Source organism: Onychomys torridus, chromosome 18 (genome assembly GCF_903995425.1).
Source record: "Onychomys torridus chromosome 18, mOncTor1.1, whole genome shotgun sequence".
In the NCBI taxonomy this organism is placed as follows: domain Eukaryota; kingdom Metazoa; phylum Chordata; class Mammalia; order Rodentia; family Cricetidae; genus Onychomys; species Onychomys torridus.
In genome coordinates this window covers 35,167,216-35,289,111 of record NC_050460.1, presented here as the reverse complement: position 1 = coordinate 35,289,111, position 121,896 = coordinate 35,167,216, and the positions used below count along the sequence as shown (strand labels likewise).

The window sequence follows — 121,896 nt, the reverse complement described above, 5'->3', positions numbered from 1 at the left end:
GTCTATACTTTGCCACATGGCTTGTGGCTCACCAGTACTTTACATCTTGCTTCTCCTGACGGTGGCTGGCAGTGTCTCCTCTGTTCTCCTTTCTCCTTCCTCCTTTCTAGCTAGAATGTCCCACCTAACCTTATTCTGCCTCCCCATTGGCCAAACAGCTTTATTTATCAACCAATCAGAGCAACACATATTCACAGCATACAGAAAGATATCCACAGCAATAGAGGGTTTAACAATTTATTGGAAAACAAGTCGAGTCTATTGATTCATAATACACACTGCACATAAATTTGGGGGTTTGTGATACATAATATTTGGCATCTGCTGCAGAATTATAAAATTGAGGTTTTTTTTTAATAAAAAAAAAACCCACCCTTCATTATCAATCAGTATAAATATAATTTATAAAAATGTCATTAAAATGGCTCAATATTTTTTCTATCATTATAAGTAAAATTCAAAAGGCAAGAGAGAGAAATATATACATTCTGCTAAACCAGTTTTAAACACTGGTAATTAAATACATCGTTGCATGTGCAAACTTCTGTGACACTTAGTTGGCCTTTTAAAAACACCATCAGAAAGCACAGTGAAATCCGAGTCATGGGGAAAGCATGAAAGATAGCTTAAGCCTGATACTTCCGGGGAGGAGGGGGCTAAGTCAAAGGAAGCCTCCACTGCCTGGATGTGAAGTTTCATCCTCTTTGCCAGCCCCCTGGGGACCAGAAATGACAGCACCTTCCTGTTCAGGTTTATCCCTTGCCTCTGCCCTCACTCCGCCGGCAGTTCTTGGTGTCACACTATTTGTGGTTCTCTGCTACTGCCCGCTCATACTTTCTGGCCAAGTTTCCCATTAGCTCTAATTCACTCATAACATACATGTATGCCAATGCATTTTATGGATGACAGACAAAAAAATTATCGGCCAATTAAACTTTTAAAGAGTGCATCATGGGTTAGGAGCAGACTTCTGGTTGCCATCTGGGACAGCCTTTCTTTCTCTGACCCATCAATCCAGTGACCCATCTACTCAGTGCTTGCAGGTTGGATCCAGGAGAAAAGATGTCAAAAGTGAGAGTCAGACTCTCAGGTATGTGTTTTTCTCTACCTCTATGTAGGTGAGCAGATGCCTTTTAAATAATATTTGTGCTCACCCATAGCAGATGTTCAAAACATGAAAAACAGAAGGGTACCCATATTCATACAACCCTTGAAACTGTCGGTTTCTTTTTGGCATGTGAACCTGGCTTTGCAATCTTCCAGAACTATTAGGATTATTCTGAAGACAGTCATCAAGTTAAAAACAAACTAACGAAAACTTCTGTACCACAAAAACCAATTTGCTTTCATTTGTAGTTAGAGAAGAAATGTTGACCTTCAGGGGGAAAGTATTGGGAAATAAAAACATCATGCTGAAAATTCTAAAGTTAGTTTTTATAAATCCCTACACTGAAAAGGACTGTTTGTTCCTTTGGTAAAAACATTCCTGAACTCAGTTGCATCCTATTAAACACTCACATCTTCTCCCGTGAAGACTGAGGTAAGGGTAAGCAGACAGTGATGGACCTGAAATCAAAAAGTTTGAGCACAGGGACAGAAGCCAAAAAGTTCAAGTTCAAAGTCTAGTTACAGTAGAGTTAAAAGAGTAATTCTGTTAAATAGGTCAGTTTCTCTGACCTATGTATAAAATTAGAATAATTGGGAAATTTAAACACGATTATCCAAGAACATTTTAAAATAAAGGTCCTGGCATATCTATACCACCTGTTCACATTGCAGTAAGCAGGCGTCATGGTTGGCAAGACAGACAGGCTGGAAGCTTGAGTGGCCAAGACTTAGAGTAAGGAGAGATCAGGCGCTTGAGGATTTTAGCATTGAAATAAACTGTGAACTTTAGCAAGTTCTTTGTCAGGTGAAGAAAATAAAAGAGTAGATTCTAGTCACAAAGAAGTGGGGGAGCAAGGCAAAGATGGAGGTGTGCTGAGAGCCAACACAAAGGCTCCACAGGCTGCTCTGCAGTCACACAGCATGATGGTGACCTGCAGGCTGATGGGAGATGACTGGGACAGGGGACAAGGCAGAGAGGAATGCTGTGCAGACTTCAGCTTCTGCACAGGAAGAGCCTGCAGACATGCTGCAGTGCCAGGGCGTGAGGTCAGAGCAGTCTCATGCATGAGCGTGAATCCTCAGGCTATGCTTGTGGCAGAGTGGAGGGAGGCGGCACTGCAGAGCTGCAGGTCCAGAGAAGCAATAAGTAAAATGCACAAGAATAAGGACGAGGCAACAGTCATTCCAGAGTGGACATGTGAACAGAAGAAACTTGTGGGTGGCTTCCTTCTACAGTTAACTTAAAAACCCACTCTCTTCTGTAGAAAGATAAGGTGGCTGCAGTGGAGGGAACCCCAGAGAATCCTTCTTCATTGAAATGACAGCTTTCGAGGTCTATAAAGTAAAGTTTAGTCTTTGAAAACTAAGTTTGGTGGTCAAGGGGTCTGGAAAATGCAAGGAAGTTATGCCTCCTACTGTGGGGTGTCAGTAAATGTCACCTGCATTGAGGCTTAGGGGAGCCACTTCTTTGCCAGGGACCCCCCAAAGTGTCCTCAGACAGCCACCGTCTGAGAAGGTGATTAAACCACCCACAGATGTGGCCATTTCCTGAAGTTTAATCCTCCCAGTTCATTGCCTCAACAGTGAGTAGCCTCCAGAGGAGCATCCCTGAGCATCCATTGCCCTGGAGCTTCCCAAACTCTCGATCTGAACTGTCCTAGCCCATTATTGTCACCAAGTTCTATTCCCTTAATCTGATTCCAGGTAACCCAGGGATAAGGGATTACAGAGGTGCATTTCATGACAGTACACATAACTGGGAGGCGCAGTCCAGCTGCAGCCTCCTATGACATAAGGCATCCCAAAGTTCTTGGTCCACTTCTGTCATGCTAGCCGAGAGGTAAGTGAGTCTCTCCGTGCATTTTCTCCTTGGTGTTCAGGCTTAGTAAATGGTGTCTGGACATCGGAGACTGCCGTTGGGCTGGCATGTGGTATCTCACGTTTTTCCAGAACCTGGTCTTTGCAGACTGTGGTCTCGCTTTAAAGTCCCCTGACCAGCGAATGGCTCCTTGTTTCCGCTTAATGAATTGAATAGATTCCGGCATTTTCTCATAGTCTTGGATGTTCTCCAACTCAAGCAGGACAATTTTAATTCCTTCCCGGGTGAGAGCATTATATAGTGCTATTTGCTCTTCAGATGAGTGACCCAGCCAGCTGAAGTCACCCATATATCTCATTAAAATGATAATCAGCCTCCTGCTTTTCTTTACATTTTCATTAGTAACCTCAATAATGTCTGCAAGACACAGAGCACAATGTGGTCAGTCTAGCTGCCATCTAGACATTCTTTCCTGAACTCAACACTCAGAAAATTCTTTGCAATCTCTGTTCTAAGGCTCCTGTTACAAAGACATTTTCGTTTTACAGACCAGCTTAAGAACTAGCCCACAAGAGATGGACTTTGCTCTTGGAGCTCAGTCAAAAATTTTAAAACATCTTGCTAAATCATTTGATCTATAATACTCCTGGCTTACTAAAACAGTTGCAGAGTGACTATTAGCTATAACCAACTGTCATTAAATTGTCCAAAAGGGTAAAAATCAACTAGACATTGACCCAAAAAACTAAGAGGAAATTTAACATTATACACCATTGAAGAAATTCTTTAAAGTCTTTAAATATGTCCAATGGTACCAAGCCTCTAGAACTGGAACTCAGCAGCTAACTTCACAAGAAGCATTTCCATACCTTCCCCAGCATAGTCGTCCCTTCCACAGATGAACAGCTTATATCCAAACTGTCCCTCCAAGACCTCAGGCAACAGTTTAAACACAAAAGTCTCTAAGTTTGAGGAGGATCCTTCTCCGAAGGTCTTGGGATAGAGAATATAGGCATCATAGGCCTTTCCGTCGGAAGCTAAAGGGGAAATGAGATGTATTTAGAACCATGGGGGGAAGTGGGAGATCTGATAAAGTCAACACCACAAACATTTGATTCAGCTTGATACCCTCACCTGGCTGAAAGAGCAATACCTTATGTCTAATGCCACTTTAAAATTCAATGTGGTAGCAATTTGTGATTTTCATTCCTATACTCCCAACATTTTAAAGAATGGTATGCCTTCTCACACATTTTTATGTGTGCATTTGATTTTTCCCTCAGATATTTAAATAGTGTCCAGTTTAACTGTTCTTGTCAACCTGACACAAGCTAGGCATTTAGAAGATGGAGCCTCAGCTGAGAGCACTTAGTAGGCTAGTTTGTGGGCAGGCCTGGAAGGCATTTTCTGGATTGACAGCTGATGTGGGAGGGCCAAGCCCACCATAGGTGGTGCCACCCCTGGCAGGTGGTCCTCAATGGTATAAGAAAGCAGGCTGTGCAAATCTTGGAGAGCAAACCAGTAAGCAGCACTCCTCCCTGGTCTCAGCTTCAGTTCCTGCCTCCCTGGTCCTGCTTGAATTCCTGCTCTGACTTCCTGACTATAAGGTATAAGGTCAAATATATCCTTTCCTCACCAAGTTGTTTAATGGTGATGGCATTTTCTCACAGTAACAGAAACCCTAAAAGACCAATAGTAACAAAGCCTGTAATTAGACTATAACCTTTAACTACTAACAAAAAAAAACAACAACTATCATATCATCTTTTGAAGGTATAAAATATAATCTAGAAAAAGACTTCTGGCTGGCTCAGAGGTTAAGAGCACTGGCTGCTCTTCCAGAGGCCCTGAGTTCAATTCCCAGCAACCACATGGTGGCTCACAACCATCTGTAATGAGATCTGGTGCCCTCTTCTGTGTACATAACAAATAAATAAATCTTTAAAAAAAAATAATCTAAATAATAGACTATTTTCTATACACTGACATTAACTTTAAAAACAAATGAACAACCTTTTCCTGCTTCAAAAATATACTTCATTCACTCCTCATGAGTTTCACACATGTGCAGAGTGTATTTTGATCATATCTACCACTCACTGATCCTCTCCAACTCCTCCCAGACCCCTCCTCTGAGCATTTCTCCCTCTTAACCTCATGTCCTTTACTTATATCTCACTGAACTTGATTAGTGCTTTTTGTACTGGCATCAGCCTAGGGCCATCTTCTGGAATATGAGCAGCCTACCAGGGGCCATAACATCACAGAAAACTGACTGTCCCCAGCAGCCAGAGGCTACAAATTGCTCCTCAGCTATGGGCGGGGTGGAGTGAGGTGAGCTCCTCATCCCCCATGCTGAAATGCTGATTGGCTGGATCTTGTGCAGGCAGCCACACCTTCTTTTCTATCATTAGCAACTTGCAAACTGCTCCTATTGCCTTTGAATGTGCACATTTGACTTAACCTACAGAATATTCTTAGTTACAGCTGAAAGCTTTTTACTTTTCTGCAATAAAAATCGCATGTTGAGATTTTTTTAACATCAGCATCAGTTTTAATTAACATACATCAACTCTAAAACACTTAAGAGATTCATTGTGACATTTCCACAGATGTGTATAAGGTACCCAGATCACACTCACCCTCCTGACCCTTTCTTTTTCTCCCCTCCCTCACAACACCATTTAAAATTCTTGTGTCTTACATTTTTCTATGTATTGTGTTTTACACAAAATGGTCCTCCCATAGCATTTAATGCTACCCTATAAACTTTCAATAGGGCCACACCTTTATCACCCTTTTCTTGCCTAGTTCTATAAACATCTCAAGCCTACATTCTACTTATTCTACTTTATGTATTCTTTCTGTATGATGCTGTGATATTAAAAAGAAAGAGGGACCCTTCCTCAAGTGTGGAAATTTCTTTCTTTCATTTGAATGTGGATCATGGATCCACAGGGCACATGCAGCACAGAGCATTCCCTAACAGTGGATTCTGGGTAACTAACTTACAGACAGATGTTTAAACACCTGTGTATTGTGCCAATATGGAAGGTAGGGTGGTAATTTAGAAATGGACCACATCAAGCCTTATCAGTTATAAAACTAAATAAGAATAAATGTTCTTCTTGTGTAAGCCAATATTTTCATTAAAAGCCTTCAATAAAAATACTATGAATCATTTTCAAACTGTCCAGAGAAAACATTTCATGGAATATAAAATTATACCTTTTCGGGGGAGAAAATCAGAGCAAGAATCCCTGTACCAAAGCACGATGTCAACCTTGAAGATTTTATAGATGAAAACACACCATACAATTGTAGCTGTTAAGATGACAAAGGTCCCAATGATGTAATTCTTGAAGTCAGGGACTACAACAAAAAAGAGGAGAAAATTATTAAAACTAAAAAGAAGGAAAACTCCAGTCCCATGGCAATTTTAGTATGTTTACTGCAAAGAAAGCATATGTGCACCCAGATTCATGTCTCTTCATTCCCTGTCATTATATCAATGGGCACTAACAAGCTGGGCAATGCAGCTTAAGTCTATAGAAAACAAACGTGCATTCCTTTACATTTCCACCTAAAGCATAATGTACACTCTGAGAAAACCTGTTGGGGATGATAGAGACAGAGTTCATTCTAGCACAACAGAAGAAGTCAAAGCCACCCAAAGCCTGAGTGACTCCCTGGGGGGTGGGGAGGTCTGTCAGGAAGAAAATAAAGATGGAGGACAGAAAGGAAGTGATATTTCCATTCCCACATTCATAATTCAACCAAAGAAGAGGAGTGTTGGGGAAAGAGAGGAGAGAAGCGCCAGGTGAAGAGGAAGAAGGGGTGGAGCGGAACCCGGAAGAGGAAAGACAAAGAAAGTGCCTTTTTGCTGTCAGGACATGGGTAGCCTCCAGGAAATATCTAAATACTCAATGGCTTTATCTGTTTTATTTATTAAAATTTTGTTTGTACACATACCCTAATTCTTAAGCTCTGTTTGAAATACTATGGAGTATTTAAAGAATACTCACAATTATTCTCAGCACTGGTTTTTGACTATACCAATTCTTGAAAAACCAGTGGCTTCAGATATGCTTGTTATAAACAGGACATTTAGGCTTTCCCTGTATAACCATCTTGTTTGATTATGTGCTTAAAATATTCATGAGGTACTGAATATGAAGCAAATACTGGTAGCTACTGTTCCTGGGAAAAGAATAATTTGTAAGAAAAATGGCTGGCATCATTATGGACCTTTTAGTCAAAAAAACTAAGAAGAGTTCCTGTGCCCGGGATACATGATGCCTCCAAAGCGACACCCAAACAGAGGCAGGGAGGTGGGTTGAGTGAGACCAGGCAAGGGGAGGAGGGAGTTTCCTAACAGAACAGAGAATTGAGGCCAAGAAGCAAAATCGATGAGAAGTTGTAGCTGAAGAGGGACGAGGAATGTTCCAGGTGAAGGAAATTACATGGGAATCCACCAGGCGAAGCAATACAATAGGTTAAGTTAACATTCATTACTTACCTGGATATATTAACTTGACATGTGCTGACTCTAGAATATTTGTGTTCTTGACGAAACAGATAAATGGATACAGATAAAAGTGACTTTGGACTACTGAAATATTAAGTACTGTAATGAGCGTATACTTTCTTTGGGATGAAGGATGTTTCACACTGTTCAAAAGAGAGAGAGAAAGAAGAGGAGTAATTCGAGTGGGTAAGATGCATCAATAAGGAACAATACCTACGGGCCCAGTTTATTGCTTTAATTGTAACATAAATTATAGCTCAAATAATCACCTCTGCCCAATTATTTGCAAATAGTCTATTGGTAAGACAAATCTGAAATTGTCTAACCTCAAAGTCAGGAACACCCGGTATATCAAAGAATCAAGTTAAAATTATGAGCATGGGAGGAAAAATACAAACACACACACACACACACACAGCCTTACACATTCTGGCCTCCATGGGTGTACAGAACTGGGGCACTTGACAAAGGGCATTGCATAGAAGGGACGGGGAGGAGAAGTTAATAGAAACCCTGGAGATCTTTATCCAGCCTATCGCGATGGAGGTGAAGTGACAAATTCTTGATTCCTTCCATGTGTCTTTCCAAAGAACTTAATACACCTCATTGCAATGCTGTAGCAGCACAAATCAGAATGTAAGATAAGGACTTTTAGCTGGTGTGGAACTTGTCCAGTGATATGTATTTTTAACAACAACAACAACAACATACAGGTTCTCACAATGTCATCTAGATTACTTAGCAAAGCTCAAAGCGGGCAACATAGGGCCAGGAACAGTCAACCAGCAGCTAGCTTGCAGTATTAGATTCAAAACTAGAACAGGTGTGGCACAGAATTTAAAACGGAAATTGACTGGCAAACTCACTGATGGAAGTCTTCAGCTAGGAGTGGATCGTCAATTTCTGATCCATTCCACTTCCAGTACACAAGATCTGATAACTGGCCTGTGACATTGCAGATCAGTTGTATCATGGATCCTGAAAGGTAATGTATTTTGAGTCCAAAGACCAATTGGCCTTTATTACAATCTATCTATATTTAGAAATGGCTATTGAATAAACATTTTAAAGTATAGAAAAGCACAATGAAAGAGGAAAGTTTCCCTAATCCTCATCACCCAGAGAACACCACTGTTTGTTACTTTACATATCTCCATCTTGGTGTTTCTCTTCACACATCAGCAATAAGGTGGATGGGATCTTATTGTCTATTACTTCGTCATTGTGTGGCCTGGGAACTTCAGCCTCTGTGGTCAGTCCTCATGTGGATATGAGACTACTTAGTATTTTATAACTATAAACTAACAATATTGTTATTGCTGGACAGAATCTCTGAAGTTTCATTATTATGATTAATATTTAAGGAATTTCTGCTTATATCCCTGTTTTCATATATTTCCAAGTATTACCTGGAATGAAAACCTGGGGGTAGAATGTCCTTACAGTGTTGAGACTGAAACCCACGGCCTTGTTGCATCTCTGGTCCTCCCAAGAAGACAGAGTTTCAAAGCCAAACTCCAATCAAGTGAGGCTGCACCACGCCACTCACCCCCCAGCAGCATATACAACCATTATTTCACACAATCCCCCAGTACCTAAGGGATAATCACTACGATGATGATGATGATGATGATGATTATTATTATTATTATTATTACTGAGAGAAGACAAATCAAACTCAATTTTCACTTGATCTATTTTTCTTCCATGAGTGGCTTCAGCACAGGGCTTAGAGTACCCTAGATGTGTTCTTCATCACAGCCCAGCCCATCTACATTTTTTCTTTAGATTTATTTATTTTGTATATATTCGTGTTTTGCCTGCTTATATATCTGTGCATCACATGTGTGCCTGGTGCTCACAGAGGCTGGAAGAGGGTGCTGGATCCCCTGGAACTAGAGTTCATTGTGAGCCACCATGCTGGGAATTGAACCCAGGTCCTCTGGGAGAGCAACCAGCACTCTTAACCACTGAGCCATCTCTCCAGCACCCTACACTGCTTGGACTATTGGTGAATTGACACATTTTTCCTACCTTAGTATTCACCGGACCCTCACTGCTCCTCACATGTAGGATCCACTAATTAGCCTCTTTTTCAGAATAAGCTCACAGGAGTCTAGCTGTTCCTCATTAATCAAAGACATTCACTCTTCACAGACATAAAAACTTCCCAGAAAACTTTCCAGGCTAGCTATCTTTATTTTTGTTCATGAAAATTCCTTGACAAAGATCTTTTGTTTTTTGTGATTAAAATTTGTAAGAACTTCTTCTTCTTGTATCTGTCTTCACTCACTTTTTTCTAAAAACCCTCTCTACTACCAACCAAATCAGGACAGAACCGAGGTCCATATCTGGGGTGTTTGCTGTGTTCATTGCCTTTTGTTCCTGACGCTCTCTAGGAGGTAGTGCTCAATCTTCTGGGCTACCTTGAATATAATGTTTTAATTCAAGTAGTTGAGTTTAAATCCAGACCATTGGTTGATGTGAAGTTTCTTCTCTAATGTATGTACCATTATTATAGGATAAATTCTCATTTACTTTTTACTTCAGTAAAAATAAGTATGTATACTTATACTCATCCTCCTTCCCAGTTTTGGTGTGTGTGTGTGTGTGTGTGTGTGTGTGTGTGTGTGTGTGTGTGAGTGAGAGAGAGAGAGAGAGAGAGAGAGAGAGAGAGAGAGAGAGCAGATATATCTATGTATGCATGTCTGTGTACCTGTGTATATGTATTTGTGCATATAAGGGTGCAGGTGTGTGTGCGTGTGTGTACATGTAAGGGTACAGGGTTGTGTGTGTGCATGTAAGGGTTCAGGTATATCTGTGTACATGTGTGTGTGTGTGTGTGTGTGTGTGTGTGTATGTGTATGTGTGTGTAAGGGTGCAGGTGTATGTGTGTGTACATGTAAGGGTACAGGGTTGTGTGTGTGTGTACATGTAAGGGTACAGGGGTATGTGTGTATGCATGTAAGGTTTCAGGTATATATGTGTACACATGTGTGTGGAGGTGTGTGTGTGTGTGTGTGTGTGTGTGTGTGTGTGTGTGTGTGTGTAAGGGTTCAGGTATATCTGTGTACACATATGTGTGTAGAGTTTGAACAACAATCTTGGACAATTCAGGAACAGTACCCATGTCCTTTGAGATGGGTTTCTCACTGGGTAGAGCTCACCTATTATTCCAGACTGGCTGGCCACCTGGCATCCAGCAACAGGTCTGTACCTGTCACTGCCTCCCCAGCGCTGGGATTACAAATGTGCGTGACCACACCCAGCTCTTTACATGGATGCTGCACACTGAACTCAGGCCCTCTCAGGCTCTTTACTGACTGAGTCATCCCCATCCTCTTTTTGTTTTAGTTTTTGTAAGACAGAACCCATCTATAGTCGAGGCTAACTTCAAGCTCACCATCCTTCAGCACACACCACCACACCTAGCTAAACATGGCTCTCTCCCCAGAAGGAGTAAAAGGATGGTTCTATACATGACAGGAAGGGGTATTCAGTACTGTAGTGATCAAGATGGATCTTTATTCTTGATATTTTTAAAAACTGACTAATTTGGAAAATCATTTTTTTAGAGTAACAATCGCCTGTGGCTACTGTTTGCAGAGATAGTCAGATTCCACTGGAAAGCAAGGTCGGAAAATTGGATATGGCTAGATTCTTGCATAACAGGCAAAAACTTTAAAAAAAAAAAAAAAAGAAAGAAATTCAATAAATGAATTCAAAACATTTAAAAATCATTTAAATATATGATTTGGGCCACTGTCCCTCGATAGGTGTACTCAGTAAGTGGTTTATGCTGTGTGTGTTGTGAGGGTCGTGTTATCTTCATCTTGAATTAGAATAATGGTTTCTCTACACGCTGCCTGAAGCCCACTTACCTGGGTCTGCTTCCATGGTCTCATTCCGCGGGCTCACTATCACAGGCCTCTCACTCTTGCTCTCACCTGCAAGAGAAAATAAACCCGCAGAGCTCTTCAGCCGGTCACCACACAGACTCCCGAGGGGTGCCAGCACTCAGCTAACACTGAACTGGATCTGGCCAGGCAGATCAAGTACAGCAGGAGGCAGAAAGGAGGGAAGAAGAAGAGAGCATCAGAAACCAGCAAGCTGAACACCAGAAACAAGGTTGGACCACACACACCATAGGGGTAGACCATACAGGTGTCTTCCAGTCTCCACACATATGTGTACACAGTTACACCTGCACTCTTACATACATGTAAGTACACACACATGCACAATACACACACACACACACACACTCATGAAAAGAGGAGAAATGAGTATAATTACATACATCTCTACTAAGAGAGTACAAACATGAATAAGAAACATGGCACCTTTGTGGACAGGACCCTGGGAATTGAAAGGCTCCCCTCTCCCTGCAAAGCAGGAAAGGCAGTAGCTGGTGCAAAAGCACCTCCTTGAGCAGAGGGGCCAGTGCTGAACCTGATGTGCTGGGCTATTGTGGTACCAAGCCAGCAGCTACTGGCGTGTGACAAGACACTTGGCAAAATTTATTTGAATAGAAAAATTTCAAAAGGCCTCTAAGAATGAATCTCTTGCTTCCCTACACGATTGGTTCCCTGCGCTGATCCGGGGCTGAGAAGGAAGAATTAGAAACAGACTAGAATGCCAGTAATCCTCCATCAGCATGTAAACAAAGAAAGCATGGGAAGACAGGAGGTTGGGTTTCCTATAGACAAGGCAGTACATGCTCAAGATGCTGATGCTCATAGGGCCAAGAAAGGGATACATTTTTATTCAATGAAATTAGTCTTTGAAAAGGAAATGACTCTAACATTGGGAAAATACAGCTATATACCTTTTTGGTCCTATTCTGGGTTTGCCTGGGATAGTTGCGACTGTGTCTCAGCATAATTACACAAAGATGATCCTCCTCCCTCCTCCCCACAAAAAAAAAAAAAAAAAAAAAAAAAAAAGTCCTGGTTAGGTTAGCTTCTTATTACTGAAAGCTACCATTTACAGAAAGGTCGAAAATAGTCTGCCCATTCCCAGGTAACCTGTGAAAGTGCAATTTGGTCAATTTGGTTTCATCTTACTGTGGAATAGTTTTTAATACAACATATGGATACGACAAGATTGGGAGCCATGGAAACATTAAGAGCAGTCATTATGCACCTGTTTCACAGCAAGGCCTGCTTTGCATCAGGCACTTGACCACAAGCTGAGCCTGCCTTATCTCTAATCTTCTTAAAGCCTTTACAGGCCACACTGTCTTCTTATAGAAGAGGAAACATTCTCAGAGATCAAGAGACTGAGCTAACAAAAAAGTGCATTCTGGACACCTAACATCTCTAAACTTACGGGGATCTACCCCATTCATGCCAGTGACTGTTCTGCCATACTTCTGGATTTGCCTCTGGCAGTACCGGGAGTTGAACCTACAGCTTCACACACACTATGCAAACGCCCCACCACTGAGCTTTTCTCCCAAAGTCAGTGACTCCTATTGAGTCAGACTCCCCCAGGGCAGGCTCTCAAATGGTCACATATACCTATTAAGGGGGGTCCTAGAGCTCTCAAGAGGAACTACCTTCTGTGATATCTAAGACTTTTCCCAGACCCCTCAGAAAGCATAACTCATAACATGTTGGCCTAGCCAGCATTGCATCTGAAGCAGGAATGAAGGATACTCATGTAATGTTTACTAACAAAAATGAAATTAAAACCATAGGATGCTGTGTTGGGGTTTGAAGATGAAATGTCCCCCACAGGCTCATGTGTCTGAAAACTTTGTCTCCAACTGGTACAGATATTCGGGAAGGTTCTAGATGAGGCAAATCTGGAGAAAGGACATCCCTGGGAATGGGTCTTAAGGTTTTATAGCCTGACCCACTTATGGTTCTCTCTGTAACTCAAGTTGCTAAATGGTCTTTTTAATAATAATAATAATAATAATAATAATAATAATAATAATAATAATAAAACCAGCCCCAGATATTGAGGTAAATGCTGAAAGATCTGAGAGACAAAGGAACAAGCCACAGCTATGTCTCACCTTGCCAACTCCATAAATCCCCTGACTGAATGTCTCTGAGTCCTCAGCTGAAAGAGGTCCAGCTGAAAAAGCTTCAGCAGAAAAGGGCCTTAGTTCACACCTTATACTCCTTTTTCCGCCCAGACATATTACTTCCTTCCTAGTGCTGGGATTAAGGGCGTGTGATTCCCAAGTATTGGGATTAAAGGTGTGTACCACCACTGCCTGGCTCTGTTTCTCTCCAAGACTGAGTCAATCTCATGTAGTCCAGGATGGATTTGAACTCACAGAGATCCAAATGGATCTCTGCCTCCTGAGTACTAGGATGAAAGGTGTGTGCTACCACTGCCTGGCATCTTTTTTTTTTTTTTTTCTGGAGCTGAGGACTGAACCCAGGGCCTTGTACTTGCTAGGCAAGTGCTCTACCACTCAGCTAAATCCCCAACCCCTGGCATCTATTTTTAATCTAGTGGCTTGTTCTGTTCTCTGATCTTCAGGCAAATTATATTAGGGTACAAAGTCTCTCTCTCTCTCTCTCTCTCTCTCTCTCTCTCTCTCTCTCTCTCTCTCTCTTTCTCTCTCTTCTCCCAGTGTGCCCATGAAATATTATCATTCTGCTTCCTGACTGCTGGGCCAGCCTCACACTCCAGGTACCATGCCTTCCTCACCATGACCAGCCTGTACTCTCCACGGAACCACAAGCCAAAATGAACCCTTTCTTCCCTGACTTGGTTTTTGTGACTAATCAGCCTTGTGAGTCACAGGCCAGTTCAGTTCTTCTATTTAGTTCCTTTTTGTGAACAATGAAGTAATATCAAAAGGATGGTCTGGAGGATTTGTCCCACACACAAACTCCCGGGGTCAGAGCTACGACTCACCTATTGTGACAAACTGTATCACTCGGGTGACTGGATATTGCTTCCCCAGGTACGTGTAGGACACATGGCAAGTATAGTTCCCTCCATGCTCTTTAGTCACATTCCTCACCATCAGTTTATTTTTGCTTCCAATGAAGTTTATGTTGTCGAGAAGCAGGGGTTCACAATTCTAGACAAGAAGACAGCAACAGAAGCATTGGAAAAGTCAGTAACGCACTATGGAACCAAAGCAGGAGCCCCAGTTTTTCACCTCAGCAAACTCCTAACTGAAAAAAATGACTGTTGAGGGTTTTTTTTTTTTTTTTGGGTGGGGGAGTGTGGGGAAGTGGGGAGGTGGGGAAGAGGATAATTGCATTTCAAAATCTCAAGTCCAGAGGTTTATGCCATAAAGACGAGTGAGGACAAACTGATTTCACAGAACACACAACTGAAGCAATAATGTTGACATTCCTGCACTGATATTATTTATTTTGTGTTCTTTAATTTCTAAAAGATGATGTTCCTGTAAAAGTTCCACCAGACAACTTAAATTGAAGGCACCAAAATATGCTGTGTCCCACCCTAATATTTAGAGAGCTACAGACACTACCATGTTGTGTGTAAAGCACTGAACTCCTCATCAGGCTTCTAGGATTTACTTTTGTTTTATCTTTAATTATGAGTATGTATGTGTGTGCCATTATGGATTTGTGCACATGAGCACAGGTGCCCATGTAGGCCAGAAGGGGGCGTCAGATTGCCTGGAGCTATAGTTATAGGCAATTGGGAGCCTTCTTTGTTGATGCTGGGACACAAACTCCAGTCCTCTGCAAGAGCAGTTTGCTCTCTTAATCCCTGTAGCCCCATCATATAAATGTTTTTAATAAAACGCAAAATAATATCTGCTGTTAAAAGCTATCTCTTAAATGGCTTAAATATCTAATCCATCTTCTCAAACATGTTTGATTTCTATTACTTTCCTTGAAACTATGTCTTACTAAGTTAGGTAGAAACAATCATAAGTTTTTACATAAGTTGTAAGAATCAACAAACACAGGCTTTTTTTTTTTTTTTTTCATTTTTGTTCCCTATGGAGTTACACCACTACAGAACAAACAGAACAAACTGACAAAGATTTTGTGGATATATTTTACTGTTCAATCCAGAAAACTATGTAAAAGTAAAGATTCATACTTAAAATGAATTACCTTATACCACTGAACTTTGGGCAACTCATTCTTTTCATCTTTAAAAAAATCCAAGTAAGGGCACACAAGACTTCCATCCCCTGCAATGTGGAGACGCTGGGGGAAGGTGGCTTGCGTGTTATAACACAGGCCAGGCTCATTCTCCAAAACCTCCACATTTATTTTAGTTTTGAGGCAGTGAGTTGAGTTTCTAAAATAAAATAAAATATGGAAATTAATCATTAGTAAAGTGATTTTTCTGTTCTTAACTATCATAGAAGCTTTGGACATATGTCTGCAATGGATCGAATCCTTCTTTACCTTACTATACAATAGTAATGTCCCGAGTCCTCAATCTTGGCAGGAACAAACCAAAGCCGCTCATTTCGCTGATGAATCCTGGAGTCCTGGTCCACTGATATGGGTGTCTTGCCGTCATTTTTATACCAGAGTATGGTGCCACGCTTTTCATTTGGAGTAAGAGGACAATCACGAATATCAATTTCATTTACAGATGAAAATAGAATGATCTGACTTGGATATTCCTTACAGTCATCTTTAAAAGAGAGAAGGAGGGAGTCATTTCCATAAGAAAAACTTCCAGTGTTTCTTAACGTGATGTCAGCATTCGAACTCATTGTTTAGCTACAGTTTACAGCTGTGTGGTTAAGAGAGCAGTCTTCAGGGTTTGGACTCTTTACACTCAGTTCCAGCCCTGCCGTGTGTCCCCTGGTGGGCTGTATACCCTGGACAAGTTACTTATCCCCTCTTACTTTCCACTTATTCATCTAAAGGAGGGAATAATGGAGGAGAGACATTCCCTTCTGAACAGTGGAGAACAGTAAAGACTGAAAATACCTCCCACTTGACCACGTTACACACAGACAAGTATAGGAAAAAACACTGTTCAAGGCATGACATAATACCATCTCCTGTTTACTCAAAATGCTGAAAGAGACATAGGACAGGGAAAAGAGACATAAGACAACTAAGAAAAAACTTCTAGTAATAAAAACAGGCATTGTCAAGTTGAAAATATACTGGGGGGGGGGGGCGGGGATTAAGAAAACCTGCAGACACAACATTAGAAAACATCCAAGATTAAGCTAAGGAGCTGGGGGGGAATGTGAGCAAGCAGGGCATGAGATAGCTTAGGGCAACTAGAAAATGTCTAGTATGAATTTCTTCATAAGTGGAGAACACAGAAAACATACTTGAAATACAGGCTGAAATTTCTCAAGATTTGATAAAATGATCCTGGGCCCTAAAGACACAGTGAACTCTTTTTTAAAAAAAAAAGAAAGATGGCTGGAAAGATGGCTTAGAGGTTAAGAGCACTGGCTGCTCTTCCAGAGGTCCTGAGTTCAATTTCTAGCAACCACATGGTGGCTCACAACCATCTATAATGGGATCTGATGCCCTCTTCTGGCCTGCAGATGTACATGCAGCTAGAGCACTCATACATAAAATACATAAGTAAATAAATGTTTGAGCTAGGTAGTAGTGATGCATGCCTTTAATCCCAGCATTCAGGAAGCAGAGGCAGGTGGGTCTGAGTTCGAGGCCAGCCTGGTCCACAGAGTGAGTTCCAGGACAGCCAAGGCTACACAGGGAAACACTGTCTCAAAACAAACAAACAATAAAAAAGATGAAGAAAATCACACTACCTGCCAAATAATCAGATTAAAACCAGTGACCAAAAGAAAATCTTACGTAGCGAGAGAGCCTTTTTTTTTTTTTTTAAGTTACAACTATTACAATAAAAACAAAAGGGTTACAACCTTCCTTCTAGAGAAAAGTATTATCCACCTGCAATTCCAGTAAAATGTCTTTTAAAGTTATAGAAAATATTTGAAAAGCTCTAAGAAGCAATCATCAGAAGACCCGTACTCTCAAGAAATAGTCAAAGACATCCTTCACAAAGAAGAAAATAATACCAAATAAAAATGCTATGGTAAATATTTTATTCTTATGTGAAACTGTATAGTTTCATGTGCCTAACTCATGAGCCTATGGGGTAAATTTAATCTTCAAACATTCAAGCCCCAGACCTCAAAGGATCACGACTGGTTACAATACAAACTGCGATTAGCCCATTTCTAAGCATCCACAAGAAAGTCTTTAAAGTCCAAACACTGCTCAGAACTCGGTACCATCTCTTACTTACAAGCACCTGGGCAATCACAGAGTTACATCACTCACCACAGGCTCGGCCCTCATACATCAAGTACTAACTAGGAAGATGTACCACAGGCTAAGCTTCACCCCGACTTCTCATGACTGCCTTCAGGGCTTCCAAACTTGATACAGTGCCTGGACTCTCGGGATTTCTTTTAAAGTCTGAGTGTCCCCTAACTCTTATATTTTTATACCATAAAGATAGCAGTGTGTGAATGACACCAAGCCCTGCTGCTAGCTTTAATGTTAGTTCCACCTCCTCAGACGATGGCTCTAGTGGCCTCTGAGTGATTGAGTAGCAGACATAGTTCCTTTTCCCTAGGCAGCTCTTCCTGATGAGATGGGCACCCCACAGGCTCTCTTCTCCATGGAAGGTTGTTTAAATGAGTTTATGCTTCCATTACCTTGAGACTACTTTGTAACACACTTAACGTCTTTTCAAAGGCACCAGTATCTTCAGAAACCACATCCTCTTAGCTTCAACTTTACCCTGGTTTTTCTGACCAGTTGGCAAAGTTTTAACTCTTACTCTGCTCTGAGATCCTGAATCTCACTATAAACCTGACTAAACACAGCCAGTAATAACCACACTATAGTCTGAATGCTGGGCTGTTTTGAAATTATCCTCTATAATTAATTAAGTCAATCATGTTTAAAGTCGGGTCACACATAGTTTGTAGACACAGACAACATCAGACAAGTTCTTTGTTAGAAGGTGGTATAAATGGCCTCCGACTCAACTGAGTACATTCTTAACTGTCCACAGTCCTACTGGCATTCTGGTCAGAGCTACCACCAAAACCGTGCATGAAGTTCTGATTACAAAATCCCAGAGTGTCCTAACTGACCTCTCTGTAAATCATTCATCCATAAAAGCAGGAAAAGGATTAGGTGTTTTTTTCTAAACCAAAGTCTTCCCATGTTCGGAGAAGCATCCATTAGAAAAAGGAAGAGGAAGAAGAGGGAAGGAGGAAGAATCAGAAAATTGCTGATAAAAGTGGAGCAGCATGCTTTATCGCTCCATGAGTTAGCTACCATCCCCTCCCCTCAGATCCCTAATATGAAAACCAGGACCTGTGCATACATAGTAGCTCTGAAAACCAGAAGCCTTGCAAGAGCAGAGCAGGTCTGGAGTTTCTCAAATGTCTCAGGTCACTGACCTTCCCAGAGATCCTCAGCAAGAGTCCTATCCCCAGGGTGTCTGGTGAACAGACTCAGTGTCGACTAATAAGGCAGCAACTATTTAATAAAAGCTACAACATAGGCTAGAATACAAGAGCCATAGCCTAAAGGGAGATCTGGACATTCTGGCATTTTCCTGCAGAATGAGACGCATACAGATGCATATGCATAGGTGCTCAACAAGTCCAGAAAAGGTTTTAGACTCACATCTGAATAACTCTGGGGTAATACACAGGCAGGAAGTAAAGGCTAAGGTGAGCTGTAAACAGCCTACATGCTGTCCCTCAGCAAAGGGTAGAGAATATATAGACCACAGATCATCCAATCATTAGCCAAACACTGAATTTAATGACTTCAAGGGCCATACAATACAGACTTTTTTTTTTTTTTTTTTTTAACAAGGCTGGTTAAGAAAATCCATCAAACAAATGAACACAAACAGCAACTATTTTTAAAAATGTAAAAACTGGTAACAATGGACTGGGATGATAGCTCAGTAGTGAAGAGAGCTTACTGTCCTATCAGAGAGCCAGAGTTCATTCCCAGCATCAATACCAGACATGATACATGCCTGTGACTCCAGGTCCAAGGGATCCAACATTCCCTTATGGACTCCTTGGGCATCTGCGCACATGTGTACACACATACACACACACACACACACACACACACACACACACACACACACACACGGAGGGGTCAGAGAGACAGAGACAGGGAGGCAGAGAGAACTAATCTCTTTTTTAAAAAAATTCATTCATAACAACAAACTATAGGTACACATGATAGAGAATCTATTTCCAGAATTATACATTATGCTATCAAAAATGCCCAATTTTCAAAAAAGAAATGAGAAAAGTAGGGTCCATTCACAGGGTGAACAGAACTTCCAATGGAAAATGTTTCAGGGGAGTGGGGGTGTTACATTTACTCTGTAAAGACTCCTGATATCTTTAAAAATATATACAACACTACTGAAAAACCATTTCTAAACTATAGAAGAACTGTATGACAGCAATGTCTTACCAAGGAGAACATTAATTAAGAAGAGGAGGAGAGGGTGGAGGAAGAAGAGGAGGGGGTGGAGGAAGAAGAGGAGGGGGTGGAGGAAGAAGGGGGGAGGGGAGAAGGATGAAGAGGAAAGGGGGGATGAGGAAGAAGAGGAGGAAGAGAAGAGTAAGAGGAGAAGAAGAAGGAGGAGGAGGAGGAGGAGGAGAAGGAGAAGGAGACAGAGGAGGAGGAGGAGGAGGAGGAGGAGGAGGAGGAGGAGGAGGAGGAGGAGGAGGGAACTAGAACTAACTGGAATTCCGCAATGGAAAAATCCCCTAACTAACATGAAGACTATTTCACTCCAAAGGGCTGAACAACACATGTAAAGGGCTGAACAACACATGTACATTGACAGCAAAAGAAACTTGCAAACAACAATAAATCAACTGAGCGTCTTGTGGCTCCTAGAGCAAACTGACATTACATAATGGAATCCCAGGATGAAAGGAATGGTCGGTAAAAAATACATGAAGAAATAATGTCTCCCCCCAAAAAATCCACATTAATCTACACAACCAATGAGCTTAAAAAACTACCACAAGAATAAAGTAAAAGACACATCTACCTATCTACCTAGGTACTTCAGAGTCCAATCATAGAAAGGAAGGGAACCTCAGATGCGGTAAGAAACAGCTATTTGTTATACTCAGGAGCTCTTCATTAAATGTGATTATTTCTCAGAACCCACCAGGGCCAGGAGGAAGTGAGACGACATATCAAAATGAAGGAGAAATGAAGACATTTAAGATTAAACCAAGATTAGGACAATTCATCAAAAACATGAGTCCTCTATTAAAATTTTTAATTAAAAAAAAAAAAAAATACCTCGGCCAGGCGGTGGTGGCGCACACCTGTAATCCCAGCACTCGGGAGGCAGAGCCAGGCGGATCTCAGTGATTTTGAAGCCAGCCTAGTCTACAGAGTGAGATTCAGGACAAGCTCCAAAGCTACAGAGAAACCCTGTCTCAAAAACAAACAAATGCCGGGCGGTAGTGGCGCACCCCTCTAATCCCAGCACTCGAGAGGCAGAGCCAGGCGGATCTCTGTGAGTTCAAGGCCAGCCTGGACCACCAAGTGAGTTCCAGGAAAGGCCCAAAGCTACACAGGGAAACCCTGTCTCAAAAAACAAAAAACAAAAAACAAAACAAAACAAAAACAACAACAACAAAAACACCTCAGAGAGGGTCATTCAGGTTGAGATAGCCTAACCTAGACAGCAAATCACATCCACACCAAGAAATCAAGAATGCCAGTAAACAAATCAGAAAACAACACTCTGGTTTCCTAATTGTGCAAATAAGTAATTTAAATAGATTTGTTTTTAAGCACACAAGTAGTTTTTGGCTTGTAACTTCTCTCTTTTTTCATCATTTGTTGCAAAATTGCAAAAATGATGAGTATAAAGCCACTTTGCTAGAGCAGCATAATTCCTAAGTACATTCTAATAATTCATATGTGCATACTGACAGGTAAGTGTCTCTACCATACCCCTTATCAAAGAAGCCTCTTTACAGCAAATGGAGACCATCACAGAAAATCACAACAGAACACAATGCAGAGATCAACGGACTGTGATGAGGAGCACAGCCCCAAAAGACACATCTACACCACAGCGTTTGCATCTATGGTACAGGGAGGGAGAATGGCAGGAAGATTACAAGAGCCAGAATACCAGGAAGCCTGCTGTGAAACTGTCTCCCCTAGAAATGGCTGCATAAACCAGAACAATGGCAACATCAATGGGTATATTAACTTGGAAGGAGAACATCTCATGGGGTCCTATCCCTAGACCAAGAACTACAGATAACTGACTGTGAGAGGGGGGATTTGGCCTCATCCAAGGCTGAGCCCCATTATTGGTTATCCAATGCAGAGTGATTATCCCTGAAATGATACATGCACAAACTTGGAAGTTGCAAAATGTAATCACTCACAGATACCATCTGACTGGGTGCATCTGCCCTGGACACGTTCCTATTATAGACTCTCATCCTGAAACGTTTTCTCTACTTCGCTGTCCAGATTTCTGGGCAGACTTTTACTAGTTCTCTGACCACTGAAAGCTTGACCACGAATCACGCTAGAGGAAGCCAGGCCTCAGTTCTTGATACTGTCATTCCTTACCACATTGAGTGACCTCATTTGGTCTCTCTGCTCTCACACTAGCTGCTGTTAACCTCTGGGCCTTTGCACATGCTGCCAACGATACTTTCCTCCCTTAGCCTGGAATCTACATAGCTTCTTTTCTTCCCTACTTCAGGGTCTACTCAAAAATCAACCTTTTAGTTTTGAGATATTTTTGTGGCCAAATACAGTATGGAAAACTTAACCTTTTGTGTATTCCCATCTGCCAAGTATTCCTTGTTTTCTTAATGTTTCTGCCTACTTTATCTACACTAATACATGATTTACACAATTGTGTCCTGTCTCTCCCAATAGGAATGTCACCTGTAAGCAGCTGCCTCTATGCAGATTAGTCACTGCTACAGTTTTAGCCCCTACCAGCTGACACATTGTGAAGGCAAGAAATAAAGAAGAGAAACAGAATATGAAGGAACTGGAAGAAAATACAAACAAGTAGTAACGGGTCCATGGATAGTGCTTGACATCTACTCCAGGATAAGCAGGCCTTACACAGTCCCATGAGCACTGAGGTGATGGGAGGCCTGGACTAGACCTGGAGCCCTAGATAGGAGATCTTACTCCAAATCTAGAGACAAGACCCTGGGCTCTTAATTGCACTGGCCTCAGTTTCCCTAAATACCAGGCATAGAATGAGAGATGAAGATGCAGAAAAGGACATTCATATGGGCAGTTCTGGGCCCAGGAAAGTCCACGTCCTAGCTGTAAACTGAAAACAGAAAAGAACATGACTCTGCTAGACCACTGTTGTGTGTTCTCCCTCAGGTCTGCCTGCAGATGGCAGAGCAGAGGAAACATCGGACTCACCGGTCTCCAGTGAAAGCAGAGGGACAATGGAGCAAAGGAGCCCAAGTAGCACTCTCATATTCTCCTGGAGAAACAGAAGAAGGGAAGGAAGACAGAGCGTTAGTGACCTAGCAAATCTCTAGGTTTCCTGACCCTCACCTGTCCTCACCCATAACCCCTCAGGTCACATGGAAGAGCCTTCCTTACCATTCCAAGTTATGTTAGGCTTCTAGTTAGAAAGTCAGGGTGTGTGTGTGTGACAGAACTGGGGGCAAGTTAATATTTCAAGCATTTCTAGTGTCTTTCCCCAAAGACATTTCTAGTCTTATATTCTGCTTGGATCCCCTTAGAACACATTTTACAATCAACATAGACTACGGCCAGATCTCTACACCCATGGGCACTACATCTACAGATCCAACCAACTGCCATGCTAAACAATTGGAAGACTGTACTTCTGTGCTCAAGATGCATGGCCTTTAGGATATTGTCAGTCTCTAGGACACAGGAGAACAGCTGTGGCCATGACACTGGATGATAAAAGTACATGGGCGGATGTAGAGGGTGTTTGAGCACCTACGTAATTCAATATCTACAGCAGTTGTGGAGCCAATCTCCCATGGGGATAGATGGAAGTGAACTCACTAAACCCAAGGTAGCCATCTTTACCTTTGTACATCTGTCTCCACCCAGAAGGTATTTCCCATACTCAAGTCATGCCTTTCTTGAAAAACCCAATATTCAATTGCCTGTACAACATAATACATGGAGATGTGCCCCAAAATGACTAAAATAAATCATATCAATATATTAAAGCTGCATTTATTCTTGTGGTTTGGGTGGACTTCCCCTTCACTGGGGATTTTTATACTTTCCAGAAGGTCTATGATGAACATGTGTGAATCTTTTCACAAAGGAAAAAAAAAAAGCACCATTGCTTCTATATATCCGAAGGCCTCACCAGCATGTCCTTAGATGGTGGTTAGCATTGGGGCTCTGTATTAAATGGAGGTCCTGATGACTTACTCTTTTCTTAAAATTCTTATCGTTATGTATTCGATTTATGAACTGTTGAGTTTCATGACATTTTCGTCACATGTATCATGTACATTGACCCATGTAGCCTTCATTACCCCCACCTGGCTCCTTCCCACTCTATCTTCCCTCCAAACCCCCCACTTCTCCTGTCATGTCATATATGGGTTTTTGCTAGGGCCGGCATATGAAATAAAACACATTTGCCTATCTTTCTGATAATAGGAGCTTCTCCTGTTCCATCCATTTTTTTGCAGATGATTATAACTTGGTTCTTTTTCATGACTGAATAATGTTCCCTTGTGTACATGTACCACATGTGTGTTATCCATGTTGATAGACACCTAGGCTGATTTCATACCTTGGCTATTTTAATTACTTGGGCCTTAGCCCATCTATATGGCAGGGAGTGTCACCAGATTAACTACCTGCCTAACCTTCTTCAGGACATGCCCAGCACCTCATCTACAAAACACAGTCCTTCAAACAATATCAAATTAATGCAAAGAACACCACCAGACTCACAGTTTTGCCTACCACCTCTCAAGTCCCAAATGAAGTAAACTTGCAAATCGTCTCCTTTCTCTACTTATTTTGTTCTCCTCAACAGGTGCCTCATGATGATATTCAGTTAAGTTAGGACATGAGACTTCACCTCATGTCTCCAGCGGGCTTTTAGACAAATCCACCCAGGGCTCCAGACCTACTAAGCATGCACTTAAAAGAGACCTGGGCTCTCATCCTGAAGCAGCTACACTTAAAAGAGACCTGGGCTCTGATCCTGAAGCAGCTACCCCCAGGACACTCTCTCAGTTGGTGTTCTTCATCACTGACACCCCTCACCCCCCAGCTTATTCAAAACCCCTGTAATGCTGCTTTCACTCAAGCCCTGTTTGGACTCACTGCAACACCAGGCTCCTTATTTGTCTCTCTGCCTGTGGGTTTCTATATGCCAATCAGATCAACTACTCAACACCTCCCCTAGGCTCCCAGTGCATGCAGAAGAATCCTGCTCCCTCGCCAAGCATAGGGCTGCTCTGTTCTTGGCTCTCTTAGCTTTACTCAATGTCCCTCCCTTCCCCAGCTCACTCCACAGCAGCCTCCATTACGTGCTCCAGCCTCTTAGCCTTGTACTTAACTGTTTCCTCTACCCTTTCACTCACTGGCTCCTTCTCCATCAGAGCTCAGCACCCTAGGGCTAGAGGCCTCCCAGAGCTCCTGCCTGGCTTCGTGCTCTGGGCTTTCCCAGCAACATATGCCTGCTATGCCCTAAGCATAGTCTTCCACTTAACCTAGGATGGAAAGCAGCATGTAACACTGTGCTTGAAACCTAGAAGTCCTTAATAAAGCCTCAAGGAATGAAGGAGAAAAGAAGGAGCAAAATAAACAGCTGAATCCTCAACGCAATTCTGGGCAATGTCCAGGGCAGACTACAAAACTCATTGCTGGGAAAAAACAAAACAACACAACACAGTAACACCAACGTCAACAACAAAAAACTGCCTTTCATTTTATGAGACACTAAATGTGTCTATATTTTTACCTGTAGCTGTAAGTGTGAAACATAAAGTCCTTTAACTAAGATAACACTTCTGGGGACTAAATGTCTGAGGACTTGAAGATTAGCTGGAAAATGTTCTACTTGAGAAATTGCATTAGAAAGTATACAAATGTTACAACATACTTTTGAAATGAAGACTGATGGGGGACAGGTTTTATCTGAACCTTTAAGACACACCCATTCAGTACTTGTGGCTGTAACTCCAACACCAGGATGTTGATTCTTGAGCCTGGCTTAAGCCTTGTTGAGAGCTACCCTAAAGCAGTAAGACTGCATTCCTTACATAGCCTGTAACTCTGATCCCTCACCATAAAAATCGGTCATCTACCACAATGTAGGTTAATAGTACTATTGCTGTATTTATTCTAAACTAGATTCAGATTATGAAATACGATAGGAGATTTGGAAGCTTGTGGCCTGGCTTCTTACCTCCTTCTGTGAGCATATGGAAGTGTGTATGAAGTCTTAGAAAAGAAGGGGTTAATGTGCTCCTCAGTACCAAGTCCTGGCTATTCACTCAGTCATCTTAGTATCAACAAGGGTGTTTATAAATAAATTATGTGCATGCTGCCGGCTGCCAGTTCACTCAGGTACAAGATCAGGCTTGTTTGTTTATTAGGCAGAAGAAGAAAAATATGCTGGGCTGCCCTTTTACAGTGTATGGCTCTCAAGCTGGAATTCTAGGTTAACTGCAGATGAGCCATCCTTAACAGTTTCTTCCCTAGTGGTTTACTAAGTGATGGAGAGGCAGGGAGACAAGTTTTCCATCTACCTCTATCCTGCTCTAGGGAAAAAATAAAAGCCAAAGCAGGATGTGAGGAAACCCTTTGCAGGGTTTTTGAGTCCTTATCTGGCAGCAGGACCTGGGGGTCAAGGTTCCACACCAAGCAGGGTGGGGTATTAAATGAGTGAGGAGATCAGAAGTGGGTGTGGGCTGAAAAACAAGCCCTTGAGATGACACCCACTGTGCTCCCAAGAAAAACCAACAAATGCTAGGTATGGTGGCACACACCTGTAATCCCACCACCGGGCAAACTAGGCTGGGGAGTCATGAGTCTGAGGTCAACCTGAATGACACAGAGTAACTGCACCCCTAAAACAAATGGGCAAAACAAAAGCCCAAACAAGCAAACAGACACCACCCCAAATCAGCACCAATCCCTTATGTCCATCAACAATAATGTTAAAATCCAAGGTGGAGACGGCCTAGGCTAGACATTTCAGGACCAGCAGTTAAAAGACTACCCAAGGCAAGCTTCCCCACAGAGGTGGGATGCTGGACAAGCTCAGCTTCTGTGCCTCAGTTCCCCCATGTGACAACTGGAGCTGATAATGGGATCTGTCACTGAGTGCTGTGATGACGGCGAAATGAGTTGCCATATGGAAACCACGTGTAGCAAAGGCCTCCCTCTGCCATTATCACCAGCACCCACGCTGCCATGACAAGTCTGGACAGAAGATTTAAAGTTTCATTCATGCCTTTCTATCCCCACTGCCCTGCTCAGCAGCTGTATAGTAGAGCCCATGTCCACACCTGGTTCTGGGCAAAGAAACAGGAGTAATGACCCAGGGACCGGCTCATGGGGTTTGGTGGCTACGGGGGAAGTGAGTGTATCCATATTCATTCCACCAGGTCTCCTGCCTGCAGGATGAGACCCGCCCCACACACAAGAGTGACAGGAGACAGGGCCCTAGCTGGCCTGTGGGAGTAAAGAAGGGTGTTAAGAAATGCCTTCATTATGGAACATAAGCGGAAGACAGGTGTCATCAACTGCATCTGGAAAGGAGGGGGGTGAGTGTCTACAACGGGGGTGGGGTGGGGTGGGGTGCACTGAGGGGCTGGATTTTAATTTGCATATGGCAGAAAGTCACTTAAAGATTTTACCCAGTAGAGTAGGCTATGGCTACATTTTGACATTCTATGGAGATTTTAACCACTGTGTGGAAAATAAGCTAGAGACAAGAGGAAAGGTGTGGAGAACGGACCTCTTGGAGGCCCAGATGAGCAGCAGGAGGGGATAGGCAGGGAAGAGAGACTGAGGGTAGCTGAAGGTCAGATTCTCTTGAGGGTTGGGTAGGCAAGGTAGATGAGCTGGGTTGAGACACAAAATGCTCTGACATGACCCAAATAAGCTTCCGGTACCAACACTAACCCTGGACTCCTCGGGAGGAGGCCAGGAGTGTTCTTTCCAACAGAGATTAGGAATTTGAAGGTGGGGTGAAAGGGGTCCGAATGTTCTGAGAGGGCTCTGGCCCCCTAACTCGAAATTCACTTCAATCAGATAGCTTGAAGAAGAAGGTCAGCAATGACCTGCCATGGGACAGCAGGGCCCTAGGGCCACAGACTCCCTCAAAAATCTGACAGCACCTCCCTCCCTCTCTGCTCCCCTTCCCTTCCCTCTCCAGCCTCTAGTGTCTACTGCCTTGCTCTTCTTCTCTGCCATCAACTGTTTGAACTTCCTTCCACCTATGTGTGAGATCACATGCTCCTTGTCTTATTCCACCAAACACTGTATCCTCCGGTCTCACATTACCTCATTGTGTCCAAATTCTGTGCCTCCATTAAAAAAAAAAAAAAAAAAAAAAAAAAAAACACCTAATCTGATAAAAAAAAAAAACAACAACCCACTGTCCCTCAATAAAAATGTGACAGAAAACATCTTTGCACACAGAGGGAGCTGACCCAAGACTGCCTGCAGCTGGGGTTAGAAGGCTTTGATGGCTTATGAAAACTGACTAAGGAATGCTGCAGTGACCCAGCCTCTTACCTGGAAAAAGGCTGCTTCCTATATGAGCCGTCCTGCTTCTCAGGAGAGAGTGAGCATCTTTAAGGGGTGTGTTTACCTGGGGAAGAAGAACATAGGTATATTGAATGGACAGGTGGAAAGGGCCCCAGGGCCACCAGCACCCCAAGATGAGTCTAAAGGTATTATATATTCACAAAAAGTCAAAAAGTCTATGTCCCATGGTCCTTTAGGACAGAGTACTTTTAGGGAAACAAGTCAAAGGAGCCAGGAATATGGCACTTGACACACAAAGGGTCAAGTGCATGTACTGTACTGTGCATTCTGCCAGTCAGCGGGACTCAGAAATGGATAAAATCCCTCTGGGGATGACTGTCTCAGTACTGGTGGAAAACAGAGCTAAGGACTAGTCACATGCCTGAAGAAAAAACATGGAAAGTTCCCCTTTAAGAGTAAGCACATTAGCTTTTGAAAACATATGTTTTTTCCTTAAACCAAACACATCCATATGCCTGCCCCCCATATTACAGAATTTAAAATAATTCCCCAAAAGCTGTTTATGATTGCCTTTCTGGTATTCACCACTCATTATGTATTTCTGCAGTTTCCTCTAGTATTTTTGAGTCTATTTTTTTTTTCATGTCTGAGTCATTTCCTTATGCCTATAAAAAGCTAGTGGGACCTTTTAATGTCCACCACTGACACAGACCAACCAAATCCATGCTAAACATTTGTGTAGACTAAATACACCAAATCCCAAACTATGAGTCATACCTTAGGAGATAGAACACAGCAGCACACTGAGTTGTCAGAGGCACAGTGGTGCATTATCATGGGTCCTATTAAGGGTAAAATCAAAGAGAACATTCCAGATCTTCCTGTTCCTAGCCAGAGGACTATGCCCTCCCTAATCCCCAGGAGCCTCAAAAATAACTATAGCTGATGGGAACCACAGAGAAAGTATCACAGGGTGGCTCACAAAAGGGGAAGAAGGGGGAAAAGGGTGACAATGGGTAAAACTAGGGACCTTCTGCAAAGACAACTCCCCATTCACTCCAACCTGCTCCCCTTCCTACCTTTCTTTTTACACCGTTTCTTCCCCTTGACTGAAACACCAGCACTTCAGTAAAGATATCACCACTCCTAGGAAACATTGCCCAAGCCAACAGCGCTCCTTATTTCTTCAGGCAAAGGACCCTTGGATCTCTAGCTCACATCGCCTGGCTCACCCCCACCTGTCTTGACTCCGGGGATGATGTCAACCTGCCTGTCCTTCACAGCTGGTATCTTGGTTGCTGGTCCTGAGTACCTGCGCCATTCTGCCCCTGGATGCATCTCTTCAATTCTCCTTAGCAGCAGCTGAGAGACTTATGACAGCTCTGAACTGATTCTGATCAAAAACTGTCCTTAGGCCCTCCCAGCTACCCCGTTTCCACAGCCAGGGACAAGTTACACAGCATCTCCATGGCACAACACACAGGGGCCTTGGGCAGCTGAGGCAACTCAGCTAGCATGCCAATGACTAGTCTTCTCCACTTGAGATGAGAGGAAGCAGGACAGGACAGACCACCACCCCACCCCACCCCCCACCCCCCGCCGCCCCATATTCCTATGAGCAAGGCCCCATCCTTCACAGCTTATGTATGCCATGTGTGATAAATACTAGTAGAAGAGAGGAAGGGGGGGGGGAAGGAAACCCTGACCTGCCATCTTTGAAGTCCACATGAGCAGGCTGTTAAAAGAGCCAGTCCACCTCTTACTCAGTCTCTTCCACAAGCACCCACTTTTCCTTCCCTGCATCTGCTATGCTAGGGGGAATCATGAGGCCGCCGGCAGATGTAGCCACCTGGCCTTCTAACCTAAACAAACTATTGTTTACAGATTATCCAGGTTCCGGTATTCCCTTACAGCAACAGTTGCAGCCTAACACATAGTACTAGACTCAGCCCGAGAAGCATACATGTGAACTAAATTATGAAAAATAGAAAATAAGTACAAGAATCAATATGACCATTACTGATTCCCAACAAAAGCCCCTTCCCAAGAAGGGTAGTGGCCGTGACAAGTGCTGTGAAGGATAGATGAGCCAGCAGCAAGTGGGAGTGTGCTGTCCCTCATCCCAGGGGTCAGAAGGGAAAGGGGCTGAGCCACTTTCTCACTCTGCAAGATCTCCTTTGTCCAATGCAGGCCCAAGGAAGGTGACAGCTGTGGGCCCCAGCATTTCCCTCAAGGCAAGTACAGGCCTGAAGAGGGTATTTTTCTTGTATGTGTCCATACTGAATCTATTAGATGCTTTCTTATGAATGAGGAATTTCCCATGAACTTGAATTCTCCTCCTCTTCCTGAGGAATTCCCCACACTGTGAATCCTGCCTTCCAGGACAGAAGCTGGACACAGGCTCTGTCAGATGCACTGAGGACACACACTGTGTGGGTCCACCACAGAGGAAACTGCTAACTGCTGCTGGGGGAAGCTTGTCCTGGGACTTGGGCTCGGTGTGCCAGAACAGGCTGTGCTGGCCCTGGAGCAGGATCTTCCCAGAGCAGGCCCAACAGTAACCTATACTATTTCTGGTTACTCTCAACCCCTCTCTCCATCCAGCTCTTTCCACATTATGAGGGGCTCTGAGCACACGCACAAGTTGACACCCTAGTCTCTACATGCAGGTACTATTCCCTTCTATACACAGTCTTTCCCCAGGGCCCCCAAAGCAGGCATACCAGAAGTGGAGTCCCCCAAGGTCACTCAGGACAGTCTTTGGCAGCCATGGAACTGGAGTCCAGATAGTTGGGGAAAGAATCCCAGGGCACCTGAGAACCTGAAGCATGATCAAGAGGCAAGTGCTGGTGGTCAAGTCTCTAGTGGGCCTCTCCTTTTGGCCTTATAGACTCTTCATTATGACAAGGGACGTGGCTCATGAGTTACAGAGCAGATCTGCACAAATCACTGGACTTTGGGGGACTCTAGGGGCAATTCTAAGGAAGCCAAACCTCAGCAGAGACCCAGGAGTGGGGACACAAAGCAAGAACAAGTCCTTGCTTCTTCTACAGGCCTGGTGAAGCCAAGTTCCACATCTGAAATTTATAAAGGAAATCCTCTCTCTCTCTCTCTCTCTCTCTCTCTCTCTCTCTCTCTCTCTCTCTGTGTGTGTGTGTGTGTGTGTGTGTGTTTTTTTTTGTTTGTTTGTTTTACTTTTTTGTTTGATTTACTGCTATGACCCCAAGCCACTTGAAATGAACAGCAAAATATTTGGCTCACAGTCCTGGAGTCTGGGAGCATGGTGCTGGCATCGGTGCTGGGCTGTCCATGGCAGAATGGGGAAAGCAGAATGTGGAAGGGCAAGAAAGGGCAGGAGTGAGCAAGCCAGGGAGGGCTGAACTCACTTTTATAACAACCCCCTCCTGCAATAATGAACTCACTCTCCCTATACTGGCATTAATCCATTCTTGAGAACAGGGCCTTCAAGACCTAATTGTTTCCTGTGAGTCTTGCCTAACACGGCTGCACTGGAGAGTGCATTTCACACCTGTGAACTTTGGTGACCACACTCAAACCACAGCACACACATTCCACATTTAGTCTACCATTCCAAACAATGCCTCCTAGAGCCACAGCATCTGTAACACATTTGTAATCTCTCACACATGAATTTATGTGTAGATTTAATACACGGAGAAATATTTAGAGAACTCAGCTCCCTCTAATTTGGTCATAATTGAAAAAAAAGCAAGAGTTTAAGCATGTTCCCCAGCTTGTGAAGCGTTATTGCCTATGTGTCTACTAAAAAAGATGGGTTGTGACATTGAAATAAGTCCATACTAATGATGCTCCCCCCTGATGCCCCCTTTGTTATTAGCATTCAACCAGATTCTCAACAGTTGCCAAACTTAACAAAAAGGTCAGTGTGAAAAATAAGGCTAAAAGAAACTCACAAAGCCACAAAACTACACAACCATAGAAACTACTTTACAATCCTACGCTTACAGGAGCCCTTGATTCTGAAACCAGAAAGGGTACATTTCCAATAAAATCTATAGACATGCAAGTGACCCAAGTCTATCCCATTGAGGTCATCAGTTTCACCCAAGGAGATGATTTTTATACTGAAACAGAGGTGGGTGTGTATTGAGAGGAAAGGAAAGAGCCTCCAAGGAAAACTCAGAGAAATATCCCATGAGGTAAGCTACTTTGTAGTATCGGGTTTGATTTCTCCAGGTCAGTCTTCATGTTGAACATCTTAAGTGATGTTCTCTTAAGTAAATGTCCCTTATCATCCCAGAATTCCCAATCATGAGACATGGAAACATCAAGTCCCACAAGCTCAGACCCTCGGGACAACATAGGGTACCTCATACTAACTTCTAAAAAGTCCATCTCTTTAGGAGTGCCCAGACTCAGGCTGAGAAAGAGCACTTGGGGATCTCTGTGGTCTGCACTAAGTGATTTCCATTCTACAAAATTTAGTAACAGACAGAGTCACACCCAGACACTCTGACCTTGGGAACCATTGGAACCACTGGAGAAATAGCTTTACAAAACTACAAGCCAGCAAAGCCTCACACACAAGAAGGGACCGAAGAGACTCACTTCCTGGAAACCCCAATGAACATCAAGACCTGCAATTTTCAATCAGAGTAAATTGATTTGGCTTATTTACCCACACAAAGAGGGGAAGGATTATCTTTTTAATCACAGAGGATGTATAAAGATGAAGATAAGGTAAAAATTGCCCAACAGGTTTCATGTGCTACAGTAAAATGTCAATACTCAGCTGTGCAAGGCTCAAAGCTACAAGATGGCCTGTAAAAACTAAGGCACATGGGTTTAGGGACAAAAGGGGAAAGTGAGGCAGAGACACAGCTACTGTCACAAGAAACTACCATCAAGACTAGGCCAGTGTGGGTGAGACCAGCGCCGACTCTTAGTTGAGGATCTACAGATAGCCAAATGATGCAGCATGCTTCCTTAGAATTTTCAGTGTTTTCTCTTATGTACTGTTTTACTGAGGTAACATATAGAGCAGACATGGATGCCTTAGGTGCTCAGTCCCACAAACCGGAACAACTCTAGATACCAGGAAGACATCCTGTATTTTCAATTTTCATCAACTCCCAAAGTCCTTTGTGCTCCTCAGTGGTCAGCCCCACGTGCATGATGCCCATTATTCTGACTTCTATTGTTGCCCTTACATATAATCCCTACAGTTCATGCGAAATGCATCCTAGACAGCTAGCTTCTATACTATTACTACAGTTTATCTACTAGTACATGGGATATGTCAGGCTCCCCATCCTCACAAGTGCTCTAATCACCACTACCTAGTCATACAGAGAAGGCGGTGGTTCTCAACATGGTAGGCAGGGCCCTGGGAGAGCATTCCAGAAGCTATGCTGAAGAGAAAGATAGGGAGCAAGTGAAGTCCTGAGTGAATGTTTGTGGTCAACACTGGCAAAGCTAGGTCAAGGATCCCAATGTCTTAGATCCACAGGAAAACAAAGCCTACCCCAGGCTAAGAAAAATAGCAAAGCCTTCCCTCCTGGGTCCAAGTGTGAATGTTGACAATGTGTGCAGAAAATATCCATCATAGATTTCCCCCTCTGGATGTTTACAGCCTGAAGACCGCTCCGCTTTAGAGACTGATCCTATGAAGACCAATGGAACCTGCTTATATTAACCTTTCCTCCTTGTTTATCCATATACAATAAACCCTTCCTCTGTGTATAGCTGTATACAATAACTCCACCTCTCGGTTCAACTATCTATAATAAACACTCTGAGCTTCCGAGGGAATGGGGCTTCTCCATCATCCAGAGAGCTCAGCCCACCCAGTCCCGGCTTCTCTGTATGTATGTCTGTCCTTTCTTCAACCCCCCACCTAGTTAGGTCAAGTCCCTGGAGACATGCAGGATGTGGCAGGGGACACTTTGGGTGACTATCCAATGCTATAATCTGGACCAGTTCAAGGCAGTCCAGTTCATGAAGACTTGATCCCTGTCCTTCACGACCACCAGGTCATCCCCAGACACAGCAACAGAAAATATATCTGGTGTTTTGAGCTTAACCCCAACTCCATCTCACATCTATAGAAAATGCAGAGTAGGAACAATTTCCATACATACTGAAAGACTTAGGAATGCTTATAACTGCTGGAATAACTAAGAAGACTCACCTCTCACTACACTGAGACCCTGACTGAGTCAAGAAGCTGTTAAAGGTATTCATGTGGCCACCAGCTCACCTGTTCCCCTGAAGACTTGAGTTTGCACCCACGCTACTCTGTGGCCAACTTATATAAAGCGCTGCCTATCCTTATGCTGATGTTGTGGAATATTATTTTAAGATGTGTTATATTTGTTTATGCTGTGGAACATTTGTTTAAATGATGCAAAGATGTGTTGCATTCTTTTTGCTGTATTTGTTTAATTCTGTGAAGCTGTGTCACTTTGCCTATCTAAAACACTTGATTGGTCTAAGAAAGAGATGAGCGGCCAATAAAAAGGCAGCAGAAAGGATAGGTGGGGCTGATAGACAGAGAGAATAAATAGAAGGAGAAATTTGAGAGAGGAGATCAAGGAACGAGAGGAGAAGGACTCCAGCTACCCAGCAAGCCCTGGAGTAATAAGTAAAGAAAGGTATATAGGATAAAGATAAAAGCCCAGAGGCAAAGGTAGATGGGATAGTTTAAGAAAAGCTAGCTAGAAATAAGCCAAGCTAAGCCGTGCATTTACAAGTGATAATAAGTCTCTCTGTGTATTTATTTGGGAGCTAAAAGAGTTAAAACAGTAAAAACTACCAACTACGCCCCAAGCATAGGCAGCCTGAAACACATAAGTTTAATAGAAACTGCTTTTACTTCTTCTTTCCATTTAGACATTATATTACTATTTTTAAAATTGCTGTCCACTAAACTGTATTATATCATCTTGGAGTTGCAAACGGATTATTTAAAAATATTTGCACACAGAAGTATCGGATAGCTGGTGAGATAAGAAGCCCTGACTGAAAGTGACGCCCCTCACTTTTTGGGGCACTCCCTCTAGGAGTCGATACTGGACTTTCGAGTGACCTGAGTCGAAGTGGTCGGGTGTGCAGAGCTGGGCCCTCTAGTCCCTTTCTGTTAGCTCTGCGCCAAGCTGGACTATAGCTACCAACCTGCACTTGTGGAATGGGGAACTTCAAGAGGTGCTAGCCTTGCTCTTCCTATTCCTTTAATAAAAACCAGATGAAGGTTTCAACCCCACTTTACACCAAGAATCCTTTTATTTCCCCCCAAATACTTCCCATTTATCTTGAAGACACTGACAGCTTCCCGGGTCATTTGAAACATTTCTAGTCATTGTGGACTCCATATTTGCTTCCCTCTCATTCTATTTTAATTAACGACATTGTATAAATCCTTTCCCAAACAGATGAGATAGAAAAATGTCTCAGTTACTCTGTCACTTGTGTGCCAATGGACACACACAAGGAGGAGACAGCGCAGAATCCAAAGGTAGTGAGTGACCAGGGACTTGGAAAATCTTCAGGGACTTTCAACACCTGGTGACAGGTCTCTTTGGCAGGGCCCCTCTGCCCACTCTCCTATACTAGGTGTGGCTAGGAATCCGCTGGCACCTCCGGAGGCCAGAGCAGGCAAGGAGAGGAGGGTGAAGTTGCCAATGCTGCAGATCCTTCTCCTGTACCACTAACCACTTCACAACCACACAGAGGGGAAAACGCAAGCCAAGCGCCAGCTTTTAATGACACCTGGGTAGCACTTGTAGGGCAGGTAATGGCCAGTGAGTCAGGGCTCCTGACAACTTCTCTCCTTTGAAGTGGCAAGTTCATTATAGACTCATCCATCCTACAGCACAAGACTCTGAGGACCTATGCTCTACCCTACACTAGACCCTCTGCCATAGCTGTCTCATTGCAATGGTCCAGATTTGCCCAGCTCATTAACAAGAAGTTCCCTCTCTAGAATCTCTGTGCAGGCGAAGACACACTCCCTGTTCACACCTCCCATATGCAGGTTCCCAATCTACCCTGGTTCTCTTGTTTGGCTGGCTCACGAGTCTGAGCACCCCTGCTATTCCTTAGAGAACCACGGAACTGTGCTTACGACCACTGCCTCCACACCCCCCTCTACTGGCAATGCTCACTGTGTCCTACAGTCTACCCAGACCTACACTCTTTGCAAAGTGGCAAATTTCAAAGTACTGTCTGAGAGAGAGAGAGAGAGAGAGAGAGAGAGAGAGAGAGAGAGCGCACCTTCTGATATTTTCTAACTTGCCAAGAGAGCCCACGTATGTGAGAAGACAGGGATTTTTCATTTATCTACATCACTTTCTTTAGTGCTTCCTCCCAGTGCCTAGCACATTAGTAGCATTCAGTAGATATTTGCTTGATAAATGAGTAAAGCTAATAGTAAGCAGTGTCTCAGCAGGGAAGAGGATTTACCAGAAGATGTTATGTGCCTCAGGAGCATAAAGAGTACTTTCATGCCTCATTACAACACAGGGGTTCAGCAGAGTCTGAGAAAGGGGAAGTTTGGTCCTTCCTCGCCAAGGCTGTATGAGAATTTAGAGCCAACATCCTTTATTGAACTGCACACTGGCCAACCCGATGGTGAGCCTACTGGCAAGTACTTACTGGGCACCAGAATGGCTGTTAGCCCACACTGAAAATAAGTCAGATCCCATCTCAATGGACATCATGTTTCCACCTAGCTCAGCAGTTAGTTTAGGTTGTGGAGGTGTAATATTAAATAAAATACAATGTGCAGGATGTTAAGAAATCAGAAGGGCTCAAAGAAGAGAAAGAGACCAGCAGCTGCTTGGAAAGTGGGAGGAGAGGTGGGATTTGTTCCCAGCACCAGGCTGACTCCCGTAGCTCGCAGCCATGGGGTTCCATGAGGTGTATCCACCTCCCGGAAGCTTGGCCTTAAGCCAGGGTGACTCAGGCACCAGTTCCAATGACAGATGGACTTCAGCTCCTTTTTACCGTGGCTGGAGTAGCCCAATTGATTAGATTCTGTTGTCTCAGTTCCTAGGATGTTCCTCAGAGCCACAATTATGGGATGTCTCCATCTGGTGAACATCCCCAAGCGTGCAAAGAGCGAGGCCTGGTAGGAAGGGGCGTCTCCCTGTCTTCCCTGGCAGCCTTTCTCAATTCCCTCCCTCCCCTAAACTTTAGACACAGGGGTTTGAAGCCCAGAGGATGCCAGTCCTCAAACACAATAGCCTCCATCTAAGTTGCCATAAAACAAAGTGATCCTGGCTTCTCACCCACAGAACCGCTGGAAGGAAAAAGGGGCCCTATAAACTGTCAGACTCTGGGCATGTTTGTAAACAATGTGTCTACATTCCCCAGGATCAACCTGTCTGGCCAGAGGATTCGTCCCACCAGGTGGATTAAGGAATTCACCTCTTGCCTTGTTAAAAATCTCTCTTCCGAGCCCTAACCTCTAAGAGGGTTTGTTTAGTTAGTTACAAGCTAATTACACTTGGCCAGATCTCAAGGCATAGGAGCAGTTTACACAGGGAGACTCATGTACCTAGAACAAACCTAAAGAAAGCTGGGCGAGTTCCCCAAATTACTTAAATGACCTTTAGTCTTACATTCGTGCCCACAACACACACACACACACACACACACACACACACACACGCACAGAAGACAGACTGAACTGCCACATCACCTTTATCCTTCATCACGGAGAACGCTGACACGCTGGCTACTGAGTAACTTAAGAAGGACGTTTACTAGGGTCAAGGCCGCAGCTTGGCCTGGCCACCCCATCTCCCCAACTCTCCAGTTGTCTCCTACCTGGGCTTGCCCGGGTGCCCTAGTGGGAGTGCGCAGGGATCTAGCAGCTCGGAGCCAAACCGGCCCAGACCGGGAGCCACCGGAGCCCTGGGAGCGCGCGAGGGGTGCTCCGGTGCCGGCACTCAAGGGTCACATTCCTGCCGCTCTCGGGGCAGGCGAGCCCCTCTCTCGGTCAGAGCTGCGCGCTCCCAGACGGTTCCCGGCGAGGGGAACGAGCTGTGTCCGCTCGAGCAGCACGCTGCTCCCACTCCCAGCCTGGCCCGCGGGGGCGTGCAGCGGGCGGAGACTACCGGCCCTATTAAGCCGCAGGCGCAAGCGAGCTGGCCTGGTGCCCATGCCCCGCCCTGGGAGCCGGAGAGGTTGGACAGTCGTGTCCCTGCAGGGCATGGCAAAGTCTGGACACCCCAGCCAGGCGTTCCAAAATCTCTGCAAGCCCCTCACCCCTGCATCCCCACCCCCGGGGGCATTCCATCCCGGGGTCTCTGCATCCCTTGCGGAGAATTTCAGGGTCTTTGTATCCCTGCCTGGCATCTTAGCGTCCTTGCATCCCTGCCACGTGTCCCGAATCCGGGAAAGAATGGTTGGGGATTCCAAACCGCTTGGCTCCTCTGAGCAGCCTCGGTGTTCCCACCAAAATTAGCTGGAACAACTCACCTCTACACAGCAACCAACCTGGGCCACCTGAGTAAGATCTGAGATAGTGACCCGCCAGGTATCAGATCCGGAGGTCAGCACTTAACAGTTCTGTGCCCAGCACAACTTCTGTAGGTGACTCCAACTGGCTTTGGGAACTTGTCACTAAGTTTGTGATACCACGATTTCCTCTTTGGTTGTAAAGGCGCGCAGCAGCATCTTGTGGAGGGGTAGAGATTAAATGAACCCTGGCACAGATGAAACCTGGCATAGGCTTTATACTTTGTTACATTACTGTTCTACACCAGGCTGAACAACCCTTTCCCCTGCCTTATCAGAACCCCGTTAATTCTAGGACTTAACTATGCAAAGAAAAATTCATGCCCAGGAAAAAAAAAAATCAAGAATAGCCAAGGTTATAGGGCTGGGTGCTTCTTTCCCAGTCATAATGGGCCATCCTGCAATACCACTGCAAATAAACAATGATTGCTTGCTCCTTCTGGAGCACATGCCCATTTCCTGCAGGTCTTCCAGGGTGGACAGGCCCTGGATTCCCTGCCATATTCCCATAATCACCTTCAGAAACTCAAGGTTGAAGTCACCTGGAGGCAATGCTCAAATAGAAGAATACAAAAGAATGACCATCCACAGCAGCTTGTCACAGGTGCTGCCTGGGGCCTAGCAGGGCAGTAGTTTCTCATCTGTTTCCGGAGGTTTGAACTGTTCCTTTTTTCTCAGAGAAGCAGGTTTAAGTCTGGCAGTGACATGGCACTATGCAAATTCATTAACTGCCCCCTAGGTCAGTAGTCCACAGAGGTGGTTCTCACAGCCTTGACTACATTCACAATCATAACAAGATTTGACCCCTCTCAGGACCAGACATGTCATGTTGTAATTACTGAGGGCTACCTGGTATCTGTATTTTTTACAACTTCCCTGTCACTCCCCTGTTCAGCTCCTTTCAGGATGCAGGCAGACCCAGTCTTCCACCTCATGGCTGTTTCAACAGAGGTGTACTGTGGCAGTCTCTTTTTAAAACTGCATATTAACTATGCACAGTAATTATAGGGTAAATGTAACAATGCACACATACGTAAGAGTTTAATCATACCTACCCCGATATCTTATAGTCTCCCTTCTATGGCCATGTTCTTTATTTCTCTTTAATATCTCATTTATAACAGGAAACATGATATTTATCTTGTTTTAAGTCTAGTTTGTATTGCTTAACACTATTATCAACAATTCTATGCACTTTTTCCTAAAAAGATCTGATTTAATCCTGGCTACATTTAAATCTTTATACCCGAATAATACTTAATTTTATGTATATGTTCTTTCTTTATCCATTTATTTATTGAAAGGCTCCCGGGCTGATTCATGATTTTATTGTGGTGAATAGCTCAACATCAAAGGCGGTATGCCAATGTCTGCATACTGACTTACACTCTGAGACATAAACTGAAGGGTTTGAGGAGGATCACATGACAGTCCTTTAATAAGTGTTAGTTTAATGAATGCTAAACAGGTGGATCAATCTCAAAATTGTTGACCCAAGCTGTCGCTTGGTGGCAGAGCCCTTGCCTAGCACATGCCAGGCCCTGGGTTTTATCCTGACTGTCACAAACAAAATAAATGAATATATGAATCATTGATATGGAAGCTTTGTGTTGGTAAACATAAACTTGCCTGGGCATTTATGTACTGAAAGATCTCAAAGCAATTTACAAGTAGCAAAAATGATTGGTGCAATGATGTGGAGGTAAAATTTGCAATTTCTTTGCACTTGAGTCTCACAATGTGGTCTAGGGTGACCTTGAAGTCCTGAGTGGACTTGAACTCACATGATCCACCTACACGCTCCAAGTAGCAGGTCATGTACCATAGGATTTCTTCTTTTTACGTATGGACCCATTCCACTTACCTGTACCCTACATGTCCTGGAGACACACAGGCATCTACATGCAGGCGGGGCTCTCCAATGTGCATTCCAAGTGACAGGATTTACAGATCTCCCTCCTCACCTTACGACTTGGAAGGTTTTACCCAGGACCTTGGTGCTGCCTCCTCCCTCAGACATGATGGGAGTCAGTCTCCCTCTGACTCCCTTTTCCTTCAGCTCCCTTCCTCCAGACAACTTACGTGTGGCCATTTTACTCAGCTCCTCAACTGGAATCTGGGTAAGCACAGACAGCCACCTCTACGTCACTCCACTCAGTTCTCGGCACCACACAAATGTTCTGAGCATGTTCACGTGTTTCCACAAGAGACACACCACTAACTCCGATGTTGTACACTGTTGACAGCCCTAGACTCCATCATGGCCTGAGCCAAAGAGTGCATTCTGTTACATTGCAATGCTCACTAATGCATCCAGGAGTCTCCAGACCTTCCCAAGGGACCAGGAATGAAGAGCCAAAAAAGGGGAAGAAAAAAAAAAAGTTGTACAAAATGATGCTGGAAGGAAATTATGGGCTTGGCTACAGTTTGTAAAACCACAGGATGACTTGTGGGTCGGAAACCCTCAGCAACCTTCAATTCAGTCCCCTTCACCTTCACTACCCCCCATGACTTCCAGTTAGAACAAGACAAGGGGAAGAATCACGAAGAACGTGTTGTTACTGACAAGGATCCTGGGATTTGACTCAGTAAACACAAAACAGCTCTGAAGCAGTAATTATTTTTTTCATGTCACCAGAAAGAATGAGAATGTATAAGAAACATCTAGAGAAACGCATATGCATCTAGAGACAATTGCGTTTTGACAGGCAGGGCCTCTGTGATTCTTAACTTGCTGCACCTATTTTTGCTATTTGTGGAACTTCCAGGAACCTCTCACAGAACCACAGCACAGACTTGAAACCACTGTCCCAGATGGACTTCCTTGTACAGCCAAGTTTCTCTGCTCCCGTCACACATTTTCCATCTACCGACATCCAAACAGGCACTTTTGAACTTCTGTCTCGTCACTAAAACATCTCAGTTTTAAGCAGTTCAGTATTTTCCCCCAACTCATTTCTCTAAGCAGTTTTTCATGGGCTTCTGAGATTGTCTTTCTAGTTAATGTACTGTGATTTTTTTTTTTTCAGTCCTTTATCAAGCTGAAAGCCACAGGCAAACTGGAGGTGGATGGTGATGTAAATGGATAGCACACATCAGGGCAATGAGCCATTTCTTATTAACTTCCTTCATAAGTAGAGGGGGAAGGACAGATGTGACAAGCCAATTATTTGCTTCGCTGCAGTTTAATCTTGCTCAATGAAGGCAAATAGCTGAAAGAGGCTTTGTGCCTGGATTATGTCACATATTAACAGAGACGCATGTCCTTGTGCTGATGCACCGAACAGAACCAGATTGGTGGGGGGCACTCTCCTATCTCAGCTGCCTTTCAGCCTCCTCTCCCTCGCCTCCCCCCTCTCAACATTTGTCCCTTTCAGGATTGCTCAAACCTGAGAAACAGGCAGTGCCAGCAACTGAAATCTTGTGGACCAGTAGCCTGTTTCCCATGATTCTCCATGTTGCCCAAGAAATGCCTATTGAAACTCGTGGACTCGGTCATATGCCATACAACAAGAGAATGACCCCCTTTAGATCCCCTTTTATTTACCTTTTATGTTTTTATATCGTATGTGGGTGTGGTATGTCTGTGTGTGTATTCATGGGGAGGGATAGTTTCTGTACTCGAGTGTGTGCACGAATGTGAAGGTCAATGGACAACCTTGAGCATCCTGCCTCAGGCTCTGCCCACCTGTCTTTACCTCCTCAGTGTGCTCCCCAATACATGGTATTTCTAAATTGGGTTCTGAAGATTGAATTTGGTCCTTGTGCTTGCAAGACAGACAGACACTGTACTGACTGAGCATCTCCCCAGGCTCTAAACTTACTGTAAAATGGAGATTCCAAATGGCCCCACCATCACTGTTCACTGCAAGTGTCTATAGACAGTCACTAAGTTATGTCTACGTTCCTTTTCTGTATAAGCATCTGTCAAGCCCACACGTCCATGTTGGGAGTCTTTCAATCTGTTGGTCTCTTCTAAACATAACTGAAATGTAATTTCTCTATGGGGTCTCCATTTACTATGACCATTGTAGTCAACTAAAGACAATCAATGCTCTTTAACTTTGAGGGGCCACATTGCATTGCTCCCCACCGAGTGTATACACGATGTTTACTTACCTTCCCTTGAATCTGGGCTGGCTTTAGTGCTTAGCTCAACCAATAGAAGGAAGGAGGTGGAAATGACTTCTGAGGCCAATCAAATAAACTTCTTATTTAACTGGTGTTTAAGAGAAGGTATGGCCTGGTATGATGGCAAACCTCTGTCCCATGGAGGTACCCTCTGTACCCCTGTGCAGTCTGAGGCAGGAGGATCAGGAGGTCGGCCAAGGCTACATAATAAGTTGCACATCAGCTTTCTTGCTTGTTGTTTGTTTAAATTTTATGTATGTATGTAAGTTTTTGTAGGTATGAGTGTTCTGTCTGCATTATATACCTTCATGCCAGAAAAGGGCACCAGATTGCATTTTACATGGTTGTGACCCACACCACATGGTTTCTGGGAATTGAACTCAGGATCCCTGGAAGAGCAGCCAGTGCCCTTAACCACTGAGCCATCCCTCCACATCAGCCTTCTTGAGCTGCACAGCAAAGCCAAATGGAAGGGAGGGAAAGAAGAGTATTGGAGAGAAAGGAGAGAGGAGATGGAGGGGGAGGAGAGGGAGAGAGTGAGGGGAAGGAAGAGAGGGAAGAAGGAAAATGAAGGAGGAAATGGGGGAGAGGAAGAGAAGGAGGGAGGAAATGAAGAGGAAGAATGGGGAAAGAAAAGGGAAGAAAGAAAAGGAATACATCATGTTTTTTCTTTCTTCCCTGTTTATGGAAGTCATAAAACTGGCACCTGGAAGGCCCAGCAAATGACAGTGATTTGTGGCTGACCTTGAAACAGACTCCTAGAAAGGACCTCAGAAGATGCCAATGAGGACACTGTCAGGTACCCTGTGAGCTTAGGGGGACAGGCCTGTCTGCCAGTGCTACCACCATACAGACAGAACTCTTACATTTTGTCAGATTTATACTTAACGTTTCATATTGCTGACGTTCTTGTAGACGATGTTATTTTACATATTGCTTCCTGAATGTTCCACTGCTAATGCATAGGCACATAGCTGATTTTTGCATATTGATCTGTAACCTACAAAACTGACTGCATTAGTTGCATTAACTCTGTGTGTGTGTGTGTGTGTGTGTGTGTGTGTGTGTGACTGCACGCACCAAGGATTCTCTATCTGGAAACCTATGTTGTCTATAGATAGTTTTCTTTCCAAGCGGTGCACCCTATATTTCACTTTCTTTATGCCCCAGCTAAAGCCTTTAGTACAATACGGAGCAGAAATGAGGAAGCAGGCATCCTTGTCTCACTGGTCTTAGGGGAAAGTTTCCTTTGAGTCACATGCTAGCGTGGGTCTTCGTTAGATACACTTTCATCAGGCTGATGAATAAGCAGGGCATTTTTATCAGGGATACAAATTGGATTTTGATAACCCCTTCTCTGGCATCTAAGTTTTAGTTTTGTTATTATAGCGAATTACATACATCAGTTTTCCAGTGCTAAGCCAGTCTTGCTTTGTGTAGATGATTAGTCATTATGGATTTACCTTTGTAGAGAGGGCTGGATTTTATTTATTAATATTCTGTTTAAAATCTGTATGTCTTCAAGGAATACTGGTTGATACTGTTTCTGTATTATATTCCATAATGTTTCTGTATTCTATTCTCCAGTTTTGATGTATGGGAAATGGCCTTGGGGAATTGGGAAGACTTTACAAAATAAAAATAATTGATTCTTCTTCTGTTTTCTAGTAAAGTTCAAGTAGAATTGATATTATGTCTTCCTTAAGGGCCTGGTAGAACTGGCTGGGGCTAAGTTTTCTGTGTGGGATGGGTCGATATAGAGACATGTTATACCTTAGATTTCTCTGCTTATCTCTTAGAGCACATGCAATACAGTTATAATAAACTTTAATGCTCTTATACCCTAGTTCTAACACTTGTATTAATCCTTGACTCTTCCTTGTTGATTTTCCCTCTGATTTGCATATCAGGTAATTCTTAGGCGGACATTTACTTTCTGAATCCTTTTGCCTTCAGGATGCAGTTGAGTCCCTGAGTATTGTTTGTTTCTTTGGGGTCTTGCTTTAAGTCATTAGGTAGGAACATAGCCAGCAGCATTTGGTCTAAGAGAGTTTCCCCACTGCTTGTTGCTTCTGAGTCCGCTGTAAAATGCCTTTGGATCCAGACATTTTATAGTCACTAGGTGGCAATAATGGTTGTCTCTGGGCTTGTGTACTGTTTTATCAAGTGTTTGAGAGTGGTTCTTCCCCTGGATGGGGGAGCTTTCTCATGTAGGTGTAGGTCAATGCCCTGCTGAGTTCCTACACAGGTCTCTGATGGTCTCTAAAATGCCTATTCACTGCCTCTGGCCCTTCACATTTGCTGCCAGGGCCTTCCTAAACTCAGTTTCACCAGTTCAGAAGTTTGCTGAGCTCTGACCCCCACAACCCATACTGTGACCTGGAAACTCATGCTGGTAAACAGAAACAATCAAGGGCTCACCCATTTGTTTCTTGACTCCTAGGGTGGTAAGCCTTCACCATTGACATCTGGTATCTGAAAACCCTGGTTTCACGTACTCTCTCTTGTTGTTTGGTTGTTCCTGGTGAGAAAGTTGATCCAGGCTCTCTTACTCAATCCTGACTGGACGCAGAAACATGCCAACAACTTCTGAAGTTCATCAGTGAAACGGACTGGAATTCTTCACTCACGGCAAAATGTTTTTTTCTTTTCATTTAAGTTGAAAAAAGTACTTGAACTCTTGATAAAACATAAACCACAATGCAGAATTGATCGATGCTGGCCAAGGCCAAGATTTTTGAGAAAGGAAGTTAACTGTGAATGCCACATACAAACATCCTGGCTACTGTTAGATCCAAAAGGCAGAGAGACAAGTTGTAAGGCTCCAGCCAGGGAGGAAAATTTCCCAAGATTGCCAGTAGAGATGGAAAAGAAAAAAAGGCTGTAAGGAAATATAATCAGAAGAAGAGGAAAGAGAGAGAGGAAGGAAAGAGACTCTAATACACTCTTTTGATCTGGCAAATCCAAGAATTTTGAAGGGCGAATCATTAACAATTGCCATTTGGAAGCAGGCGACAAAGGGAGAAGCTGAGAGGGGATTCTGAGATGATTATAAAAATCATTAAATATTGGAACATGGTATGAAGTCAATCCATGTGTCCCATGACAGATGAAGAGATAAAGAAAATGAACAAAATGTGTGTGCATATTTATGCACAATGAGATCCTCTTCGGTCATAGAAAGAAGGAAGTCCTGCCATTACAGCATTGTGGATGGAACTAGAGGACATTGTTAAGTGAAAAGCAACAGGTACAGAAGAATACCACAAGTTCTCACTTAGATACGAATACTTGACTTCCTATTAGTAGAGAGCAGAATGGGGAGGGAAGGATCGGGAGGAAGGGTAGTGCAGAAATGATGTTTAATGGGTTTAAGAAAACAGGTAGGAAGAATGAGTTCTAATAATCTATAGCATGTGGAGGTAGCTATGATTGATGATAATTAATTGTACAATTCAAAAGAGCTAGCCAAGAGGATTGTGAATATTTCTAAAAGAAATGATGAAGGCCTGAGGTAAGAGATATATTACATTCTAAGCCCTAAGTATGTACACTTACCATGTGTTAGCTAAAAATAAATTTTATATTACTAAAGAGAAAAGGATATTCTATTCTAGTGATTCTCAAAAGGTCCCAAGAGCCTCTCAGAGGGTCTTTAAGGTCACAAGTATTCTCATAGCAGTTCAAAGAAGCCTTTTACATACATTTTTCTCTCATGGCATTCAGTAGAATTTCCCACAAGCTACATGGTGTATAGCTCAAAGATCAAATAGAGATGAAAATTTTAAAATTTTGTTCTCTGTGGTAAGCTAAACATAGAAGAATTTTCCAGAATAAGGTATATATTGTAAAGCAATGCTGCTATTCTTATTTCCAATTTGTTTTAAATACACAAATTATTTCATAAGAGATATCATGTTACTTATATTAACAGGCAAAAGGTGTATTGGTGTTTTCAATGATCCATAAAATTTACTTTTAAAATTGCATAGTTTTAGTGTCTAATATAGTAAAGCTAAGAAGAATTAACCATGCAGACAGAAGGTTTTTAACATTGCCAATAATTTTAAGGGTGCAAAGTGCCTCCGACAAAAATCTGATAACTTCTCTGAATAAAGCAGCTTGTGAGTTCACTGGGTATATCTGGGAGGAATTTCTGAAAGGACAAAGGGCAAAGAGGTCAGGAGGGAATCTCCCTGGGAAGAGGTCAGGAGGGAATCTCCCTGGGAATCAACTGCCTCATTTGTTCCTCTGGTTTTGAAGTTATATCTTAAAGGACACCATCCTTGATAAGTCTCACCCATAGGGACGTGGTGTAACCATCACTGAGGTTTTTTACTGTCATTTGGTAGAAAAATTTCCATGCTCAATTCCCTCCTAGGAGATGTGCGGAGTCACTACATCATCTGCAGTTTACTTGACCATGGCTTTTGTTACTTTGCTCACTGCTCTGACCAAACATCTCACAGAAACAATTGTGTGTGTGTGTATGTGTGTGTGTGTGTGTGTGTGTGTGAGAGAGAGAGAAGATGTGGGGCGGAGGAGGGGAGATGCGATTTATCTGAGATCACAGTTTCAAAGGAAATAGTCCATCATAGTGGGGAAGGCATGGTGACTGATGTGGCTTGGTTTATGATGCCAGAAGCTTGCAATGGGTCTTCCTAATATGGTGCTAACCAGGAGGCAGAACACTCATGCCCCATCCAGATGTCACCTTCAAGGTCTAACCTGAGTGGCTCTCTTCCAGAAGGTAGGCCGCAGTCCCAAAGGTTCTCCCAACCTCCAAATGTCCAGACTTGTGAGCCTATGGGGAAATTTTCATGTTCAAACCGTAACAGCTTTTTTAAGTATCCATCTGGCCCGGGCTCAGTAATCAATCATCTATGTAGGAAGGGGATGTTTAAGAACCAAGCACATGTGTCTGACCACAAGTGAGGCATGGTAACAGGACGGCATCATGATTATCCATGTTTTATCAACAGCAACTGATGTTGCAAATGAGAGCAGGAGCTTGTCCAAGGATTACCCAGTGAATAGACTCATGGAACGAGACTTCAACTCGCTGGCTGAAGCTGACATTTTCTCCCATCCACACTGCTGTATTTTTTTCTGTTCTACTGGTGATCACTGCACAGTAGAAATGCCTTAAAATTCGAGAGAGCTAGAGGATTACCGTCTAGATCCAGAGGAAGTGTAGCACAGACAATGGAGCCTGACAGCCTGAGATAGTACCCCACTCACATCCCAGTTCTACTGGGACTAGCTGGGGGCAGGGTTCAAGTCACTGAATGTCTCCTGGGTCTCAGTGGTAGGTGGTAAAATCATACGGCAATCATGGGTACATAATGGCATTTCGGTCACTGGTGGACCACGTGTTCAGAGATGGTCCCATGAGATTGTAGGACCTAGTGACATTACAGCCATCTCAGTGGCCTAACTCTATGTTCATACAATGACAAAAATTCTCTAAGAACACTCCATATATCTCCATCACTAAGAAATGAACAAGTATAGTTATAAGTTTCAATGCATTACTGGGTTGATGTGAGGACTAAGAAAGTTAACACTTGAGAGAATTCACACTGTCTGGTGCACACCAGGTAACAGAGATGATTGTGATCTGCTTTACACAATCTCATCTGCCCTCTTACACTAGAGACTTACTGAGAAGCTTGCAGATTCTTAGTGTGCCTGAAAGAGTTTTACTGAACAATACTATGCAAATAAGTAACTATTGCTGGGACTTTCTTAGATATGAACTCAGAGTGTGATTTCTTTTGGGAACAGGGAGTTTTTTAGTGGGGAAAAAAAAGTGGCCAGTATTGCTTGCTGGAAAGCTAGAAGCTCGTCACCCCAGCTGATGGATTCCTCATTCCCCAAACATCAACCCAAACCACATTTAAAAAGCAGGGCATTGGGACATAAACACTCGTATAAAATAACAAAATCTGATAGGTCTAACTAATTCCACCTCTGTGAGTTAAGAGCCGTGAAATGTGGCCAATAACATGAGGAAGTAATAGGAACTGAAATCTGAATGCTCTTTGGGGTTAATAAAAGATTAAAAAGCAAAGGGTAGCCTGCAACAAAAGATTTCACAATATTCTTTACGTAAATTTAGACATTTAGTTATTGCTGGGCCAAAGTGGTTCTCTTGAGCTCTGGTTTTTCATTGTTAAAAAGTTTTAGCCGAACTTGAATCATTTCCTGTCTTAACAAGTGCAATATGTCTTTCTTGTTCCTCCTACATTGTTAATGTCCAAATCACTACTGCTGAAGAAATCCCCCTTGATTGTTGCCAAATACATATTCCAAAATATTAGATGGCTGTTGTTGTTGAAAGTTGCACATATGTATGAATATGAACATGAGTGTGCACAGACACAGTCCTATATTAGTGAAGTCCCTATTAATGTTTACTAGCACATGTAACTACTTAACTTGACCTAGCTAACTAACTCCTTTCCCCACTAGAATAGAAGTCCCATGAGGGTAGAGTTTGGGTCTTTTTATCCATTGTTGTATTAGTAATATATTAAATAAAACCTGAAAGCAGATTACGTACTGGATGACTGCATGGATGGATTGCTTCATTCTGTCCATTAAAAGATCCTGTGCCTGGTTTCAGTGTTTTTCAATGCCGGTGGTTTCTAATGTTTCCTTTTCTCTGTCCCAATTCTTTTCTACGACCACTTACAGTTCTTCCGCCATTTTTATTTCCTAGGCTTCTGACCTGACCTGGATCCTTTGGAAGTAGGTAGGAGCAAACTTAGCCAAGAGCTCTTCAGAGTTTCAAGAAATGGAAACAAGTGTTTCTTAGGCTTGACTAAGAGTGCCCTGAGCAGGACAGTGTGCAGAAGAGGAAGAAATATGCCAAAGTCTAGACTGTCGATCAGTGTCAAGGACTGGTACTGGAACAGACCTCCTGAGGTGTACAGCTTCTAAGAGCAATCACATCAATGCCAGTACAGCTTCTAAGAACAATTGCATCAATGCACAACTATATGCAGCCTAGCAGGAGAGCCGCTGTATTGCAAGGGCCTGGGAAGGGACACACTGATTGCTGTACACTGAGAATGGCCCCTTCAAACTCTAGAAAAAGGTATTTCAGCATAAGTGGGGCACCTGGGAGATGGCATTACAGACCCTCATAAGTTTTGTTTATCTTTCTTTGGAAGAACAGATAACTAGCACTTCCCCATGAGGTCTTACTTTTTTTTTTTTTTTTTTTTTTTCTGTGAGCCCTACTTCCCAAGCCATGGGAAGAATTAACCCAACCACATCAGCTGACAGCTCAACAGCAAGAGCCTCAGTGGGGCTGGGAAGGCCTGGTATTTTGTGCTCCCATCTCTATTCCCCTTCTTATCCTTTTCTGTTCACGCCACAGCAGATATTCCCACTGACGAGGGTGACATCACTCTGAAAAAATCCTCAGTACCGCCCATGACCCATGCTAGAAAATTTTCTCTTCCCTCCCTTAGAAACTCAAGAAATAATCATAGAATTACCAAGGTTATCATGGGCAGTACCCAAGGAGAAAGGGGACATTGTGTGTGTGTGTGTGTGTGTGTGTGTGTGTGTGTGTGTGTGTGTGTGGTCACACACCAAAACAAATCCTAGCTCGGAATAATTCCTGGTGCAGAAATTTTGAAGGAAGATGTGATTTTCCCACTAACACATTGTGTCATGGAGAAGAAAGACCACAGCAAGCAATTTGGGAGTTCTAGATGGATGTGGGGGCTAAGAAGAGCCTCCATGAGTGTCTCCCAGTCACCAGCTTTGAGGACCATGGAGGAGACTTTTCCCAGCACAGGCAACAGTGTGGTGGCATCTGAACATTTATTTGAAAGACCTCACTCAGTGGAGCCCTTTTTCTTTCCCTCTTACCTTTTTCAATTCCTTCCTCTTCTTCCCTTGCTCTCTCATATTCCTGTCACCTACTACAAAGTCCTTCAAGACTCATTTTTTGCTTTCTGTCAACCAAGAAAGACCTATACGGGACAGATTCCCATATGTTCTTAAGATTCCATTAACAGATAGCATTTTAAACTGTCATGTTATCTTTTTATTTGTAGAGTATTATATTGATGTCATTCAGAGTTATTTCCCTTAGCCCTTTCATCTACTGATCTATTAATAAAGTTTATTATTAGTGTTAATTTTTAAAAAAAAAGATTTATTTACTTATTGTGTATACAATGTTCTGCCTGCATGCCAGAAGAGGGCGTCAGATCTCATTACAGATGGTTGTGAGCCACCATGTGGTTGCTGGGAATTGAACTCAGGACCTCTGGAAGAACAGCCAGTGCTATTAACCACTGAGCCATCTCTCCAGCCCAGCCATCTCTCCAGCCCATGTTAATTTTTATTAATATTTTGATTTACCCAAATGTTTTAAGCATGGGACTCTAGGAATATTTTATTTTGACAAACTGAGCATTTACAAGACAACTCAGTTTACTTCTGGAAGTGTATATGTCATACCACTTCTCTAACAAATATAAACACAGCTTCATGTGCACTTGAATCTGAACAGAACAGAAGGTGTTGTTCAGTTCTGAAACCCATCACAGAGTTTGTGTCCACAGTAAGGCAATAGTCTAAACAACAGTATCATGAGCTATAGTGTGTACAGTAGGAAAAGAGGACTGCTCTCTTGTACTTAGAACATACCTAGTTTAAGAAGCAGCCTAAACTTTAAGATTGTACAGATTAAAGTGAAGTCCTAAGTACGTTAAAATGAGGCACTAAAATATGTATGTGAGTCTTTGCTGAAAGTCTTTGCGGGGTGGCGGCTGCATTTGTGTCTGCATGCTTGTTACATGTGAATGCAGAGCCCAAGGTTGATAGCAGGTCTTTCCTTGATCACTCTCCATCTTTACCTGTTGAGACAGGGTCTCTCACTGAATCTGAAGCTCATCAATTCAATTAGGCTGATGGACCCATCAGATTCAGAGATCCTTCTGGTTACAACTCTCCCTCCCCACTCCCCCACCAGTGCTAGGATTACTGTCATGGACGGCCATGCCCAAAGTTTTAAAGTTGATTCTGGAGATCTGAACTCAGGTCCTCCTGCTGGCAAGTCAGGCACCACTTTATTGACTGACCCATACCACTCACCACCCTCCCCAAGCATGCTTTTTAAGCATCCCAAATTGGCCTTTATACCTCAACAGTCATGGAAGAAGACTATACTAATAAAGCAGGTCAGGAGGCCTGCCTCCCACTCAGCTATCCAGGAAGGTCCCTCCCAAGTCTGACAGGAAGGACTTAGAGATGGAGAGATAGAAAAAGAAGGCAAGAGCTCAGATCTCAAAGGAGGTCCCCACCTCCAGTGATGAGTCTACCTCTCCCAAAGGAGCCTGGGAGATTAATCCACCCCTCAGAGAAGACAGATTCCGTGAGTCCTGCTATGGTAGGCTTGCAAAGGCAGCCACACAGCTGAGAGAGCTGCCTTCAGCAAGAAGGGAGATGCTGCCATAGCTTCTGGGCCAAGGATAGGGATTGAAGTTGCCAGAAGAACCACAGGAGACCTGGAAAGAGGTCAGGAGACTGTAGGCCAATGCTTAGGAAGGCCCAGGATTAGCTTGAGGCCCAAACTCCTAATGACACCAGATGTGCCAGGTCATACACCCAATGGGAGAAAAACCTGGCTTTTTGATCACCGTGGACCAAGTAGGATGTAGGATGTAGCACCTCACTAAAGCCAACTCCACAGTCCCTGCAAGACAAGATGGGTAGTTAGCAAGAGAGCATCAAGATGGGTAACCCTGGGAGGCTGTTGATCAAGATGTACCAAGATTTTGAGAACACTTGCATTTGGCTAAAACCCTTGGCTTGAGGTAAGACACTCTGGAACTCATTTGTTCTTCTCTTTAAACAAGATACTTTCATTTTTATTCAACATTTGTATTGTGTGCATGGCCCATATCAAGCAGTGTTCTCGTATTTGAAGTGTATTTGGAAATGACTCAAGCAAAACCCCCTACTTTCTGCAAGGTGTGGGCAAACAATAGTCAGCCAGCAGGATGAAGAAAGAATGGCACAGTGAGTGGGGGTGTATGTGGAAGAAAGTAAGAGGGTGCCCGAGGAAGCACAGCGTGAGAGCATGTATCTAGTTGCACAAGGGAATTCCTCACCTCCATTGCACACCATTGCTGCCTCCCTCTGTGTGATGTTGAAGGCTGAACAAGTAAACACAAAGTAGGTCTTCAAGAAACTGACAGTTCACCTGGGAATGTATACCCTGGGCCTCCTATGGGCAGAATGATGTCCCTTCTTCCATCCAACAAGTATCCACCAAGCATACAGTCAAATATGTCCATTGCCAGGCACTCATACAACCTACACTATGTACACAACACATGCATCACACACTCTACACACTCACAAAACACATACCACACACACAACATGCAGACTACCAACAACACACACAATATATACAACACACACTACACACACTCACAAAACATATACCACACATACACAATATACAGAGCACACACAATACATACAACATACACTATACACACTCACCAAACATATACTACAGATGCAACACTGCATACATGCATAAGATATAGAATATACACTGCACACAATCCCACTGCATACAGCATAGTCATTTACACAACAGATTCCTATAACGTATGCAAAACACATAGAACACTTACGTCATACACTCAAGAGACATACAGCAGATATACATACAGAACACACAATATTCTCATTGGAGTACAAGCAATATACACAGGACACATGCTTTGAAAACAACATAAAAGACACTTTCACAATACACACAGGAAGTAGACACACCACATATACACTAACACAATGCATAAAAAGTACACACCATAAACATAATACCCACATACTTAAGCTTAAACTTATTCATACAACGCATATCTCAAAGCCTAAATATGAAAATACTTTCACTTTAAACACCACTGAGGAGTGTGGGCTGATGTGGCCAGATGAGTGCTGAAATTATTTGGTTAAATGCACGGGGCGGTAAATGAGAGGAGGCTTTGGGATGGAGCTGTTCACGAGGGCCACCACAGAACTTCCACACAGAGTAATAAGCACAAGGATGATTTGTAGAAAGTAGCATGGTGATTGGGACTGGCCAGGGGGCAGGCAATGGGAGATGTGAGTCAAAGGGCACACACTTGGCAACTGTATTATTACTTTTCTTAGGGCTGTGACAAAATGCCCACTAGAAGTAAATTAAGGAACTACGTGTAGGCACAATGGTTCCCAGTGAGTTCGGCTTGTTATGATCGAAATGCATGGCCATGATGGAAGAGGAGGAGAACAGGCCCAGAAGCCAGGGTTACACCTGTATGTTGCCTTGTGAAGTTGGGTTATTTGCTATGGAAACCAAACTGCTGTTTCTTTGTTCTGCCAAAACTGAAAGGCCACAATCTGTGAGGTCATAAACTTCAAAGGCAAGCCTTTAATGGCCTACTTCAACCAGCCAGGCCCTCTGAAGGGTGCCCTGCCTCCAAACTAGCTCTGTAAGTGCAGAGGACATGGTTCGGTGGGTACTTGCCAGGCAAGTAGAAGTGAGTGTCTAGGTTCAAATCCCCAGCACTCATGTGAAATCCAGGTGTGGAGTCACATGTCTGTAATCCCAGTGTTGCGGGTGTGTGTGTGTGTGTGTGTGTGTGTGTGTGTGTGTGTGTGTGTGAAGACAGGTAAAAAAAAAAAGTGTTAGTCAATGCTCTAGGTTCAGTGAGAGACCATGTCTCAAAAACTAAAGCATAGATCTTCCCAACATCCATCTTTGATTTCTAACCATGAATGGGTAAATACATTCACTCCCACATATGTGCACATATATGCACCACATGTGTGCAGCACACACGCACTAAATATTACAAAAATGATAATTAGAAAATTATCCCCACAAACTGGAGCCTTAAAGCATGAGGTAATGAGTGGCAGTCCAGATTTAAGTCACAAGTGACATTGCTTTGTATATTTGTTGGTCATAAATGTTCTGCCCACAGAATAAAAATGACAGCTCATATAAGGTGATATGCCAAGTGGCTGGATTTTCTGGACTCATTTCACAGTAAATAAATTCATCAGGTCACCACAATATGTACCTTAAAAAGATGGCAGCTTTTATTTGCCAATCATTACTCAATATACCTAGGAAATTAAAAGACATAAAATCTATGTATTCAACCAAATGCTAACAGCCTGCTCCTCATGTAATTTCCGTGAAGTCTCTTCAAACGAAATCCCTGGCACCAGACTTGCCACATATTTCCCAATATAGTAAATGAATGTGAAATCTCTCTGAGGCTGTCATTGAGTCTCGACCCAGAAGTTAATCTCATGTACTTAAGTTTAAAACAATAATCTACAGATTTTTGGCAGACCAAAAGCAGTGTGATTTGGTTTTCACAGCGAATAGCCAGGCTTCACCAGGCAACTCAGAATGTTTTTAAAGGAAAAACCCTCCACAGGAGTGTTTGTGAGGTGCAGTAGGAGCTTACATTTTAACTGTGTTTAAATTCTCCAAAGAAAGGTGTCACCTGTAATAATGTTAGCATGAAGATTTTATCCTTCTTCTCCCTTGAATACTTAAATTGCTACTTTCAGAGTTGGCTCTATGTTATTTTGATAAAGCTAAATGCATTTGTAAAATAGTCTTTTTCTTTTTCAGCACTTGCCCTTCTGTGTGTCAGCACAGGTCTATGACCAAATGCATGGAGATGTTTACCCTCCTCTGCCCTGAGTCAAGGTCTCTACACCTTTTCACAGTCTATATAACTAGCTAGTATAGCTTCAGATCATAGGAAACCTGTTCAGCTATTTCTCATACAATGATGGATATGAGAAAGGACACAGATGTGCAGCCAGGTATGAGAGATGCAGAAGGCAAGGTATGTGGGAACGGGCTTCAAGATTCCATGCCAGGCAGGCTTCCCATGACATGTTCAACACACACAAACTTTCCCAACTCCTAGTTCATGAATATTCATAGAATTTCACAACTTGGGAAAGATCAAGCAATCAGTTTCCCCTCACCAAAGATGGGGAACAGGCTGAATGTTCTGAGCTTCTCATCCTGGTTTGAGCTTCCTGCTGCCCAACCCCCCACCTTTAAGTAGCATGAGGATGTCTGCTTATGTCTCCTAAAATAAAGAAACTTCATTAGGCCAGGAAAGTCTAAGGCATTGGAATTTCCACTGGGTGCTATGAACAGGGAGAAACTGGTTTACTGTGTATTTATGGGTGCACATGGAAAGACATAGAGGAATTCTTTGCTGGAAAGGATATGCATGTTCTATTGCACCAGAGGTCTGATTTTGATGGAAAACTCCAGGAGGTAAGCACTCTGGTACTTTTCCAAGGTCTTAATAAAAAGATTGACTCTTGAAACAAGCACTTGCTTGGAACATGGAACTGAGCAAATGTTTTCTGCCCAGCAATTTCCACACTCAAAGATCATTTCAGAGAAATCCATATAACCCTCTCTAAGGGGACTTTTCAGGCTTGGAATACATCTACATTCATTCAATAAACCAATAAGCAGGGAACATGCAGGGAAATGGCTAGGAGGAATGTGCTAAAGCACCTTTTTGAATTATAAGTAACTAAAGTCCAATGTTGGCAACAGTTTCATGATCCAGGAATCCCAAGAAACTAAACAGTGATGTTTGCCTCAATTTATATTATGTGAAGTCCACAAAACAGCCAAGCACTAAATGCCCCTGGGTGAGGAGGATCCCTTCAGCCACCTGGAAGTTTGGATGGAGGAACCAAAGGAGACGGCCAGTACTGCCCAAACGTGCCTCCTCATTCTTAACCCCATTCCCTCCTCAGACTACAGGGATAACAATGCCTACCCTAGGTGAAGGCAAAAATACAGGTGCAGTGCTGACTGCAGAAGCTGTCATACAGTAAACGCTTTGCTCTGGTTATTATTTGGTTACCCCCAAAGACTGGCAGAGCAGGTGCTATGATTTTAGGTGCAGTCTCAATAGGAAAAGTGGTTGTTTATCCAGAATTGGACTCAGAGCTTGATGGGAAAAAAAGTAGCTAATGGAAACTGGGGAGGCTCCGTTGGTGAAGTGTTCATCATAAAAAGACAAGGTCCTAAGTTCCATCCCTAGCACCCATGGGGAGAAAACAAAAGACATGGTGGTGGGAATCCCCAGACCTGGGGAAGAGTGGTCAGCTAGAAACTCATTGGCCCACTAGCCTAGCTCAAGGAGTGTTACGAGACAGTATTGCCCAATTTTGAAACCAACTCTTTAAAACTGCAGCCTCTCAAGAGGAGAAGACAGACAGATCCCCAAGACCTTTCAACCCATCATTTCCTGACGCAGTTGGCTTTCATCGTGTGGTGACACACTGTGACCTTCTTAATACGATTTCTCTTTATTCCTCATTCATATAAGAATCTTTCGAAGGCAGCCAAATGCATGTCACGAGGGGATTATGAATTGACAGCAGAGCATGAGGAAGTGGAATCGAGAAACGATCAGCATGCAAATTTTGCATGGCAAAATGTCATAAGTGCCAGGGCTAAGTCAGGGGGACTAACATGATTTCACCCCTTCCACCAATGAGAAACAGAAAACCCATGCGGGAGAGAGAAGTCCAGAACTGTCTCTTTTTTCCCCCGCTTTGTATACTTTAACACTTCTAACAAAATGTAAGGTGCTGACTAACCAGACCTAGCTAGAGAGAGAGACCTCAGCTACAGGGAAATAAGTCTCTCTCTCTCTCTCTCTCTCTCTCTCTCTCTCTCTCTCTCTCTCTCTCTCTCTCTCTGCTCCCCTCTGCCACGAAAGCACTTTCTTATCATTAAAATTCTCATAATATATACTGGTAAACAAACATTCAAAAGCAAAAAAACAAATATTCTCTGTTCATGCCCAAATCTGGCTGACTCTTGCTCTTTTTTCTTGTATTTGGAAGATCAAATAGTCATTGCCATATTTCCCAAAGAGTTAGCATGGCCCAGCACTGCACAACCCTTGTGGCACTAACCACCCAACCTCCAATAGCGCTTTTGCCATTTGTCCTGGGGCTTCGCTGCCATTGCTAGCCACACCAAGATGACGCCGGGGCAAAAGAACGTCCCTCCTCCACTTCTTAGGAGTGGGGTTAAGAGCAGATGAAGCATTAGAAGCTGGAGAAGAGGAGAGCTGAAAGGATGAATGGAGCTGCACTAGGAGAAGCTAGACCACCCACCTACCTAGTCAATGGGAAGCTGAGCCTTTTCCCCTCCCTTGAGCTCCCCTCCCCCACCTCTGTGCACATGCACGTGGAGGTCCAACAAGAACCCCAGATGCCATTCTTTTCTTCACCTTGCTTGTGAAAAGGGTTTCTTGTTGCTCCTGGCTGCATAGACCATGCTAGCTGGCCTGTGAGCTTCCAGGGAGTCTCCCATCTCTGTGCCCCATCTTGCCTACAGCGCTGGGATTACAGAATTACACTACTGTGTCTGGCTGTCCGGGAGGTCTGGGGATCCAAACTCAAGTCCTTATACTGGCATGGCAAATTCATTACCCACCGAGCCTCCTCTCAGCCCTGGCCCTTCGGTTTGGAACAGGGCTCTTTCCTTGTCCTTGAGGTGTCTATGGTTAGTAAGTGAACTTGTCACCTCCCAGCATCCAGCTTTTGTCTCGCCCTTGCAATTTCCTCTTAGAATACCCTCCTCCTCTTCCTTCTCCTCCTCCTTCCCCCTCCTCCCCCTCCTCCTACCCCTCCTTTCTCTCCTCTTTCTCCTCCTCCTCTCCTCCTTTTCCTCCCAATTTTCCTCTATCTTCTCACACACACACACACCCACCACCCCAAACACCCTATCACATACTCCCCAAGTGGATTTTAGGACACTCCCAAACTCCCTCCTCTGAAACAAAGCGGGGCTCACCGCCCCCACCCCTACCCTGCCTGTGGCACTTGGCAACCCTACTTTGTTCTGCCTTCTCTTCTCTTCCCTGCTGCTCCCCTAAGACACTTAAAGGTATTTTCTATCTCTAGCTGATGATAGCTGAACAAGCAGATGTTTAAATGTTTGTCAAATGAATACAAGTAACCCTGTTTACACTCCCAATGCTCACAGTTCCTGGGGAAGTAAAGAGCACACTCAGCAGCAGGCAAAAGCTTTCCAGAACTTCCAAGGCCAAGGTTTTCTGAGAAATGGATTTAAATATCCCAGCAGGCAGTATTTGGCAATCCCTCTAGACACGCTTGATCTAGCCTGCTCCTTGTTTACTTGGGTAATTGACTGGCTTAATAGCTGTCAACTGACTGCCCGGGTCAGCGATTCCCAACCCATATTGTGCAGATGGGTGCACAGTATCACCACGGAGAGTCCTGAAAGCCCAGGCTGCACTCAGGCCCATCATGGAACCCCTGGGGGTGAGATCCAGGCATCAGGGTTTTCAAGGCTCCCCAGCTGATTTCCATGCACAGCTAGGACCCACAACAGCTACTAATGACAGAGAGTGAGTGATTGCCTGAATTTGATCCCAACTGTTTTCCATCCATTGCTGCAGACTGAGCAGAGTTCAGGTTTCCCTAGAACAATTGAGTGTGAATCCCACCCTAAAAGAAGCACCTCATCCACCCCATTTCCCATCATGGTTATACATGTTCCTGTGAGCCTAGTTTCTGTATGCTAGGGCACAACCTAGTTTCTATATCTAGGGCACATGACCTTGCCAAATTGTTAAAAAGCATCACCTTGGGGAAGTAAGCTAGACTTCCAATTGTAGAGTGAGAAAAATCTCAGTGTGAGGCTGATGATCCCACACAAGCAGTGAGAGGTGCTGCCTGTGATTCCCCTCCTGCCTACAACAGCAAAAACTGTAGCCTTCCTTTGTCCTTATGAGTCAACTCAGGAACTAATACAGAAAAGTGCTCAAACCTTGAGGGAAACTGATTCAAACAGGTAATTATAGCAGGTTCACATGAGTTGGGTTTTTTTTCTAAGTCAAAGAAGTTTCAATATATATCTCATCACTGCTGAGTATAGTCATAGAGCAGAATCATAGGTGTTTTTTTTTTTTTTTTCCTCCTTGGGGAAAAAAATCCTGAGAACTTCTGAATATGCTTTTAGAAACTAGTTAAGAGAGAGACTGATAGTGAGACCTGATTTCCCCCCACCCACTTCTGGCAGAATCTGTTGAACTATTCCATGGAAATTGCTAGTGGGTGCCCGTGATGCTTGGATGTATACTTTATTGTTAAATGTTTCATTTGTACTGGTTTAGGAATAAACCATTATCAGACTTCTCAGAGGCTTTCTGCTGATCCTTTCTGGGATTAAAAAATAATAATAATAAGACTTTTACATGATATCTACTTTTAAGAGCTTGCTTATTTACAGGTGCAAGTGGGGGTACTATCCCTCAAGGTGATAGAAGGAAGCCTGAATTCACTCCATGTTAGCAAGCTGAAAAAAACGTATGGCCCAGATGCTGACTGTTCATCTGTAGTCAGATTCACGGTGGCTCAGCTCATAATTTACACCTTGTGATGCTATGAGAGAGAGACTCTTTCATAGACACTGTTCTTTATGTTCTGAATTTGGATCTTTTCCTGGGCTGCTGATTTGCAGTGTTGTACTTAACTAATGTTGGGCAGCGGCAGCAAGATTCCCAGTCAGCCAAGCAACGATGTTTGGCAAGGTTGGTGGATTGTGTGCCCTGTCCAGTAACAGTTCTAATTTACCTTCAGTATCTTAAGGTGTAACCCCATTATAAATTAAAAAGCTTCAATAGCTCTTTTGGAAAAAAAAAAAAAAGTTCATAGGGACTCGGCAGTTAAAGTACCTGCTATGCTTACTGAAGTCCAGACTTAGTTCTCAGCACCCACGTGGTGGTGACTCACAACTCTCTGTAACTATGAAAGGATTCAACACCCTCTAGTCACTTCCAGGAGCACATATATTCATGCAGACACTGAAGCATACCCATAAGACAAAAATATATAAAACCTTTTTCAAAAACACATTCATAAACTACTGTTTTCCTTCCTTGGGTCAGTTTATCTTGTCAGTAATGATATAGGAAGAGGGTTGAGAGCCCAAAAGACCAGTGTTCAAATCCAAAGCCTTCTGTTGATTTGCTACAGCCCAAGAAACATGACTCCTACCCCTAAATCCCAGTTTCCTTAGAAAAAATTTGAAAATGACAAAACCCATGGGAGAAATGTAAGCAATGCCTTAAAGGCTCCCAGATGTCACATGGAGAAGATGGGTGTCTGCTCACTCTTTGTTCAGAAACTTCCTGGTGAAGTGGTCCCTAGGCAATGAGGATGAGCACTCATCCTTCTCCAGAACCACGAGAGAGGTCAAGAGGCCAGCAAATAAAACTGTAGGCCAGAAAGCATCTAAGAGTAGTTGACTCATGATTTCCAGTCAAGTTCTAGAATTATAGGAGCAACATCAACCTCTGGGGGCATAATTATGGCTCTGGAATGTGTTGGCTTTGTGGCTATGTTCTTGGTAGCAAAGTCTGAGCAGCCCCACTGCTGACCTCAGACAAGAGTAGCCAATCTTAGTGCCAAGAGGTTCAGACTGTGTCTACAGAAAAGACATGTTCAAGTCCAACAACACCCCCCGCCCCTGCCCCGTGGCAAAAAAGCCAGGTACCCACAAAGGACATAAATGTGCTGTCACAGCCCTAGAACAGTGCTACTGCTTGTTCTTGGACAGCTTCTGGCAGTGTTCAGACAAACACAGGCAGAAATCCCTGCTAAGATTTTTTATTTATTTATTTAAATCTGCCCACACCATCTTTGTGAACTGCTCAGGCATAGTGTCTCAGTTTGTTGTGACCACCGTAACAAGTGACCCTGAGCAGAGCGGTTTAAACAACACATGACTATTTCCCACAGTTCTGGAGGCTGGAAGTGCAAGATCCCAGTACCTGCAGATCCACTGTCTGGTGACAGCTTGCCTCCTGGTTGCCAGCGTCTGGCTTCTTGTTGTGTATACACATGGCCAAAGGAAAGCTAGGCAGCTTCTAATTACCTTCTGTGCTAATTGAATGTCTGAGGGCCTTACCCTCAGAACTTAAGTATCTCCAGGACAGCCTGCCTGCCTTCCAATAGCATCACACTGGTATCAAAGGCTAAATAAGCATTATGCACAGGTATAGGAAACCAAACGCCCAAAATCTCTAAATCCTAAAGTGTGTGTTTCAATTATAATTTCTACAGATACCAGTCAAGGTTTATAGTTTCCTGGACTCTTGTTTTGTAAATAACAGGCTTTTCATAGCCATAGCTTCCATCTTCATGTGTTCAGACAACCACAGGTGGGAAATATAATAATAATAATAATAATAATAATAATAATAATAATAATAATAATAATGTCTGCTGACCATGCACAGGTGTTTTATCCTGTTAGTATTCTGTAAACAGTCTAGTACAATAACATACATATCACATTTACATTGTACAGATATTATGTGACATAGAAATGGTGTAAAGAATACAGAGGACTGTATGGAGACATAATACCATTTTGTACAGGAGGTTGGTCATCCTTGAACTTTGGTGCCAACTAAAGACTCAGGAACTAGTCCCCTGCAGACAACCAGAGGCAACCACACTCTTCTTCCCTCTTCACATGGTGCTGTCGGTGACACCCTGCTGCCCCTGTTGAGTCTGCCTGGAGCAGTACTGTCTGGGTCATGCATGTGGAATTTACTATGGAGTCACATCTCAGAAATAACCCTTGCCCTCCTCCCTGGACCAGAAGGCAAAGCTGCTAGAATGCTAGCTGACCTGACAACTATCTCACTTCCTGCCCGGGTGTGCCTGGGTCCAAAGAAACCTGCTCCATCACTGCATCCCCAGGGTCACATTCACTGAAAGCCATATCCCAAACACCCCCACTCCCCATGCACGTGCACATTAACTCTACTCTTCTCTGGCCACAAATGATCACCTAGGAATGTTTAGCCTTAGAGATGGGACTGGGAGACTGATAAAAACCAGGTTCTCTCTTTCCTCTCTCTCTCTTTCATAACATGAGACATCTCTGGGCTTAGAGCTACTAGGAATGCAAGCCATGGTCCAGCCCACACCCAAGCAGCACTGTAGACTCATGAGCACATCAGCCCCTGGTCATGGTCCAGGGGGAAAGATGATTTGTATCTCTATGGTCAGCAGGACTTCCTAGAAACTTTATTCAGCTCTGAAGAACAGACAGCTGTTAGGATTCATCAAAGTCGGGAAGTCTAGGTCTCACAGTTTGTCCATGTAGTGGTGCTGGGAAGCCCCTGATTTTAACCTCTACAGGTGACTATAATTCCACCTGCAGCTATAGAAAAGGATTGAAAAGACCCCACTTATAGCCATCCCCAGGCCTTGGGATGCTGAGGACACCACAGCACCAAGCAGAACTCCAATGAGATTTAGCAGCCACACTCACTAGGACTAAGTTTTTCTCTGGTACCCCCAAGGTTGCTGGGCCTCCTCACTACCTGTTCTCTGCATTCATTTTGATAGTCAGCAGCCGATTCTGTCTCAGGGCGGACTGAAGCATGCTCCCAATTTCCTTTCCTTGTGTGTTTCCCCCTTACCCCCTCTTCTTCTCCCACCTGTAGAACCCAGTACAGTGCTTAGCACTGTGCAATCTGGAGCTGGGAATTCACCCAACAAGTCACTTCTCAGAAATAACCCCTGTTCCCTTCCCAGGACCAGAAGGCACAGCTGCACAATGACCACATGTCAAGTGGTCAGTCAGTTTAGTAACAGATGAGAATGCTTTTTGTTAAGTGGAGTGTTGCTTCTAGGAAACATAAAATGCATTTTAGCAAAAACACCCTGGTGACCATGTCAGACAACGTTTTTATCATTTGTCCCATGCTGAGGTCGGGGCTTGGTAAAGCATGGTCCTTCACCCAGTGTTACTCCAATCATGATCTCTTGAAGCAAAAACAACAGGTGCTGGTGTATAGGATCCACTCCTCCCCAATATCACCAGGGGGAGCAGGTGCAGTCCCTAAGGTTCAAGTGTGGAGGCTCCATTTCCATCTTCCTACCCTACAACCTAAGTCTTCTGAAGTTCCCAATAAAGTTCAAACTCCTACCTCTGCCCCTAGTGCCCACCATGATCTTCCCTCAGTCTCTGTACCCAGCTCATCTGGTAGCCTTCCCTCATTCCCCTCGCCACCATGGAGAGCTATTTCTGATCCTCAAATAGATATTCCTTGATTGTTGCCTTTGAGATAGAATCTCCTCTCGCTGTGTAGTCCACACTGACATCAGATGTGTGATCTTTCTGCCTCAACCTTTGGAGTGCTAGAATGTGGGTGTGTGTCTGATCCTTCAAACATAACTTTCATGATGTTGTATCTCCTCTCTATGCTTTATCTCTTGCCTGATGGCCCATTCTCTCCCCCAAAGAAGTCTCAATAAGTCATTGTTGTCTAAACAGACATTCAGTCTTTTATGGTACTTACCACATGGTTCTCTAGCTCACACATCTTCCCAGTAGTGGCCAGATTCCCTTCACATTGGTGTCCATGGCTATCCACACAAAAAGCCCTCAAAAACTAATTGCTAAGTGAATAGAAGTAATGATCAATAATTATTTGCAGCCAAGAGAATGGATGTCCAACTTCACTCATATTTTGAGACAATGTGAAACACACTGCATCTTTGAAGAAGTAATAAAACACATTAAACTCACCTTTTTTGTTTCAATAAACACTAGCTTAATGGCCTTGGGAGGTGATTCAATGACTAAAGCACTTGCTACGTAAGCATGAGGACATGGCTTCAGATGCCCCAGAGGTACATTAAAAACGAGGCTTAGCAACTTGTACCTGTAACCCCAGTGCTAAAGAGGCAGAGACATCCTGGGGACGTGCTGGCAAGCTAGTCTAGCCAAAACAGCAAACTCTGGGTAAAATGAAAGACCCTGTCTCAAAAAATGAGATGATGAGCGATGGAGAAAGTCACCTGACATCAACATCTGACCTCTACACATACATGTAAGAGTGAGCATGCACAAACACACACATGCTCACTAGGGAAGTCTTCTCTCAGGTGTTTTTGATGGGATTGCTATTGGTGAAGAGTGGATGGAAAATATGTATATCTGAGTCACATTTGGCCTACAGTACTTGTGCTTGAACTTTGGAAAAATGACAGGGGCAAGCTGTTATTCATTGCACTGATGAGTACAGCAAAAGACTACAAGAAACTCCAGTGACCTCCAGGAAGTGAAAATACAGCTGGTTAGACACAGAGACAGGACAGGGGACAGAATGGTGTGCCCTGTAACTGAGGAAGATGGGGCCCCAATACAACAGCCCTCAGGAGAACACTGTCATGACAGACCAGAGAGAGAAGAGACTGCAGAAACCAGGGAGAGGAAAGGGGCACTTGGCTAAGCAGGCTCTTAAACTGCAGAAGCAGGTAAACCACGTGTTGCCTATTAAAAAAAACAAACAAACAAAACAAAACCAGTGTCCTACAAAATATTCTTCCAATCTAGATGACCTCTGAAGTTACATTTATGAAGGAGATGTATAAAGACCAATGAACCATCTACTGTTAGTACTTAAGTGCCCTCCTTTTAAATTACAAGGTTTAGGACTGGGAATGGATACAGCTACTTGCCTAGAATGCAGAAGGCCCTGTGTCCAATCCATAGCACCGCCAGTAAGCTATTTAAATCCAGAATTCCAACAGTTCATGGAAATGTGTAACCAAAAGTAAACAGAAATCCACTATAATTGTATTCATGCCCATTTTGTAACTGTGTCAGCTAAGCAGAGGGAAGACAGAAATTGCTCATGAGAAACTACAACTGGCCTCCATTCCTAAGCCTGCACCTCATCCTAACCTACTCAGGGACAGTCTCTGAGTTTCCTTGGAGATGGCTTGGAGGCTTTGCAGGTGGAAAGTAGAAAATAGTCCCTGCCTATTTTTTATGTTGACAAGATAAACTGAACACCATTCTGTCCCCTGTCCTGTCTCTGTGTCTAACCAGCTTCATTTTCACCTATCATTTTTATGTTGCCGAGATAAACTGAATACCAACCAGGGAGAATATGGTCAGAAAATTCAACCAGATGATACTTTGCACTGGCCCCTGTACATTCAGAGAAATTAAGGATGAGCTGTGTCTCACCTCTATGGGAGGGCCAACTTGCCTGAGAATGCTACCTCACTACCTCCAAAGACAACAGAATTATGATCTTAGGACTTGTGATGGACGAATCATGAACATTATCACTCAGCTGTCCAGGGCCCAGTGGTACATGAGCTTAAAGCTAAGTGCCTGTGATGGAGATTAATGGGCTATTTACTGACATGCTGAGTCTTGGCTTGCTCATCTGTCCCCAAAGCAGAAAAATAATAAGTATCCTTTATCCGAGTTGGGACAAAAGTATCTAAGATTATGGGATTTATTTTCTCTTCACATCTTGGAATATTTGCATGAACACGAAGAGATACCTTGAGGATGAGATCTAAGGATAAACATAAGATCCACTTGTTTCAACGGCATCTCCTGCACACTGTCTGATACAATGTTTTGAGTAATCTCATGCATGAAGCAAAGATTTGTGAGTGGAATTTTCCACTTGTGGCATCATGTAAATGTGGCTCAAAAAGTTTCAGCTTTGGAATCTTTGATGAAGCTTAAATTCATGAAAAATCTATGGAATAACATGTACAAAAAAAAAAAAAACCCAACCAAACAAACAATCAAAAAAACCAACAGTTGTTCTTCCTTGGGGATGATATATTAAGACGTGAACACATACCCAAGTCAACCACATGGACTTCAGCAGCCCGGAACCACATGTCATGACATTTTTCCCTAAGTCCCCTGGGCTTGAGTCAGGCCGTCTGCACCAAGAATCCTACCTCCACACCAACTTCTCATGGGATTTCTCCCAAGTCACCTTTCTATGCTTCTGTTTCGTAATCTTCAAAACAAGCTAGCAACAATGATTCCTTCCTATGTGGATGTAAAAGGGATGAAGACTGGGTCTCAGGTCTACAAGTGCTTTGACCAGCAGCCTTAGAGCTCTCATCCCTCAAACGACTACATCCGTTTCGTCCTGATTGGCACAGGCCAACACTGGGCTGGGGATAGAGTCAACCCCTCTGTCCTTCTCCCCCTCAAACCATGCTCTTGTCAAACCATGTTTCTATGTAATCACTTGCTTAGAAATACCCGTTAAGGACTTCACAGACACACCCTGTAGAAAAAAAACAACTAATCTGTTTAACCCAGAAAAGCTCTACCTGGGATGATTTTTTTTAAGTCTCTGAGTCTCTCTTTTGGACTATTCCATTTCTATTTCTAAGAGTTGGATAGCAATGCTTCTGTCTCCCTTGCATTGGCTTCTTCTAGATTGGTTTGTTGAAAGCCCATTAGAGGTTCAAACTCCCATCCAGGCAAGCCCTGGAGAGAAAAACTAGCTCTCAGGCTACTGGAGACCAAAACAAACAAAACAAAACACAAAACAAAACAAAACAAAACAAACAAACAAAAAAACACAGACGTTGACAATCCCTGTGCCGGGGAAGGGTGTGTGTGTCTTGGTTTCCTAAAAGCAGATGGATGAAGAAAGGACAAGTTAGAGACCATTTTTATCTACAGTATTCCCCATGCTGTTAGAACACAGCAAACACTGCTGCTGAATCTAAGAGTCAGCCTTAAAGATGAGATAAAAATCATAAAGATGAGGTTTTTCCCCCAGGTAAAAGTCAGAGCAAAAGCAGTTAGCCTCACCCCTCAGCACACTTTCAAAGGAGGTCACAGACCTTTGAAACTGGGTTGGCAGAAGTTACGGTAAAAGGTGTTCAATAACCAAAAAAAAGAAGAAAAAAAAAAAAAGATTAGCTGAACCCAAAGGACAAAGAAGAAGCCAGTTTCCCAAAAGGTTTTTCCAAAGTCAATCAACACAATGCAAATGCCCTTTTCCAGCTGTTAGTCAGTGCTAGTAAGAATGTTGCCCAATTGTATTCACACACTGGGGATGGGGACTTACTAGAGTACATTTATTAAGCAGTGGGTTCCATCTCTAGGGACTTATCTCAAGGCAATATTCACGAGGAGATGCAAAGATTCAACTGTAATGGTGTTCATTTCCACAGTGCTAGCAATAGAAATGAAAAGAATGTCTCATCTACCAATAAGATTTAATAGGATTTGCAACATATTTTAAAACCTTGTGGGGTGCAGCATGTGTCCAGTGACACATGTGGGCATGTGTGGAGGCCAGAGGTTGACTCAGTCATTTCTCTACCTTTTTTTCCCCACTATTTCTGAGACAGGGTCACTCACGGAACCTGGAGATCTTCAGTTGGCTAGACTGGCTGGCTAGCCTATGTGCTTCCTCTCGGGATCTGCCAATCTGTCCCCCTGGTGCTGAAGTCATTAATACCACCAACATACCCAGCTTTCCTGTAGGTGCTTGAGTTATTAAAACCCATTGATGTACCCAGCTTTCACATAGGTGCTGGATAACAAAACTCAACTCCTCATCCTTGCACAGTGAGCTACCCACCGAGCCATCTCCCCAGTCCCTAAAGCTCCAACAAAAAGAAATTCATTTCTATGAAAAATTGCTCACACCATGTTGCTGGAAGATAAATTTGGGTAATAACACATATGTAGTAGGAGCTAATTTCTTCAAAATGCAAATATAATCAGAAAGCAAGATATTCACTAGTGTTACAGGTTAAATCTCCCATATCTGAAATGCTTGGGATCAGAATGGTTTGAATTTCAGAAGTTTCTTTGACTTGGAAATATTTATATAGTCTTCAGCCATTGAGTCTTCATAATCCACAACTCTGAAGTCTCTGAATGCAGACTGAAACATTCAGACCAGATTTTTCAAAGTATGTACAACGGCTCTCCAACATGTTCCTCTTGCAGGGATCTGTTGTCATTGTTTATCTTTTATTATCTATGTGGACTTACCTCTGTAACAATGAACAAATACTGTCTCTGTCAATTTTTGAAAGGCATCTTCTAGAAACAGACCTTCACCATTGCTTGATAATGGCTGTGAAGTTTTTCTTCTAATTAAACTGTCAGGCTTATACCAATAAGGTTTGTGGGCCCTAAGTTTTTAACAAGTGTTATGTGTATGTGTTGTTGAGAATGACTTTATGAATCTTTTAAAGATGAATTACCCTATTAGGAGGAGTATGTTAATCTCAGAAAGCATTCCCCAACCTTCTGGATAATTCTCATTTCATCCCTTCCCAACAGATCATCTTGTTTATGTTTTGTTTTGTTTTTGTTTTTCAAGACAGGGTTTCTCTGTGTAGTTTTGGAGCCTGTCCTGGATCTTGTTCTGTAGACCAGGCTGGCATGAACTCACAGAGATCCACCTGGCTCTGCCTCCCAAGTGCTGGGATTAAAGGCGTGCGCCACCACCGCCCGGCAAATCATCTTGTTTCTAATAAAGATAGAGGACTGGCCTGAACACACAACCCACAAAGGGCCAGCTGCCTCTCAGTAAAAGCCAGGACTCACCACACGCCTGTGCTTTGGTCCTTGCCTGTTTGCACCTTTAGGAGAATTCCTCCCCACATTCTAGCAACCCAAAGGCTCACCAATGCAGCACAAAGCTAGTGTTGTGTGTAAAATAATTCGGGATCTGTGGATTGAATTCAATTGAAAACAGCAAACTTATTCTGTTCCTCTCCCCCTTTATTTTCTTATTTCCTGTTTTTATTCTTCCTGGCTCTGTCCCATTTTGGTTGTGGTTGTTATCAGAAATATAAGTGGTGGGAACCGTAAAGGTTAAGGTGTCCAATAAGAAGCCAGGGCAAAGTTTGTTCTCCTCATTGAGTGTGCATACACAATCTTCTCTATGGCTAGATACAAAGCTTCCAAACAGAGAGCTACACACTGAGACTCTGTCTCCAAAACAAAACAAAAAAGAAGGCCTGCACATGGTTTTAAACCTTATTGAAGGAAGTGTGTGTAAGTGTTGACTGTCAACTGCATGATGATTTCAAACGCAACCAGCAGCTCCAACTACGCAGGGCCCTCAGCAAACTCTCTGGTGAGAGCGCGCCTCTCTAAACTGTGGTCACAGATGCAAAGTGATACCTCAGTTCTAACGTCCACAACAGTGTTTTAAATGGACCTCACAAAATGCCCTTCACCACATAACCCTCACCACCGATGCAAAGTCGTGACTGTGACAGCTTATAAGTAGCAAACTGCAAGTAATGTGAAGCAGTAAGTAGCATGCTTAAAGGGAATGTACACCTAACTCCTAAAAGTACTTATAAAATACAGCTTCTGTGTATTTCATAGTGAATCCCCCACATAATGAAACTTAGATCTTACTATGCTTACGCACACATCTTTACATTAAGTGTGCCCACAGAGATGCAGAATCCCAGGAAACTCTACATCTTGTTTCAGTGAACAGCATGTTTACTCTGTTACCATTTGTGCCTCCCAAATAACTCATCAGTGGGTAAGTAAACATCTCTACGCACCCCCAAAAAGAAGGAAAAATACAGAGATGGGAAATCCTAAAATACAGGGAGCCATCTTACCATCTGTGTTGTTCATGGTTTAGGGCACTGGGAACTCTGACGACCATCCAGCAGCCTCTCTCCCCGGGATGAAGTCTGCTGGCCTGATGTTGGCTATTCAAAACAAAACTGCCTTCTGCAGTCAGCTCTGGACAGCGTTACTTTTTTCTTCCCTTCCAAAAGAGCATTGGGCTGGGGCTGGGGGTAGGGGTGAACAGGAGTGATGGCTCACTTGTCAGATGACCCAGAGAAAGTGGGTTCCTGATGACGCCTATGTCAGAGCCTCTTGGGGCTCTGATCCTGAAGTGACACATCTGGGGACTATGAACAGGAAACTCAGAGCTGGGCGGTAAGCCAGAATCATTCAGCAAACGTGCCAAACCCTTAGGAAATATTAGTACCCTGACTGCACATGAGTCTCCCACGTTTTAAGGCAAGTTTTCTCTCCTTGCCTAAGCTCACATTAAATCTAGATGAGGCCGCTACCTATACCCAGCCCAGAATTGCAGTCCTGCTCTGCGTTCTTCAGAGACAGAGCCTGGCCTGAGATCTCATCCCATACCTCCCCACCCCACCCCACCCCACCCCACACACACTGCAATCAGAGCAATATCCACTGAGACAGTTCCTCAGGCAATGTCACAAGACTTCATTCATTTCTACAGAGAGAAGGGACCCAGAGTCTCATCCCTGCCAGCCTGGCACATCCTGAGAGAGGGGGTGTGGCAGGGCTTTCTCACTTACCTGCCCCTCCAGGGCCCTGCACTCAAGAGAATGTTGTGAGCGTCACAAGAGTCTGGCCATGCTGGTCTTGACTCTACCAGCACAGGAAGCAAGTCAGCTAACTACCTAGTCCAGCACTGAAAACCCCTGTCAACTGGCCTTGATGGGCTTTCCTGGTCACTGTCATTACCCTTTCCAAGATATCTACATGCAACTCAGAATGACTATGAGTAGAAGACAGTGGCTGAGCCTTTGTTCTTAATGTGTACTTGACCCTCTTTCCAGCCACTTTCCTTCCATGGAAACCCACACAGAATGTCTCTCCTCCTCTTTTTCCATCTCTTCAACTTCCAGTATTTTCCACTCTTCCCTCAAGAACAACTCTTTGGGCACTCTGTTTAGACTTTGCCTCCTCTCTGCAAAAGCTGGCAGAGATCTGGGGCAGGCTTTCTTCTGGGAAACGTAAGTTTTTAGACCCATTTTGAAGATGAAGAAAGCAGGCTAATATAAGTACCTTTAATACCTTTCCCAAGATGCCTTAGCTAGGCAGAGGTGGAGCCCCATCTGCCGTAGATCTTTGAGTCTTAACTGTGATCTAGACAAATGGTTTGGGAACAGGGTTTGTCCAGTCAGGAACTGTGCGGTTTCCTAACAGTCTGCCTCGCCCTTCTGGGTGCCCTTTCCTGGAAGGCCTTGTGCTAAGCACCAGCCAGGCAGCTCTGATGAACTGGTAATTAATGAAAGCAAATGATCCAATTTAGGCACAGACAGGAAGGACTGCAATACTGAGTGGCTGCTGAGAGCTGGGAGGGCTGGGTAATCTTGGGGTGTGGTCTTGTGACAATTTCAAGGTTGCCTATAATGGGGAGACAGGTCTAAGCCACATGAGGAATCCACTGATGCTGAGACCCAGCCTTGTAAGACAGCCACAAGGGTACTCTCCATCCTTGCTCCAGTGTGGGTCCTTCCCAAAGCCGGGTTCAACCACAGCTCTGAAGAAAGGAGGCCCAAGGACAGACTCACAGCAAGCAAGCTCATCCTTCAGCCTGGTGTTTGCCTTCAGGGCTAGTCTAGCCAAGGGAGATAGAGTCTAACTCTGGGCAAAAGGAAAAGCTGGCCCTGAAGAGGGCCACTATAGACGGCCTCTTTTTCTTTCTTTCTTTCTTTTTTTTTTTTTTTTTTTTTTTTTGAGAATGTCATGTTTGTTTACAATGCATTTTGGTGAAATCCAGCCCCTATTTCCTCTCCTCCAACTCATAACTCATCCTTATCCCCCCCCCCCCCAACTACCAGTTTCTTTCCCTTGGCAAGCCTTCCTAAGACAAAGACAGAGCTAATCTTCTGGATGGAGTGCACACTCAAGGGAGGACCTTCCAGGGAAGGACAGAGGAAGTGCTCTTCACTGACCCAACCCCGATTATCTCTGGACTTTTAGGAGACGGAGCCAGTGCATCTTCATTATTTTAAGCTGGACCAGGTGAATCAGGATTTCGGGGGTCTGAGCCCCAACTGTCCTGACACCCACAGCAGAGAGCAGTGACAGAGGCTGGGCAAGAGGGAGCACACCCTGGAGACAGAGCGCTCCCTGCCTCTTCTCTACACAAACAGCTTGGTGGTTCCACTCACTGGCTCCTCCCTCCCCTGCTCCTCCCTCCTCTGCCCTTCCCTCTCCTCCAGCCCTTTCCTTCCCATTCTTCCTTATCCTCCCACATCCTTTCACTTCTGCTCCCCCTCCTCTCATTTCCTCCCTTTACTTCCTCCTCTCTTCTCTCTCCTCCTGTTTCTCTTCCTATTTTTTTCTCCCTCTTTTTGATTTTCTTCATATGAAGATACCAAGCAAGTAGAGTAGACCAGAAACCATCAGACAAAGGTGAAGCTGCTTTTTTTTTGGGGGGGGGGAGCGGCTACCAGACGCCTGCTGGTGTGCTTACAGCCAAGCTAAAACACTCAGAAATGTGGTGTCTTCTGAGATCCACTGACCTAGAGGATGAGTAGGGGTTCATTGCAGAGATGCTTCTGGCTTCCTAGGGTGGGCAAAGCAGAGATGTGGGAGGTAAGGGGGCACAGAAAGGAGGAAAAAGAGGAGGAAGAGAGGAGGCAACTCAGAATTGGTGTGCATTTATGAATATGTTGGTTGAAACTAAAATCCATGGAAAAGGAGGATAAAGAAGCATGGGCAGTGTGATATGCATTATGACACATGAACATATGCGCACATGTATGCGCAAGTCTGTAGCCAGGAGTCTGTCCTTGGACCTCATGCGTCAGTAAGAAAGAATACTTTCTTTTTCCTCTCTTTCTCTGCATCTGGAAATCCTGTGTTTAAATTAGCTGATCTCTACATTGCCTTCCAGTGACACATTCTGTTAGTTTAAGCTTTGTCCTCTTACACGGAGGCAGCTGCCATGCCATGTCCAACAGTCCTTTGTTGCATCCTTTGTGGTCAGCCTGGGGGAGTCAGGCTTGATTGCTTGCTGACAGACTTTACTTTCATTCCAGGCGATGGCACAAACAATTCAGACCATCCTGTGCCTCACGTAACCGACTAGACCTCTGAGGGGAATGTATCCTTGATCCTCCATGTATTCCACATCCACTGCGGAATTTCAGGGATTTTTCAAGCCCAGATGAAGGAGCAGGGACATTTTCAAGGAAATTATTACCGGGATTGTCTTCTGGCACTTAGTGAAGCCAGGCTGCTGAGAGAAATCACGAATTGACTAAGAACTAGTCAAGTAGGATGAAGCTCACTCAACCTTTTGTTTCATGAGGTTTTCTGGTGGCGATTAGACAGAATTAGTAAAATGAGACTTCTCAAAAACAATTTGCAAAGAACTGTCTTGTGAGTAAGATGTACAATGTGGTTAGTAGTGATTGATACAAAAGATGTCCATAAATGGGTCACCTGGAAGAGCGGGTTCTAGCAACAGGCTCCAAGTCCTACAATCATCTTCCTGACTCCTGTGTGTGCAACAGACAATCTCCTCCCAGGAAGGAAGCAGCCAGGCAGTGCACAGACACGCTCAGGGTACCCTTCAGTTGTCCAGAGACAAGGGACACAGAAAGAGAGATTAAGTGAGAAGAGACAAATTTGTTCCAAGAGCAAATTCAAAGTGCTACGGTTGTGATGCTTAAAGCAGAATCTGGACCTATAGACATCACCTCCTTTTCTCTCTCTTTCTTCTTGGTGCCTAGATCTACATTTCTGTGAACTTTGGATGGCATCTTCAGTTCTGACCGTGGATAAGGAACTTACTGTTTGTAATACTGAAAGATAATCTGCTATGGTATTCATTATGTTTAATCACCAAATATGAGTCACAGACCAATAAATGTGTCTGAATTGCTGTGCTTCTAAACGTTATGGGAAACTGCATTCTTCCCAGCTGTTCTCTGGCAGGACTTAAATGGTGTCACTAGATTTTTAAAGTGATTCAGAAGTACAGAGTTTAAAATTACCTTTATTATAAAAGGTAGAACCATGATACTTAAGATATAGAGAAATGAGGTAAAGAGGAGATTTAAAAGTCATTCAAGATCTTGTCACCCAATCCCCTATAACCTTAATTAGTGTTTTGGAATGTATTTTCTTCTATTCTCAAGAGTATTTCTGTTGCAAGACATGGGCAATATGTATTTACTCCAAATAGAGCTCTGGTTGCAGACCAAAGAACGATGCTATCAAATCTTGTTTAATGGTCCTGTGAGCTTCCTGGGAATAAGAATAAGGGGATCCTTTCGGGAGCATGGATGCCTCAAAGGCAGCTGCTGAAGAGCCCAGCCCAGAATGAATGACAGCCCACAGAAGCTGCATTCCTGGAGCTCCCTGATCAACTGGCTATTAACCATGTAAGGGGTAGGAGAATCTTCTCTCACACCAATTGTTATTGCTGGTATAACCCCCTGGGGAGCAGCTTCATGAATCTTCTAGACAGTTTCACGAATGTATGAAAGGAATTTTAATCCTTCTCACCCCCTGTTACACTGGCTCCTTCTGCTTTCTTCTCCCAGTGAAACCTTTCTGCTTCCCCACAAGAGAACATTTTCACATCTTTTTTCAGGTGTGACCCACAGAGTTTAGTTAGAGGTTGCCAGCATGAGAGTGGATGGGAGGTTATTTCTGTTTGTTTTGTTTTGTTTCTTGAAAGGTTTACTTATTCACTTAAAGTTTTTTTTTTTCATTTTACATACTGCCCATTATTCCCCCTCCCTCCCCTCCTCCCACCCCCCACCTCCCCCCCCCTCCCCCCATCCCACCCCCATTGGATAAGGTCTCCCTTAGGTAGTCAACACAGGCTGCCATACCAAGTTGAGGCAGGCCCAAGCCCCTCAGGTGGGAGGCTTTTCCGACTTATCACTGTGTGTAATGCTGAAGAAAGACACATTTTCTCCTCTCAACACAAACTGTCAGTGGTGCCTCAAGGAAGGTTAGAGCCTTATAAGCCCTTCCCCCTCCTATAGCGAAATGCTGACAGGCCCAGTCTTGTGCAAGTGACCACAGCTGCAGTGAGTCCATGCATGCAATGGTGGTGTCATGTCTAGAAGACATTTTCTTTTCAGCACTTCTCCCTAACAGCAGGCTCTTACATTCTATCCTCCCTCTCCTCCAAGATGGTCCCTGAGCCTTGCAGAGGTAGGGGTGATAGACATGTTCTATTTAGGGTTCTGGGCTCCATCATCACAGCCACAGATTCTTAACCAAGTTTACAAAAAAGAAAAAAAAAAAAGTCTTAAATTCAATCAGAAAGCAACTGGTTAGTTACCCCTATAACGTTCATGCCACTATTGTCTATGGGCACACATCTTGTCAGGCTGGTCATTACTATAGCTCACAAGGTTCATGGCTGGGAAAAGACTTACAATACACTCTTAGACCAACCAGTATAGTAAGTGATCATGGGATATGGAGAACGCAAGCTGTAACTGACTTGGATGCTTTCTTCCTGCAGGCTAGCTTTCATAGTGCTGAAAGGTGCTGTGCAGGCTCCCGGGGTGTGAGGAATCATAAAAACAAAGTCTTACCTTAATGAGGTCCACACTGGCAGAAGCCATGAATGTCCTAATTCGCTTTCTGTTGGTGTGATAAGCACCATCACAAAAAGCAACCTGGGAAGAAAGGGGTGCTTTATCTTACAGTTTACCATTCACTAAGGGAAGTCAAGGCAGGAACTCAAGTGGAGCAGGAACCTGCAGGCAGAAACTGACGCAGAGACGATGGAGCAACGCTGCTTACTGGCTGCTTCCATGACTTGCACAGCCTGCTTTCTCAAACAACCCAGGACCACTGAGCCCTCCCACATCAATCATTAATCAAGAAAATGCTCAATGGACTTGCCTATGAGCCAACAGACAGAAGCAATCCATCAATTAAAGTTCCTTCTCCCTGGGTGACTTTAGTCAACCAACCAGCCCACTCAGTTTATCAGAAGGGAACAGCTACAAACCGGGGGAAAAAAAAAAAAAAAAAAAAAAAAAAAACAGATCCTAATGAACTCTATTCAAACAGTGAGCGCAGAACCTGAACTCAAAACCTGCAAATTCAGCTCAAAAGTTTAACTCAGAAGCAGTACATTTTATTTTATTTCATTTTAATCTTATTTTAAAGTTTTTCATTTTACATACCAATCCCAGTTCCTTCCTCCCCTTCTCTCTCCCCGTCCCACCCCACCTTCCCCCATCCACTCCTCAGAGAGGGTAAGGCCTCCCTTGGGGAGCCAACAAAGCCTGGCCTATCAAGTTGAGTCAGGACCAAGCCCCTCCCCACTGTGTCAAGGCTGAGCAAGGTGTCCTACCCTAGGGAATGTGTTCCAAAAAGCCATGTCATGCACTTGAGATAAGTCCCAATCCCTCTGCCAGGGGCTCCCCAAACAGATCTAGCCACAAAACTGTCACCCACATTCAGAGGGCCTAGTTCAGTCCCATGCATGTTCCCCAGCAGACAGGCCAGAGCTCCAATCAGTTTGGGTCAGCTGTCTCTGTGGTTTTCCGCATCATGACCTTGACCTCACTTGCTTCTGTGATCCCTCCTCCCTCTCTTCAACCGCAGTCTAGGAGTTCAGCCCAGGGCTTGGTTGTGGATCACTACATCTGTTCCTATCAGTTACTGGATGTAAGTTCTATGAGGACAATTAGGGTAGTCACTAACTTAATAATAGGGGAAGGTAAGTTCAGGTGCCCTCTCCATTACAAACTTGCTTTCATTTTCATTTTAATGTTATTATTTTTTATCTGTGTGTGCATATGAGTGCGCACACACATGGGGGCCAGAAGAGAGCATCAGATCCCCTAGAACTAGATTATAGGTGGTTGTGACACCTACCCTGGGCCCTGGGAACTGAACTTAGACCCTCTGCAAAAGCAGCAAGCATTCTTAAGTACTGAGGCATCTTTCAGCCCTGGCAGCCGCACGTTTTAAAAGTCCTGACTTACCAAGGTAATGCCTGACCATTGGTCTTTAATAACGGCTAGTCATAGCCCTTGCTGGCCTCACTTCCTGTTTCTTCATCTTCTTGAAACTTTGGGTGAATTTTTCTCCCATTGGCAGGTTTCCCTGAGGCTCTGCTCTCCTACCTTATCTCTTACCAGTCACAGTCCCTAGACCCATTCAGTTCAGCCAAGCTGAAGCCTTTCAACTCAGTCTCTAGCATGTGTTAGTTATTTAGGTGGCGCTCTTATCCTGCAAGGAACACGTCCCGAACACGACAAATCCACAGAAGAGCTGTTTATTAATATAGGATAGAGGATAGAGGTGACAGGCCTGAAGCACACACGTGAGTGAGGAGAGGAGAGAAGAAGAGAGACCTGTGCAAAATGGCGCTGGCTTTTTAAAGAGTGAGCCGCGCATGCGTACAGGACCGCATGTGGCTACTCCACGCATGCGCGTAGATTACGCAACCATGTAAAGCCATGGAGTCCTAGCCACACGAGATGTTCTGACCTGGAAATGGCTATTTTGAGCTGGAAATAATTAGGCATTCCGCCGGGCAAGCCCAACCGTGTGGACATGTTGTAATTTCCTATCAGCATGCATATAGTCACCAGCCACTTGGACTCATATATTGGGTGTAAAAGTACCCAGCCAAGGAGGCCAGGCTGGCAGACACTTTGGAGTCCCCTTTCCTTGCCATAGGGAGCTGCTTCTCCACCCAGAAAAATCTTCTTCCCTTCCTACTCTCATAGCTCATCATTCTTCAAGATTGTAAGACAAGGAACTGGGGAAACCACTATCACTTTCCCTTGGAGCCTGACCTCCCCCTGGCTTCCTGCCACTCACCACCATTCCTACAGAGCCCATGACAAACCCTGGCTCAAACTAGGTGAGGGGAGAGAACCATGTGGCTGGAATCCATTGAGCACTGGGATATGGGGGTAGGAAGAGGGTGTAGACATAACCTCCCTTCTGTCCTGCTACAGAAATGGTGGGCTCACACCAAAGCCCCAGAGAAAAAGGAGGTCATGGGCCCTGCATTGGACCGTGTGGATGGGGCTGTTCCTGCTGCCATTTTGAAGGATAAGTATATGGTCTCTGGTTCTAGCCTTCTGCTTTTCTGGTGCAAAGGGAGGCAGCATAGAAGCTGGCAGAGACTTTCAAAGCAGTGTTCACTGTTGGTGACAATTCGGTTTCTAAGGACTTAGGCTCAGCAACACAAAGAGGGATACAGTTCCTTGCTTGGTCTCTGTTGACACCACCATGGTATGAGGTAAGGAGGACAATATCTCCTCCATGAGATACCTTTTCCCTTCTAGGGCTTCCATGTGGTAGGCCCATGTAGCCAGTTCTTTCCCCATGCCCCCAGCTCTTCCATGGGCTCCTGCCTCACCAGCAGAGACTACCAAAGCCTGACTGGAATGATGACAAGGGACTTTCTTTCGGCTCCACACACCTCTTAGAGTTGAAAATGGAATGGACTCCACGGAGCCTGAAACATAAGGCTATCGGGGGTAATGGAAGTTAACTACAGGTTAATTCCCACAAACATATTAATTAGTGTGTACAGATAGAATCTCGCCACAGCTTTAGTCGCTGACAACTCTCTCTGAGATGGGATATAGTGATGTCAATCAACATCCCTCTGCTGGCCTACTTCAGCTCACAGGATTGGTATTTCCCTTCTCACCTGTTCTTTCTGGCTTGGGGGCCCTCAGTGAGCTAGCTGCGAATGGGAACCCCCTTCCTCCCCTCCCTTGGCCTTGCTAGTGTTTGTTTCTGGGCAGTGGTGCTTCTGTCTCCCCGCTCACACTTTGTTCCTCGGCAGGAGAGAACAGAGCATCTGTACCCAGAGTTTGTGTGCCAGCTGCTCCCCTGAACAGTCAGATGTCCTCATTTGAGAAACTTAATGGCAACAGGGAGTTTGCTACTCCCTGGATAGCAAGGCTTTCCTTGCCCTCATGTCCATTCTGTGGTCATGTTTCAGTTTGTGACCTCAGGGTCAGTCTGGCATAACCTGCAAGACGTTTGGGTCCAGTGGTGCTGTGGATGGTACCAGACTGAAAACAGGTTTCACTTTCACAGACATGGGGTCCCCTACTCAAGGGGGGTTCCCCGGCATAGGGCATTGCCTCTGTTCTATTGGGGAATGAATGAAAGGTCCATTGCCCATTGGAAATGTTTTCGGACAGTGCACTAGTCAACCCTCAATGGGTCACACACTGTCCATCATGGCCAACTTGCCTTTGGGAAGTAGTCTCAAAATGTGCTCTAATTTTGGCCTAGTTGGCAAAGTATTTGCCTTGCAAGCATGAAGATCTCAGTTCAGTCTTCAAAAGCCACATGAAAAAGGCAGGTGTTTGAGGTTGGAGAGATGGCTCAGTGATTAAGAGTACTGGTAACTCTTGCAGGGGAGCAGGGTTTGGTTCTCAGTACCCATGTGGCAGCTCAAAACCATCACTCTAATTCCTGGGGATCTGACATCCTTTCTGGCCTCCCCAGGCACTGCATGCTCATGAAGACAAGACATCCAGCCCACAAAATAAAATAAAATAAATCTTGAAAAAAAAAATTTAAAAAAGGCAGGTGTGGTGGCATACCCTTATAATCCTAGTGAGAGAAACAGACTGGCAGACCCCCAAGGCTCACTACCCAGCCAGCCCAGCCAACTTTACAAGCTTCACACCAATGAGAGAGCCATCTCAAAAAGACAAATAATAATTATAACAATAAACTGAAAAATGTGGATAGTTTCTGAAGAATAACACACACACACACACACACACACACACACACACACACACACACACACGAGTGCAAAGGGAGGGGGCTTCCTCTAAATTTGATCCCTAAACCCTCAAAAAGAAACAACATATTTTCTTTTACAATACTGACCCTTACATAATCCCAAACCAGAACAGCTTGTTGTTGTTGTTGTTGTTGTGTTTGTTGTGTTTGTTGGTTTATGCTGACACTTTGAGTAAAGGATATTATAAAAGGAAGAGAAGCCATTTGCTCCCTTCTCCAGCTCCTCTAGAAAACACGTGTCCTTGTTACCCAAGCTACAGTTAAAGGTTAGCAAGTAAAGACCTTGAACTCCTTGGGCCTTTTTTCCCTGTTTTTATATCTAAAATCATTACAAGTCTTCTCATTTGGGCTATTTTTCAATCTCAGTCGATAACTTAGACTCTTATAATACCAAGAAAGACAATTTGGAAAAGAACCTTAAAAAAAAAAAAAAAAAAAAAAAAAAAAAAAAAAAAAAAAAAAGCAACCATAAAGTTCACCTAAGACTGACAGCAAACGAAACCCTGCAGTTCAACATGTATTCAAACAACCTTAGCTTGGTATGTTATATCAGAATAAATTAGATTCAATTATTTTGCTAGATAGGACCAGTAAGTAAGTAAAAAGGAAAGTAAGAAATCTTCTCTCTCTCTCTCTCTCTCTCTCTCCTTTCTTTGTTTTGTTTGTTGTTGCTGGTGGTGGTAGTGGTGGTGGTGGAGGAAGATGATTTGTTTGTTTACATAAGAAAACTTTTACACTGTAAAGTAAGGTTCTGTTATAAGATACATTTATTAGATTTGAAACAAAAACAAAACAAAATTCTTAGGCACAAACAGAAGATCCTAGTTCATCACAGGGAGTTTGCAAAAGGTAAATCTCAAAGCAAGTGTGTGTATAATGATTATGTTGTTAGAATTCCAAAGGTCAAAATTCAGAACACTGTTATGAAACTAAATGCAGTCCTATGCTTAAAACAATGAAGTTAACTGATCATAATGCTGAGAATAAGGCACTACAAAGCCCAACCCTAAATGCAACGTCTTCAGGAACCACCCCCAGTCCATACACCGAGGCTCCAGGAACATTGTGCAAGAGGAGGTAGGAAAAATGTAAGATGAGGAGGAGCTCAGTGACAGTACAAGACCCACACAAGAGAGAGCCAGCATAAATGCTAGCATAGGTGGGAGGTGCTCTCTCCATAGGTGGGAGGTGCTCTCTTCATAGGTGGGAGGTGCTCTCTCCATAGGTGGGAGGTGCTCTCCAGCACCCGGCCCTTACTAAGGAGCTATTGGCAGTTCATAGCTCCTGGGGGAGAGACAGTTATCCTTCTCTGAGGGTATGGCCATTGGTATGTTTGCTCATGTGCTAGTGGATGGCCTCACATCCATGCACATATGGACAACACTAACTGAACTTACTGAGACATGGAGGGGGAAGTCTAGGTGGTAGACATGAGCATATTTCGCTGCAAACGTGTTAGAATTCTCAAAGAACAAAAACTTGTAATGAAAAAAGAAAAATAAAACAATGAGGTTCTCTTAAGATACTGATCTGTTCCTAGTAACATTTATAAGAACTGGCTTTAAAAAAAAAAAAAAAAAAAAAAAAACAGAGTTTATGTGCTATCAAAATAATTACTAATGTTTTCTGCTAAGGCTTTCAATTGTTAAGGCACCTGAGTCATAGCAACATCAGGATTTATTTCAAAAATATATTTGTTTTTGTTTTAACCAAAGGCCTGTCTGGAGATTACACATATTCTGTATGTTCATCAACCAAAACTCGGAAACATAAGACAAAGAAGTTAAATGGCTAAAAACACAGATAATATTTTGGCCCTTGCTCTCCAGGGTCAGGAAATGATGAATCTCCTCTCCTCTTGGCAAAGGGGCCTTGGAGCCCCCAGAGACTGGGCTTTGATACATCCTACAAAACAGACAACCATTAGAAGGGGAAATGGCCCATGTGCTTTGAATGGGGACTACATAGTTAACCAGAAACTGACTTATCCCTGCAGATTGGACAGCTAATAGAAATAAAAATTTAAAACGCAGAGGAGTTCCTCCTAGATTCTTAAGTATGATACCCAATCAGTCTCAAACAGCCTGAAAAAAAAGGAAGGGGTGTTTTTCCATTTCCATTCTCTCAAACACCCAACACGAAAGATAATTAGAAATATTTCACAACTAAATCCTATCCATGCCTGAGCAGGATTCCCATCCTGTTTGTTCACCTGGAGACCTGGTGCTCCAAAAGACCAACAGAGAAAGTCATTCACACAACCTGCTTTAGCCAGTTTGCAATGGACCTTATACAGTCTTATTAAATTCTCCAATGGCCAAATTCTCCAGTGGACCTAATATTGTCTTATTAAATTCTCCAATGGTCACTTAGTTCAGCTGTGTGGTAGTTTGAAAGTAATTAGCCTTCATAAGCTCATAGGGAGTGGCATTATTAGGAGGTAAGGCCTTGTTGGAGGAAGGGTATTACTGTGTGGGTGGGCTTTGAAGTTTCCTATGCTCAGGATACTGCTCAATGTCTCAGTTGATTTCCTGTTGCCTGCAAGATATAGGACCCTCAGCTACTTCTTCAGCACCATGTCTGCCTGCATGCCATCATGCGCCCCTCCATGATAATAATAGACTAAATCTCAAGCAAGCCCCCAGTTAAATGTTTTCCTTTGTAAGAGTTGCTGTACTCATGGCATCTCTTCACAGCAACAGAAACCCTGACTAAGACAGGGTGCATGCTATAAAACCTTATTTTCCAGAAAGAACACAAGGTGAAATACAAGAGAACCCAAAGGTCAACCTCAGGTAAGTAAATCTAGGACCTGTGATCCATAACCCATAATTTTAGAATGATCCAAATGGTAGATGTCTTGATAACACTTATATCCATCCCTACCCATGCCTCATCAGCTAATCTTTTCTTAATGGTTAAAAAAAAATCTTTTCAAGATGTTCTAGTCTTTTATCAAAACCAATTCATTGATCTCTCAGAAAATAAAAATCTGATTCTCTATTTAATGTCTCTTCCCTTATTACTAGAAAAAATCTCCATCACAATAGGTCTGTTTCATCCATCGCCAGGCTCAGTCTGCATTGCTTGTACATTACCCTACTCTTTAAACACAACTTTTAACTCCTATGACAATTCACAGGACCCAAAGGACCCTGTGCATCACTGGGCAGCTGATGCACACCTATTATCTCTCTCTTATCTTGACTCTCTCCTACCTCAGAGGGACCTCCAGAAAAAAAGAAGAGCCAAATTCTCCACTTCACTGGCACGGTAGGCTCTCACATTCCCTAGGGGGTAGAACTTCATGCCAGGCAGGCCTACCAATCTGTTCTTCCCAGTCATTGTTTGAATAGACAGGTCGATTCTTATCCCTGTAGTAAAATGTATGCAAACCAATCTTGGTCCCTTCCTCCTTCAATGGCTGATCGAGTTTGTTTCTTCCCAAATCCAATAGATTAAGCTTCCAAAGGTTATGTGAAAAGACATTGGTCCATCTCTCCCATGCCAGATGCTGAGAGATCATATCTTACACTGGATCAAACTGGACCAAACTTCTGCAGGATCTTCTAGTAAAAAATACCAGCTGTTATATATGTCAATGGGATACCAGAGATCCTTTCTTGATTTTTGAATTCTGCTCTATGATTGTGGCCCTTGCTTTCTTAACCTTCTGAATAATTGATATCTTCCAGATTACAGGCCATTGTGTGCCTCAGGGATATCAACAATTATCAGAATTTATATCCATCTCTTGCCATCAAGAACCTCTCAATTTCCAAATGGTGTCAATCTAGCTTTGGTCTCTCATGATGGTACTACTTCTCCTCTCCAAAAATTCCTCCAGAGCCTTCTAGGCCTTATAATCCTATGACCCTATGGTGGATCATCAATGCCAACTAAGACCCCGTTGGTGCCTCTACTCAGCTCTGAAGTACCTTCAGAGACAGGCCATTGACACCTGTCAATGACATGATTTTGCTCAGCTGTCAGGCGGTAAATAGGAAGGCAGAAGGCTGAAACAAAAAGCCAAATCTCCACATTTTGATAACCGGGCCAAGAACATTTGGTTCCTCATGACCAACAATGTCTTACTTAGCTGTGTGGAGCCTGACTCCTAGCAACTCATTGATGGCTTGTGGGCATAGCCTGTCTGGAGCTGAATAATTTACAAATTTAATCTAACAAATCCCATACGAATGCCCCATGAGATAAGACCAAGTCACTTTCTCCTCCATGGTTATGGAGTGCTTCCCCTCTCAGAACAGTGACCCCTCCACTCTGTGACTATGTCCACCACATTAAACTTTTCTCCAGCTCCCTGGCAACTCATCTTATCTACCTTTTCCCAGGCCAATGTCTACCTGCCTTTCTGTTACTCTTGGATAATCTGCATTTTCCAGACTTTTATACAAAAGAAATTATACATCTACATCCTCTGAATATGCTTATATATGTATGTTTCTATCTATATCATATTCACATGAAATATATGTAAATAAATGAAATGGTAGCAGAAGTTTGTGTGTGTGAAAGAGATTGTATGTGTGTATTATGTGTGACTATGCGTGTGTTTGTATGTATGAGTGTGTGTGCCTGTGTTTGTGTGTTTGTGGTTGTGTGTGAGTATGTATATAATATGTATATATAGTTATATCTATGGTATATACGTGAGTGTGTGTAGCTATAGTATATGGAGAGATATGTGTGTTTGTGTGATTTTGTGTATATATGCAAGTGTGCATTATGTGTGCATCTGAGTGTGCAGGATGAGTATGTGTTTTTTGAATAACTATATGTATATAAGAGTGTGTGTGTGTGTGTGTGTAGTGTGTGTGTGTATGGATGAGTGTTGTCTATATCTATGTCTGTGTATATAATTGTGTGTGTGTGTGTGTGTGTGTGTGTGTGTGTGTGTGTGTATGTCTATATTTGAGGACATCAGGTAATTGACTGCTATTACTTGGCTAAATAAAACTCTTCTCCTATGAAAAATTCCACATACCTTCACTGCTAAGCTTTAAAAATTGTCAGTTCAAAAATCAAGGAGTGGTAAGATAACTCGGCAAGTTTTAAAAAAAAAAAAGCTTTCTGTGCAAGCCTGATAGTCTGGGTTCAATTCCTGGGTTCAATGGACCCATGGTGAAGGGAGACAACCAACTCTTGAAAGTTGTCATGCGACTACCACATACCATGGCAGTGGGAGTACTCCACTAGGTGGAAAATCTTGCCACTCTTTTAATTACGCATGTACACACAGCAGCTCCTCCCAAACTCTTCACATAGAGTGGCACATACTCCTTGACAGTCATGTGTCACCTCGAAATACAATGCGTGTGTTCAACATCTACTAACAGGAAGCTTCCTGGAGATTTCGTTGAGGAATTAGTGAATCATGGCACAGAGACTTCTTATTAGTTATAAATTCTTGATCTTATTTTAGCTCTTACTTTCATCGGTTTCTCGCCATCTACGTTTTGCCTAGGAGCTTTTAACCTTTCTTTCTGTATGTCTCACTTTGCTGCAGTCTTTTATGTCTGGTTGGCTGGCAGCTGCCTGGCTTCTGGCACTGGGCATGTCCCCCTCTTTCTCCCGATTTTCCCCTCATTCTCTTCTCCTTCTCTCGTCTTCTCAAGCCTAGATTCCTCCTCTTATTTATTCCCTTTGCCTGCCAGCCCTGCCTATCCCTCTCCTGTCTAGCTATTGGCCTTTTAGCTTTTTATTAGACCAATCAGGTACCTTAGACAGGCAAGATGAAACAAATGCAACACATCATTACATAGTTAAACAAATGCAGCATAAACAAATGTAACACATCTTTACCTCATTAACAAGGGCAGCAGAAACAGATGTAGCACACCTTTACACAGTGAAGGTAATATACTGCAGCACAAATAAATGTAATACATCTTTACATAGTTAAAATAATATTCTGCAACACATGTACAACATATCCGCATGTTCATGAGGAGGCCCAAAATTGCCATTAGGTCTCTTGCTGAACCCAAGCTAACCAATTATGCACCATCTAGTTAGTCAGAGACTTCAGAGATTCCTTGCCTCTACCTCCAAATGGATGAGTCACTGGCAGCCACCATGCCTACCTAGTTTTACAAGAGTTCTGTGGATCCCAACTCCAGACTTCATGCTTGTATCTACTGAACCATCATTGCAGCTCTGACAATGTTACTTTAAAAAGAAACTACCTGAACCAGATTTCAGCATTAGTCACTGGTAGAGAACTCATCTAGCATGTGCAAAAGCCCTGGATTTAATCACCACCACCACCACCACCACCACCACCACCACCACCCAAACAAAGGTGAACTTAACCGATATGTGTCATCTATGTGTGCTTTGTTGTTGCATGTATACAGAGAAGGGAGAGTAGTCCTAACAGATACTCAGACATCTGATACTACAAATGAACATAATCTTCAATTCGAAATCACCAACTGCTTTAGATGCTTATAAGAGAGCCATCCTGTCCTCTGGAAACTTCAAAATAAAACATCTGTCACACCCTTAGTGGGCTTTTCATATCCACAATATATGAAACTGCCTGAAAAATCAATAAGAAAGGTCTAGATAGCTCAACAGAGATATGCACAAAGTATAGAACAGACACTTAAAAAAGAGAACATTTGAATGACCACCAATAAATATTAAACAAAAACTGAACTACTTCAACTTCATTAGCCATAAAGCAAATGTAACTCAGCTAGAATGAAATATCAGGACACATCTATCTACCAGAGAGTTATAATGTAAAACCAGATCCTGGGTTGATGAAGACTCAGCAGGCATCTAGAACTCACCAGCATTCTTGATGAGCACACATATCCATAAAAGCATTCTGAGGGATGAATAATGAAGAATATGATTACAGCCTGTGGCTTACTAATTTCACTCCTGATTATGATCAATGTAAGAGTGTAACAGAGCCTATCCCGAAGGACATCCAAGAGCATTGACAGCTGTTCTACATTTATTACATTCAAACTGGAAACACTCCAGTAGCCCTCAGCAATACAGTGTATGTATAGAAATACTCAGAATTTTACCTCATGAAATTCATTAAGTTTTTCATGATGACTCCAAATTTCTCTATATACTGGACTTCATTTAGGAGGATGGTTTCATTCATGTAGTACATGAGACTGGTTAATATGTGTAGGGCAGTACATTCACACCTGCTTTGAGAGTACTTCCTTAACTAGGCTATATTGCCAGTTCTTAACTGTTGACCCTTAATATCAGATTGCACTGTAAACTGTATTTCGTTCAATTTATGATTGTGTCAATGAAGCCAACAGGCTGGCTTCTGTGAAAATGTCCCATCATGCTACTCAAGGAATCATGCAGTCACTATTTATTATTATTTCTGGGTCCAAAACAAGTGTCTCCTTCTCTAGAACTACTGGGAACCAAAGAGGGATGGACAACTCCCTCAACTGACCAGGTTCTACCAAACTGGGCATTGTTTTAGTGAGCTCTGATCTTCACAAGGCCTTCCTTGCTCATGCCTCCTATCACAGATGCAATATCTGAATTTTGATGTCAAGGAACTGAGATTCAGAGTCTCTGAGGCCTCAGCCATGGCCACAGAGCTAAGCAGCAGAACAAAATCAAAAACTAGTATTCCACCCAAGTGCACAGTAATCCTTCCCTTTTTATGAGGCCTCCACAGCCATTGCAATCTTTTTTAAAATAACTACCAACTACAGTCTTAGGTACTGAAGGAAAAGACCTTAATGCATCATCAGCCATGCTGAGATCAGTTGAAGTACTCTGACCTTTCACAACTTGTCAAGACAGAGTGACTTAAGTGGAGAAGCCCATATCAGCTTGTGTCAAGACCCTTCAGAGCTTAGTCTTCACCATTCAGAACTTCCAGCTCTTTCACTAAAAGGAACCAAGAGGATTTTGCACAAGGGGTTGAGATGACTGCACCTGAATTGGGCCAGGCCTTTGGAAAACCAATCAACCATAAAGGCGGAGACAACCAACCCAGAGGAGTCAGGGGGAGACTCTATCCTAGACACTGCTCATGTAAGTCATTAGAGCATGACGTCTAGCCTCCATTTTCTTTCTGAATACTCACAGAAAGTGTCTTCTGAAGTGTGGAAGTGAGTCAGTGCATGGAACTTACTTTCCTGAGACAGCAGCAGAGCTCCTCAGAGTCCAGCTTCTCAGAGCCTTGATGTCCTCAGGAAGCCTATCAGTGTGCCACACTAGATACAGAGTGTCCCTTCTGGAAGATCCCTGAGATGCTGTGTCACAATACTGCCCTCCTACAAGCCCCCCTTCTAACTCCCCTGACCAGAAATCCTGATGCTTCTGGCAGGATTCAGTTGACTCAGAAAGTTGGCTGGGGCCCAAACCCACTTGCGAAGGCAGTTCCTGGGAGGAAGTTACTCTTCAAACACTGAACTCAAGTTTCTTAACTTTGGTTGGTTATTAGAAAACATTGGGAAACTCAACTGCAGTCTCCAGGCAGCCATTCTTCTCCTGTGCTATGGTCTCTCACTCAGTCTGATCAAGCAGCTGTCTACAACATCTGCCTGTGCTCAAAATCTTCTGGGCAGACAGCCCTGCTGATGGCATGCCCACTGGAAGCATTCACACAAGAGAAACGGCATGGCCTAAGTTTATGGGAATAATAGAGCTTGCCACCAGAGGTTCTTTTCAGTAGAGCCAATTGGATGGAAAAAGCAAGAAAAACCAATGTTTCTGCACTGTGGTCTGGATATTAATTGTGTTGAAGAGGTCGTTATTCAGCAGCTTCATCCTTGCTATAAGTGTTGAAACATTTAAAAAGTAGAGCCTGTTGAGAGTTGACTAAGTCATCTGAAGCATTGCATTTGATAGAAATTTCAGGTGCTGGTCAGTTCTCATGGGGACTGTTACATAAGGTCAACACTGGCCCCTTTTTACTCTCCAGCTTCCTGATTAATGATTTGATTCTTTTCATACAGGCTTTCACCACGATCCCATCTGCCACCATGTGATGCAGCCGGGGTGAGTCCTCAACTAAAACCAGAACCATGCTATTTTGGCTTTCAACCTCCAAAGCTGTGAGCAAAATAAACCTTTTCTTCTCAAGTTTCCATGAATCAGATTAAAATGGCCCAACTCTCCTCCAAGGGTCTTTAGGTAAGAATAAAAGCAGGCCTCTATCATAAGCATCCCTTTTAATGTTTGTTTTTATTTAAATAAAATAAGATTTGGGGAGCAATTTAACTCCCTAATTGAGAGCTGACACACCCTTCCTGGAGCCTTGGCTAACACGAGCAGCAAAGTATGAGCCGAAAAGTCAGGCAGGCTGCCTTCCTGGAAGCTGGACTGCTTTGAACAACACAAACACTTTGAAGAGGTTGCACTGTAACTCCAACTGCTTGCATCTGAAGGATAGCTCTGGCACCAAAGGGCACTATTCTAGCCATAGCAATTTCACACAGGCGCTGCTGGACATTTTGCCATCACAAGCCTTGGTAAACTCAAGTAGTCCAGGGTAGAAATGGAATGTTTCCCCAGATTGTTCATCTGTTCTTAAGTACCATTAAAGAGTAGCCAGGGGATGCATGCCACTACTTCACCCTTAGAGTCCCGTGATGGTCACTGATGTGGTCCATAGGCATCACAGCTGGGTGAGGGCTGTTGGTTGACTCCCTCCTTGGAAGTTTGCACAGTGTCATGTAGCACCATGAAAGCAAGTCCTCAGGAAGGAGGCATTCAGGTAAGTTCCAGCTCAGGGGCCTCTGGATCCTGTTCCTGAAGTGCATGCTCTCTTCCACATCTCGGGGAGTAACCAAGGGCAACAACAATGATAGGCTGTTTGTTTGGGGGTTCTCTTGGACAGCCCTGACCAGCAACTCGAAGGAGGGCTTCTCATGTCTAATATTGGGATTGTTAGTGGTCTTTGTCTCTTAAACGGAGCATTGTCAGCCCAAATTTAAACTATGTATGTATATTTACACACAGATGTTCATGTATTGTATTTTTAGATTGTTAATAATATGATTGCTTGTGACTTTTGTAGACATCCTTATTTTATTTTATCCTCCTTCCTCTTTTGTGTTTACCTCCTTCCCCCATCCCTAAAGAGCCTCCCATTTCCACTTGAACTCTGCTATTCCTCTCTACTCTCAAAGTAACAAAAAGTGTATGATGGGGAATATTTATAAAAGAAAAATGCACAGCAGCCATGGCACAAAGACAAGGATGAAAGAAATGAAAGTTATTAGTGATGAAGCATTGCTCTACCATACACACCATAGGACATTTTCACTTGAAATGCTGTTGCAATAGGTTTTTTAATCACAGGATTTTTCAATCACTTCATTGGGACAAGTGAGTTAATAAATTCTATCATATATGGGTGATTTATTGATATTATTAAAGCCAATAGCTGTGTGTTTTATATTAGTTATAGTTTTATGCATCTCCCCCACCAGGGAACAAATTCCTAAGATTAGTGGATGTTTCCCAAACACCTCGTTTCACTCTTACCCAGTCAGGTGACATGCACAGGGCTTGCACATAAAAAGGTTCTTGTGGCTGGTCACATGACCTCTCAAGATACTCCAGAGGCCATCCCCTAAACCTTGGTTCTCATTCAACCAGATGAACACATCTTTACTAAATCTCTGTTAATCAACTTGCTCAAGAAAACATGCACTCAACAAATGTGTAGAGCATGCATGTTGTGACTGCCGCCTGTGTTAGACTCGACCTTGAACACAAGCCTCCACTATGGCTCCTTCATTCTCTCATAAAAGGCAAGCCTTATTACGTCCAGGAAAAGGGCAGTTGACTTTAAACTAATGGTGCTTTTCAGTGGATAGGTAATGTTGGTTTTCATCTCTTCTCTTTGAACTTAGAGTTATTGTCTAAGACCTTTGCCATTTTAAGAGTGTAGTAACTCCCCTCCTTTAGAAAGGCAAGAACATGCAAGTTAGTTTATTTAACAGGAAATGTTTTATGTGTTTGCCATCTGAGAACAGAGCACTGCAGGGCTCGAAGTCTTGAGCAATTTCATTAAGGGGACAGTAAAAATTGGAATTAAAGTGTAGTAGTGGCAGGGCAGGTACATCCTAAACTCTTGTGAAAGTAATTCTCCCTTTTAACTGTCCTCGGTGTCCTCTCAGCTCTTATCAGGTTAGTGGGGCAGAGGACGGAAGCCGGGAAGGAACAAAGAGACCAGCTTTCCCTGTTTCCTTTCATCTGGTCAGTGCCATGGTTTCTTCTTCCATCCTAACTCTGGTTGGAGCCACACCTTCACACCTTGCCTTATGGATGTTTTGGCACCCAAGAAAGGTTGTTTATTTATTTGCATCTTTAAATGGGGGGGGGGGTGTCCAGTGCACAGAGGGCAGCTTGCTGGAGTCCATTCTCTACCCCCACCATGTGAGTCCTTGGGATTGAACTTGGGTCATCAAACTTGGATGCAAGTGCCTTACAAGCTGAATCATCTTACCCAGCAGCCCTAGTTTTCTGCTTCATATCAACCCTGCCCTCCAGCAGAGCATGAAGTGTGTGTCTCACCATTCTGTGTCCATGACCCTATGGGGGTGTCCTGAACACTCATGTAATATCAGTGAGTCTCACACACTCTAGCAGATCTACTGCATCTAGAATGGGGTTGGGGAGTTTGCCTCTTACTGACTGTGGCAAGTGGCTTATCTTAGGGCACTTAAAATTGAGAAACACTTAATCTAGCACCTGAAACCACAAACACTGAGCGAAATCACCATGGTGTTTCAGACACAATAAGAAAGAAAAATTCCATACATACCAAGGAGCTATTTATAGTGCGATCCTCTCATTTCATTCAAGCTCCAAGATGACCAAGAAAGGTCTTTGGTCAGTGAGCAGTGAATACCTTCTCCAAGATGCTCTTGAAAACTGTAACCAGCATATGCTGGGTCGGATTACAAGCTCTGATCTTATCCCAACAGGTAAAACAAAGATGCCTGCCCCACCCCCCACCCCACGTGTGTGTGTGTGTGTGTGTGTGTGTGTGTGTGTGTGTGTGTGTGTGTGTTGCACATGCTTGGCTCTGAGATTCTACTGCAGGAATGAAAGAATGGTCCCAGAGAAGGGAGCCTGTAGTGGATAGCCATCCCAGCACTGGCCTGGAAGTTCCAACCCCCAGTGAGGCTTCGGTAATGGTCACGCCCACAAGGCGGGGCAGAGGAGGAAGCGGAAGACCCAGGAACAAGAGGGAGCTCTCTCTTGGTTCTGGGACGCTGGACGCAGGAGGTAGACCGAGCAGAGTTCTCCAGCGAACTGCGCCATACATTTGCCAGACCCTATAACCTATCCCTTCATTTGTAATTTACCCCACAAAATAAACCTCCCTTTTAACTATGTGGAGTGGCCTTAATAATTTCACCAATATCTGGTGCCCAACGTGGGGCACGAGCCCACGACCTTGAGATTCAGAGTCTCTTGCTCTACCGACTAAGCTAGCCGGGCTTTAATTTTTAATTTCACCAATAGGAGCCTTCAGGACTGACTGTCTGCAGCAGAGAGGATGATGAAGAAAGTGGAGATAGGGATCAGACAAATGAGTCAAACCCAACTTCTAATCTGGCCTACTCCCTAGAGCAGACACATCCTAGATAAGAAGCTAGACCCCAAACAGATGAGTCAACCCCAACTTCTAATCTGAATTACTCCTTATAGTAAGCAGATGCCTTAGCTAAATCAGAGTCAGAGATGGAAAAATAAAGTTAAAGTTAAAGAAGTTTTTTTAAGTTTTTATTTATATTTTTATATTTTACATACCAACCACAGACCCCCCTCTTATCCCTCCTTCCACTCCCCCCAGCCTCCTTCCCAACCCATCCTCTCCTGCAAAAGAGTAAATTCCCCCATGGGGAGTTAGCAAAGCCTGGTACATTCAGTTGAGGCAGGACCAAGCCCCTTCCCCCTGCATCAAGGGTGAGCAAGGCATCAGACCATAGGTAATGGGCTCCAGAAAGCCAGCTCATGCACCAGGGATAGAACCTGATCCCACTGCCAGGGGCCCCTCAAAAAGACCAAGCTACACAACTGTCTCCCCAAATACAGAGGGCCTATCCAGTCCCATGCAGATTCCACAGCTGTCACTCTAAAGTTCTTGAGTTCCTACAAGCTTGATTCAGTTGTCTCTGTAGATTTCCCCATCATGATTTTGACCTACCTCGCTTATATAATCTGTCTTCCCTTTCTTGGACTGGACTCCCAGAGCACGACCTGGTGCTTGGCTGTGGATTTCTGCATCTGTTTCCATCAGCCACTGGATGAAGGCTCTATGATGATAGTCAGGGTATTCACTAATCTGATGGAAGATGTTTTTTATAACCCTTGATAGGAGGATATCTTAGCATAATGAGAAGGCAGTAAAGGAAACCGTGATTTTGATGACCTGAAAGTGAAAATCTTTGTATAGGAAAGAAGAGCTGGGTATAATAAAAGTTTCATGGGCTGGAGAGATGGCTCAGAGGTTAAGAGAACTGGCCGCTCTTCCAGAGGTCCCAAGTTCAATTCCCAGCAACCACATGGTGGCTTGTAGCCATCTATAAAGGGATCTGATGCCCTCTTCTAGCATGCAGGCATACATTGCAGACAGAGCATTCATACACATAAAATACATTTTTTTAAAAATATTGAGGTTAGGAAAACTTAGAGGAAATATTTGCAACAGGAATTACCAACATAGAATCAGTGTTTACTATCCATTAGCAATCTCCACAAAACAAATGCAGCAAAGGATACAGATGTGCTATCCATAAGAGATATTATGAAATTATTGAGATTAAATATATCTTCAATATTGCCAATCCTCAATGAAATATGAGTTAAAATATAGGAAATACTGAAGTTTGTCAGGGACCAAAAATGTTTTAATATTCAAGTAAGTGATGTATAAAAGATTCAAGTGCCAGGTCATGGTGGTGTACTCCTTTAGTTCCACCACTCAGGAGGCAGAGGCAGGCGGATCTCTGTGAATTCAAGGCCAGTCTGGTATATAGAGTGAGATCCAGGACTGGCACCCAAACTACATGGAGAAACCCTGTCTCAAAAAACTAAAAAAATAAAAAATAAAATAAAATAAATTTCTATAGGTCACAATTCCACACAACTAGTGGCCCACTTCTTCCAACTACATTCCACCTCTGAATTTCAATCATCTTCCAATAATACCTTCAAATTGTGAATCTGTCACTGGAATAACCCACTAAGTCTGATCAGAATCTTTCTGATCCAAACCACCTCTCAGTGCTTGCATCTACCATCTACAGACCAAATCCTCAACCCCTGAGCCTTTGAAACTTTATACACAATATACATACATAATAAGGCATGTCAGTTCTGGAATGGTGAAGCACTCTTGGTAATATCAATTAAAAATGATCAGAACAGCAGCTATTAATAACAGCTGTAAATGGTTGCTTTGTCGTACGAGATCAGTTCACAAAACATTAGGCTCACTTAGCGTTCAGTCCTTAGAGAATGTGTGTTTTCCCTTATAAAATTATTAAAAATAAATAAGAGCCATGTCTCAGCTATACGCTCTCTATAAGCCATGTTTCATGTCTGAGCATCCACCTAGAAAATAAATGGCACAATGCATATCTATGTGGTCCCAGGGAGAAGCAAACACCAGAGAGTCAGAGGCCTCAGCCCGGAGCCTGACACAGAAAGGCTCAGCCATGGTGCTTCTGGCTGTCATTTTACTTTCTTAGAACAAAGGGGCCTCCCGAGGTTTCTTTAAGTTTGGGGTTCCCATGACTCTTCCTGTGGAATTACATTTCTTCAAATGCTACAAGCCACAGCAGTCCCCAGCTCTGGGTCATAGAGCCTGGAACTGGGAAGATGTTACTGACTCACTCACCAACTCAGGGAAGGCAGGAAGCTCAGCTCCAGTCTCTAACTTCCCCAGAAAGGACCCTTGGGAGTGCAGCAGCCTGTCTTCTGCTTCTGTCACAATCAGCCAAGGTAAGTTATTTGGAATTTTTCCTAACTAGTGTCACACCTCATTTTTCAGTATTGAAAATACATTGTTGGGGTGGAGGGGTGCTCGGACTACTGTGGTTCATGTTTAGGAGTGGGGCTTTTGTTAGTCTGTGGTTTTCGTTGGAGGCATCATCAACCCAAGTGGCTTAACTTCCTTTAAGATGTACACACATATACCTTATATGTAATGCATATAATTTTAGGTAAATATGAAATAATTTGATTCCTCGAGTCTTTATCAAACAGCCTTGGTGTGACTTGTCCCTTTCTCCCTCTTTCTCCTTCTGTGTTAACGACCTCCCTCCCTGCCAGTTGAAGCCCTCTCCCCATGTTTCCATTTCCCACTTCATAGCACCTGTATCCCACAATTCCCCTCTCAAACTCCCCTCTCCCCTACCTATGGCCCCTGTGCTGGCTAGTGTTGTGCCAACTTCACACAAGCTGAAGTCATCTGGGAGGAGGAACCTCAGTTTTGAAAATGCTTCAAGGTCTGGCTGTAGGCAAGCTTGCGGAGCATTTTTTAAAATCAGTGATTGACGTGAGAGGGCCCAACACATTGTGGGTGGTGCCATCCCTGGGCTGGTGGTCCTAGGTTCTATAAGGAAGCAAGGTGAGCAAGACCTTGGGAGGAGCAAGCCAGTAAGCAGTTTCCCTCCATGGCCTCTGCATCTATTCCTCCCCAGGTTCCTGCCCTGTTTGAATTTCCTGTCCTGACTTTCTTCAGTATAAACAGTGATGTAGAAGTGTGAGCCAAGTAAACCCTTTCCTCCCCAACTTGCTTTTGGTGATGTTGTTTCACCAGAGTCCCTTTAAAGTTTCCTAGTTTCTAATGCTGCCCCATGTTGTATACTCTCATCTGAAGATCTGGAGCTAGGAACCACAGATGAGAGCATACAGTGTTTGTCTTTCTGGCTCTGAATGACCTCACTCAATATAATCTTGTCAAGGTCCATCCATTTATCTGCTAATTGGTTTCACTTCTCTTTAGATCAAAATTCTCAAGGCAGCACTTGATTACCGCTCTACAGTTGTGGGTAAGCATCTACTGCTGAAGACACTGCACCCTTAGGACACAGGACTTGGATGAGTCATGCTGAATCTGACCTGAAAGCCTCTCTCCTGTGGTCTAGCTTCCATGGTTACAAGAAATACTATGCAAGTTGACAAGGGAGGAGAGTAATTAAATAGTCCCACCCAGCTGCAACACCTATAACCCACAGCAATCACCAGCATGGAAGGAGATCCATAAAGATTCAATAAGAGGCATTCACATGTTGGTGGCAACCAATAGCCACCTGTCTAATTGATCTTGAGGTCCTTTCAAGCCAGCTTCCCTGGACTAGTGATGTCATGGATCTTAGAGAAGAATCTACTACTACTACCACTTTGCTAGGCCAGCATAATTCCTTACTACATTCTAAATCATTTCCTTATATGTAACTACCACCCCCCATCAAAGAAGCCTCTCTTTACAATAAATGAAAGCCATTACCGAAAACCACAACTGGACACAACGCAGAGGTAACAGATTTGATACATCTACATCACAGCCCTAGCATCTATGACCCAGAGAACATCGAAGAAGAAGGGGTGGAAAGATTGTAATAGCCAGGATGCCAGGAGTCTGTTGTGAAACAGTCTGTCCTTGAAATGGCTATATAAACAAGATGGGAACAATGGCAACATCAATAACATGATATAGTAGAAGGGGAAATTTTCATGGGGTTCCACCGCTAGACAAAGAACTACAGACAACTAATGACTGCTGGGAGAAGAATAATTAGCCTCTCTGGGGATTAGCCTTCCTTTTTTTTGGTGGTCCAGTGCAGAGCAATCATTCCTGATACCATATACATACCACCAATAAAAATAGACTAAGAAAATTTTATATGCATGTACATATGTACACATGCACACACGCACACACACACACATACACACACACACACACATGAATAATAAAGAAAAAGAGGCTATCAACTTGAGAAAGGGAGGCGTGGCAGGATCTCAAAGGAGGAAGACTAGGAGGGGTTAGAGGGAGGAAATGGAGGAGGAAAAGTGATGACATTCTATTGTGTAGCAGTACTTTCTCGTTGGGACCGCCAGCCTGCAAACAATAGCATAGAGACTTATTATTAATTATGAAATCTTGAACTTTAGTTTAGGCATGTTTCGCAACTAGCTCTTGTAACTTAATTAACCCATATTTTTCATCTGTGTTCTGGAATGTGGCCCTTTACCTTTCTCCAGTATAGCACATCTGAGTTGCTCTAAGTCTGCTGGTGACATAGATTCCTCCCTCCCAGTTTCTCTCTCTGCCCACAAGTCCCGCCTATCCTCTCCGGCTATTTTCCATACAGCTCCTTAGTAAACCAATCAGAAGGTACCTTAGGCAAAGGCACATCTTTACAATGTACACAAATACTGGTACAACACTACTACAATTAAAAATATATTTTTAGAAAAGATACAAGTAAAGAGGGACCAGTGGATGATATGGGATGTCTTTCTGTATGCTGTGAATAAGTGTTGCTCCCATTGATTAACAAGTAAAGCTGCTTTGGCTTATGGCAAAGTAGGAAAAGAGCCAGGTAGGAAATCCAAGCAGAGATACAGAAAGAAGAAAGACAGAGTCAGGGGCAGATGCCATCCAGCCTCCCAAGGAATAAGATGCCAGCAGACCAGTAATGCCATGGCCATGTGGCAAAATATAGATTAATAGAAACAGGTTAATTTAAGTTGTAAGAGCTAGTCAGTAATAAGCCTAAGCTACTGACCAAACATTTATAATTAATATAAGTCTCTAAATGAATATTTTATAAGCAGCTGTAGTGCCAGATAGGATGCAGAAAAGCCTCCAGCTTCAAGTGGCTGATGCCTTGGGCCTAGTTCTCAGGAGGCTCTGGTTGATGTGACTCTCCAGGGGCACAGAGGAGAGGAACAAGCCAGCCAGAGCTGCATTATCCTGAAAGCCAGTATACTCTGGCTTTTTGCCACATTTCTGGGCTGCCTTCCATCTCCTCCCATGACGCTGTTGCAATTTTCAATAGTGAATGTTTTGTACACACACACACACACACACACACACACACACACACACTTTGGATGTTTTTAAACATCTTCAGTAAATCATCAGTTATGGTTCTTTATCAGGTTATCAGCTCTAAGGGAAATGTTAGCAAGCTGCATAGCTTCATAAGAGTCATATATCTTTGTAAACATTGTCATCTCCTCCCATCCACAGAATGTTGGTCCTATGACCCCTATAACAGAATGTCCAAATCTTCAGAAACTCAAGTCTTCAAGCTACTCTCATAGAACCAGCACACTCACCCCTACATTTCAGGTCATCTTTGAGTCACTCAAAATACCTCCCACACTCTCAATGCTACAAGGACATCTATAATAAACTGTTAGAGCATAGTGGCCAGAATCTGTGCATGTCCAGCATGGGTGCAACATTTAAAAGGTATTTCCCATCTGTGTTTGGTTGAATCCGTGACTGAGGTACTCACAGACACACAGGGACAACAGAGCCCTATTGCTAGGCATACGAGGGTACCACAGAGACTTAGGGAAGGCTCAGACTCCTCACAGGCTTGTCAGTTAAGGATATAATGTCATCATGTTGTTTTAAAGTGTTATTAAGTATAAAAGAAACAAATGCTTGTAATATGCATCCTCAGCAGTTAGGTGCCAAAGGGCAAATGCTTGTCCTTATTTGCTTGAAGAATGTTATTTTTCTCATTTTATTAGTGCTTTGAGAATTTTGTACTGCATATTTTAACCATATTCACCCATTACCCCCATTTCCCTACCCACCCAATGCTGTCTTCTTAAAAAAAAAAAAATTGCATCAAGTATATAATTTCTGCTGCTCATATATACTCTTGGGTGTGTGGTCCTTTCCGTGTGTTGCTTTTTAAGGAGGGGATGCAGTCGCCCGCTGATGACGTAAGATGTTAAACCCAGAAGATGGGAGCAGGATCCTAACATCCCCACTGGAGCATGACTGATCTACCAAGATCTGATTACCACGCCCTTAAAGAAAACCAACTCTCTGTTCCCCAGCAGCTATTGACTGTCAGTAGCAACTCTGAAGACAGGTGTTTTATGGAATGAGAAAAGAGAACTACCCTTTGCTTGGAATTCTAACAAAAATAATTTGTCTCTGTTGGCCTCAGTTTCTTCCCTGTGACTAAAAACAATCCTGCCTACTCCACTGGCAGGTGCTCAGACTGGATGAAATGCTTTATCAGCAGAGGAGAAGGGGAGTGGAGGGCTGGGTAGCTTTGGCACGAAGCTGGGTTACCAGAAAGCCCTCTGGCTTCTGAGGTAAATGACATAAGCTCCTCAGCCACTTTCCTCCAGTCTTATCTACCCTGGAACACACATCCTCCCCTGTGTTTTGATTTATTCCAGGCTCCTGATCCGAAAGGGCTTTCTAGCTCCTGACCCCTCTTAAAAAACAAAAACAAAAAACAAAAACAAAAAAAACCTTACCATTCCTTTAAACTCAACCTCCTGTCTCACTTCTCTAAAGAGGTAGCTAGAGTTCCTCTCCCTTCCTTCTTCTCCATGTCTCCCACCTCCCCCAAGATGAAGATGACAGGCGACATTCCTTACATACTTCCCTTAGGAGGAAAGGAACAGCACTGTGTCAAAAGTCAGTTTAGCCACCATTGATTTTCAAAATTCAAATCTTAAAAGCTTTGACTTTGAACTGGCTATCTGAAACATAATGGTTTGGTTTATTTTTGTTTTTATTTGTTGGAATACATCCCTATATATCAAGGGTCAAACATCTGGAAGTCAAGAGCATAGAGCTTCTACAAAGTTTTATTTCAAAGAAGTACACATCAGAACTTGCAGTAGTTTAAATGCAGTCAGCCCCCATAAACTCATAGGGAGTGGCACTATTGGAAGGTGTGGCTTTGTTGAAGTATGTGTGGCCTTGTTGAAGGAAGTGTGTCATTGTGGGGGTGGGCTTTGAGGTCTCTTTTCCTTAAGCTTTGCTCAGTGTCACAGTCTACTTCCTGTTCCCTTCTGGTCCAGATGTAACCAATCTGCCTGCAACATGCAGGCACCCATGCTCCCCGCCATGATGATAATGGACTAAACCTCTGAAACTGTAAGCAAGCCAACCCAATTAAACATTCTCTTTATGAGAGTTGCCACTGTCATTGTGTCACTTCACAGCAATAGAAACCCTAGGACAGAATTAGCATGTAATCCGAGTACCACCAGAGGATGTCTGGGTTTGAGACTGCGGAGGAAGGATGGATGGGGAACATGTGCCTCCAATTCCATGATGTCATCCATGAGACTGTAAACCTCTTACTGAAGGCCCTCTTTCACAATGGAGATTGTGGACAGATGAGGAGTGCCTCAGGACATGGACCGACAGAAAGCCCAGGATTCAAATAACCAAGCAAGCTATAGGGACCTATGAAAAGTTTCTGGACTCCTCCTATAGAATAAGTCTCTCTCTCTCTCTCTCTCTCTCTCTCTCTCTCTCTCTCTCTCTCTCTCTCTCTCTCTCCACACACCCACACACACCCACACACACACACACACACACCACCCTCCAGACCAGGGACAATGTGGGACACCTGGGAATTAACAACACAATGCCCAGGGCCCAAGTTAACAGCCATCACTTGGTAGCTACTGTATTGGCAATATTGAGGAACAGGAGTAAACGATGGGAAAGAGGGAGGGAGGAAGGAGTGGGAGAAGGGAAGAAAGGAAAGATGGAAGGAGATGATATTGAATTAGCTTAAATCCCTGATTGGCCATATGTAAGACTGAAAGAACCTGAGTTTTCTTGAACTGGTGTGCTGGATAGTTTTAACTGTCAGTTTGATAGGGCCTTGACTCACCTGAGAAGAGAATTTCAACTGAGGACCTATCTGGGTAAGGTTGGTCCATAGATAGCCTGTGAAGGGTTGTCTTGATTGTTGATATAGGGAGATGCCAAACCATTGTAAACAGCACTGTTCCCTGGTTTGGCTTCCTGGACTGTGTGAGAGTAGAGAGAACTAGCTGGGTGCAAAACAAACACCCACACATTTATTCTTCCTCTACCCTTGACTGTGGATGCGCGAATTTATGCTCCTGTTTGAGTTCTCCATAGTAATGGACTCAGCTGAAAATGGACACCAAATAAATGGTTTTTTCCCCCAAAGTTGCTTTTTGTCATGGTGCTTCATTACAGCAACAGAATGAAGCTAGAACAACTGGAACGGAAGGCTTGATGTTTTTTTCCCCATGGTTAGCAGAAGGCAGAATCCACAGCATCTGTTATAGAAAAATCAAGTACCATTTTGGAAAATGGACATCACCCTGTTTCTTCAGACTGGCCCTCAAATCTCCTGGCTGACCATTAGTGTGGTACCATGTCCCACTAAAGATCCTACACCCTGAGAGTTCCTCAGTTCCCAGAGCAGGATGGTGGGCCACTGGACCTGCTACTTGGATAGCATCTTTCCACATATCCCACTTTGATTTTAAGTGGAGTGAGGACAAGGGACTTGTGACATTCAGACTGGGTCCATTCAATCAGGAAAAGTGAACACTGAGCCACTACACTGAATTCTAATGACTGAGCATGAAATCTAACCAAAAATAAATTTGAAAGACAGCAGAATAAGACAGTGAAAACTAATGCCACAAGAGTGCCTACTAGAATGACTAAATTTAGACCGACAATAATAAATGTTGTCAGGAGTATGAGACAACTGGAACTCTAATACACATACACTGCTGGTAGGAATATACATGTGTGCACTCACCTGGGGGAGCATGTTGACACTTTCAGAAAATCTAAATACATACCTACTCTTTGACTCACCATTCCATTATTAAGAATTTACTCAAGAAATAAAATGTGTGAGCATCAGAGATTGTCCTGCCTAGTAGACAAAGTAGCCAAAAATTAAAAAGGATCTAGCTTCAGGTGAGCCAACAATGGTGCCATTACACAGTAAAGTTGTCAAAAGATTGGATGACCTCCTATGCACATTACACACAGAGGACCTTCAAATGTTATACTGAGTGGAGGGAATCAGAGCAGTGGTCCCAAGGCTGGGAGAAGAAGAATGGCCCAGGGGAGTGTTGGAAATAACCTCTATCTTGCCCTGCTAATCGTTACAGGAATAAATACAGACATCAGAGTTTATCAAGATGCATACTTTAAATAGGTATGCTTTCTTGTTTCTAACCTAGATTAGAAAATAAGCTTATTTTCAAAACACCACAGCAAGGTAACTTATGGTATAGTAAACACTGTAACAAATGAGCACAGGGTGAGCCCAACAAGTCCATGAAGTCTTCCCTCAGGGGCTGGAGCTGCCAAGTCAGAAGGAACTGAATCGGTGGAGAAGTGAAGGGATTGTGGGCCAGCCAGGCTGCCAGAAGGTGGGACAGATGCTGAAGGAAGAAGTTGACTGTGAGGTCCAGGGATAGCGTGAAAGAAGGGTCGGGTGGAAACCGCACAAAAACTGAGAATCGAGAGGTTGGGTTGGGAGAGATTGGGAAAAGCCTTCCAGTGGACTCTGTCTCTAGCCTCATGTTGCCCAACTGTGACATCCAGATCCTCTGCAAGTGCAGCTAGGCAGTATGACACAGATAATACATTACTAATTAGAATTTGATGAAGGTGACCCCTAGGTTGACCCAAGTGTGGGTGCTGCAGGGTAACAAAGGGTCAGGGACATGATATCAACATTGAGTTGTTATCTCTGTCCACCCCCAAAGAGAGTCTGCCTGGAGAAATGTTTTGCATACAGGTCTGGGAGAGAACAGTAGCAGGGCAACTCCAAGAGCAAGAAAACAAGTTACAGGCAAAGTCAAGGGAAAGAAGGAACGTGTCATATAGCAGTTTCCTTCAAGAATGAAACACTCTGTGTAAGCCCCAGGTTCCAAACAGCCAGCTCATGCACCAAGGACAGGTCCGGGTCCCACAGCCTGGGTGCCTCCCAAACAGATCAAGCCATTCAATTTTCTCACTTATCCAGAGGGCCTGCTCCAGCTGGGGGCTCCACAGCTTTTGGTTCATAATTCATGTGCTTCCATTCGTTTGGCTATTTGTCCCTGTGCTTTTCCAGTCTTGGTCTCAACAATTCACGCTCTTGCAGTCCCTCCTCTTTCTCGACAACTAGACTCCCGGAGCTCCACCTGGGGCCTGGCTGAGGATCTCTGCATCCACTTCCATCAGTTATTGGATGAGAGTTCCAGCACAACTGTTAGGCTTTGCTCGGCCTGGAGGGAGGGGACTGGACCTGCCTGTACTGAGTCCACCAGGTTGAGTTGGATCCCCAGGGGAATCTTGGCCCTGGAGGAGATGGAAATGGAGGGGAGGGGTTGGGGGAAAGGTGAGGGTGGGGGCGGGAGGGGGGAGGACAGGGGAATCCATGGCTGATGTGTAAAATTAATTAAAACACAAATATAATAAATAAAAAAAAGGAGAGAAAAAAAAGAATGAAACACTCTATCATGCCAGAAAGCTCCTTGGGAAGGAAGGTAGACAACACAAAATAGCTTCCAGAAGTCCCTGAAATTGACCAAATTTACCAAGCCCCTCCCTCCAAGAGTAAACAACAAAGATGGCTGATAGTCACTCTCAGACAAGCCAAGCTATAAAGAGTCTGAGGTGAGACCAGCTGCCTGGAAGAAGCAGAAACTGGCTGATCTGTCTGGAAGAGGCTTGGTCCCACTGAGTCATGGGAAAAGAACACTCTCCAACCTGGTGATGTCCGAAGGCTATTCAATTGTTCCAGATTCCCAGCTTTGTGAGCTGTCCCCCAATGCTGGGGTCATGCATCTGTTCTTAAGTCATTTCTGTCCATTTAAGGAACCCCTCAACAATATTCCTGTAAGTAACTCCATAAAACACATTGGTTTACCAAGCTGAACGTTAGTGATACTCATACTTTGGTCTGTCATGGACTTCCTATCTAGGTGATTAGATGTGTGTGTGTGATATCTTCCCAGGAAGAGTCTTGTCACACAACAGAATGACAGAGCTGGAAGTTAAGGCCATGGGAACAGTAAGGTCACATGCAACAGAATGTTGAACTCAACCAGGAATGGTTGACTTATTGAGCAGCCAAATTCATGACAAAATCAAATGGACAGAAGGTATGGGGGAGCAGGGTCATGCTCAGCCATGCTACCAAAGCACCGCCTCCACATCTCCATGTGGCCCACGTGCACTATTTCAAGACTCTTAGAAACTCTTCCAGGTGGCCCCTCTTCACTTCCTCTTCTCTACACCTTGAGTCAGAGGCCAAGTAAGGGAGCTTTCCATAGGGCCAGTAGGCCTCTCTCTGACCTGAGACCGTCACCTCCTCCCTGTACATGTGTGGTTGGCCTCAAACAACCCTCCAGTCTATGTTGTTTAGATGTAGCCCAAAATCTCCCAAACAATCCGATTTAAAGGGTCCCTAAGGCCCATCCTCTGTGATGGACAGAGGGTCCCAACAATTAAAAAACAAGCTATTCTGCAGGACACTAAAGCATGTGGCTCTTGTGTCAGGGTGTGTACGAAAGAACCCTGCCACGCTGGGATGACACAATCACACCCTCCCAGCTCAAGTTTACTGGAACTCAAATCAATGTCCAAGCAGTCACATTTTTGCTGTTTCCCATCAGTGGGAGACAGCCCTACCTCTTAGAACAGAGAACTGATGGAACACTGGGGTATGAACTATACACAACCTGGCCAACATATTTGCAAAAAAAAATTAAGTGCTTTCTAAGTACAGTAATACAGGCACCAGCAGAAACCCACAGCTTTCAGCCAGTGGGAAACTCTGGTACCTTGCTACAGGTGTGTATGGTAGAAGGACATACACGAACTACTTACTATACACTGGAAGGAGATGACTTGGGGATGGGGGAGCTAGGGAGTTACAAGCTATCCATAGCACTCAGGGCCAAGCCTGCAAATACCTTTGGCAAGTGGTCCCAAACTGGTCATGAGTCACAGTGTGTTCTGGCTTCTGAGAAGGCAGTAGTTCTCAGTCCCCTTGACTCAGCCTTATCCTCTGTGGAGCAACACTCACGTTGCAGCACCCTAAGGATACTGGTCCCAGAGGAAGTTGTCCCAATCAGAGCCTCTTACCAAGCCATACACCACTGGGGAGGATTTAGCTTCCTGCAGAGGCAGCTTCCTACTGGAATGGCAACCAGATAGTCTTGGGAGTGCAGGTCCACAGTTTTGCTGTATCTCCACCCCAGTCAGACACCTTTGAGCCAGAAGAGGCTGCCATCCCTTGTGGGGGTGTGGGGGCAGATTCTCTGTTGTGGCGGTAACAGAAATGGGACGTGAATCAAGAAGAGAAAGGGAAACTTCAACCTTCCTGGGTTAACAGTTCAGGTTTATCTACTGGAAAATAATAGCTGTCAGGAAGAGAAAAGGAAAGAAGATTCCCCAGCCACTTATGGCCTGCCAATTCATTATCCAATTAACTTTTTTAAAAAATGTGTCAGCTCTTTTCCTGGACTGGCTGTCTTCTACATAGCCCATAGCATCTCTGGGCAGTGGGGAGGTGGAATCTATAGAACAAGACTTTGGACCCAGGTCTGAGCATCCTCTTCACTGGGACCTTGGCCAAGCTATCCAGCCTTTTTGTACCTGTTTTCTATGTGTAAAGGGGGTGATAAATGGATTCTGATCATAAGGGTTTCCTCTGAGGAGCACTGGTTGACTGATACATTGACATATACATACTATTTGCAGGCATAATTCTGTCTAGTTTGGCATCCATTGCTGTGATAAAACACCATAACCAAAAGCAATTTAGTGAGGAAAGGATTTATCTCAGCTTACAACTCTCAGGTCACAGGGTACCACTGAAGAAGTCCGGGCAGGAACCTGGAGGAGGAACTGAAGCAGAGACCATGGAGGTCTTACTGGCCTGCTCCTCACGGCTTTCTCAGCCTGCTTTCTTATAGCATCCAGGGCCCTGGGCCCCAGGTAGGACATAACGTTCAGTGGTTGGGTTTTCCCACATCAATCATCAATCAAAAAACTACTTCACAGACTTGCCTCACAGGCTAATCTGATAGGGACATTTTCTCCATGAAGATTCCCTCTTCCCTGATAGGTTTGTGTCAAGGTGACAAAACTACCCAGCACAGTAAGCAGTCAGGCTAAACTGATGATCAGATGAATGCAGGTTCCTGGCGTATTGATGGAGAAACACCAGGGCAGGAGCTTTCCAGGAATTACGAGGGACAAAACTTGAAGGTGGCATGCACACTGTGAGTGCTTGCACTACTTGGAGAATAACCCAGAGGTGTCTGGGACTCGATGGAGGTGGGACAGGGACAACTTCAAAAGCCATTAATCAAGGGCAAGCGAAGTGCTGAACACCATTTCTAGGGCACAGCCACAGAGTGTTGGGGTGCACACCTGGCCCCAACCGGAATCAAAAGATCATTCCTCCTGCAACTCAGCTTGGACAAATGTCAGGCCCAACAGAGGCCCTGGGGCCCAAGAGATAAAGTTGTTGAAACCAGTGTTGGAGGGGCTCCAGAGAGTGTTCAGAATGCTCCTGCAGAGGACTCAGGCACGAGGACCAAACTGAACATCAATGCTTCAAACCCCAGTGGCACGTGGCTCATCCCAGCAATCTTCAGCCAGCAGCCACACGGCGTGCCGGTCACCGGCTAGCCTGGATGTCTGTCCTTCTGCCAGGGGCTTTAAGTGACTTGACGAATTTCTCTCTTCCAGTAGTAGCTGCAGATTCAACTGACCACAGATCAAAATTATAAGGGCAGAAGTTGAGACAGGATAACACATTCTTGTAACTCTAGGCGGCAGAGGCAGGAAGATTATGAATTTAAGGCTAAACGGACTACATAGACCCTATCTCAAAAAAATGACAAAGGAAAATGTTATAATCTGCTGTAGTTGGTTGTTTTTTATTCTTTCAGGGGCCTGCCACCCAGCTCCCAAATAAATTCACACACACAGACTTATTCTTAATCATCAATGCTTGGCCTTCGCGTAGCTCAGTTTCTAGCCAGCTTTCCTTAGCTTAAATTATCTCAACTACCTTTAATCTCTGGGCTTTTCCTTTTCTCTAACTTCTGTAAATCTTACTCTTACTCTGTGGCTTGCTGTGTAGCTGGGTGGCTGGCCCCTGGAGTCCTCCTCCTCTGGCTGCTAGGTCTTAGCTCTCCAATCCCAGTTTTCTCCTTCTCTATATACTCTCTGCCAGCCAGCCCCGCCTAATCTTCCTCCTGCCCTGCTATTGGCCAGTTCTTTATTAAACCATAAGGTGTTTTACACAGGCACAGGAATACAGCTTCACAGAGTTAAACAAATGCAGCATAAACAAAAGTAACACACCTTAAAATATTGTACTACAATCAGTACTAAATTTGTATAGCCTCTTATTCTTTCATTACTTCCTAAACATTACCTTGTAGTACCTATGCATATTATGCTAGAAATTATAAGTGATATATATAATGGTAATTTTAAAAAGACAAGAGAATGTATGTGTAGAGTATATCCAAATGCTTTTTTTCCTCTAAGGAACTTGACCATTCATGAATTATGGGCATTTGGGTGGATCCAACTGCCAATATATATGGAGGGTGGATGACTGACTGTACTTCTATTATCCCCATCCACAGAAAAAGAATTGGAGCCTCAAGACTTTACATCAATCTTCTAGGTTGGACAATAAAACTAACATGCAGCCACATTCTTGCCCCGTCCACAAATTAACTGTTCCTAAAAGACATGCCAATTTGTAGGAAAGATTAAATGTCATCATGAGCCCTGCCTAAGAATACATATTCCTGATGTTGCAATAACAGCACAAACGTTAGAGTAACCAACTGCTTTCTGATTGCCTCTAAGCCCTACTCCGTGAAGTGGAACCCATCCCTGACACTATTAAAGGTATCAAGAACTTGTGGATAAATAGGCCCCAGGCCTTAGGGGAGTGATCTGTTTAGTGATCATAGTATTAAAATGACTCCAAAGGTCTTATTGATATAAGAACAGACAAGTGCATCTTTCAACCCTCATCCAAGGAGCTTCTTCCTTCAATGGATGGCAGAATCCTTCAACTAACTGATCACCCCACAGAGAACAAGAGACTGGCAAGTGGTCAGGCTTAAGTGGAATGCACAAATCACACACACACAGACACACACACACACACACACACACACCCCACCAGAGCTCAGGGCTCTTCAGGAAAGAGGGGTCCGACAGATTCTAAGAGCCAGAGGTGGCTGATAACTTCAAGGAAATCATGTTTTCCAGACACAGCAAGGCAGTTACAAGGACACATTCACAGCAATGGTGACAGTATGCACAAGTTCTGTGACAGCTCCAGGCAAACAGAAACCCCAGCATGAAGCTGCGAAGGTGGGAATAAAATCCCCTCCCAGAAGTTGAAGAGCTGGCATTTGACAGCTTCTTGGGAAGGGAAATGCTGTTTTCTCTAATGTTGTGACCCCTGGGAGGTCAGACACTCTTCAGGGCAGACCCCCACTCCCTGGTTTTTGGGAAGTAATGGAACTTGATGGGGAGGGAAGAATAGTCAAAGTTGGATGGGTAGGGAGGTGAGTGAGGGCGGGTATGGAAGGAGTTGGGGAAGAGGGGTGAATATGATCAAAATACATTATGTTAAATTCTCAAAGATTTTAAGAATCTTTTTTTCTAAAGCAATATGCAAAGTTGTCGCACATTTCCAAAGCCTGGTGGTGTTAAGCCTCCGATTCCTGGAAACTGCAGGGTGCCGCACATTCCTAAATGGTGCATCTCAGTGAGCTGAGACTGCACTCGGATGAGTCATGGGGAGGAAAGGAGCAGCCACTAGAAGCCAAAGCTCTGATAATAGCGATCTGCTCTGTAAGCCCACAAGGTGAAATCTACAGGGAAGTCTCCATTTCCAGAGGGAAGCTTGCCAGCTACAAAGGAATGGCTGGAGCTGGGAGGCCACACAGGAAAGGCTCCCAGCCAGAGTGTTCTCACGCAAAGCCTTAATAATGAAGAGATCTTGGCAGAAATCCCAGTGAGCTCATGAGGCAGGAGAAGTCCCAGCATTGCTTGGTGGCTCTGGAATGAGAATGTCCCCTGCAAAGGCTGAAGACCGAAAGCCATATCTACTTCCAGGGTCAAAAATGAAGTCTATCATTGACTGTCTTTTCCCAAGTTGAAAATCCCCTCTCTGTTACTTACTAACTGGGAAACCTTGGGTAAGTCACATAATCTTTCAGGACTGCAATAGATAATAGCTAATAATATCACTGTTATTGAAAAGTGACTGCCTCCTTATGGGATAATTTATGCCTATCCATTATGGTATAGCACCAGGGATGACAGACTCTGTCTATAGAGTGTTAGTTATTTGGCGGCGCTCTTACTCTTCAAGAAAAATGTCCCAAACATGACAAGACCACAGAAGAGTTTTTATTGAGAGAGGATAGAAGACGTGACAGGCCTGTGGGAAACACACATGTGATTAAGAGGACAAGAGAGAGACTCATGCAAGATGGCGCTGGCTTTATAAAGGTTGGGCCGCACATGCGTTCAGGAACTCATGTGGCTACTCCACTCATGCGCGTAGATTACATAGACTTGCGTGCTCTTTATGCAACCATGCAAAGCCACGGAGTCCTAGTCACATGAGATGTTTTGACCCGGAAATGGCTATTTTGAACCGGAAATAACTAGGCAGTCAGCCAGGCAAGCCCAACCGTGTGGGCATGTTGTGACTTCATATCATAGAGACCAATGGTAAATTTGTTAGACATGGTGAATCAAGAAGTATATTATGGCTGGGTGGTGGTGGTGCACACCTGTAATCCCAGCACTCAGGAGACAGAGGCAGGTGGATCTCTGTGAGTTCAAGGCCAACCTGGTCTACAAAGCGAGTTCCAGGACAGACTCCAAAGCTACAGAGAAACCCTGTCTCAAAAAAAAAGAATGTATTATCTAATATTCTGTAATAGTTCAATTGGCCTTATTTATCCAAATTCTTCATCTGAAGATTCATCAATATCATATTAGGAAGAGGGCCATGGAATGTGACTCAGTGTCAAGCACTAGCTTAGCATCTCCAAAGCCCTGGGTTCAAGTCCCACACCAAGAAGAAAAATGAAGGAAAGACTTTATCTGTACAACATTTGTATAGAGAATTTTTTCTTCTCATTTACTAAACAGCACAAGTATTTATGCAGCATTTGTTGAGATTCTGCCACTTTTCCAGCTGCATGACCTCACATGCGAAGTTCAGTAGCTAAGTAAGGTGTCTTACATCTTACATCATCTGTGTGCTGCGTGGTTACGTAATGTGTGGTCACACAATCTGTGCATGCGTGGCGTACCTCCTTAAGCCCACATGCGCATGTGCAGGGAATCCTTAAAAAGCTGGACACAGACTCCTTCCCTCTCTTCTGCTCTGTCCTCCTCCTTTCTCTGCATGTGCCTTCCACAGGCCTGGTCACTCTCTTCTGTCACTCCCCCCAATAAAGCTCTGATACTGGGTTTTTGTCTTGCCTTGTGACCTTTCTTGCATGATAACAGCACCATATCATCATACATAATATGAAGACTCCAGAGATGTTTGAAAATATGTATGGGAAGATAAATTATATACACAGGTCCTATACAATTAGTGCACCATTGTGCCTGTGGGCTTTGAACATGTGCAGATTTGGGTATTGAGAGAGAGGTCCTGGGACAAATGCCATAGATTTGGAGAGTTTAACAGATAGATAGATATATATAGATATATATATATTGAAGGTCCCTTTATTATAAGAAAAAAACACTTCATCCACCCTGCCTTATCTGCTAAAGTAGGCCTCCCAGTCCATCTCCCTTTGGACAGCTGACTTGGGAATAAGGCTGCAGAGTCACCACTTTCCAGATTGACACCCTGAAGCTGGCAGCTGCACCAGGGAGAATCCCTCAGACAAAAGCAAGACAATCCCTCTGGCAAAAGAATCAAATGATGGGTGCTGAATGGGCTTTGCTAAAGTGTCTTTCCTTAGGAGGACATAAACACCATCAAGCTTCTCCTCCTAAGGTCCCAATAAACCAAAGTTTGCTTTATGGGACTCCTGAGTGTATCAGGCTTTCTTACAGGGCAATGGGTGAAGGGTTAATGGACAGGAGCATGTGTGGCTGCAACACAGCCATGCTGGAAGGTCTCTACCCAGCATGGATGAGCACTCAATCATAGCTGTGTAGATAGAGTACCCTCCCATCATTCTCCCTCACCTAAATCCTCTAGTACTTACCAGAGATCCCCACAGCCTCATGCAATTAGGGAAGAACTGCATACAACTGCTTGAAGAGGTGGCCTGGATATTCAGGTGAGGGTCTGTGACCCTCCATACCCTTCCTTCCAAGAGGGAATGTCAACAGTCAACAGTCAACAAGCCAGCTGTGATGATCTTTGGAATGTTAGCCCTGAACTCCTGAAGACGGTGGCAGTTTGGCTCAGAGAAGAGTCCTATGCAACAGTAGGGAACAGTGGAATTTGGGGATGCAGCTCATAATGCTGAGTGTAAGCCCTACAGCCATGTAAACATAATGAACAGATGGTGGTTGGGTTATCTGAGGGGGTTCCCTGCAAGTGTCACAGCAGGCAGGGAAATGAACTGCAGAGAGGGTGAGAGTGAAAACTCATTTCAGATCGACTTAGTCAACCTGGATCAAACTCCGAGGAGTCTAATGCCAGGCGGTTTATTGCCAGCATATTTAAACATGATAGAATTTGGAGGAAAATTTCCAGGCAAAGATCATTCCAATTCCAGGTGCATGAAAAAGATTAAAGTGTGACTACATAGAAACTCTTTTGCAATCAGAAGGACAAACATGGTATGTACTCACTCATAGGAGGATACTAGATATAAAACAAAGATAACTAGACTGCTACACAACTCCAGGGAGGCTACCTAGAAAACGGGACCCTAGGAAAGACACAGGGATTGCCCAATGACAGAGAAATGGATGAGATCTACATGAACAACCTGGACGACAGTGGGAGTAATGAAGGGAAAGATTTGAGGGAAAGAGTGCTTAGGGGAGCAGGAGATCCCAGCTGGATCAAGAACAAAAGGGAGAACAAGGAATAACAGACCATGATAAATGATGACCACATGAGAACAGGAATAGGCAGAGTGCTGGAGAGGTCCCCAGAAATCCACAATGATACATCCTCGGTAGAGTGCAGGCAATGGTCGAGAGAAAGCCTGATCTGACCCAGCCTGGTGATCAGATGGCCAAACACCCTAATTGTCGAGCTGGAACTCTCATCCAATAACTGATGGAAGTGGATGCAGAGATCCTCAGCCAGGCCCCAGGTGGAGCTCCAGGAGTCCAGTTGTTGAGAAAGAGGAGGGACTGTAAGTGTGTGAATGGTTGAGACCAAGATTGGAAAAGCACAGGGACAAATAGCCAAATGAATGGAAGCACATGAATTATGAACCAAAGGCTGTGGAACCCCCAGCTGGATCAGGCCCTCTGGATAAGTGAGACAATTGAATAGCTTGAACTGTTTGGGAGGCACCCAGGCTGTGGGAACGGGACCCGTCCTTAGTGCATGAGCTGGCTATTTGGAACCTTGGGCTTACACAGGGACACTTTGCTCAGCCTGGAAGGAGGGGACTGGACCTGCCTGTACTGAATCCACCAGGTTTAAATTAATCCCCAGGGGAGTCTTGGCCCTGGAGGAGATGGGAATGGAGGGGAGGGGAGTGGGGGCGGGAGGGGGGAGGACAGGGGAACCCATAGCTGATGTGTAAATTAAAAACACAAATATAATAAATAACAAAAGAAAGAAAGAAAGAAAGAAAGAAAGAAACTCCTTTGCAAAGTACACGTGACCTTGAAGGTGAGTGCTATAGCTAAAAAGCCTAGAATCTAATGTGGTTTCTGACTGAGTTAGCAAAAGGTCAGCAGGCCATAAAATTTATGTAACATCTCCCCTAAGAATGGGTTCTTTTAGTTGGAACTAAAGATAAAGATCTAGGGAGGGAGAGTCTGGGATAAACATTTGGGGGTTGAGGGATAAGGTCTGCCTCTACAGACTCTGAAAAGTCACCTGGTCATTAGCAACATCCATTCCCAGCTGTCTGGATGGAAAACAGGTATTTCCTCCTTTGTGCTTAACGTCCCTGGTTTCCCCAGTGATCTGTGGACACAAGAACTTTCTTGCCCCCATGGTTGGCCCCTCCCCCAGTCTCTACTTGCTAACTCTCAATGTATCGTGAGTGGCATGAATGTGACCCAGATTCAGCAAGCAGAGTGATAGAGAGCAGTCCCCTGTGCATCCTGGAGCAAAGCTCATGAATGCCTTGCAAGAAGAGCACCAGAGCAGGGCACCGCCAACATTTGTTGAAAATTAAACAAGTGTACCCCACAGGCTCTTCTGTGCTGCTTCCAGCCATTAAACGTGGTATCAGACTTCTCGCTTCTTCCTCTAGGGTCTAGCCTGGTGAGTCTTCCTGACCTACCCATTCAAGCCTTTTATACAAGCCACCAAATCTAGCCTAGGTCCCACATTCATTGTCCTGGCTGAGTCTGGCCACCCAAGTCTGTGCTGCAGCCAATCTCTAGGTTTCTACCAGGACTGGTGAAGCCTGACACCATCCACAGGTCTCTTTGCACAGCTTCCAGACACCTCACTTGGTACCCAGACTTCCCATATCTTCTCCAGGGTCTAGCTTGGTAAGCCACCCTGTTTTAGTTAGGGTTTCTATTACTGTGATGAAACACCATCACCAAAAGCAAGTTGAGGGCAAAAGGGTTTATTTGGTTTGTACGTTCACCTTGTACTCCATCACTGAGGGAAGTCAGGACAGGGATTCGAAACAGAACAGGAACCTGGGAGCAGGAGCTGCTGCAGAGGCCATGGAGGAGTGCTGCTTAGTGGCTTGCTCCTCCTGACTTACTCAGCCTGCTTTCTTATAGAACCCAGGACCACCAGTCTAGGGATAGCACCATCCATAATGGGATGAGCTTTCTCTCATCAATCACTAATTAAGACAATGCTCCACAGGCCTGCCTACAGCCCAGATCTTATGGAGGCATTTTCTTAATTGGGATTCCCTCTTTTCAGATGACTTTAACTTTCATCAAGTTGACATAAAACTAGCCAGCACACTCCCTGAAACATTCACCCTTTCTCCTGAAGCGGCTTGATCTAGTCTGGGTCCCACATACAATGCCCTTGCCTAGTCTTTTCCCCTTTCTTCACTGCAAAGGAGCTCTAAGCTTTGTCTAGGACTGTCTCTATCTATTCCCCAACTCACAGGACCCTCCCATGTCATACGCAACTCTTTAACTGAGCCAGATCTACCTCCATAATGTAGACTTGGACTAGGAAACATATCCTATATACCAGTCCAGCTCCCTCTGTCTACCTGACTTTATTCCACCTAAGCCATTTCTAACCTCTAGGCCTAACCCACCTGTACATCTTCTCTTCTGCCCCAAATTACTCTGTCCCTAGCAAAAGAAGGCAACACACCCACATCTTATTGCAAAAATAGCAACAATATAAAAGATCAAGTCAGCATCTTCTCCCCAGAAACCACCAGTCCTGTGGGAATGCTTGCCAATGAGAATTACCTAGATGAAACCCAGGAGACAGAATTTAAAAGAACAATCATAATTTTCATCAAAGAACTCAGAGTTTAAAGACACGAAGAAACAGCTCGATGAAATTAAGGAGAGAGAATTTAAGGAGACAAAATGCCCAAGTGATGCCCAAGAAAACGTAAACATAAAGCTGATGGAAATGACAAGACAACCAGACTTGAGAGAGGAGTTCAAAGAAGAGATAGAAACACTGAAGAAGACTTGAGATGAAATGAAGATGGAATAAGAAAACCCATCATGAACTCCTCAGGTACATGGATGAAACTGGAAAATATATTGAGTGAGGGAGTGCAGACCCAGAGGCCACTAGCTCCAAATCTTCAGATATGAGTGCATATCCCGCAGGAACTTCAGGAAGTAAAAAGGGACCATTGCCAGGTTAGGGAGGTTAGTGGCCAACAGAGGGGGAAGAGCAGGGTACAAGAGAGGGCATGTTGAGGGTCTCCAAAGAGCTTCTGCCGCTGACTTCAACTGATGTACAGCCATGTTTTCTTTTTTTTATGTTTCGAGAGAACAGAAAAATTTCTTCTGACGAAACAGATTCAAATTCTAGATCACTAGACAACTAAAATTGTTTTTGTCCAAATCATTTTCTACCTGGAAAAACCTAAATTGCCCATGAAAACACGCCCCCTCCCTCCCCAATGAGGTAATCACACCTCAGTGTGTCCATTCCACATACTATCCCTTTATGCCACTGTCACGCAGCTGGGGGGACCCCAGTTCTTCAACACCACACTTCACTTAACTGTTTTTTTCATCATCTTCTGTCACGGGCCCTTTATATCCCTTATCTCATATTATTCTGTCAATGATCAAGGTTATAACAATTTCATTAAATCATTCATGAATTAATGCCTTTCATGAATTCTAGAACTGAGCAACACTGTGATACATAAAATAGAATGAGTGTCCCAACAATTCATTCATGGTTTCATACACAGAGAAATGCAGAAGGAAGCAGAAATGAAGAAGCAGGTTGGTCATTGCACATGACTTCCCTTATGCAAGGACAGAGGAACAGCAATAGTTGGCTAGCATCAGCTCACTCCCAGTCACTCTTAGTGATGAGCAAAGGACATGAAGACTAGGGCAGAGCTATTTCACTACCATGCCCAGGGACGCTGCTCTAATTTGTGAAGTTTGCTTGTGTTCATTCATTTCTTCTCATTGTTGGAAATTCAGACCACCACTTAGACTCAATTCTGTGAGGCTGAGCTAGAGCAGGGGTGACTCCATTTTGATTTTTTTTTTTATAACTGATCTGTTGAGCCAGTGCAGGAGCCTAATCTAACACGATAGCTTCCTATGGGTTTTATTTTAAATCTCCACAGCAAGTTAAGTACAACATGGTACAGTAGTCCCATCTTATAAAAGCATAAAGCGGCACTCAGAGATTCAAGAGTGACTCCAGTCACATAGCTATTAAAAGGCAGTTCCAATGTTGTAACTCATGTTTTCCTGGCTTCCCACACTCTTATGCTGCTTCATGATTAAGGCTTGGGCTTGCACCCAGATTATTCAGTGTTGTCTCAGCTAAAAGACCATTCCCTCCGATGAGAACGCCACCACCAAGAACACCTCTGAGCTTCTCTAGTATTCCCATTAGCTGTGATGTATCAGGAGTCTGGTCTCTCCCAGTAAAGAAGCAGAACAAATCCCCTGTGCTCTCCCAGGGTCTGTGTGTGCTTTGGTGGCTGCAAGATAGAAACAGCCTAGAAAGTATCACAAATGCTTCCAGTCGTTTCCCACAGACTCCTGACCTGTTTTGAGTGTTTGTAACTTGTCCACCACTGGTGGACAGAGGATGTTTGCAATGAGAAGTCCCTTTGTGGTGGCACCTTTCCCTCTAACTTGGATTCTTTGTTATGAAAACCCACCAGCCAGCTAAGTTCCACACGGAGTGGTGAGATAGTTCATGGGGGTGTGGAATCCAGGTAACATCACTACCACAGGCAGCCTCCATCAACCTCTGATGCTGGTGGAGAGGCTGGCTTAAGGACAGACCTGTCTGTTCTGTGGTGTTCTTTCCCTCAATGCTCCAAGTCCATGTGACCCCAATGCTCTAAGTGACCCCATGGGTGAAAACAACCCACCATCTGACTTGCAGGCCAGAAGCTGGAGGCTTGCTTGGTAAAGCAAGTTTGGGGTCACAGACTGAATATGATCAGAAAGAAATCCAAAGCTTGAAATTAAACCTCAGAGGCTTGGGTGTGCAGACCTGAATACCTCCCCAGGACCAAGATAGGCTCTGGTGAGGGCCCCTCTCAGATATGAGGATCCCAAAGCCCCCAGCCTCACTCCCAGATGGCATTCAACACCAAGGAGCGGGAACCCACTCACAAGGATGTAAACACAACGGATTCAGAATTTTGAAATGTAGCCTTGTAGGAGATCCTCTTACGAGAAGCAATAGGGAAGCCGCCTTCAGTTAGAAGCTGGAACCCCATGACCACACCACTGTTGTTAGCCCACCTGTTTATAGGTTGGCACTGACATAAAGCCAAGAGCCAGTTCCCTCCAAACTTCCAGTAAATGCTGCAGGGAGGGGACGAGGCCGCCTTGTAGTCACAAAGAACAGAACTTCAAAGGCCTTTTTGGAAGGGGAAAACTGATAATGCACACTTGAAGGGAGGTCAGTGTCACTTGAAAGAAGGTCAAAGGACATTTGAAAACACAGGAGAGACTGTTTGTTCCTAAGCGGACAGGGGTGTGATGGCCTGGAAGATCTGAAGAAAGATACTGACCTGTGTTGAGGGGAGAAAAGGTGTCAGATATTAATGTTAGGGGAGGTCTAAGCTTCAGGGTGTGTAAGGGAGAGTTCTGTTGATAACAGAGTCCTGGATTCCTAAAGACCTGAGGAAAAATCCCAAACTGAATCTGGAAGTAAAGGCATCCAAGACTGTGAAAATCAAGAACTCACAGTCTTAGATTCAAGCTAATGTGAGCTACTTAGTGACTCAGAAGAGTCCTCAGTCTCCCCACCAGGGTCAGAGAATGCCCCACTCCCAAAGGGAGATAGCATGTATGGAATCATTGTAAGGCTTTCAATATTCAAGGTATCAGATTATTCATTTTTCTCCCAATCACCTTTTTTTTGTCTTCAAAATGTCACAGAAAGATGAATTTCACCTAACACCATTCCAGAATTCTCTGTACAATCCTAAGAAAGTGAAGGTGACTTGTTTCAGTGTTGAGGGGATTTCTTTAGCTGAATGACAGCCCCATGATGCCAATCCCCTCTTTTCTAAAAAGGAAAAGCAAGCACCTAACTCAGAGTTTGTGTGAAAAAAACCTTCACCAGAAGGCACGGTGGCAAGTGTGTCAATGGATGGGCAGCAGGTCTGAAGTCCATGGAGACACCTGCAAGGGCCTTGGGATCTCTCAAGGATAGAGTTTGAAGCTTCTCGTTCCAACCTAGTTTTCTACTTTGGATTCTTTTCCATAATGGCAGACACCTAAACATTCCTCTTTGTAATGCCTTGCAGAAAGTCAAGCATAGGAGAGACAAGAATGATCCCAATGACTACTCCCTGCAGAGTGGCCATCGGGACTAAACCAGAACATCCTCTGGCTATTAACAAAGAGTGAGAAAGCTGTGGCACCAAGACAAAGCCACACTGTTGGAACTGTAGAATGAAAGAGGACATGCTCCCTAGCCTTGTCAATCCAATGTGAACATCTCCTTGGCTTTAGGGCCTAGCTGTCCAGAGAGGAACACAGGATGTGGGCTGGGTTCTTTTAGCCAGACATATAGGGAGAATTTTCTATTCTTCTGTGGGTTGCTATGAAAATGTTACTTGAGCAGCCATGACCAATGTGCCTATCATTTGAAGAGAACTTGCCGGAAAGACACTCAGATGCGACCTCCTAATAACCCTGAAACTAGACATGCCTGAGTTCTGTTCTACTTATGAATCTCCCACTCCAGCTGCAGTATGTTGTCACTAAAATAAAAATGTCACTACTATAGATACCCAGTTAGGAGGGATGGAGTTGTGTGTAAAAATTTACAGTTTTATTCCTCTGCATAGTCTGACTCTGAATAAAAGTACAAAAAAAATGATCTAAATGAAAACCATATGAAATAGAAATTTTGAAATATTACTTTTCTAAATCTGTTAATAAGAAGTTACCTGCTTGATGGATCTAAATCTGAAGTCCATCCTTGACAAAACAATCAAACCAGAGGCTTTACAAAGTTTTTTGTTGTTGTTGTTGTTTGTTTGTTTGTTTTTTCTGGGCTAAATATTATCCAAAGGAAACATCCCCAAAGGAGAGAATGTTCAATCCCGCACAGAACCTTCAGTGCAAGGAGAGACCAGTTGTGCTGTGGTATTGAGAAACCTCAGAAGAAACTAACTGAAGGCCAATATTCTCTGGAAATTCTCATCGCTGCTGCATACTCTCTGGTATGTGGTGCTGGAAAAGTGACTTGGGGCCCTGGCCCCTGAGCCCTGGCCTAGATTCCCATGCCATTTTCAACTTAATTTGAAGCAGCGAGAGGGAGCCAAGGCCGTGGGGTGCTGACTGCAGAACAGCACTGTGAGCCAGATGGGGTGTAATAATGGCCCCATCCTGCAGCAAAAGACCCAGAGGTGCAGCTGACTTCTGTGCCCACAGTCAGAGCTACTTAGTGAAGTAGATGGAGTGACAGCTCTTCACTCGGTGTTCTGTCTGATTTCCTGGGACTATTACCTGGATAGGGTGTAAGAGAGCCATGCAGCAGGCAGCAGGCCTATGCTTTCTGGACTCTGCACTCTTAGAATAGACTCAAATCTGAGACTCACCCTACACTGAGAGTCTATCGTCATGTGCTTTGGGCTTTGTAAGGACCACTTAGGAGAACTCTCATTTTTCACAAAATAAAACTGGAGGCCTGGAAAGTGAAGGTGATGTGTCTGAGATCACAAAGGTACTATCTGGTGGGAGAGCTCAGACTGGGGGAGGGGGGCTGCCCCTACATTTTCCCCCAGGGTACTCTTGAGCAGGGAGAAGTGAGAAATATTTAGATAGAATGTAGAGAAGGAAGACAGATAGAAACACAGGATAGCCTTGGGAGGGCCTGATTCAAAACCCACCATCCCCATCTGCCTCTGCCAAAGGGCTTCTAAAGGAATGCCAAGGGGTGGAACAAAAGACCTCCCCCCAGCACAGCCAAGTGCAGAACATTCCAAACACCTGGTAAACACGCATGTGGTCAATCCATCCCCTAATGCAGCCCTGCTGGGTAAAGCAAGCTCAGATCTCACTAGGAAACCTCTGTGGGCTCCAACAAGACTGGAACCTGGCCTTATCCTGCAGAGCAAGTTGCCTCTGAACTTTCTAATCTTTCCAACTCTTTCTCTAAGCCTAGTGCCCGATTATGTCCGGACACCTGCATGCGGGATGCTGCAGGTGGTAGCTGTATGGATTCAATGGCAATGGGCAAGACAGGGCTTTGCCTCACCCTGGCCTCCCCAAATTTTAAGACACCCATTGTAATTTTGAAACTCAGATGTTTTTTCCTTCTGGCAATACCAGAGATCAGAGAGCTTTGCGCATGCTTGGCAAGTGCTCTACCACTGGCCCTCTGTTCCTGTTTGTTTCACAAGTTGGTTTAAAGTTTTTGTAAATACTGCTATATAGATCATTTCTACAGCTGAGCTTAAATTACCATTTTATTTATATTTGCACATAAATAAGAATATATGCACACATACAAGCACAGACTTGAAAGGAAAAGGCAAAAATGATTGTATCATATCATAGGAAATAATAGCTTAATCCTGTTCTTTTCTGCAGCCAGTTCTGACCCCCCCCTGTTAAATACTACTCACATCATACCTTTTGGTGAGTCACACTGAAGACATGGCGGTCTTCCTTTGGTGTGATTGTGATGATTTACATATAGTGAATCCCTCAAAACTTTGAAACTTGGTTCCTAGGGTGGTAGTATTGTTTGATATGGAAACTTTGGCAGGCAGAGCCTGGTAGGAAGTCTTTTAAAGACTAAGTGGTTCTCCCATCAGTCTCAAACTGTTGCTTAAAACCCAAGCCTGACTGTTAATATTCTGATCCCACCCCTTGGCACCACCCTGTGTCCTGACATAAAAGTCTGTTTTTAAGGAAAAACTCTGCCCTTTTCCCTCTCTCTCTCTCCCCTCTTCCTCTACTCCCATGAGGTGTGCACCCCTCGACCCCCGCTTCTTCTCTGTCTCCCTCTTTCTGTCTCTCTGCCTCTTTATTTCTCTATTATAATAAACTCTCCACTTGGATGTAGCGTCTGGGTTGTGAATGTCCACCCACTGCCCTGCCCGCCATGCCCATATAGAGTAGGTCACCTGCCAGCCTACTGCTGCATCTGTCCAGCAGGCCAGCATGCCAGCATGTTTCCCTGCATGCATGAGATACCCTCACTCCCCGCCACACACACACACACACACACACACACACACACAATAAATCATAACACTGACTCTGTGTGGCCCTCTGTCTTCTCAGCTGGGATGCAATCCTTCATCCCCATGTCTTCCTACCATTTCCTCCCAAACATGGAATAACAAGGCTGTGGTGGAAGCTCCTGCCAGGGCCTGAGCCATGTTATTTGGACTTGCAGCTTCTAAAACTGTTAACTAAATAGACCTCTTTTCTTTACAAGATTAGCCTGCCTCTGGCATTTCGTGGCAATGATGAAAAACTGAGACTGTCCTGGGTGTCTCTAGGGGAACAGCAATGGTGCTGTCTCTCAGAGAGTGAACACAGACCAGCTAAGCTTGAAAATTCCCTTCCAGGATTTTTACCCACTAGCAGAAACTTTTAAGCAAGTTTCTTAATAAAAGTTTCTTATGAAAAAAAAAAAAACTTATAATTTGAGCAGGGGCAGGGGAGGGGAGGGGAGGATGAATAAGAAGAGAAACCAAGAATGCCTCAAGGTTTCACAAGAAACATTAAAGTCAGAATTGGAGAACAAAT

At 43.8% G+C, this 121,896-nt stretch overlaps 1 protein-coding gene and 1 non-coding gene across 4 annotated transcripts; both read right to left on the bottom strand.

Moving 5' to 3' along the window:
* Positions 1-374: 374 nt before the first annotated feature.
* Positions 375-70,485, bottom strand: Il1r1 (interleukin 1 receptor type 1). Of its 3 annotated transcripts, none has more exons than XM_036167769.1 (12): positions 70,355-70,485; positions 28,205-28,280; positions 22,862-22,925; positions 15,824-16,058; positions 15,524-15,713; positions 14,337-14,505; positions 11,336-11,401; positions 8,321-8,432; positions 7,446-7,597; positions 6,155-6,298; positions 3,796-3,963; positions 375-3,343 (listed from the first exon to the last, which is right to left on the bottom strand). In XM_036167769.1, the coding sequence occupies exons 3-12, from the start codon at positions 22,917-22,919 to the stop codon at positions 2,937-2,939; spliced, it is 1,701 nt and encodes a 566-aa protein (XP_036023662.1). In that variant the 5' UTR covers positions 22,920-22,925; positions 28,205-28,280; positions 70,355-70,485; the 3' UTR covers positions 375-2,936. The 3 variants fall into 3 exon arrangements, with proteins under 3 accessions (XP_036023662.1, XP_036023661.1, XP_036023663.1); XM_036167768.1 differs by lacking the exon at positions 70,355-70,485 and adding an exon at positions 37,988-38,049; XM_036167770.1 differs by lacking the exons at positions 28,205-28,280; positions 70,355-70,485 and adding an exon at positions 37,988-38,100.
* A 22,213-nt stretch (positions 70,486-92,698) lies between these two features.
* On the bottom strand, positions 92,699-92,771 carry Trnaq-cug. The gene has a single exon. It is a non-coding gene; the product is annotated as a tRNA-Gln (tRNA).
* Between the last annotated feature and the right edge of the window lie 29,125 nt (positions 92,772-121,896).

What these genes read in the sequence shown, in the direction of transcription:
- Il1r1 (XM_036167769.1), bottom strand. Translation starts at nt 22,919, where the DNA reads ATGAGAGTGCTACTTGGGCTCCTTTGCTCCATTGTCCCTCTGCTTTCA. An exon ending in GACCATGGAAGCAGACCCAG is followed by an intron (nt 8,433 to 11,335) that starts GTAAGTGGGCTT and finishes ATTACCTTTCAG; the next exon opens with GATCCATGATACAACTGATC. An exon ending in TGTCAAGTTAATATATCCAG is followed by an intron (nt 6,299 to 7,445) that starts GTAAGTAATGAA and finishes TTTTTGTTGTAG; the next exon opens with TCCCTGACTTCAAGAATTAC.